Below are 138,529 nucleotides of genomic sequence, written 5' to 3'. Positions count from 1 at the left end.
CCAAAAAAAAGTGGGGGTCACAGTCCGGCCGATCGGTGCCGTCGACGTGTCTGTCTGCTTCGCTAATGTCTCCTGATCGCTAATTAGGAAGCGCCGGCGTCTCGCCAGCGCTGGAAGGAACGGGTCGGGCCCAGTGGAGCCACGAGGCCGAGGACTAATGACCGGACGACCCGGGCTGTCTGAGTGCTGCGGACGCTTTATGGGTCCGCAGGTTCATCATCCTGCCGCCACTGCTAACGAGCACGCCGGAGTGGGAAGTTTGGAAGTTCTGCAGGAGAGCCTTCTGGGTCAGAACCTTCCAGGATCCAGAGATGAGTTCCAACGGGACTGGCTCTGGAACCAGTTTTTCCTTCTGAACACAAGGGATTCTGGACCTGCAGATGTCTCTTAACTCCTGATTAAGTCCCGGGAGCACCTGGACAGGTGAGGTCCAGAGCTAACAAGTGCCACAAAAGTTCTGCAGGAGATCCTTCTGGGTCAGAACCTTCCAGGATCCAGAGACGAGTTCCAAAGGGACTGGCTCTGGAACCAGTTTTTCCTTCTGAACACAAGGGATTCTGGACCTGCAGACGTCTCTTAACTCCTGATTAAGTCCCGGGAGCACCTGGACAGGTGAGGTCCAGAGCTAACAAGTGCCACAAAAGTTCTGCAGGAGATCCTTCTGGGTCAGAACCTTCCGGATCCAGAGACAAGTCCAACAGGACTGGCTCTGGAACCAGTTTTTCCATCTGAACACGAACGTCTCCTGATTATGCGGAACTCCCGGGAGCACCTGGACAGGTGAGGTCCAGAGCTAAGGCCACAAAAGTTCTGTTGAGATCCTTTTGGGTCAGAACCTTCCCGATCCAGAGACGAGTTCCAACGGGACTGGCTCTGGAACCAGTTTTTCCTTCTGAACACGAACGTCTCCTGATTAGGTGGAACTCTTGGGAGCACCTGGACAGGTGAGGTCCAGAGCTAACAAGTGCCACAAAAGTTCTGTTGAGATCCTCAGAACTTCCGGTCCAAAAACAACAAGAAAACCTCCTGATTCCCGACAACAACATTTGGGACGTGTTGTGCGCACGAGCGACTCAATCATCTTCCCGACAGGAATCGATGGGCTCATCGCGCTGACTCGGCCTAATTAATAAAAATTGATCACGTCGAACTCGTCGCTGACACCTGCTGACCCGGATGATGAAGTGATTAATTAAACCATAATCAAGGTCGTCGTGTGATGACGGCGGGAATCATTAGCCGCCGAAGGCCGCCGCGGCGCCCCCGGAACGCATCGACTCAAAGGAATCCATTCTCCCCGAAAAAACAACGACGTGCGAGTCCTGCTGCCGAGGTGCCCTCGAGCAAGGCAAGGGGTCTGGGGAGGGGTTTTCTTTTTTTAGGGTTTCTAACTCTGGCTCATCTTAATGAGTCTCTGACTCGTGGATGGAGGTAAATATTGAACCGTTTCAAATTTATGAGATTCTTATATTGAATTAAAAAGACTACAAGTCGAAAAATATTGAATTTGTAACATTTATTTTGAAATGATTATGATTATTATGCAAAAATTTATGTGAAATTCAATTAGTTAAAAATAAAGAATTCATCGTTTGAATTCTGAGAAGAACATGTGTCAGTATTTGGTGCTGGACTCGTCCCTGGACTTCCTCCTCCTCCTCCACCAATCAGTCGCCGCCTTGTTGCCTGGCAACGGGTCAGATTGTAATAGTCCGGAATCTCCACATCTGTCTCTCACCTCAGAGCACAATAACACCTTTATCTCAACATCAATGCGGACACACACTCGTGTACACACACACTACACACTACACACACACACACACACACACACACTACACACTTGTGTGCTGCTCACCAGCAGAAAAGTCATTTACTTTTATCAGAACCATCGGATCAGATCCAGGTTCTCTCTGATTCATGAGCGTAGAACCTTCAGTCTGTATCTGCGCCACCATCTCCTCCTGGCATCTCCACGGTGACCCGGTTCTGGACCGGTTCTGTTCTCAGCTCCAGTGATCGACACACACACAGCTCCACACTCTGGTCTTGTACGGAGCTCCACCTATTGGTCAGCGGCTGCTATAGCAAGCTGCTGATGCAAATGTTAATTGTTTTTTGACCCCGGCTGGTACCAGAACAGGACCGGATCAGAACCGAATCTCCTCGTTCATTTTATCTTGGGAACACACACCTTTAAATGATTTAAACACTTATTTTGTTTTATAATTTTGGATCTTTAAATTTTCATGGAAAGGTTCAGAGAGACAGAAAGTAAATCAATGCGATCAGAATATTGAATTATTTAATAATACATTAAAAACAAATAAATTAAATAAAATAATAATAATGTTTAAACTTATAAAAGTGCCACCAGACATTACTAATCAAGTACCGAGCTACCTAAACTTTCAGCCAATCACCCGACACACAGATGATCACGTGAGTGTTCGATCGAGTAGCTCTGTGCTCTTCTAGTCATGTCTGGCTGCACTTTTACAACAACATACAGTATTTATATCGAATTTAAAAGGCTACAAATAAAATCTTATTTAATTTAGAAAATTAGTTTTTGAATGACTAGGATTACAATATCAAACTCTATGTGTAAAAATGTTTTTATTAATTTTTAAAAATGATAAAAAATCAAAAACTTTCAATTTAAAAATGATTAAATCCATCATTAAAAATAAAGTTTCAACATTTAAAAACCGTTCCGACGCCACTGATCTACGTCCACGGAAGGTTCCCCCGCCAGAGCGTGCCGGTCCGGCCGACTGTCGTCAAGACCGTCTCAAACCGCGATAAGAACTTCTTGACACTCTTGAGATAACGCTAAAGTGCTTCGTCAGCAGAAAGTGCAGCAGTTCAAGTTCAAAAGAACACGCACCTCCCAGCACGCCGTGACGCCGAGTCACATGACCCTGGGAGACCGCGAGGGCCGTCCATCACCCACTTCAGTCGGGCTGTCGGCTTCAAAGTCGGCTCGCTCCGCGGAAACGACAGCGACGACCTCATCCGTCTTCTTTGTTTGAGCAGGGAGCGACGGAGAGGAAGAGGCGAGCTGGTTAGCCGGGGCATGGGCGGGAAACACAATCATGAAGCGGCAGGTGAGACGTGAAGGGAGTCACATGACCGATGATCTCAGGGAGGGTTCGGGTGCGAAGACGCCCCCGAGGCTTCCGTGCGCACACCTGTGCTACCCTGGCACGCTGGGAACTTCTCTGTGACCCTTGTTTGACCTGTCAATCAAACCAGCTCAGGATCCGCAGGAACTTTCTTCTGGTCTCAACACGTTTGCGGTGCCGTAACATTATGACCACCTGTCGAGTCCTGATGGTTTTTGAAATGTTGATTTTCAACTGATGTCGAGGAATATTTGGCAAATTTGACGGATTGTTTTTAAGTTTCTTCTCAAGACTTTAGTTTAGGGTCTTCTATGTAAATTGTAGCGACATCTACTGGCCGAGTGGTAGAACTTTATCAGTGCAATTACAATATTGAATGTTTTTTAATGAAATCTTGTGGTTGTTATTAGAGCATACTTTTAATGTAATTAAATCATTTGTATAATAAAATGTTGTATTTGTTTTTTATAACTATATAAAGAGATGATTGGTTTCAAATAATTTGAAATTTAATTAATAGTTTTTACACGTATAGTTTGATATTGTAATTCCAATAATTCAAAAGTAAATTTTCTGAATTCTATATTTTTTTAATCGTAGTCTTTTAAATTGTTGGTATAAAAGTGCCACCAGACATGACCAAAAGTAAGTAAGTAAGTAAGTCATTTGTATTTATATAGCAATTTTCTAGACCAGGGTCACAAAGCGCTTAAACAATCAAAACAATATTCAATAAAATATATACTTTAAAGATCAAGATAATACTGAGAACAACACAGGAGTTCCAGAAAACAAGGAAAAGCCTGAACAAATAAAAATGTTCTATAAAAATGTAAAAAAAAAAAAAAAATAGCACGAGCTACTTGTTGAAAGAGTCACGTGATCGTCTGCCCGTCGCATGATTGGCTGAAAGTTTGATCAAGTAGCTCGGTGCTCCTTTAGTAATGTCTGATGACACTTACACGACATATACTGAATTCAAAAGACTATGAATTACAAAATATTAAATGTAACACATTTATTTTGGAATTAGAGAATCAATGTTCGACTTTATTAACCCTTGTGTTACCTCAGGGGTCAAGGTGACTCGAAGGCCTTGAAACAAATGTGTTTGTGGTATCCCTTGTGTAGTCTCTGGGTCAAGGTGAACGACCTCAAACACTGCATCTGTATTTATGGAAGTTGTTGTTTTCGGGGGCCTCCGGGTCATCTTGACCCCCTGAATTCACACAGGGGTTGAAATACATTGTTTAAGAAAAAACATATCAAACCTTTTTATACAGAAATAATTCAATTACATTTTTAAATATTGAACTTTCAACCTGTGAAACGTTGACTTACTTGATGTACATCCGTGTCGAAGTCAGTGCACTTGGCACTCGCTGATCTCCACCAGACGACTTCAGAAGCTCCATCACAGACCGCGACCTCTGCGTGACCTCCGGCGCGTCAATCAACCGGCACATCGCGGCGTTCATATTTCAGGAGGAGGAGGAGGAGGAGGAGGAGGAGGAGGAGGAGGAGGACGCCGCGATTCGCTTCCTCCAGTGTGAAGAAGACATCTTTAAAGTTTACGCGGCTCGTGATCAAATGTTTTATATTTCCCCGAGCTCTTGTCGTCTCCAAATTGCTCCAATAAATAACATGTACGTCTAATTATGCAGCAATTAATTGCAGCCAACGTTGGTCGGCCATCAATCACGGGCGCGCGGGAAGAACGTCTTTTCTCGCAGCACAAATAAGGGATTTGATTAGATTCTGGGAGCGCACGTGTGTGAGTGTGTGTGTGTGTGTGTGTGTGTGTGTGTGTGTGTGTGTGTGAGTGTGTGTGTGTGAGTGTGTGTGTGTGTGCGTTACATCCAGATCACTCTCTGCAGTCTCGTCCAGTTGCTATGGCAGCAGCAGTGAAGTCTCCACGGCCAACAGGAGGAAGCTGGCATCCCTGTTAACAACCCCCCCCACACACCACCACCACCAACGTCAGGCTTCTGACCCTCTGGTGAACCCGCCTAGAGGTCAGAGGTCAATGACTCGGAGCTGTCGCGTGACAGTGAAGGATGGGGAGGAAAAGAGAAGATAAGAGCAGTAAAGAAGGAGGAAAGAGACGGAGGGGAAAGTGGAGGAGAAGAAGAAGCAGCAGAGGACGAGAGAGAAGAGTAGAAGGAGGGAAGAGAGGAGTAGAGGGTGAGAAGAGAGGAGTAGAAGGTGGGAAGAGAGGAGTAGAAGGAGGGAAGAGAGGAGTAGAAGGAGGGAAGAGAGGAGTAGAAGGTGGGAAGAGAGGAGTAGAAGGAGGGAAGAGAGGAGTAAAAGGTGGGAAGAGAGGAGTAGAAGGTGGGAAGAGAGGAGTAGAAGGAGGGAAGAGAGGAGTAGAAGGTGAGAAGAGAGGAGTAGAAGGAGGGAAGAGAGGAGTAGAAGGAGGGAAGAGAGGAGGAGAGTTTCTTCTCACAAGAGGAAGATAAGAAAATGAGAGAAATTGATTACAATGAAGGATTAAAGAGTTTTCATCATATTTAATTCTCGCTGCTGATTTGTGTGTAGAAATGATCCCTCGTTAGTGTTTGTGTGTTTACACATGTGTGTTTGGTGGTGTGTATGTCTGAGTGTGTGTTTGTTTGTTTGTGTGTTTACACGTGTGTGTTTGGTGGTGTGTATGAGTGTCTGAGTGTTGGTTTGTGTGTGTGGCTGAGTGTGTGTATGTGTTTGTTCATATGTATCTGTTTCTTTGTGTGTATGCCTGAGTGCATGTATGTGTGCCAGAGTGTGTGTATGTGTTTGTTTATGTCTGTGTGGGTTTGTTTGTTTGTGTGTATGTGTTTGTTTGCTTGTGTTTATGCCTTAGTGTGTGTTTGTGTGTATTCCTGACTGTGTGTATGTGTTTGTTTACATGTTTGTGTTTTTTTTTTGTCTATGCCTGAGTGTGTTTGTGTTTATGCCTGAGTGTGTGTTTGTGTGTATTCTTGAGTGTGTGCATGTGTTTGTTTACATGTTTGTGTGTTTTTTGTCTATGCCTGAGTGTGTTTGTGTGGATACCTGAGTGACTGTTTGTTTGTGTGTATGCCTGAGTGTGTGTTTGTGTGTATGACTGAGTGTGTGTTTGTGTGTATGACTGAGTGTGTGTTTGTTTGTGTGTATGCCTGAGTATGTGTTTGTGTGTGTTTGTTTGTGTGTATGCCTGAGTGTGTGTTTGTTTTTGTTTGTTTGTGCGTATGCCTGAGTGTGAGTGTGTTTACATGTGTGTGTTTCTGTGTATGCCTGAGTGTGAGTGTGTTTACATGTGTGTGTCTGTGTGTATGCCTGAGTGTGAGTGTGTTTACATGTGTGTGTCTGTGTGTATGCCTGAGTGTGAGTGTGTTTACATGTGTGTGTCTGTGTATGGTCAGATCAGGTCTGGACTCTGGTCTTGAAGGGTCAAGAGACGTGACCTACGACCCCTTTGCGAGGTCAGACGGTCATGTGACTTCCTAAAAATGTGTTTCCACGGCAACATCCCAGGAGTGGATCTGAAGTCTTTAGTGTATCAACGTGGGAGGGAGGGGGAGAGGGGGAGAGAGGGGGAGAAAGAGGGGGGGTCACCTGTCATGACTTGTTCAGTAAGTCAATAATAAAACAATCCAACATAACTTCAGGGCCAATCATTTGACATCTAACAACCTGAGACACACACACACACACACACACCCCACACACACACACACACACACACACACTGGGACGACAGTGAGGGTCGCAGCGCCCTCTGCTGGCGGGCCAAGCGCAGCTCTGAGAGTGATGAAAACAACTGGTAAATTCATCTTCATCTTCCTCGTCCAGGAGGAAGAGCAGCAGCTTTGTCACCTCCTCAGGAGAGCAGCACCGTGAAGCTCGTGAGCTCTGATCACTCCTGCTGTCGGCAGACGCACACACACACACACACACACACACACACACACACACACACACACACACACACACACACACACACACACACACACACACTCAAGCACCAGAGGGCTCAATGCAGACACTTCATGCAGTTTCTCTCAACTCTCTCTCTCTCTCTCTCTCTCTCTCTCTCTCTCCACCACTTTCTCCTGTTGTGTCCTCTTCGTCACCCCGTCTCCTCACCCCCCCCCCCACTCACCCGCTCCTCCCTCCTCCCACCCAGAGATTGTCACAGTCTCTAACCGCATCAGGAGCACTGCTAGATTGGATATACATGATCCGTCCATCCATCACCGGGCGAGATCGAAGGAGGGAGAGAAATGGAGGGAGCGCCTGAGAGGAGAGAGATGTGTGAGGAGGTTGGGGGGGTGAGGAGGGAGGAGGGGGGTGAGGTTGTGGGGGTGTAAACAACAGATGGAAAAGAAGCAGAAAGAGAAACATTACGACGACATAACCAACACGGCCGACGAGCTCGCCGCCGACTTTCTACAAACAAACAAATCTGTGGCGGTCATGTGACCGCTGATGATGCAGCAGCCGGCGGGCCCCTGTGGCCCTCCACCCCCCCACCCCCCACATATCGCCCCCTGCTGTCCCGAGTCTAACATGTGTGTTATGATCTGAATTGGAAGACCTGAGGGAGCAGGACTGCAGATGCTCTCCTTCACACAAAAGAACCAACCATCCAACCGCCGACGCCGTTCGTGGCGCTCGGACCTGCAGCAACAGGGTGGACAACATCTGGCGGAAAGAAACCAGAAGTTTTTTTGTCAGGAATCTCGTGTGCGACGATGTGAGATATGTCGTTGAACGTGCAGGTCGACTCCGGGGTTCACGGCGAGGTCGGCCACACTCCATTATCTGATTCATCTCTGTCTATCGTTTCCATACATCCTCAGGTGACGCCGTATGAAGAACACATCCTCGTGTCTCCTCCTTGTTCTCCTTTCATTCCTCTCCTCCTCCCCCCCTCCTTCTCTCCACCACCTCCTCTCCTCTCCTCTCTCTCTCCGGGGCCGTGATGAATGGCCTTCCCCTCCCGGTGAACTCGACCGATAATCCAGGGGAAGCAGTAAAAGAGCATCGATCAGCGCCGCAGACAGGCCCACAAGCCACAGCGCCGCAACAACACGCCGCCGCTCTCACACTCGTGTGCGCACTTGTGTACCGTCGTGCGGATCCGTCGCGTGTTTTTTACGGGATGTTTAATGCATGGGATGTGCTGGTGACGCCGTGATTTTTTATTCATGTATTCACTCATGACAGACGAGGGCTTCGTACGCCGCCGCTAACAAAGGCGCCGTTTGGATTCCCGCGCATAAATATTGATAATAGCATCATATACACGGAAACAATTTAACACATATCGCTGAGGTTTATGTACTTCTGGGTCGCCGTTCCGAGGCCCCTGGGCGGGACCCGCTCGCCCGACGCTCACTCGTTCATTTGATAGCGCTAATATTGGAGAGCACCGTGAGTTAGTACTGCGTGTATTCACCAGTTCGACCAGGAAACCAGTATTGATTTTTATTATGATATACATTTTTCTTACTGCGTACAACTTCAGTGACGTAAACTGCAGGTACTCTTTTTTCAGCAGGGACCCATTTCACTGTGTGTACTGGCTAGTGATACCAAACGTACACGATACAGGGGCAACGATACGAGGATATATTTGTAGTATTGTCGAGTACTTGACTCTGGTGTTGCAGTATTTACAGACCACATGACTCTTGACGAAGTCGTAACTGCTTTCATTTGTTTTCAAACCAAAATATGTCCAAACATCAACTTTAAAAGCTGCTGGAGTCACTGTATCCTCTTGTTCCCAGTCATTGCCAACATCTCTAAGGATTTAGTTGTTGCTGTGGCTGAAGAGATTGTAACGACTGCTGCATTTAGATTCTAAATAAATAGTTAATACACAGTAAAGTTTTAGAGGATGACGTCAGGCAAAAGCTCCCAAACACAAGGAAGTTATATCAAAAAGAGGAGGTTCCTCGGCTTCAAGCGTCAGATAGTTCTTTGCTAACGCTAACAGGCAGCAGCTAGAGGTTGCATCACAAGAAATCTCCTTCACCACCTGAGCTAAAAACCAGGAATAAGGAACGTTTTCTTTTTATTCGGACACCTTTGTGATGCTACAAAATAACTGAGTTCGTTCAGGTCAACTTGACGATGTCATCCAAGTGATGCTTCAGGTGCGTCAACAGTAACTTGGAGCTCCAGGACTGAACCTTCTCTGCAGCCAAACTCACATTGTTACCCTTGAAAGGCAACTTGATGGATGTCATCTCAATACTGTACGACCCTGCTTGTGCTGCGCTGAGCTGACTGAGCAAATGCCCTTTAAGGACCTTTAAGTGTCCTCCAGGTGTTCGGTTGAAGCTAATTTCATTCTAGCACCTGATTCATTCTGATTCCAAGCGAGCCAAGCTAGCAATGTGTCCACAACTGATTGGTCGGTAACATCATTAAAGAGTCACAGTTTTTTAACTCCCAAGACAAACCCGAAGAAAGGTTTTCCCTAAGACGAGGTCCAGACCTTCCGGTGGCTGATGAAGGCAACCCATAAATACAGTAACGCCTCCATTGTTGTCCTTTTTTGTCGCGTCCAAAATTGGGCTATTTTTGCGGACATTGTGTTCTCACCGCAAGTAGGTTATAAAGCCTGTGGAAACACAACACAACTGAGAAGACTTGAGGCAAGTCTAGTCCAGTAGGGTTGGAACTGTGTGGTGGAAAAAGCGGATTATCTTCAACGGAACTAACCAGTGCTGCGCTGAGCTGAATTTATGCGGCAAAGATAGAGAGCAGAGATCTGCAGCGAGAGACAAACCGGCAAAATATCGACAAATCCATTAAAAGGTCGCTGGTGTAGAACAACGCACACGAAACCGAGCTCCAGGCCGTGTTGAATTTATGCTTGCGAGGCACTTGATAACAACAAGAAGAGCAAGGAACGAAAGAAATCGACATTTTCAGCTGAGCTCGGCATTTTCTCGACTATTGTTCCCTTCGCCAAATGGAGTTGATGGAATGGGTTCCGAGGGAAGCGGTGACCTCCTCCTGCAGGAGAACAAAGATGGCGTCCGATGACGAGAGCGAGGCCGTTCCCCCGTGATTGACATATCGCTCTTCAGGTGTCGGAACCAACACGGGTTTTGCATGTTCCATGTAACACGCTCGAGAAGTTCCTTCGCTCCCTCGTGCCTCGGCCCCCCGCTGTGAGTGTGTGTGTTTGTCTGTTGTCAGCATGTGTGTGTAGCATTTGTATATGTATGCAGCTCACACTAGGCCATAAATCACCGCCGGGCGTTTTCCCGGCTCTTCCTGAAGGAGAAGGAGAGCAGTGCGTGATCTCGGGCGAAAGCTTTTCTCCACCGAGGGATTGACCCGCTGATTGATTGAAACAATTAATTTTTTTTCTTCTTTTTGCGGCGAGGAGCCGACGGATCATTAGACCCCGACAAGGATTGTGGGGAATGTACCGGAGTGTTGACATGATCCTGAGACGACGTGAAAACAGAAGACTTCTTCTTCTTCTTCTTCACGTGCGACCACACGTGACCTTCACAGGAACCAGGGTCTGGTTGTCTCAGCACCTCCTGAAGCGATGCAGGGTTTGAGAACGTTACCTGGTGGTCGGTGGTTGACACCAAACGTTGAGTCGACCAGACGTCTAGATCTTCATCTGAGAGGCTCAACAAGTGTCTGTGGTTCTCCACGGTGGTCGACTGCGCAGACACTTGAGCCTGTGATCGTATTTAAGAACCATTTAGACCTAAATCACCTGAAAATCATCGTCTTTTGTATCATCTCAAATGTTTTGAAGCTACAGCTAACTAGGGATGTCAGAAAATATGGATAAAATCATGTTTTTTTATATATATATAGCACGTTTGTGCTAGTGTCTCAATGTGCTATACATAAATCCATCATCAGGAAAGTAAAAACCCATTTATGAATCCAGTTAAGAGTTGAAAGGCGACATGAAAGCCAGTTTATAAAAGTGTATTTTTAAAAAACAGATTTAAAAGAAGGCATAGACTCAAACAGTAAAATCTATTCTAAAGAGCACAGGAAGACAGTGCAATGATGCTAAAACTGGGGTGATGTGATGTCGTGTTTGTTGAGTTTTTGACCAGTTGGAGGCGACAGAGAGGAGTCTACTTAAATATCGCAATATTTTAACATGTTACGATATTAAACAGCAATGTATCCATTTAATTTCAAATCATATTTGCGTTTTATATTTGATATTTTATGATATTTCAATCAAAAATATATATAATATCCCCATGAACATGCAAATTAAGGGTGTTTGTTCATTTTTGTGTTGCAATTAAACGTATGGCCACTAGATGGCAGCAGTCTTTAGGTCCTCCGCAGCCAAAGGAACAATGAAATCTCTGGAGATCCCGGTGATGACTGAGGACGAGAGGATACAGTGACTCCAGCGGCTTTTAAAGATGATGTTTGAACATATTTTGGTTTGAAAACAAATGAAAGCAATTACGACTTCGTCAAGAGTCATGTAAAATTCCGTCATCAATTTTTTTTGTTCTCTTCCTGTTTCATTTTGGTGATTTCCTGCCTGTGTGTGTCTCACTGTGTCTGCCTTGTCTTCCTTGATTGTCTAAGTGTTTCCACCTGGTGTTAGTAAAAAGTCTTATTCTGAACAAACCTCTTGTCTTGTGGCAACACTTTGTTCCTTGGATATGTAGGTGAGTAAATGTTTATCAAAGTGTTTTTAAAACTTTTGTAGGTTTTTTTTCCTCGTCCTGTGATCATATCATCTTTCTATTTTTGCTCTCTTTTACTGCTTTAGTTATTAAAATGTTTGTTATGGACGCCACCTTTTTCTTTATAAGAAGCACACCTCTTTCAAATCATATTTTTATTTGTTGTTTTTTATGGTTTAATTTTCAAAAAGTGTGTAAAAAATAATTGCGTCATTACGAGTCATTACGTCTACAATGAAAGTCTGTGAGATTCCGCCAATGACTGAGGACGAGAGGATACAGAGGACTCAAGTGGCTTTTAAAGCTCATGTTTGGACATATTTTGGTTTAAAAACAAATTAAGGTAGTTACGACTTCGTCAAGAATCATGTGGTCTTTAAATTGTGCAACACCAGAGTCAAGTACTCGACAATACTACAAACATATCCTTGTTACTACAGTATCACAATATCGTTGACCCTGTTTCGTGATACCTATCACCAGATTCTCGCCAATACACAACCCTGCAGCTAACATGCTAACACAAGTTTTTCATGAGCTCAAGACTCCAGCCTCCTCCTCTGAGACCGCCTGAGAAAGTCCCGCCTGCGGGTCCGACACCTAATTGAGTCGGGACTTGATTCCAGCAGCTGGCACTGGACTTGTTTGACAGGACGAATCTACGGTTCCGTTTGAAGACATCCGTATTAATTATCCGTCGAGTACACAAACCCGCGTTGGTCCTGGCGACGGACGCATCACTCCTCCTCTTAAACGTAACAAATGGACGACTCCTTCCATGTGGCGCCCATTCTTCCACGCCACATTACAACACACCATCCTGGAGGAGCTTGACCATAAAAAGCAAGTTTCTCCCAGAAAATAAATCTTCACTCCTGCACTTTTCATCCAGAAGATTCTTTTATTCATCTTTTCCACAGCTGTGCACGTGTGTGTGTGTGTGTGTGTGTGTGTGTGTGTGTGCGTGCACGTGTGTGCTCCTCTCGTGTCCCTAATGTTCTGGCAAGACTGACATCATTAACTTGCCGGTGCCACAAACACATTTATGTCCTATTTTCATTTTTCCCATTTCATTTAGTGCCCGGATGCTCCGCAGCTGCGCCACTAGAGCGGGAAATAGAAGAATCAGGCCCGCAGCCATGTGGCGGACTGTAGGCCTCCTGCTGGCGAGGGCCGGGACTGCAGCTCGGATAACATTTGTCAAAGGTAAACAATCAGGTTAAACTCGGTTTAAAAAAAAAATCTTATTAACATTGAATCTGAAGATGTTTTTTTTGTTTAATAATAATTTATTATTGATTTAAAGTTTAATATTTGGATGCAATAACAAACTATGATACATAATGGAATTAATGGAATGTAAGATGGCTTTAAATATGTTAGTTTATTACTTTGAAGTCTGATGAAGAACAAGACTACTAAACTACACTATGAACCCTCCTCAACCTCAAGAGAACTCAGGTAGAGAAAACATACACCAAACAAAAGAGCAATACAAAAGAAAAAACAAGATGACGACCTAAAAGTAGCTAAAAAGTCTGTACTGGACAAAATAAAACTACAGGTCTATAAGAAAATGGAGTTGAAAGTCAACTGAGGTCAGCTGATGAGGTTTAAATAAACACAAAATTCACTTGAGACAAAAAGAAAACCAGCAGCAAATACTCTTAGAAAAGTAGCTTTTAAGAAAAAGAGCAAAGACGCAAAAGAGATGACAGATTAAATGGCTATTATCGTAAAAACATTGGAACAAATCAAATATTAAACAAGATCAAACTGCTCTAAGGTGAGCAGGTATCCCAGGTATGCAGAGAGCACGAGGAGGCGTTCAGGGCCTCCATTCCTCTCATACCGGCCGGATGACTGAGCGAGAAGGTGTGTCGGAGGTGTGCCAGCTCTCCCCAGAGTGAAGCGACAGTGACGGATCGAGGCACAAACTTCAATTGCAGGTTTCCACGTCCTGCTGTCAGTGAGTCCATCCGTCACACTCTGGTGGGGAGGCACCAGGTATAGCCTCGCCGCCTCTCCCGGCCACGCCCCCAGACAGGTGAGCCTCGCACTCACCTGCAGCTTCGCCAGTTTCCTCTGTGCTGAAGCCTTTTATGACCCAAACAGTCTCAGACACCCGTGAGGGGAGCAGGTTTAAGCATGTGGACCTGGTATGGAGTCACTTATTTAATGCGTGGAGAAAAAACATTTGGATGCCTTCAGTTATGTTTAGGTTAAATCCGATTTTAAGTATATGATGAGTGTGAAGAAACGACAACTAAACCTAATTAAATAAGAATTATTTCAATAATGTCAAGAATAAATGTATAAAACAAGTATATTAGGATTGAATTGTTTTTTTAAACTAATTTAATTCACTAAGAAAGGAACAATTATGATTCAAACGCATAATAAACGAAACAACACTGTTTCATATCGCCATGACTTGAATGTTTGCGATTCCGTTTAGAGACGTTGAGGAATTGAACTTCCGTCCTCGCTCAAGCTGACTTTGTAAAGTCTCACGACATCTAGCGGTGACTTTGTAGATCGCATGTTGGGTCAATTCAAAAAAAGTAGATGAATGCCATTGAACTGATGTTGAGTAAATATTATTTGTTCCTAAGGTAAAGTCCACACGGAGAAAAGTATTTTAGTTTATATCCTCGATCAGAAAGACATGTATCACTCACTTGTGAAGATTTAAAAGTGCATTTGCCTGGAGAGTATTCATTAAATAAACTATTAAAATTCATAAATGTTCTTATTATTGTATATTAAATTAATTTGCGGTTTAAAGTGAACAATAAAACATGAATTGACGATTTTTGTTCATCGCTGTCTCTTTACACATATCTTCTCTCGTCTCTACTCTCAGTCGTGTGTGTAAATACAAATAAAACGACATTAAAACATCATTTCTTGGCTTTCTTTTGTATTTTATTCACAGGCCTGTAGAGAAATATGTTTTCTATTTTTAGTTAAATGCAATTCATTATTTCATACAAGACAAGGGCTGTTCTTGTTGAAATGTTTATTTTTTTAAATGGGAAAAGAAACTGTTGAAACTGGGGATGATAAATCTAGAAAAAAATTAACGATAAGTAAACTTACTTTTATAATTACAGGGATAATAATGATGTAAGTATGTAATTGTTATTTATATAGAGCTTTTCCAGACCAGGGTCACAAAGCGCTTAAACAATCAAAACAATCAATAAGGTATATACTTTAAAGGGCAAGATAAAACTGAAGTATGTGTATATGTTATCTATTGCTATGAATTCTCATATACTATGTATTTTATCTGTTAAATATTTGGCAACTTTTTATTAAATAATTAAAAATGGGAATTTTTTTTTTATTCTTCCTTCTCCTTATTCGAACTAGATTTTAGATAACTGGTGGTTGTTGTTACATGTACTTTTTTCTATTTTATCTCTAATAATTACATATTTTCTACATGTCGACATACAATGAATTAATCCAATTATCAATGTTTCAAACGGTGTGAGAATAGCTTCACTAAATTCTCTTCCTGCACTTCATCTTCTACTCTGGCGCCCTCTACAGTCAGTCGCGTATATTGATGTTGTTGTCACGTGAGACAAACCGGAAGTGCAGTCGTATCCATCAGTCGGTGACGGCGTTTCCCTCCAGATTATCTTCGATGTGACATGAGAAGAATGTGTTTTTTCACTTCCTGCTTTCAGTCACCGTGGTTTATCGACGCCGGGATGCAAATGTTCCCAAAACGGGCTCCGTGGCGCCGAAACGAAGGAGCCTCTCGGCGGATCCATCATGGCGGCCGAGCGGCAGAAGATTCCTCCGTGTTGTGTGAAGCGTTTTACGACCACGACTCCAGCATGTGAGGAATGAGGAGCGACAATCAAAGGGTCATAAATTAAAAGACACAACAGGCTCGTCTGGACGCACAAAAGGTGTGGGGGAAGGTCACACACACAAACGCACACAGCGCTTTCCCAGCATGCACCCGGCTAGACCAGGAAGAGGAAGTTTGTTTTGGTGGTGTGTGTGTGTGTGTGTGTGTGTGTGTGAGTTTGTTGAGTCTGCCGAGCTCCCAGGAAATCTCCAGAGACGGAGGAGACAGATTTACAACCTTCACCCTGAGAGGAGTCGCAGCAGAGGCCAAGAGCAGGAGGAGAGGAGGAGGGGGAGGAGCGAGGGAGGAGGAAAACATGGGAAGAAAGGAGGAGATGTTGCAGAGGGGAAGAGAAGAAAGGATGGATCCTGATATTAATGGAATGTAAGATGGCGGTTATTTGCTAAAGCCTCTCTCTTGATCCTCCCGTCTCGCTCGCCGCCATAAATCTGCGGCCGGGACAGGCCGGTGCTGTGTTTGGAGAGAATGCAGATGTACCTGCCCACAGCTCATCATCATCATCATCATCACCACCCCCCCCTTTTCTCTAGTGTGTGTCCTCGTGTTTCCAGTGTTCCCGTGTGAGGGAATGTGTTTGTGTGTCCCATGTGTGAAGTCATGTGACCTCCAGTCTGTGACACAGACATGGTGACGGGACTTGAACCCACAACTACGTGTCGTGGTTTTGAATCTGACCCGTTGGAGAAGCTCCTGTAAACGACTTAGCAGTACATGTGTAGTATTGTCGAGTACTTGACTCTGGTGTTGCAGAATTTACAGACCACATGACTCTTGACGAAGTCGTAACTGCTTTAATTTGTTCAAACCAAAATATTTCCAAACATCAGCTTTTAAAACTGCTGGAGTCACTGTATCCTCTCGTCCTCAGTCATCGCCAGGATCTTGGAGGGTTTTTATTGTTCCTTTAGTGGCACAAGAGATAATGACTGCTGCCATCTAGTGGCCGAAAGTTTAATTGCAACACAAAAATGACCAATGCTGTGAATATTTTAATTGTAAATAAAAAACTAAATTAAAAGAGTGTTTATCTGCAAAAATTGGGATATACAATACGTATCATGATACAGGGTCAACGATACAATGTATAGTGATAGTGTAGTAACAAGTATATATGTGTAGTATTGTCGAGTACTTGACTCTGGTGTTATAGTATTTACAGACCACATGACTCTTGACGAAGTCGTAACTGCTTTCATTTGTTTTCAAACCAAAATATGTCCAAACATCAGCTTTAAAAGCAGCTGGAGTCGCTGTATCCTCTCGTCGTCAGTCATCGCTGGGAGGATTTCATCCTTCCTTTTTACTGGTTAGGACATGGTGACACCTTGAGGCCTGACGTCTAATTACAACATAAAAATGAACAAACAGAGCAAGAATATTTAGCATTTTAATTATTATTTATTTATACGCAAATAATTGAAATATAAATAAAAATATGTAAAGTGTATCAATATTTTCTTACTCCGCTGTTATACTTATTGTGAGGGGAAAGTGATGGAAGTGTGCGTTCGTGGTAACTAATCCATGTGTGTGCGTCCGTGTCATCCGTCACCGGCGACACATGTAACTACCTGCTGAGTGTCACCTGACGTCCCGTCACACGATCCGTCTGGGAGCGAGACGGCGAGGACGCGGGCGATGACATCACAAAGAGTCGTGGTCGCCGCCGTGTTGTTCACGGTGTCGAGGTGAAGAGCCTCCATTGTCGCTCTGACGACCACACCTGAAGTCTCACCTGCGCCGCTCGCCTGCAGACACACATTAGAATTAGTTCAAGATGATCCTTGGTTCGTCCAAAAAGGTGTATATGTGTGTGTGTGCGTGTGTGTGTGTGTGTGTGTCTTTGGCTCCTTTTTGTTTGTCTGTTTGCACATGTTCATTTGCGTCCTGTATCCTCTTGTCCTCAGTTGACGCCTGGTGTCCAGCAGGATTTATTTGTTTCTTTAGCTGCAGAGGGCGTAATGAATGCTGCCATCTAGTGGCACACAAAAATGACTTTGATTGCATTAAAAAATGTATATCGTAAAATAATTTGTTTTTTAATTTGGATTTTTTAATTGAAGTGTCTGTTAAATAAAATAAATAGATATTAAATATATATTCAGTTATTTGTTGGTTTATATTACAATAATGTTTTTAGGTTTATAAAATAAAATGTAAATATCCACAGATTTTTTGTTTATGTGTCGCAATTCGAATTCTAGCCTGTAGCGTGACACGTATCGTATCATCAGATTCTTGTCAATACACACCCTAATCTCACTGAAGGTTTTGTTTGTTCAGATTAATGATGTTGTGTTTGTTTTACTCGTGTTTGCCTCAATCGTTTTGACAATATTTGATTGTTAATTCACTGTTATGTCAACCGTGTGCGACGCCGTGTGAGGACCGTCAGACGCGAGGCCACGTGGAAGCCCTGGACACGCCCGTGTAAACAGCCGGTCTGGGAGGCCGCCCCGGACTCCCTGATTTAAGGCGAGGTAAACGACGTGCACCACTCGTCTCGCGCCGACACCTAAACACCGTCATGCTAAGACTCCCGCGTGATTTACACGTCGACTCGCCGGCTAAGTGAACATGTAACAGTCTCGGGGTCCGAGCTTCTCGCCCGGCCAAGACGGATGTCCCCCCGAGTTAATGCAGGAAGAAGGTTCAGAGGAACTTCAAACGCTCTTGATAAGAGTCGGGGATTTGGGGAGACGGCGGAAGGATTGAGGCACTCCGGCTAATGTGTGCGAGCGTGACCTCGAGCCCAGGGCGTAGCCCCGGTTAGCTTAGCCACAGCCCGGCTCAGATCAAGGCCCGGGGCCGGCGGTTCTGGTCTGGCCGGGCCATAAATCGCCGGGCTTTTGTCTGCTGGCTCTTTCAGCGGCTGAAAGTGATCCGACTCCATTAAGAGTGATGGATCAGCTGCTCTCAGCGGATCACAGGTCCCCACTAACAAACCAATATCAAAGACTCACACACACCAGGAAACATGAGTCATGTGATCAGAGCGAGGAAGGGAAACTTGCGCTACATTATTTCACTGCCGCTGATTTATCCTCCTCAGAGTTGTTACACTCGTCCGTCTTCATGTCTCGGCTCTGAAGTTTCCTCCGACTCCACAAATGACACGGACCTGACACACCTACTGATGGTTTGAGTGGACGAGTGAATGATGGCTCGACTTTCTCCTCGTCATCGTGACACAAGTCTGGTCTGAACAACAATGTTGTCAAACGCTAGTCAACAGAATATCTGAGCGAAGTTTCAAAATCTTTGTGGGAAATACTTGACTTTATTCCTTTTGATCTGACTTTAAACAAGAGCAACGTAATGTGCAATATAGCTACGCAAAGAAAAATAACTTTGGGGTTGTTTCACTTTTACTATAATTTCCGTGCTATAATACAGTATAATATGTATAAATGTAGGTCAGGTTTGTAAAGCTGGCAAACGTATAAATCAAAATATTGTTATACAGTATATAAATATGGATTCGATGCAAGGGAAACACATAAGTTATCAAAATCTTAATATTTAATACACTTTTTTAGCAACAGCAGAATAACTTCAACAACAAAAATTAATAGTTTACCCATAATTCACTCATTGTTTACTAAGGGTTGGGATTTTCTGTTCTTTTTAGAATTATAGCTAAATACATGAGTCCATTTTAATGTAGTGACTGGAACTCAGTTGTTTTTGCCTTAATCTTCGTACAAAAAAAACATCCAAATACCTCCATCTTATATTGAAGCCACGACGTGAGAAATTGCTTTGAAAAGAAATCTTGGTCTTTCGAGTCTGAATCATAACCCGATTTTAGAATGAAACCCGTTGGACTTACAAGAACAGATTTAAAGTTTAAACCCTCAACATATTTCTTCAGATGTTTTAATGCGAAAAGATAAATAATATATATTCAGTCGTCTGCTGGAGCGTATTAAAGAGGAATTTCCAAAAGGTAATTTTTACTCAACAAAGACAACCTCGAATGAGGATTTAATAATAAAAAAAAAACATACAAGAGATTAAATCCATGTTTCAAGTCTTGTGTAACGCTGTCATCTTTCTGAACACACTCCGCGGCGCGTTACTGACCTCTAGCGGCAGCAGGTGTGAAGCCTTTTTTCTTTTTTCTTCTCCTGATGGTAATGACGAGCGGGCTTCAGCCGAGGGCGGAAACGTCGGGAGATTTTCCTCCTTTATCGCCGAGCAGAATCCCTTTTATGTGCAGCTTTTGTCATCATTATTAATATTATTGTTCCGTCTATGATTATGAGCGCCAGTCCGCGGCGTTATTTCAGACTCAGGTCGAGCCCCGGCGCTCTTAACAGGACATTCTCATCCGGACGTGACAGGAAAAATAGCTAAATAAAAATGTGAAACTGCCCTGAGGTCTGTCGTCGCCGGCCTGACGCCGCGACCGCACATGAGCCCCCAAATGTTCATAAAAGTGAGCCGAGAGGAAATAAATAAAAATGAAACGACTATTGTTTTGACCCAGTTCAGCTCCAACTGGGCTTCGGGCCTCATGAAAACTGATGACGGGGGAGAAGCAGAGTTTGTGTCAATCCTCAGCCAGTTAGACTAATCATTTAATCTGGATTTCAGTCTCGTTATTCATCTGTGGTCCACATAAAACCATTTCTAAAGAGTAACATCATTATTTATACCCCTTTTTTCACCAAAGAAAATATGAACTTCATATGTATTTGATCTTTTTTGTTGAAATACTGATGTTAATAACGATGTTTTTGTGGTCATTTGTGTATTTAATGTCATTTATTCCAATGTATTATAAATTAACTTTATTTTTAATAACATTTAGAACAGTGGCTCCAAACCGTGGGACATTTATTACTGGGTCGCACAGAAAGAAAAAAGAGAATTCCATCTATTATGACTGTCTAAAAGGTGTTTTATTTAGAAAAAGAAAACTGATTTTCTCTGAAAGAACATTTGTGTGTGAATGTTGACCAGTAAAAATGAGTAAAACACAAACTCTGGAACCAAAACATCTCGTTGAACGCAAACAAAATCTCTAAAAGCTAGCAGACACACACATACAGAACACCATCGTCAGCATACAATCAAATATACATCAATGCAAATACAGAAACATCTTGTTGTAACACAGCTCTTGCTGATTCACCGTTAGTGAGATGTTTTTTAATGCACTTAATTGTAGTTTATTTTGTCTTTTCTATTTGAACATCGGTTGCTGAATATAATCCTGACGTTCAAACAGTCCGTGTTACATAAAAGGTTAAGAAGATTTAGAAGAATTTGCTCAGACAAAACCACACAACAACAAGTAAAGTGTTGTTTTTTCTAATTTATGAAGTCACATGACCTCATTCTTTGCCTGCGTTGCATATTTTAACTATAAAACTTAACCCAGGAATTTGTTTAAAATCTCTCTTTGCTCATAAATACTAGTCATTTAAAAGGTTCTGCTGTCAGGAAGAGACAAGCAAAAGATTTTTTGGTTTATTTTTTGATTTGAAGATTTTAGCGTTTTTGTATAATAAACACTTTATATGTCCCAAATATAACTTATCATGTTTCCTAACAATCTAGCCTCTCCAATTTGGTCATCTCACATTTTTTCAGACGCTTTTTTCATTAGCACGACAATGCTATCTAGCTAATTGTTAGCTGTCCCTAAGTGACAATCCAAGTCAAGGGTCCAGATAAATTCTGTTGGAACATCTTCGTCAACTTGTTTCATACAAACTCCGGGTTGTGGCTTCAAGTCCCATCAAGTCGGGGTCAGACTGTACAGTGAGAAGCATTGCTAAAGAAACCGTGGAACTCTGGTTTTGTGTGTGTGTGTGTGTGAGTGACAGCAGGTGACGATGAAGTCCAGTAAGTCTTTCACTTCCCTCCTTCTGCTGCACACACGTCATGACTAAAACGTCTTCATTAGCAACTAAACAATAAGTTTTTTGGATTTATTGCGCCGCAACGCCGCACATCAATCACGCGTGTAACAATTATGAAGTAGAAACTCAATAATTTATGACTCTAATTGCCTCAGATAACAGACGGCTCTTAAAAGTCTGACATGCAGACTTTTTTAACTCGCAACAGATTGTTGCTGTTTTCCCCTACGAGTTTGGCAGGAGATGCTGCTCAGCCAGTGTGTGTGTGTGCGTGCGTGTGTGTGTGATTTGCCTCTGTAATAAAAAAGCGTGCACGTGCGGAAGATTAACAGCTTTTATATCATCGTGGGCCATTTAAAACGACATGATGGGGATTATATACGAGACAGTTTTGCTCAGGAAAACAAACAGAACTCGACCGCAACAAAGGACGACTGCGAGTGTCATTTTTGTGACACGGCAAAGTTATTCCCATCATCACGGCCGCCACGGGCAAACGTGGACATAAAACGGTCGTAATAGTAAACCACAAACACTTAAATAAATAAAGTGAAGATCAACGCTTAGAGCCGACAGATGAAAACATTGAGTTTAAATATTCAGGTTACACTGATGGCCGCTGTGGTCATAGAGCGGATTTAAGGAAACGATAAACACTTTTATTCATCACGTCCGTGACAGCTATAATTAGGATATTCAGACGGGCCTCACGACAATTCTTCATGATTGACAGTGTGTTGACTTATGACCTGCGCGGAGCTGCTGCGAAAAGACGCTGAATATCTGAGGAGCGACCTTGAAAATAAGCTCACAATGTTGTGGTCAACACATAATAAACGTCATAATAATACTTAACAAAATCCCACGACACGTAAATGAATACATTGTATTTCATGTTTGTAAATCTCGCTTGGTTCAGATTCCCTGAATGGGTTGTGTGTATTTGAAATAGAAAAGCAGTCATAGATCCACGAATATTCATTTCACATCTTTAAAATCGTTTCATAAACGATAGAATCACGTTTTATAATCAGACGTTTACGTCGGTGTCAGTTCATATGGCTTTTGTCTCCCTCTGGTGGCGAAGAAGTGATGCATCCGAGTTAAAAACTCTAGTCTAAAAGGTTAATTATTTATTCCGGTGAGTGTTTGTAATTTGCTAAATCAACGCTGTTTTATCAAGGTTTTATTTATTTGTATTCAATTCAAACCGAAACAACAAACTTTAAAACTGCTGTCTGTGTGAGTTTTTCGTCTTCTATAGACGATCTTTGCTCCTGTTTCCTGGTTAGTTCATGCAGACCTGCGACTTCACGTGGTTCCTGGAATTAATGTCTATGCTTCAGCCTCGGAGACTTTTCTTGTCTGTAAGTAAATCTTCTCAAATACGTTTTCATTTTGTTACTGTTGTAAACGGATCCATTTTAAAAATTTCAAAAAGTTATTTGTTTATTAAGACGTCAGTCCGGGAAAACAAACTATATGCAATAATTAAACGAATAATCTGGTTCATGAGATATTTTTGGGAACATTTCCAGACGTCCGTTATTGTGTTTTCATAAGGAGAGTTATTTAATGTAAATAAACCTGTTTGTTTAATGTCAATACTGACTGTGCGATCCATAGAAGGACCAGTTTGTGTTTTCATTCCTGGGCACGTTCGTTTTGAAGTGAGAAAAGGCCATGTTGTGACGCGGGCTTAGCAGGCGGGGGCGCTGTCTCCTCCCTTTAAAAATAATGAAAACAACGTTTTATCTGTATTCGATTGTTTTGCCAGCAGGTTCAAGTTCATGTGTGCTTTTATTTTGATGTGTTACTTTAAAATGTTGTTTGTCGAAAGTGTTGTTATTTATGTTGGTGTTGTTTACAGCAGTTTAATATTTTAAACTCTGTTTCTTAAACCTTTAACACATTTACTATTGTGAATATATCACTTCATGGTTAGCTTTAGCTGTGTGTCGCTGTGTGTGTTTCTTTTCTTTATATATGTTCTTTTGTATATATAAAACCTTAAAGTTTGACAAGAATAATTAAACTTGTTAATCAAACTTTGAGGTTTATTTCAATGTCTTTTGTTTATTAAGTTGTTACTTCCGTCTTCAAACATGTGCTTTAAATGTACTTTAATGGAAGAAGAACAGCAACACAACAACCACACATCAGTGATACACTCCGGGGCTGGATCACGTGACGCCCCCGTCACTAGGGAGGTACCCCCCACTTCCCCTCCTCTTGCTGGACTGGATCTTATTAATACCAGTCCGGCAGTAATAAAAAGACGCAGCAACTTTAGATTGAACGTCGTTCTTTTAATTAGAAAGCAGAATTAATAAAGACAAAGCGGTCCGGCCGGGCAGGGGGACCCTGCCCCCCCGCCCCCTTCATCATGCTCCAGTGAGCCAGTTTTCCATCACAAGTTCCCGCACAGAGCTTCAGACGAGGCTGGACCCCCACGGCTTCAGCAAAAAGGGAGCGTTATTCTGCAGCACCTGGATTTATGTGAGGGAGCAGAACCAGCAGGTGATGGAAACTGCTGGCCCAAACGGGTTTGGCCGGGGTGTGTGTGTGCGTGTGGAGGGTTGGTGGGGGGGGGCATCCAGGCGGCTCAGTAAGTGGGCCCAGTGGGTTGCATTGTCATTTCCTGTCTCTGCACTGGTGCCTTAACGCCAGTCTGCCAGAACCGCAAGGTCCGATAGGAACCAGATGAGATTCTGGTCGTCACATCTGCCCCGCATTTTCACTTGTTGGGACTTTTCGACATGGAACCAAGAGTCGCATAGCGTTCCAGCCATCTCGGAAGTCGGAACTCGAAGCGGAGAATGACCCCGATGTCGACTCCAGTACGTTCTAGTTTCCACTAACGAAGGCATCAACCAAGCTAGCGTTAGCCATTGTTAGCACGCTCTGAATTGTAGTTTACATATTCAGCATAAGCCTTTAAAATTACACCATAAAATCATTTTCAGATATACGCGTCAAACAATACTATGCATTCGACCAATATAGCGGTAAAAGAGCTCAACTCACTGTTTACACTTGCACAGCCATCTTGGATTTTTCAACTTGGGATGGTCCAAACATTACTTTGACGTCGACGGGTGTTCCAGTCGGGCCTATGTCCAGTTCTGCACCACAGGCTTATTTTGGAAAGTAAGAGTAGACCAACAAAACCAATAACTATAAACGCATAAGTCAACTGGTTGCTAACAGTTAGCATCACCAATAATGTCCAGGAACAAAAGGGGCCACATGAGTCCCTCCACTGTGACTCTACATTGGTGGACCGGAGTCCCTGGTCCACCTGCTCCCACGCCCTTCATATCATCGCGTCTTCAGTTTCACAGCGTGGCTGCAGAGCCGCGAGCGCTAATCCAACCCCTATCTGAGCAGACACGTACGGAGACTGGATCCGGTCCAGTCCTGAACCCTGACTTGTCTCTGACCCGCCAGCCCGGAGTAGAGTGTGGGCAGCTCCAGTTTCAGAGTGTGAGAATGTGCCGGCTCAGAGGGAGAGCGAGCTGGCGCAGGAATCACATCTGCAGTCTCATGTTTTCATCGGCGACACAGGCCCAACACGAAGTTCGGGGATTAGAGTTCAGAGGTTGCCAGAGATCCAGGATTTTCTGGGTCGTATTTATTTCAGCGGCAGCCGAGTCTGAGTCCACTGAGCCAGCGGGGGAACTCTCCACATCGCGGGCCTTTTTTTTAACAGCAACAAGATCTGCAGACACAATCAGAACCAGGCGGTTCTGTTGGACTCCCTAGCAGCTGTCAGTGTCTCATCATTCACTGAGTTATTTTCCAGTATGTCAGTTTGGTTCATCTTAAAACCGGTTTGGACTCTGGAACGTAAAGTTTATGGCTGTATATTGGCAAGAATCTAGTGATGGGTATCACAATAGGAACAATAGGATGTACAGGATTTGTCGAGTACTTGACCCTGGTATTGCAGAACTTAGACTCTTGATGAAGTCGTAAATGCTTTCATTTGTTTCGAAACCAAATTATGTCCAAACATCAGCTTTAAAAGCTGCTGGAGTCGACTGTATCCTCTGGTCCTCAGTCATTTCCTGGATCTTGCAGGATTTAATTGTTCCTTGAGCTGCGGAGGATGCAACGACTGCTGCCATCTCGTAGCCATGAGTTTAATTGCAACACAAAAAGGAAGAAGCGTGTGAGTATTGTCTAATAATTATTAAATATTTAAGTGTATCGATATATTTCAGCCCTGTTAAGCATGTCGTTGAGAAGACAAATGGTTTTCGGATCATATCCAAGGTTGGACCTTGTCATGGATTTTATTGTCTCTCGGTAGGAAACGCGATCTAGTGATCCCCAGGAGGCCTCGGCGCCAATTCTTTGCCAGTAAAGTCGAGTAAACGAAGCGCTGTGTTGTCGTAATCGGCCCCAAACTCCCACTGATTTAACAGTTTCCACCTCGATGGCGACACATTTGCCGCCATCGCTGCTTTCCAAATTGCTGTAATTGAGTAAGTTGAGCTCGTCTAATGTTCCGGCGCAGCGTCACGCCACCGCGTATCAGCGGGGGGGCGGCGGCTCGTCACATCAGTTCCCGATTTAAAAATCAATCGGCCGCTTTTCTGAAGCAGTAAATACTCTTATCCTGATGCTTGTTTGTTTTTTAATCTTCTGATGGATCAGAACTTCACGCTCATCCTAATTTCTGCCATTTTTCCTCATCGTTTCACTTCTGCGCCGCAACTAATTTGCTGTAATTACGTCGCCGGATGATTTCTTGCCTTTTTACTGAAGCTCACCATCATTAGCGGTGGCGGCGAGGATTTAAACCGAAGTGAGCGACGCGCGAGGAAACGGGAAAGTTATGGCTGAGGAATTTGTAATCTAATTACCGATTCTAGTGAATTAAGCGGCGGGCGGCGTCTCTTCCTGTCACGCTCGCGCGGCACTCCATCTTGTCTCGTCCGCCGCGTCTCTTTCTTCTGAGCAAATGAATTTACGGTCTAATTACCGGACGCGCCCGCAGATATGAAGCGGCACAAATCACTGCTGCTTACCAGATGGCAGAAAAACGGCGCGGGATAATTGAAAATCCAGAAGTGGATCAATATTTAGAAGCCTGAGGTTACGGCGAGCGCGGCGCGAAGCTACAACAAGCTAATTAGCTTCTGTTAGCTCGGGTCTGCAACGCCGCCGAGATGACTTTCGAACATCTCCAAGATGTGGGTTGTCCGGCGAAGCTGGCGTGGGTACGGAACCACGGCGTCTTGAAATTGTTCCCTGCGGCTGGAAAAATGAAATCAGCTGGTGGCGTTAGCATTTGCATTTTATTGGAGGCGCTGAGATTTAGAGCGAAAGATATATCAGCTCTGAGCAGACAGAATTAGTTAACAATGCATTACCTGCCTTTATGGAGGCCATAACTCTCCCACCCCGGTGGGAGGGTAGAAGGGGAGGGAGTCGGGGGAGGTTGGGGTGAGAGAGAAGCGCTCTCATGGTCTGCTGCTCATACCTGACAGTGATGACATCACTGGACACGGCAGAGACTCGCCATCATGACGAGTTAACTCCTCTTTCAGCAGCATCTTGGACGCGTAACTCTGACCCCTGGTGGCAGGTAGATATAATTTCAATTTTAAAAGAAATCAAAAGACAGAAATAAATAGTACAAATCCTGACTGAATTGTTGGAGTGATGTCAACTGAGAATTTGGAAAACGGCAAATATTAGAATTCAATGTATTCTTGGAAATGATTACAGGAGCGTGAAATTATATTTACCACTGGAACGCCTATTGGCTGCTGTTTGCAAGGTCTTATATATTTACATATAAATTGAAGGGGGAAAAAAGAGTCCCGTCCAGTGACAGTAGATCACAAATCTTAGCGATATTTACCCAGTGTACTTTCTGTCTATGTTGAATGTTGTCCTAGCAGCATCCGCTAAAAACAAGCTTAAAATACAGACTTGTTAAAAAAAATTCCGAACAATTCCTCATGTCTAAGGCTTCAATACAAGAGGGACGTTACGGACGAGCAGTATGGAGGCATTTGGATGTTTTTAAGTGTCTGTTGGAAGTAGATGAAGACAACTGAGCTCCAGTCACTACATTAAAATGAACAAACATTTTTGTCTATAACTCTGAATGGCAGACATCGTCTTAACTGTAAGCTTTAAGGTCTTGATGTCACTAAGAAAATAGAAAACACTTTACATTTAGTAGCATTCAAAACAGGGGTGAGAAGTTTCCTCAGGAGGCCACATTAGATACTGTGACTGTTGTTAGGGGCCGTCAAGCTAAGAGAAAGACGGATCAAATAAAATAAGTTTAGTTTGATGGGAAAAAACTAAAATGAGTACATTCTAATAGAAATTACATCATAGCAAATATTTTTTATTTGTATAGCGCTTTTCCAGACCGGTCACAAAGCACTTAAACAATCAAAACAATATTCAATAAAGTATATACTTTAAAGATCAAGATAAAACTGTTAACACAACAGGAGTTCCAGAAAATCAAGGAAAAGCCTGAACAAATAAGATGTTTCTTAAAGGAGTCAGTAGACATAGCAACAGTTTAATTTTTGTATGCAATATTTAATTGTAACTACAACATTTGGGATAGGATTATATGAAACACTAATTACAAGGGAATTAAAAAAAATTAAATAGTAATAACTGAATGGTATAGCTGCTATTTTGGCAAAATGCCAACAGTGCTAGATGACGTAACTAAAGTAAACTTTGTAGATTAAAAAAAAATTAGGCTCTTAAATTTACATTTCCATGCAAATAAACCTTTATTTTCTAGTGTATGTAAACAAGAGCTGCTTTTCAGACATTTGTCTTGAGGAAGATTAAACGTACAACTGTGACACCTGCCGGTTGAGAGCCGTTACTACACACTTAACTTTCACATCTAGAGGCGACAACAGAAGTGACTTTGACTGAACTCCTGGCTAACAGATGATCTCACTTATCCCCATCAAGAAAAACAAACTTGATCAAAAACGTTTTATTTTTTTCTATAATGATGGTTGTGGAAATAAAAAACACCAGAGTATTTATTTAACAAGTTAAAATGGAGATAAAACAAAGTCGCCTAGAAAGGGCAGGATCGTTCGCAGCCGTCCAAATGGTCAGAGCCGAGAGCCGGACACGTTAGAAAACAAACATGGATGGAAGAGTCAGTCTGTGATGGAGAGTCCTGGTTTTCCAGAGTGGAGGTTCGACTGGAGCCCCTCGTGATTGGGCCCCCCTCGTGTCGGCGAATACAAAACACTCTTGCAGACGTGATCACATCCCAGAAGCACTAAAACATATTAAGACATCTAAAAAAGGAAGAAATACAAATACATAACATCAGAAACCCCCCCGCCCCTCCCTCCCCAAAAAAACAGAACAAAAAAAAAAAAAAAAACCCCGAGTCCGCCGCAGTCAGATGGATCCTCCTCAGTCCAGCAGGGTTTGGATGAAGACCACACACACGCACACACACATGGTAGTGGATTCAGAGGGAGGTGACAAGTGTTGGTGTGGAAATGTCCGACTCAAGTTTTCCCTGCTGCGGACAAGGTCTCGTCTCGAGCTCGTCCACTCACGCGCTCACAGCGTCCTTCTCCTTCTTGTCCCCGTCTTCGTGCCAGGTGAGGCGCTCCTCGTAGAACGCGATGACAATCTGTGGGCACTTGTGGTTGGCGTCCTTGGCCAGCACGAGGTCGGCCTCGTCGGAGTCTTTCCTGCAAAGATACAGACGAGTGTCATGAGAACCAGAACTAGACTCTGAGGTACGATTTTCCTTGTTTACGACACAGCTTCAGTGACGTGCACGACCCATTCATTTAATCAAGTTGCAATGACTGATACTTGAACACTTTAATGTACAGGTTGTTGTGCATTTTTTTTACATTTAATTTTTCGGGTTTAAATACAAGTAAAGTTGCGTAGTGTGATAAATGTTGATTTTACTTCTGTCCATGTGGAAAAACATGACTGTAACTGCTTTTTTAAATGGTTTATTTAAAGAAAATCAGATACGTATTTATGTTCTTATTAACAGAAATTTAAAAGAACGCTCTTGCATGCGAAAAAAAAACATTCAAGTACAGAAAAAAAGCCCAAATATATGATGTTTGAAAAAAAAACAAAAAAAAAAAACACCCGTGCCCACTACAGGAGGTATAAAAAGAAGTTGTAGCTGACCAGTAGGGGGTGCTGTTGCAGCATTAAAATATTCAAAACAATAGTGTTCTTGAAATGCGGTGAATTTCAAAATGTTGTCAACTCACCATTTCATCAGGAACATCAAGTCCCCGCACGAGTCTGTCGCTCCGATGATCTTCTCTGGCTCTAGTCCTCTCTCGAAGCCACGTGCCACTAGAATGGCTTCCTAAAACAAAACGTAGACAAAAAGACGTTTAAACGTCTCCTCCTCCTCAGCATCTCACCGTCATGTCGAAGCACTCGCCTCCTTTTTCTTTTTAGATTTGCTGCCGCCCTCCTCCTCCTCGTCGTCCGAGCTCCTCTTCTTGGAGCTGCTGGACTCTTTGGCGCGACCCGGGGACGGCCCGCTGGTCTTGCTGACCCCCCCGCTGGCTGCGCCGGCGCTGCTGCTGCCAGGGGTTGAACTTCCGCTGCTGCTCTTCTTGTAAGTCTTCATGAACTCCGAGATGAGCTCCGGACAGTCTAGGTTCTTCTCCGGCTCCCACGTGTTGTGCTTTCTGAGACAGACGAACAGTGTTATAACACATATAACCAGAATGGCAGTTGCACTATATAACCACTAGAGGGTTCTGCCTCAATTCAAACTACCCCAACTTAATTCAATTAAAGCAAAGCCCTTCGAGTAGTTAGACAAAAACATTCATTCTTGTATTTCAAATAGGTACCAAATGTTTGCCGCTTTAACATTTACCGTAATTTTCAGACTATACAGCGCACTTTAAATTCATTAACGGAGTCTACTGACTCCTTCAAGAAACATTTTAAGACATATCTATTTGTTCAGCCTTTTCTCTGATTTTCTGGGACTCCTGTGTTGTTCTCGGTCTTATCTTGATCTTTTAAGTATATATTTTGAGTATTTTGATTTTTTAAGCGCTTTGTGACCCTGGTCTAGAAAAGCTCTCTATGAATATAAATTACTTACTTAAACATTGTCAAAAAAAGAACAGGGTGTCTTATGAATAAATTCTGGTTTCACGACCTCAAACCCATTTTATGCGATACCCTGCACTCAAAAGTATTTTCAAATGTTTGTCAACAAAGCCACACAGTGCGTCACCATAGAATTTCACTGTGATTTTTGTATTAACCTACGAGGCTCCAGACTATAGCAAGCACAATAAATGTAGGAATAATACAATTGTTGTTCTTTTCGAATATCATTCATAAGAATTTGTGAGCCATCGGAGTCAATTAAGTCTCAAAACTTTAATGAAACCAAAGTCGCCCATCTGTAGACCACGTGACTAGACCAAAACATTGTTGGTCAATGAACGCGTAAACGGAGGAAAGAAAAAACATTTCATTGGTTATTGATTTTTCTATTATGATTTGACATCTGTTTACTTGTGTAGACGTTGACCCCATTGCAAGAACCTAAAGTTTACTCGGCTCTGCTGAAATCTGTAGCAGTCAGAAAGTTGTCAATCATCCCATCTTGTTCACTTTTTTCTTTTTTAAACTTCTGATTCTTCGTGCAAGACACGCAAGTTGTCAATCATCTCATCTTGTTCACAATTTTTCTTTTTAAACTTCTGAGATTCTTCGTGCAAGACAAGCAAGTTGTCAATCATCTCATCTTTTTCACTTTTTTCTTTTAAACTTCTGTGATTCTTCGTGCAAGACAAGCAAGTTGTCAAGCATCTCATCTTGTTCACTTTTTTTCTTTTTAAACTTCTGTGATTCTTCGTGCAAAGAGGAGCCCCACTTTTAACACGAGATCTCATCACTTACTCTGTGTATCCTTTCCACTTGAGGAAGAACTCGACTCTCCCTTTGGTCACCCTTCGGTCCAGCACCTTCTCCACGACGTACTCCTCCTCATCCGAGGATGAAGAGTCGTCCTCGCGCGATTTCTTGCCCATGTCTCGTACCTTTTGGTCGCTCGCGGGGCCGCTCGTGCTCTGGAGGAGACAGAACCAGTCAATGTTATGACGAGCAGCGGCTTCTTCTTCACCGTCGTCGTTCAGACGGAAGCCGTTAGCTCGCGGCTAATGACGACAACAGAACCGTCACGTAAACGAACCGGGCCGTGCCGGGACAATTCAATAACGACCAGCCGATTATCACTGCATGTTCTCGGGGGTCCGGGCTGCGGAATCGCCCGTGTTTAGCATCCGTTCGTTCATGCTAACGCTGGCAGCCCAGATGCTAACACTAGCTCGTCGGTAACAAACCACAGACGCTCACAAACACACGCACGGATGTCGGGAGATTCTTTACCTGTTTTGCAAACGCAGGTCGCGACTATTCTCTGGAGGAACAAACCGCCGCGTTGAGTCCCTTTTTTTTAAGGAAGCGACAACTCGAGCGACACTAGGTTAGCATGTAGCCTTCACCGCATAAAGGTGCAGCGCCACTAGCAGTGGCTGTGCGTAGAAATGCGCGGGTTAAAGGCGCACAATGGACGCCCGCCCCTCCGCCGCCTGACCCAAATCTGAGCGGCGGAGCTCCTCGAACATCCGCCGAATCTATGCCTTATCTGCTCACTTCCAGGGGTTCCGATGGATTCTTAGAAAGTCTAATATTGCATTTTATTTTAACTTGAAAGCAAAGGCCTCTAATGACATTAAAATGTCTTATAAAACCTTAAAAATATATATTTGAACACATGATATAATCAATGTTTGCTAGTTTTAAATCTAAACATCTGGTTACTTTCTGTTATAAATAAACTAAAATAAACTATTGCACAGACAATGTGGTATTCGTTTTTTTTAATTGTCGTAGATTTTCGAGTTGGTATTAAATTTCACTTTCATTCAAGCTCCACCCATGAAACAAATACCTACATATTTTTTTTAGATTTATAATGCATTCGAGTAAGTTTTTTTTTTCTTCTTCCACAAATAAGAACTAATCCGACATAAGATATTCTCGCAACAATGTGAATGAATGAAGGGGAATTGATCCAAACAATAACAAAGGCAGGGAAATGTAAATCAATCACTGCTACTACTGTGTTCTTCACCTAAACCTTAACTATTCTGAATAAAACAACATTACCAACAATAATAAAACAACATTGAAATCGTTGCCTTAGAATAAAACATATTTTCAATAAATCAACAAATACTCCGCCCATATTTTGTTCATCTAATAAAAAAGTAGACGCATGTTCATCTCAAGATAACTCTAGAATAATCCAGACGTGGATGATATATTTTAGGGATTCAAACCATATTTTCCATCCTCATCCCTTCTTTTATTATCCCTCTCTTCCTCAAAGTCAACATGATTCAATCCCCTTGAATACAAAAAGACAACTCGCTGTTGATTGGTCGCCGAGTTTGATTGATCGCAAAACCATCCAATCATTTCACGGAACTCAGCACCAACCATCTGCAGCGGGAAGAACCAGCCAATAAACCGGCGTCTTAGACTGACCTCCCGTCAGTCTCACTGCCCAGTCTCTGCTCGACCGTAGACCCGCAGACCTTCTATCCCCGCTGGTCCCAGGCGTCTCCACACATCATGTCTAAGGAAGTAAGTGCATTTTAAAGCATCTCCATTTGTTTCAGTTTCGCATTTTTTTTAAATCGCGATTTTAACGCAACACGGGCAGAGATAACGGTCGCTGCTATTTGCAATAATAGCCGCACCGCCGCCATTTTGTCAACCGACCCCGCGTGTCTATTGTTCGCGTGGACCGAACACGACCAGGGTTTCTACAACGTTTACTCGGCGCCTCCACCGATATATTTAAATCCGTTTTATGAGTTCTTGTTTATCTGGCAGTCGCACGTTTTCTCAGTGTAGCGTCCATTGTTGTCCGTGCGCACTGACCATAATGGCGGAGTGGGGGGGAGGGGCTGTGACGCAGACCTTATTCTCCTGCTTTCTCCTTAAAATAAACTATTAAATTAATGTAATCTTACCCTCTCCAGATCCCCCGCGAGCCGGAGCAGCTCCGCAAGCTCTTCATCGGAGGCCTGAGCTTCGAAACCACCGACGAGAGTCTCAGGGCTCACTTCGAACAATGGGGGAGCCTCACGGACTGTGTGGTGAGTCTCTCGACAACTCCTTCAAAAAACCTCTGTTCTGGAGTGTTTAATGTTCATCCTCGTCCAGGTCATGAGGGACCCCAGCAGCAAGAGATCCAGAGGTTTCGGTTTCGTCACGTACACGTCCGTGAAGGAGGTCGACGAGGCCATGTCCGCTCGTCCGCACAAAGTGGACGGGAGGGTGGTCGAGCCGAAGAGAGCCGTGTCCAGAGAAGTACGTGGCTTTTATAAACGCATCCGCCTTTAATCCTCGGGTCCTTCTTTAATGCTGGCTCTCTTTGCTCCTTTGTTGCAGGATTCGAATCGCCCCGGTGCTCACGTGAACGTGAAGAAGATCTTCGTGGGGGGCATCAAAGAAGACACGGAGGAGTCGCATCTCCGCGACTACTTCGAGAAATTCGGCAAAATCGAAGTCGTCGACATCATGACCGACCGCGGCACCGGGAAGAAGAGGGGGTTCGCCTTCGTGACCTTTGATGACCACGATACAGTCGACAGGATCGTCAGTGAGTTGCAGTTTTTTGTTTGTTTTTTAGGTTCAGTATTTTGCAACTGATTTTTTTTTTGTTTTTGTTTTTTTCCCCCGATCGTCCCGCCACAGTCCAGAAGTACCACACAATCAACTCGCACAACTGTGAAGTGAGGAAGGCGCTGACGCGACAGGAAATGCAGAACGCAGGTATGGGTTCATTTGACCTGCTCGCTCTTAAGTACCGTCCGTTTTAAACTGTTCTCCATCTCTTTTTTTTTTAGGTACAAACATGAACTTCTCCGGCGGTGGAAGGAACAGCGGCGGCGGGCGACCGTACGACTCGTACGACCGAGGCTTCAATCAGGGTAAGAGCCGAGGAAAATGATGTTTTCGGCGTGACTTGGACTCGCACCAACACCTCTCGTCCCTGCTCAGGTGGTCGAGGCAGGTACAGTGATGGACCCTACAATGGCAACGGAGGCGACAGTGGCTATGGTGGTGGTGGCGGCGGTGGTCCAGGGGGCTACAACAACGGAGGCAACCGAGGCTACAACCAGGGAGGATACAATCAGGGAGGAGGAGGCGGCGGTGGATATGGTGGTGGAGGAGGAGGAGGAGGAGGAGGAAACGGATACAATGACAACGGCTATGGTGCGTGAACGACTTAACACTTCCAGTGTTGAGTGTAAAAGATTTGTTTATTGTGTAAAGGCTGAAAGATATTGCTTAGTTTAAAAATAGCCAAGAGTAGATGGATGTCTCTTTTTGAGAATCGAGTTCCAGTGACATCAGTGGGGTCTATAATATAAGAAACTAGTTTCTAAGTTTCCGTCGTTTCCCAGGGATTTTTATAAGGTGGCAAAATTGCAACAAAAAAAAAGATTGTAAATGGAAAGGTCATTTAATTAAATTTATATAATTTCTTGTCCCAAGAACACTTAAAATGTTGGACTTCTGACCTTTAAATCCTGTGGATTTTCTTAAATTAAATAAGATCTCTGAAGTTAAGTATTGTGACCTTTAGAATAAGACACAGAAACTGTCTGTCCACATTAACGCAGCATGATGGGGGAGTAGTTTTGGTCTTTGTGGACGATTTAGGACGAGAGAAACATCTTCTTAGTACAGAAATGAATCAGTTCATGACAGTTATTTTGAACCCGATAAGATGTCTATAGGACCCATGTAGCCCCCTTGAGAGAAACGACTTGGGTGCCTTTTTTTATAGATGTAAATGTATAAGAAAGTCCAGTGTGAACCCCCTTTTATAATATATTTTTTGTAACGATCCCAGTTTAATCGTGTCGATGCTAACAAGCTATTTCTTTTGTGAATGCAGGCAACTGTGGTGGAGGAGGAGGCGGTGGTAACAACAACTACAACAACATGGGTCACTACGATTCCCAACAATCCAACTTTGGTCCGATGAAGAACAGCTATGGCGGAGGTAGTAGTGGTGGCGGCGGCGGAGGCAGGAACTTCGGTGAGTTTCCAATATTCCTCCAGCCTCGGTGAAGCCCCCGTGCTGAGCGTTTTCTCTCCAGGCGGCGGATATGGCGGCAACAACGGTGGAGGAGGTGGTGGTGGCGGCGGAGGAGGAGGAGGATACGGACGCCGGTTCTAAAGTCGTACGCTGTAAGTAGACGTGGAGAACATGACTCTTTTTTTATGATCCAAGCAGAGTTCTTAGAGTCAGGGAATGATCTTGCAGAGTAGACACTGTAACCAACTCTGAATGTCAGGTGGTACTCGTGGGTGCCTCGTTAACAATGTTGTTCCGTATTGTTCAACAGGACTGAGTACTTAGAGGAGAGCAAGGAGAGGAAGTGACAGCCAAGAGACAGGGCAGCTGCAGGTTTACCCCTAAATCTGCTCAGCCAAACGGCCCAGGGACACTCAGTAGTTGAATCATGAAGGGTCTGATCAAAAAAAGTCTTGTGTTTTTTTTTTTTGTTTTTATTTATGTTTTTGTGGAAACGGCATTCCAATGAGGATTCATGTAGTTCTTTTAAACCTGGTTTTTAATTGTACCTGCATCCAGTTGAGCTGAAATAAAACTTTTTCAGTGGATTTTTTCACATGGTCCTAGCCTCTTCAGTTGTTCTGGGGGAAAAGGGAGGGTTTTCACGATTTATGAGCGCCACACGAACGCTCACTTCGTGGCTGAGCGGAGAGGAACGGCAGTCGATCAGGTCCGGCTCTGGTAGAGGAGAAGCTAGGCGTTTCCTCCACTTCCTCTGGAGGATGCTAGCTTACATGCGGAGTCTGTGAGGCTAGCCATGGAAGCCAGCTGAGGGAGAGAAGTAGCGCCGCCAGGATCATTGAAGCAGAGGGCAGTGAGGTTTAAGTGCTGTTTGTAGGTAAGACTTCCACACTATCGGTCTCACACTTGTCACGTAGCTGGTAGCCAGCCATGCTCTAGCCTTAACTGCTCTGTTAATGTTTTTAAAAGGGCTCACAAAAATCACGTTTTTAAAAAGTCTCCTCGTCACTGTGGTGTTGTTTGACTTGATGCTCGTTTTGCAGGACTAGAGGCTCAGACTTGAAGCAGCTCCGGTGCCTCTGAGAGGTAAATGTGACTCTTAAAACTGCTCCTTAAATGTGTAACATGGTCTTAAGTATTTCCTTATTTTGCAGGTTCACTTAAGCTGGAAGATTTTTGTTTTCATATATTTTTCTATCCAGAGTTGACTGCTGTGCGGTCTTGCATTCTATTTTTAAATAAACATTATTTATTTTCATACACTTTTGTGGTTTCCTCTACCAGAATGATGCTTACTTCTTACGATCTTAAAAGAGTACCTGATGGTGAAGTCGACAACAAAACGTAGGGTGTTGATGAGAACAAGTAAGATTTATGGTTTGGTTTTGAATCCCAAAATCTAATCTCCTTTACAGACAGTTTATATTAACGTTGCTGTTCTTGTAGCGAATTTCACTTCAATTTTTCAAAAATCTGCAAGACTAGCGTTAAGACATAAACGAGTGGTCTAAAATGTCATTTTATTTTAATATTTCGGTAAAATTTTAAGATGTTTTATATTTTAAATAGTCTTGTTGAGCTAGTCTTTTAATTAAATTAATGGGATAATTAATTTTAAATCTGTCCGGCAAAAAATGTTGTGGTTTTCTCAAATCCAAGTGTATATAAATGGTTCATGATTCTATAAAGATGAGTTTTTAAACTGCTTGGGGTCAAGGTGACCCGGAGGCCCGAAATCAAATGTGTTTGAGGTATCCCCTCTGTTGTCTCAGGGTCCATCACTGCATAAGAGGCCAGAAACATTTTTTTTGGGAGTTTTCGGGTCACCTTGACCCTGATGAAACACAAGGGTTAAGATGCGAAATAGAACATGTCTACAATAGACAATAATGGTTAAAAAAAAAATACAATATGCGTTTGTTCGGCCTGTGACTTCTAAAATATTCACTTTCTTTAATCCAAGCCAGATCAGATTTCATACCAACAACAATTTTCACAAAGAAAAACTCCAATGCTAAACACTGAAATGTGTTTATTTATAAAAGTTCCAGATGAAAGAAATGTTTGTTCCCTGAACACAGTCCAGAACCTGTTTAATCTGGTTCTTCTGTCCGACCCGCTCGTCTCAGCACGGGTCCCTCCTGGTGAACGGCACCAGGTACATTTTCCCGTCGGGAGTCTGTTGCAGAGAGAACTCGTCTATGGAGTACGGTCGTCCGTTCTCGTCCCGCAAGCGAGCGAAGACCTCGCCGTAGAGGTCCGAGAGGCGACACTTGAGGAACGCCAGGCTCCTCTTGAACTCCCTCCGCTCCTGGACCAGGTGCTCCCTCTGAGCCTGCAGCTGACCCAGTTCCGTCTCCAGGTGGATGATGCTCTCCAGCTTCCTCTTCCTGCAGTTCTGCGCCGCCACCTTGTTCTTCCCCCGGCGCCGAATGTCCCGGATCAGAGCCATCTGAGAGTCCGTCAGGGTGTACTGGGTCAGCAGCTCGTTGAAGTCGTCCACGGGCAGGTTGATCATTTTCTCCATGGGGAAGGGGATCTTCAGAGCGAGGGCCCGCCTCTCGTCGCGACTCGCGGGTGAGGAATTGAAGGATTTTGCTTGAGAGCTCCCCCTGCTGGGCGCGCCCGAGTTGTCGTACTGGTCGTAAAGGCCGTGATGTCTGATCATCCGCGGGGGCGGCGATGGCAAACCAGACTGAGGCGGTAAATAGTAGGAGGGCGTGTGCTGGAGGAAGTGGGGGTTGTAGCGCGTGTCCACGGCTCTCGGATCACGCTCGTCCTGATAGGCGCCGCACAAGTCCACGCCGTGGTAGCCCGCCACGCCCGCCGACACGTCCGGAGACGCCAGCGGGGGGCTGGAGCCCAGCGAGAGCCCGGAGTCCGACTCCAGGTCCTCCGGAGCAGGGCCGTGTGAGGGCCACACCTGCGGGGGCGGGCCGATGCCGACCCTGGATCCTGACGTGGTCATGTGTTCACGGTGCACCATGGGAGGGTTGGACACAACCATGTGACCCAGCGGGGCGTCCATGTGCCCGGCCATGGCGCCAGGGCAGTGGCGGTTCTCCTCGGAGTAGCAACCATAAGAGTTGGCGCCGCCGAGTTCGCAGGGGGGCGCCGGCTGAGACGCTCCGTAACCTCCCATGTTGACCATGTTGTCGTAGTTTGGGTACTGAGTCGTTTCGAAGGAGCCTTCGTTGGGAGCGTCCAACTCCTGAAACACACCACAGGAGTCAGCCATCTTGAAACATATTGTTTAACCCTCGTCTTATCTCAGGGTCAATATGACCCAAAACAAATGTGTGTGTGTTATCCTTTGTGTTGTTCCTGGGTCAATATGAACAACAACTCGTTTTCGGGTCATCTTGACCCTAATTTAAAACAACAGCTAAGCAATGAATACTTTTTGTAAATAATTTAATTGCATTATTTATGTATTGAAGCTTTAATTCGTTTTTTGTAAATAATTGAATACACGAATGTGGATATTTTTAAAGCTTTTATTTATAGTTTGATATTCCAATTACCTTCAATATATTATCATTTGTAGCGTACTGTAGTACTGAGTTACTTGAGTACATGACGACGTAGATTCACTTGCGTATCGATTTATTGTGTTGGATTATAAAACAACTGTGAAATTTAAGCCATTTGTAACTAATGGCTTACAAAGTAAGTGTGAATTTTAAAAGTTATAGCGTGTTCTGTGCTCGATTGGATGAGTCTGGTAACTTTTTTAAATTGAATTTTAAAGGCTACGAATTAAAAAATATTTCATCTAGAAAATTTATTTTTGATTCTTTTTAATGAGTATATCAAACTCTATGTGTAACATATTCACATTTATCCATCAAATAATATAAAAAACAAAACAAATGTGACCTTTCAATATATAAATTATTTAATTCAATTATTGAAAAAAAAAGTTGAATGCTTAAGAAATAACCTTTCAATAAAGTTGAACATTTTAATTCAATAGTTGTTTGATACCACTAGATGTCACTGGAGTTACCTGCAGCTCTGTGATGGCCATCAGCTCCTGCCAGGCCACGTCCATCTCGGTGTGCGGCCCTGCTCCCGGGAGCCGCGACTGAGGGAAGTTGGTCGTCATGGAAACGCCTCCACACAGTCTCCCGAGCGACGGAAACACCTGACGAGGACGACATGGATCACCAGGGCTCGGCAGGAGGCGTCCACGACGACTCACCTCGCCGCTTCTCCTCGCAGGGAAGTTGGCCGTGGAGCACATCAGACGCCGCTCTCGTCACATACAGTTGGTCTGTTTGTGCGACGACTGGAGGATCGCTGTGAGGTCACCGCCCCCCCACCCCGACCGTCCCAGCAGGAGGCTATGTGGACCCTTGATAAGACAATCTGTGGGACCGCAGCTCCAAGTCCAGGACGCTCAACGACGTCTTCGACTAGAATGAAACTTATTTTCAGGGCAGACCTCCGTGTTGTTGATTCTTTATATCAGTTTGTCACGACTGCTGGGTTCCCTTTTCAGTCGACTATCCGTGTCCTCAGAGGGTTCTCTCTCTCTCGTCAGCTACACTCGTTTATTTTTTAATAAAACAAACTATTGAAATCAAAAAGTATTAAATGATCCGTGAAGTTCGAGGTCAAATGTAGATCAATTTAAATTAAATCAATTTCATTTAAGTTTAGCCTCATAAACGTTGAATTTATTAACAATAATGTTGATTAGTTTAACCTCAAAACGTTTCTATTATTGTTATAAACACTTTACTTCACTCAAAGTCGTTTTATCTTCTCCTCGATCTTCAATCTATCCCAGCAGAGTCGTGACTCTGACTCAACCTTCTCGGGTCAAAGCTGAAAGAGAAGAGCGGTCTCACCTGAGCAGCATGTCCGGCAGGTGATGTCAGAGGGAATGAGTCTCCTTGGGCTCGTTCGTCTGCTCTGTTCTCTCGCCTGCAGCCGCCTCACAAATGGGACGTCTCTCAGAACATCTTCCTGTAAAAACACCCACCACCACCACCACCTCTCTCCTCTGACACGCTGCCACCCTTCAACCTCCGAATTTCCCCTCTGACCACATGACCGACCGCGGGAACCGGCAGAAGAAGGAGTCGAGGAGCCTGCACCTGAGTGTGGGCCCTGAACCCCCTGGCCGGGTGGGCTGCTGCCGATCCAGTCTCGGCGGAGATGGAATGTACGCCCAGCGACAGGTAAGAAAGAACGCATTGTTCTTCTACCTGGCAGCGGCGGGGAGAACGCAGGAGCGTGTCTTACATAGCAAGTGACCATTAAACCTCCTGAAATATCCTGCTTCCACTCAACCCTGAGGCCCGGCAGAACCCAGAGTGTGAATGACTGATCCGGGACAAACACGGTGGTCACGTTTCTAATCAAGCACCAGATGGGACACCCTGGACAGGAGGACAGGTGGAGGACACGCCCCTCCCAGCAGGTAACAAAGGTCAAAGAGGTCATCTCAGGGCTTGTTTGTATTTGTGAAGGAACGACGTCTTTGTGATTGATGGATCTCGCCCCTTATTCATCTCTGGAACAGGAGAGGGAACCGGGAATCTCAGCCGGGACTTCCCGACCCAGGTTCCTCCTCCGACCCCCCGACTCAGCCGCAACCAGCCGAACCCTGTTATTACCGCCACCACAGACGCGGTTGCTGGTTCAACTCCCACTTTCTCTCTTTTGTTTTGCCTCGGTCAGACTTGGACATCCAGGACTTCCCGCTTTCACTCCACCTCTCTCGTTTGCTGGGATCCTCCTCCTCTGTCCTCCTCCTTTTCTTCCTTCATCTTCTCCTCTGTGCTCCTCCTCCATGTTCTCCTCATTATTCATCTCATTCTTCTCTTCCACCTCTGTTTTCTTCTTGTCCTCCTCCACCTCCTTTTCCTTGGCCTCCTCAGTGGTGGATCTCTTAGTTCATCTTTTCTCCTGTGGTCCTTCTCCTACACCTTTTCCTTCTCCTCCTTCTTTTCCTTCACCGCCTCCTCCTTCTTCTCCTCTGTCCTCATTCTCTTTGTTCATCTTTCTTCTGTGGTCCTTCTCCTCCTCCTTTTCCTTCACCTCCTCATTCTTTCACCTCTCATTTGTCCTTTACTGTTTGTTTTTATTCACCTCCTCCTTTTGTTTTCCTCCTCCTCCTTCTCCTCCAAATCCTCATTTTCCTTTTTCTCCTCCCCCCTCTGTGATCCATCTGCTCATCCTCAGACATCCATTTTTTCCTGTATATCTTTTTCTTTTTGTTCCTCCTCCACCTCCTACTGTTCCCCCTTCTCCTCCTCTTTCCTCTTCCCCCACCTTCTTCTCTTCCTCCTCCTCCTTCTCCATCACCTACTTCTCCTTCTCCTCCTCTTTCCTCTTCGCCTCCTTTTCCTTTCTATTCCTCGTCCACATCCTCCCAATCCTTCTCCTCTTCCTCCTTCTCTTCCCCCACCTTCTTCTCTTCCTCCTCCTCCTCTTCAATCACCTACTTCTCCTTCTCCTCCTCCTATTCCTCGACCTCCATCTCCTTCTCCTCCTCACAGTATCCGTTTGACTTCCTTCACTTCACTAAATGCCTGATAGTTCGGTGACAAGAACGTTTCTGCAGGTACTGTTGTGACTGTACGTGGACATCAAGACCTTCTGATCTGAAGGTCCTGAACTTGCATTTGAACACCGGTCTGAGAGCGTAGAAGGTTTTCCACTCGTTGCTCAGCCACTGACCACAACAGTTCGCAGTTCCCCCTTCAGAGCCAGCACTCTTTTTTATCAGAAGCAGCAGAACTTCCGGGTGACCAACATCCTCTTTTCCAGTCGTCCCTCGCTGCAGCTTCGACCACGAGTCTTCACGGCGTCTGCGCCGACTCCTCTCACACCATCACCTACAACGCTAACTGACATCAGAGAATGGTTTCTTTGAGATGTTATCTCCCTGCATCATCTGGAGATAAAAGTAGCCTCAATGATGCTGCATCTTCATGTTCCTCATTTTGACTCACACGTTTGTAGATTCCTGTCGTACGGCTGCAGCTTCACCACAATTAAACACAAAAATTACCACTAACTCTGATCTCCACCAACTAACAGTCTTTCAACCATTGCCAGGACAGTGCATGTATGATAAATGATGAAAAATAAACACAATCACTGTGACAACATCTGACATACTCAACCACTTTTAATTTTGTCTCATTTTCCATCTTAATTTTCCGTCAGCATGTCTGATTTCTGTGACAAGTTCGTAGAACTGCCTTGAAGAACATTCACACTCCTTCAAAAACCTGAACTGTCTTCGACTCGTGATGTCATTTACGGGCGAGATACAGGGAAATCCCCATCACTCGGTTTTCCAGAGACTTCCCAGAAAGAGGGGCCGACATAATGGGAGTCGGTTATATGTAGGAGGATCCTAAAAATAATTTAGATGGATATAAATCGGCCAAAACTGCTTGTAAATGAGTTTGTGACACAAACCTTGATGACACGTACACAAAAGATTCACTGAGACGTTCTCCACTGTGTTTGTGAGCAACACTTGCATTACTTGTAAAAGTTTTAAGGAACAATTATTGTGTTCATTTTATTTTATCTTTATAACTTCAGACTGTTTCTTCCCCCCTCTCTGTCCACCTGAGCGTCACAGGTATTCACAGCTGGAACTGATCTGTCAATCATCCTCAAGTCACTCACTACCAAAGCTGCAGAGTTAGTGGTCACCCTGGTATAGTGGCTCTTTTGTGACTTTTTGGACCTTGTTTCTCTTTTTTCCTAGTCATGAGTTTGTTGGTGAAATTATCTGTGATTGTGTGTTGACCACTATGTGTTTTCGATTTCAAGTTATGCTACTTGTTTCTTGGAAACAGTGACATTTTCTGGTGAATTTTGCGAAATTATCTTGATAATTCGATCAATAAACTTGGAACACAACATTGGAACTTATGAGGATCAGTGTTTGGAGTTGTGGAATAAAGAAAATATAAAACCAGAAGGTTGTCTAAATTTTTTTTAGTAATCTCATAAATTATAGCATCTGGAATTGTTTTTTAATTTGGCTGCTCGGACACTTTATCGTTAACTGGCTGTAGATACAAAATAGACTTATGACTTGTGTAATAATACTCGCCTGCAATTCTATTTATTAATAATACTCTGTCATGAAACGATATGAATTAAATATGATAGAAACAAAAATGTGTGTAAGCGAATTATATACATGAACACTTAGTCAATTAAAAGTTGTATTAATGTTTACCTTGAATTCGGGCGCTCTCAAAGTAAACAACTTTTAACCCGGAAGTGATTTCCCCACCAACAGGAAGCTACCTCATTCACTATCGCCGCTGTCGCGTAGCTTCTCCTAACTAGCTGTTTCGTTTCCAAACATCTATGAAGATGGATTCTCCCATACTGGTAATGTGTTTTAATACTAAACCGGACTGTTTGTTTGTTAACGTGAAACGTTATTGCGTGGAAACGAGCGTTGAGCTGATTTCCTTCCGGAAACGTGAAGCTTCGGCAACATTTTGATGCTAACTCGTTAGCCGAGTGTTTTGATGATGTGGAAGTTCTTGACTGAGCTGTTAAACATGGACGTGTTTAAACTTTTATTGCTGTTGTGAATCAAGCCGTGTGTGTCGCGAAAGTTTGATCTAAGTCTCCCGTGTCTGTCACCCGGACAGGAACCCTCCCTGTACACCGTCAAGGCTGTTCTCATCCTGGACAACGACGGAGACAGACTCTACGCAAAGGTAGTGTCAGATTTATAGAGACTTGGTCAGAAGTTAAAAGTTAAACTGAGCTGTGTGACTTTCACTTGCCTCTAGCAATGTATTGTAATTTAAAATGATTTAAACTACCATGCCTTTCTATCAACAAACACAATAAAGACATCAAATTTTATGACCTTAAGAATGTGTGTCAAAATGTAGCTGCCACAAGTATTTTAAGCATATACATGTGTGTTTCTTTGATGCTGATCTTTTGTACTATTGTGTCGGCAGTATTACGACGATACATACCCGACAGTGAAGGAGCAGAAAGCTTTTGAGAAGAACATCTTTAACAAAACCCATCGGACAGACAGTGAGTATTTTGAAATATTTAAAAGGCAGACTTTTCAATCACTGCTCTCTCTCTCTCTTGTCCACAGGTGAGATTGCACTCCTGGAAGGTCTCACTGTCGTTTACAAGAGCAACATCGACCTCTTCTTCTACGTGATTGGAAGCTCTCATGAAAATGAGGTCCGTTTTTTTTTTTTTTTAAATACGTTTTTCCTGGAATATTAAAAGGGGCCTCACTTTCACATTCTATCCACAGCTTATGCTGATGGCAGTTCTCAACTGTCTCTTCGATTCCTTGAGTCAGATGTTGAGGTGCGTTTTTTCTTCCTATATGTCAAACGTGTCACTTCTCGGCAGGAAAAACATCAGTACCAACTGATGAAAAAAGATGACGCACAACATATTTCTTCTATAGAAGCTCCGTCTTAATTTTTACTTTCCTTCTGCAGGAAAAACGTGGAGCGCAGAGCGCTGCTGGAGAACATGGAGGGTCTGTTCCTGGCTGTCGACGAGATCGTGGATGGCGGGTAAGTAAACCGGGTTTGACCTATAGTCTTCTCATGTTTGATCATCCTTTTTTGTCTTCTATCCAGGGTGATTTTGGAGAGTGACCCTCAACAAGTGGTTCATCGGGTGGCCCTCAGAGTAAGTTTGTTTTTTTTCTTTAATTTTAGATTAGATAAGATTGACTTTATTAATTCTGATAAGAAGAACAGTCGACAGATTATTTATGAAAACTGCAGGAGGAAAGATTTAGTAATGAGTAAATTGAAGTAGAGTTGTGTAAATTTTTAAGAAATAAAGTAAAATATCTTCTCTGATATGATCCTGGCCTTTTTGATGAAAAGTTCAAATACACATTGGCCACCAGGGGGTAGTAGTGTGGTTATGTTTATCTTTTCTATCTGTGTTGCTTTTCTTGGTTGATGCCGTGCGTTCAGAACGGTGTTTGTGGCCGTGAGTGATGGTCTAAGATAAGACCCTGACCCAATTTGATTATGATGTAATCGCTGCTAATCTTTGCACAGTCGGGAAACTTACGCACGTTCCTTGACTTTTTGCACAATTATGAGAACAATTAGTAAAGATGGAAGAGACGGACATGAGAAGGATGTCACGTCCTTAAGAAAAATTAAGTTGTGATGAAGTCTCTGATGAAGACCTTTTGCTCTGCAGGGTGAGGACGTGCCTTTGACCGAGCAGACCGTCACTCAGGTGAGAAGCTCGGCCCCCCATGGTCCTCGGCTCTTCTTCTGTGTTAATACACGACGCTCTGGCTTGACACGTTTGTTTCTCTGACAGGTCCTCCAGTCGGCCAAAGAACAGATCAAGTGGTCTCTGCTGCGATAGTCTCCCCTGCCTTTCGTCTCACCCGCACTGATCCAGACCCCCAGAGTCCAAGCTGTGAGGAGAATCCTTGTTTTCTTTTTGCACATTCTCGCGTCACGTGACTTCACCAGGACAATAAAAGTACATTCCCGAGCAAACGCTGGTTCCACCAGACTCTGATGAGTCGTCCAGGAAACATTCCTTTGTGTCTTACTTTTCCTTTCACTCCGTGGACTGACGGTCTCCGTGTCCGCTCTGTCATCATGTCGGTGTAATAAATGTTGACTGTGTGACATCTGTGTAGCGCCGTTCATTGAGATGCTTGGTTTAGTGAGGGTTGTGTGGAGCAGACTTGTAGAGTTCATGATCCGTACAAGAATTCTTTGGTCAACTGTGCTGGAAATGTATGGCGCCATCTGCTGGTTATAGGGTCACTTAGAAGCAAGACGACCTATTATTATCTTCTCAAATACATTTACATAAGATTTTCTTCTCTTGTTGTTTTGTAGATGAAGTTTATTGTCATATATCTGTATTACTTGTTCAATACGTGGGTTTGTGGTTTTGGTTGCGTTGAGTTTATCTGAGGAGACAGTTTTATATTTTATCAGGTGGAAAAATGTTTGTTCTTCATTCATATTTGTAACTTCACTGGTCATGTGTCTCATCCTTGTGACTTTGGTGCATAGGTTTAAACGTTTGTATCCGTTTGGTCTCCATCATGTTAAGTTAAGCTTGTGTTTGGGAAATGTCCTGGTTAGACCTCGGAGTAGCTCCAGGCGGGTAATAGGTTTATAGAGAAGGATAACAGCTGGATCTCAGCAGTCTGTGTAGGTCCTGAGGGGACCTGGTCTCTCCCTCCCCCACAACCCTGGTGCTGCAGTAAAGCCTGGAACAGAAGACACACACACACACACACACTCTTGTCTCTGTCGCTCCACTGAAACGCAGTGTTTGCATTTTTGCAGTGAAAAGGTCAAAGAACGTAAAGAAAAGCATTTTCTCTCCCGGCTGCTCGCCCTCCTCCCCCCCCACACTGGATTCCCCTCCACATCACAACACCTTTAAGCGAGGGCGTGCTGACAGATTTACAGCCGCCATCTTTCCATTGGCCGCCGGCCTGACAGCGAAGATTTAGTGCCGCGCTCTGATTGGCTGCGAGGTGACGGGTGATTTACGACAGTTCAGTCTTTGAAGTGAGTTACCGAGCCGAGGACGGGCCGCACCGTGGTCTTCCAGCAGGGAGGGGGCGCCGCCTGTGCCAGCCTGATCAGCCAGAGAGTCGTGGTAATCGATCGGATCGGTCACATGACCACCGGGTCTGATCGGGTCTGAGATGACCTTGACACGAAGATGGTACCGGAGTGGGATCAGAGGCTCCTGGGCGTAAGGAGACCTCCTGATGAACTTGATCGCTCAGGGTCCCGTGGAGTTGACCTTTGACCTCCGCCATGCAGGAGGAATATAACAGCTTTTACATCCTCGCTCTGAAGTTCTGCAGTGATGGATGCTCCTGCTGCGTGAGTGTGTATTGAGTGGCCCCCCACCCACCCCCCCACAAGAGAAGATTCTGTCGCCCTTTAAACTGATCGTTGATCTAAACTGATCAGTCTCTCCACTCTAGAAGTCACAAGTTATTATCCATCACTTTAGGTTTTGGTCGTAACATTGAAGTTCAAACTGTAAGATCCAGTAAGCAAGTAACGGTTATTTCTAGGGAGAACTTTGCTGTCCGTCCTCGCCCTCCTGATGGAGGTGCCCACCCCACCCCACCCCTCCCACCTCAATCCCTGGTGTCATGAGTCCAGTCAGAGGGCAGGCCTCGCTGCTGGTTCCACTCTGGTCATGGACCCGGTTAAGTGCCAGGGACTGTAAATCAGAGAGGGGATGTCTCCCCTGGGGGGGAGGGACGAGCGCTCCAAGGCTGATCTCATCCTGCTGGTCCGACGCTTCAATTAAAGAAGTGCCCAAGAGCACCGAGGCAGGTGATTTAAAGCTCGGCTGCAGGTGAGGAGGACGCGTCAGAGTGTGTTCTGGTCCCGAAGCAGATGCATATATTAAGGAATACATCATTAAATATTTGAAAACATTTCTAATACAATAAATAACAATAGACTCAAATAACCTTCGTTCATTTCATTATTTTTATTTGGAAAAAATATATGATACGGAAGCTTTAGGGGGCGCTATCTTTCCTCCGTCTCAACGTCACTACTCCTTGTTTGTCTAAACAGGAAAACTTCTTCTTTCTGCTCCTTTTCAATCTGTCGAAATGTCTTGTTTGATCGATTAAAAATAGTTTGATAACACAAATAAATCACACAAATAACCAAGTATCTCCATTTAAAGTCTTGAAAAAGAGTTTGTAAAAAATAATCATTCTCATCATAGTACTGATAAGATTTCTTCTCTGAGGTCTGTGGATCAGAATCTACTGATGGTTCCTGAACACGGTTCGGGACCTGAGGAGAGAGATCTTTTCAGGCTGTTGCTCCTAAGCTTTGGAACTATCTCTGTGTTTGATGATATACTGACTCCTTCAAGAAACATCTGAAGACGTTTTTATTTGTTCAGGCTTTTCCTTGATTTTCTGGAACTCCTGTGTTGTTCTCAGTGTTATCTTGACCTTTAAAGTATATACTTTATTGAATATTGTTTTGATTGTTTAAGCGCTTTGTGACCCTGGTCTAGAAAAGCGCTCTATAAATATTACTGACTTACTATGAAACGCGATACTTAACGCCCCCTTCTGTCCGTGAAAGTACATCACATCAAACACATTCTCACGTCAATATTTTTATAAATTACTATGAATTTAAAAAAAACCCCAAAGAAACATCAACCACTCAAATTAATTAAATAAAGGAAAAGGACTCAATTTCCCGCCTCGGATGCAGAAAAATGAGTGACGACAGCTGTCAATCAGACAATAGGATGAATGGGCGGTTGCTAGGCAACATCAAGGGATGAGCATTAAGCACAGCAGCACATCGTCGTCAGAAATTCATAAGGTTTAATATTGAATATTTATGTTAAACAATTCTACAAGTTTACTGTAGATATTTTTTTCTGTTGAAGTTTACGCAAGTTTGGATTTAGTTATTAAAAAACAAATATGTTCAATTGAGTGTGAGCACTGTTGTTTCCACCCACACACAGAAGCCTTAAGTGGCTGCTAACCCTGGCTAGCTGGGACCAAGTGGTCATCATGAAAGAACAACATGTTTGAAAAAACATTTTATTGAGACTTGATCTACGAATGGAGCTTAAATGTGGTGAAACTAAAAAAAAAAAAAAGATAAAATACTAGAGCAGAAGTATTTGTCTATGCGTCTACGCTCTCTCTCGGAAGCCGACCACAGATGTTCCTCCAGAGAAGAAGGTTCAAGACCCTTTGAACCTGAAGTCAGCAGTGAGGAAACTTGTGCTCAAGACTCGAACTCAGCCACGAGTTTCCTCCGCATCAGATGAATCAAGGGTCACCAACTTTTTTGATACCCCGAGCTGCTGCTGGGGTAAAAGTCTGATTCTGAAGCTTTTTTTTCACAATGTTCCAATAATGTTTAACCCTAAACATATTGTTCTTTACATCAGGTAATAAAATGATATAAAGTTAAATTCAAACAGTTAAAATATGTTGGTGACCCCTGAGATAAACAAACACACAAAAACGGATCATGTTTATTGGATGATGCTCTGCCGTCAAATTCTCAGAGCGACGGAATGATGAGTCCACTGACGGACAGGCGGCAATAGTCAGATGAAGGTCACAGGGAAACGCGGCCGATACGTCGTCGAGGTCCGAGCCGTCGCCTGTGACTCCCACGTGTCAACAATAGAAAACGGTTCTGAAGAGACTGAAGTTCTGTTGGCGAGGGGGGGGGGGTGCGGGGTTTAGACAGTCAAGCGGCTGCCGGCCCCCTGCAGGGGGCTCCACGAGGCGGAGGAGTCCTGCGTGTAGCACGACTGGTTCTCTTCTTTGCTCGCCGCCGCGGAACACAAGCGTCGGTGTCGCAGAAGTCGGTCCGTCCGCGAGAAGCTCTGAGGAGAGAAACAGGTTTCAGGATCCAAGCGACAGCAGCAAGTAGGTCAGTTGTTTTTCTGCTTTTCACATATTTTTATCCTAGTTTGTAAAATTATTTTATTTTATTTACAATAAACATGCAAGTATTCACAGCTTTTGTTCATTTTTATGTTGTAATCAAACTTCTAGCTAGCACTTTCATTCATTCATTGTCCACCGCTTTATCCCCGGGGTCAGGGTCGCGAGGAGACTGAAGCCTATCCCAGTGTCATAGGGCGAGAGGCAGGGGACACCCTGGACAGGATGCCAGTCTGTCCCAGGGCACACAAAGCCAGACAACCATTCACACACGCTCTCATGCCTACGGACAATTTTCCCAAAGTTCTCGATCAACATCGTCTCAGACTGTGGGAGGAAACCAGGGTGCCCGGAGTAAACCCACGCAACACGGGGAGAACATACAAACTATACACAGAAAGGTTGTCTCTGCCTGGAATCGAACCAGCAACCTTCTTGCTGCGAGTGCGCCCTCTAGCTAGCACTTTCCAGAGTTAAAGGAACAATGTAATCCTGTGATATCCCTGCGATGACTGAGGATGAGAGGATACAGTGGACTGGAGCAGCTAAAGCTGATGTTGGACATATTTTGGTTTGAAAACAAATGAAAGCAGTTACGACTTCATCAAGAGTCATGTGGTCTGTAAATACTACAACACCAGAGTCAAGTACTGGACAATACTACACATATATCCTTGTTACTACAGTATCACCATATATCGTATATTTGTTCCTGTATCATGATGCATATTGCATCACCACATTCTTGTCAATACACACCCCTGGTGGCGACACCTTCACAGACACAAGCTAAGGTGTGACTGACCTGATGGCAGCGGTCACACTGGTACGGTTTCTCGCCGCTGTGCACCCTCTTGTGGCGGTCCAGGTGATAGCGCTGGATGAACCTCATGTCGCAGGAGTCGCAGGCGAACGGCTTCTCTCCTGTCGGACGGGTACGCGTCACCGTTATGACCCCCAGAAATCACCCCCCTCTACTCGCCCCGGGATATTCCTCACCTGTGTGGGTCAGGACGTGTCTCTTCAGGTGGTAGCTGCTCCTGAACGCACCGTAGCAGTGATCGCAGATGAAATTCTTCTGGACCTTCAGCGACCCGTCCAGGTCCAGATCCATCTGAGGCAGCATCGGCTGGAGAGACAACTCACGTTTAAAGTTCAATCGACACCAAGAGGTTTGACTCTCACCTCCAGCTCTTCCTTCACTTTGCTGGGCGACTTCTTGTGCTTCTTCTTGGGCTGCAGGTTCTGATTCACCTCCAGGTCCTTCCCCTCCATGATCCTGGACGCGTGGTAATCTCCGTCCTTCCTGATCAGCTGTGACAGACGAAGACGGTCATGGGATCTTCAGTAAAGACATCAGAACCAGGCTCGACTCACCAGCGTGGAGCATCCGTCCGTCTGCAGGTGACCCATCAGGCTGTGGTGTCCCAGGTGAGCCGGGTGTCCCGGGTGGTTCTGATGCGTGTCAGGACCGGCCCTGTGACCCAACATCATCTTCTTCTGGCCCGGTAGGTTGTTGGCCTGCATCAGGGCCATGCTGGACAGAACCGCCTCACAGCCCAGGAACCCCGCCTGCAGGCACAAACCGGTCATTGCATGGAGAATGGTTGGGGTGATTGTTGGGGAGGGAAGAAGGGGGATCACACAGGGTCACTGATGAAGATGATTCAACTGACCCACTTCATATGGGCTGAGCTGTTGGACTGCTGGGTCATCGTGGTGGTCTGAGTGCGTGAGGGTTTGAGGGGGGCAACTATTGATGAAACCTCACATAAACCATCAGGGTTTTTTTGGGGGGAAGGGGGTTGAAGCCTGGGAAAAAAGGGGTGACACCGTAAAGCGAAGATCCGCCACACGCCCGAACACAACTTTAAGACACTCTTGCTCAGACTCCTCGGGTCAGGATAACGGGTCCATGTGATGGGTTTACTCAACAACATCATCATCACCTCTGGCTTATCAGGGAGAACGTGCACGCGTCTCACGCATGCGTTCTCTGACGTCACTGTGAACGCAAGGATCCAGCAGGTAAGATGTAAAGAACTGATCCGGTAGAAATCGAGATTCTTTTAAGCCTCACGAGGTTCTTCCACTGGTCAGTAGACCTGGGTGACCTCTGACCCGTTCCCATCACATCGGACGCAGGAAATGATATTTAAGTCGTCGCTGGTGACGTTGAACCGGTGCAGGTCTGACTAGTTCGTGGGGAAAGGTTTGTATTTTCGAGAGAAAAACTCCGGCCGGGACCACCAGCTCCCCCCACAACAACAACAGCAGATGCGGCTCCGCACCATCAGCCGCTGAGCAGACGGCGGGAACTAATGTTTTCTTTCGGGGCGAAAGGGATGCAGCGAGAGAAGCTCGACTTCTCCCCCCGAGTTGGTTCTTACCTGAGTTATAAGTTCTCCCCCGAGTTAGTTCCGAATCAGCAGATTTATTTTTCTTCAGTTTACAAACACTGACAGGAAGTACCGCCGGAAGTGCTTCGGTCAGAGTGCGGTGATTGGTCAGACGCCGAGTCACGTGGCTCAGCCGAAGAGGTCTCTTTACGCCGCCATGTTGGTGAGGGAACTGAATTTATACTTATAATAACAATATAATGTTCGTTAGCTGATAAGACGTTGTTAAAAATAAGTTAATATAAACGTAAATCTCTTTCGTAGTCTGCCTTTGCGACACAATTTATATAAACTAAATGTCTTTGTCCACGTGTAGTTTTAGTGTAACATGTAAGCAGTTCATTGTTTATTTTCCTATTTTCATTATATAAAATGGGTAATGTCAGTATTGCAAAAATAATTAAATTTAAAGCATTTAATCGTATATTTTTCGATGTACAAATTGTGTCATTATTTAATTACTACCCCTATATTACTACTTCCAGTTTGTGGCAAATTGTTATATATTTCTACACAAAAAATACACAATATAAAGACACTCATATTAATATACTCGTCTCGAAGTATCTTTATTAACCAATATAACATGATATAGTGTAATACACATGCATATACAGCAGATATCCATATAAATATATACACATATATAATAATAATAATGTATTTATTCATCCCACATTAGGGGAATTCAAGATTATATTATTAACCACGTAAAGTATACCATAAAGTTATTTAACTATACAACCAATAACCCTTTTCTAGCTCGTAATATACACGTGCTCCATCATATACTATTCAAGTTCAGTCACAGACCAGCTCCCGGGTCGTCACCTCTGTGTGGTTCGGTTCAGATGCTCTGGATGTTTCTAACCTCACCTGGATGCTGCCAGAACACCCGGCGAGGTGGGAGGGGTGAGTGTGACGTCACGCACTCACCGGGCAGCCCAGACTTCAGCCTCCTCAGCATCAGTCGCACCAAGAAGAACTCAGACATCCACCATGACGCAGGGAAAGGTAGGATCCGAGTCGTGACCCGCTCAGGTGTGCGTGACCCGGTCATCTTCTGTGATCATCTCGTTGAAGCCCATTCATCACTCTGGTGTTGACCGTGACGTGTTTGTTTTTGAAATGAAGTGCGTCACTGTATGCTGCGTCACCATGACAACGTGTCATGCCACACACGCGGGTGCACTGTGACTGTGAATGTGTTGATCTGGATCACAATGTTAAAGAGATCGAATAAATAATTGATAAGAAAATAAAGTTAAGGTCGACATGACAAGTGAACGTTTAACACACAAGACCAGCAGAGGGCGCTGATCAACTGGACAATGATGAAATTGGCTTTATTAAAAACCCTGTAAACCCTGTAAAAACATAATATATTGTATAATCGTCTCTAATATATATTTCAAAACTAAATCCTCGAAATGTTGTAAAGCTCTGCGGAGGCTAACACGTGATCGAATAATGAACATATTTCAATTTATGCTCACGTTGAAAGTACAACTTCAGGATGAATCTTATTCAGAATATTTGAATTCATTGATCATATTTATTCTGACGAGTTGAGTTAGTATGAGTTGATAAGAGTTTGTCTTAAAACATGATTTTTATTTTTATTTTATTTTAAACGACTCAACTCTGACACCTTGCGGACCAAATTGAATCTACAAAAACATTAGGCAAATGTATTAATCAATTCATGCAGAAAATGAACGTCCTTATGATTCCTTATGATAGATCATAATTCAAATTCTGCTGTAAAATTTCGTGATGTTTAAAAAAAAGTGCTTAATCATATTCAGGTGGAAATACGGATAACACAAGTCTAATGTGATTATTTCCAGGTTATAATGTGATTTAAAGTGTGATTAAGTGTAATAATAAGTCAAATATTGAACTTTTATCTGAAACACATTAATCCACATTGTTGTGTTACTTTGCTGCAAAATCTATAAATCCAAGAACATCGTCCTCAGTCCAGATGGATGAATGATCGATTTTCTTGCTGCAAAAATAAATGTATTTTTTCCTAAAATTGGCAACCTTATTATTGTCTACAAATGAGAACATGCAGACAAGACTATATACAATTCAAAATTCTACCATCTGTGTTCTTAGCTTTCACTTGTGAACAAGAGCGGCAGTGACTCGTCAGACGAACAGACGTTGGTTCCTCCTGCTCCTCCCAGCTATGAAGAGGCCACAGCCGGTAACTTGTCACTTTTAAACACTTTCCAAGTCGTCTTGGTCACGTGACGTGTCCGGCAGGCTCCAGCTCTCCGTGCTACAATGACCCAGAAATGTTGGTGGAGTTCACATGGGACGACCAGAACATCAGGAGGATCTTCATCCGGAAGGTCTGTTCTGGTGAGATTTTATCCAACAGCAGAACATCTCAAGCTTCTCTGTGCAGGTCTACTCCATCCTGATGGTCCAGCTGCTGGTCACCCTGGCGATCGTGGCTCTGTTCACCTTCTGGTAATCTTATTTTTACATGTTGAGAAGTAAAAGTGTGTGAATAACTCTTGCTCCTCTCAGTGACCCGGTGAAGGTCTACATCCAAGTCAACCCGGGATGGTACTGGGCCTCCTAGTAAGTCCTGATCCGTCCGAGAAGCGAGAGGGTGTGACGTCTCTAACTTCTTCTCTTGTCCTCCAGCGTTGTGTTTTTCATCACCTACTTGACTCTGTCGTGCTGCTCGGCACCGAGGTCCGTTCTCTCACACGTGGGTCTAAAGACGACGCTCCACCGCAAATAACAACTCTTGTGGACTTTTGTGTTTCAGGAGGAAGTTTCCCTGGAACCTCATTCTGCTCTCCATCTTTGTGAGTCTGCAGTCTTCACACCAAAATGGATCAGTTAGAGCAGTTTCTTCACATTATCTACTGTGACTGCAGTCAGGGGCCATCAATCCATAAGAAAGAAGGGACGAACAAAAGAAGCCATAATATGATTAGAATACAATGAATTAAAAGGACATTATAAAATAAAGTTAGGTTTTTTTATTTTTTATTTTTTACTAATATTTTTTATTTTATTTAAAAGGACAAGAAGAACAGTTTTTTACATTTTATATATTTTTTAACAAAACAAAACAAAAAAAAATTAATTGTCATCCTAAAATGAAGCTAGATAAAATAAAGTAGTTATTTTGCTGTGCAACATTTCATTTTAAATATTTTATATTTATAATTTTGTTATTAAAACCTTGTTTTCTCCCATAAACGACAACTAAAATAAAGTGGGACCATCAGAAACTTTGATATATTATAGTATTTTCAGTTCTACTGTGACCTCATGAGGACATAAATACAATCAAAAACTGATGAACAGTTTTCACGTCTGTTGTTGTGTCGCAGACGCTGTCGCTCTCCTACATGACCGGCATGTTGTCCAGGTTGGTCCTTCAGCACCTTCGCAAACATATCTCTTTTAAGTTCTGAAGGTTCTTGTCTCGATTGCAGCTTCTACAACACCAAGTCCGTGGTCCTGTGTCTGGGCATCACGGCGGCTGTTTGTCTCCTCGTCACCGTCTTCAGCTTCCAGACCAAAGTGAGCGAAAGTTTGTCCTGAGACCGAGACCCAGATGGTGAAGAGACTCTGGTTCTGTCCTCACAGGTGGACGTGACCTCATACCAGGGAGTCCTGTTGATCTTCTGCACGGTCATGTTGGTGTCCGGCCTGCTGCTCGCCGTGCTGCTGCCCTTCCAATACGTGAGTGACCCTGGAGAACTCGAAGGTTCTTCTGGCAACAGATGTTCCCTCAAACCCTCAGTGACTTCTCTTCTGTGCAGGTTCCATGGCTGGACGCCACCTACGCAGTTTTAGGAGCCATTTTGTTCACCATGGTAGGAAAAGGATTTTTTAAAAAGATTGTTTTTATTCAACTTTATTAGGTAATTATATGTATATCTCATGTTATGATCACACTATGATAACACCGTTAAAAATGCATGAAATATCGATAATGTTACTCTTTTCTATTACATTTCACCTGGTTTAGTCCCTCATGAAAAATAGGTAATTCATGATCAATTTCCTCCAGACTCTCTGACAGAAAATTATTCTTCAGATAATTCAGGGAGTGACTCCACATTCTTTAGAATTTTTTTCAGATTAATCCCTCAGCGTGAAAGTGATTTTTTTTTAACCATTGGTAAAAGTCAGTCCGAGCAGCCTTTGAGTAATGCTTGGTCCAGGTACACACTGTCACGGCTATTGATTTATTTTCTTTTAAAAAACACAATTTCAGAAAATGAACCTCCTTGTTCTTGTATTTTTATTTTACTGGATAAATACACAAAGTTTAGGTTGACATTGTGCTTGATAAATTACATTTTCTCAATTTCCACCACCATTTTTTTTTTGTTCTGTTGTTATTATTGTTTTTTATTATTATATTCTTATTAGTCACCTGTATGGCATATCTTTTATAAGAGTATTTTCTGATTATTTATTTTATTTTACCACCAAAATGTCTTGATACTTCTTCCTGCAAATTCTATAGTCACATTTCTTGACCTCAAAATGACCTTCAACTTCCTGTCCCTGCAGTTTTTGGCGTTCGACACGCAGCTGCTGATGGGGAACAAGCGTTACAGTCTGAGCCCGGAAGAATACATCTTTGCCACCCTCAACATCTACCTGGACATCGTCTACATCTTCACCTTCTTCCTGCAGATTTTTGGAACCAGACACGATTAGAAAGTCCGGCCTTTGCTCCCATGTTAACAAAATCTTTTAGTTATACATTAAAAAAAACACCGCGGCCACACACAAAAAAAACTGCTTCACAGAGGGAAAGCAAAAAAACAAAACTCCAACAAACGTTTATTTGTAAGTGTATTAAAGGAACTTTAATAGGATTATTATGATGCAAGAAAACTAAAGAAAAAAGACAAATAGCAACTTGTAACATGGGCTTTAGTGTATTAACATGACCGTAGAAAGAATTAATGCGTTAAACAGAATATAAGCAGAACAAAAAGATACATTCAAGGAACAATGGTGTAGAATAAAAAAATGAAAGTATTAGAAGGTAGAAAATCAGTCTATAAGCTTCTTTAATGTTGCAATAACAATCAACTCTGTGATCGACTATGCATGACTATTGCAAAGTGAAGATGCTGACTCATCAATGTTTCATTGTGTCATCGTCAAGTGTTGTGCGGCTGTGTTCAGTCAGTGTTGTCGACAGCTAGATGTCCATGAACATGTTGGTTCCCTCTCAGCTCGGTGGTAGACCGGCTGCATAAATGTGAATATTGTGACTCGACGTTCATCTTCGAACTTCACGTGCCATAAACGCATGCAAGGGTTTTATTTTTTGAGAAAGATTCTTTTGTATTGCAGATTCTATATTTTAGAAGCCGACGGTTGTGTTCCTGAGCCAGAGTGCAGACATGTCTTCCACACCGAAACGTCTGGTAGTGGCCTTGATGCATGACGAAGATGATGAAGAGTTTAGACTCGTGTTTCTGTCGGGGTTGAAGCTGAAATAAACAACTTCTTCTGTTCACACGTGTTCTTTTCTGTAGAAGGCACATCTCATGCTCTGTCACTGAGATGCTTTAGTAGACATGGAGTTTGTTATTTTGTCATTATTTACATATTATTGCTTGTTATCCATGTTTAAACAGTGTGAGTCGTATCATTCTTGATCTATTTCTTCAAAACGACACAATAACAACAGCAATAGAATAGAAAAGGATATTAAAAAAGCAAAATAGTTTTCTACTGTTAGTTTAGTTTTAGATTTGTTTTGTTTAAACGTTACAATGTATAAAAAACAACAGCTAATCTTAATATTGTTCAATTGCTCGTTATTGATTACTTTTAAGATTGTTCAGGATTTGTTTTTTTCAAAACTCTTGTCAACAAACGCCTTTGAATGCAATAAAAACAAACTTGGTCTAAAGAGTAAGTTGAGTTTCTCTGTGACGAGTCACCGGTGATGATGCTTCACCTGCACGGAGACGCTGAAGCGGCTTTAAAAGCGCGTCTGTCGCAGCCAATAGGATTTCAGCTCATTTGTTCTCGCTCCAGCCGACTGTCCAATCAAACCTCGCGATAGGACGACGAGCGGATCAGCCATGTTGTGGTTTTGAATAAGGAAGAAGCGGGAGATGTTCTTCAATTGGCTTTATTCTGCAATTCACCTTTTGAACAAGATGTATTAACTGGTCGACCGGAGGCGCAACATGTTAAACTCGTCCCCGAGAGTTCCATTTGCCAGTTATCTATTGTTCCGAGGATTGTAAACTAACTTCTATTTACTAGCTGTGTGGCTAAGTGGCGTCAGCTAGCTGCTAGTTAGCATACGGCGTGAGCTAAGCTAGCAAGCTAACCGCTAGCTCGTTTGTTGGGAGAGCGAACATGGTGTTTGTCGGTGCTGGTTCCGACAACTGTCCTCGGTAACTTTATCTTCGAGTGACTACGGTCGGTTTCCGGTCACTCGTTTCCCATTGCGGGATTTATTCACTCGGGACTCGGCGGGGCAGTGACTTCAAGACATGTTAAATAAAATCTATGGATGGATCGAGACGGGCTTTGCCAACGTTCGCAACGGTGTTCCGGCTGAAGAGGACGCAGAGGTGCACCGGGCGGCGGAGGATGGACAGCTGACGGTGCGGAGGAAGAGGCGGATAGAGTGGTGAGAGTTCAAAACACACTCTTTAACTGAGGACCGAGTTTCACAATGACGCGGGTTAAAAGTTCGAGCCAAACAAAAATGAACAACTTCCATCTGAATGATCTATGATGAGGGTTTTAAGGGATGAGGACCATTCGTTCAGAACAACTTGTTTGTAGGCTAACGCCGAGAATGAGGGGATGATTTATTAGTCCATCACTTTGCACCAACCGATAGATGGTTAAAAGACACCTTCACTCATGGTTAACGTTATAGTCAACTTTGTAACATTATAGAAATTGTCTATGTATTTTTGCGTCTATGTGACTTACATTAAATGAAAACCATTGATGTACCTTGATTCAGCTGGATGTGTATTCGTCAATGGAAAGAAAAGGTCAGAAGTCAATGGAGCCAGTATCTTTCTATTAAAATGACGAAGGACCAAAATCTCAGCACAGAGAAAACATACCCCAAATAACTTTTTTTTTTAGTTCTACTAGGTTTTGGTATATAATGTATTGTATTTACTCATGGTTGAATAACAATCTCAAAATAACGAGGACGATCACAAGGTCAGCATGCAGATGTCTTACTACTCCTCTGCATGGAATCGATAGAATGCTCGATGCACAAACCTGTGAGATCTCATGGGTCCTCGCGACTCATGACAGAGCTGATCTGCACAGTACAACAGACGCAGCCGGTGTTAGTGTAGGCAGTACCATAGCTAGTAAACGGCAGAACAGAGATGCAATGACTACGCATCCAGTGAAATACAGGGGTCCCTGTTGCAGCAAAAAGTAACCTTTTGTTTACTCCCGCAGTCTGGACGATGGAGAAGTTGATCATCACGACGGGTTCACGTTAAAGAAATCTCGAATGGGTAATTCCTCAATATAATGTAACCTCTGTATGCACTACTATCTTCATGTTTCTGCTGTCCAAACAGGAGATATCATCGAGTCGGTCAAAATCGCAGCAGAAGGGGTCAAGGCCCACAGTTCTGGTGTAGCCACGTGGATGAGAGACAGCGTTAGCCCGACCCTGAGAAACTTTCTGCCTGCTTCTCCTGTTCCTGCTCAGATGGAGCCGCAGCCTTCTACCTCGGGAACTATCAGGGAACGTGTAAGTAAAAGGTCTCTTGGGTTAACTATGCTGTGCTTGAAGTTGAAACGTGTGGTTTTCTGTCTTAAAGGTGACTCAGAGAAAGTTGCTGGAGCAGCCTTTCATTGCTCCATCGACAACATTAGAATGGAAAACCTCTAAATCTGGTAGGAGTTCTGCTAAATGCTGTATTTGGAAGAGTTCACATGATTTGTTCGTAACTGGTCTTACAGATCTGTAGCTGTGTTGCTTCATAAAACATTTTTATTCCATCCTAGACTGGATTCGAAGCGAAAAGTCCTCGTTTGGGTCCAAAGTCTGCAAGCGGCAGCTCTACATGAGCTCAGCAACGCGTGAGGTTCCAAAAACAAACGGTCATCCCGTCAGCTGGCATCACCTCGGCACCCCTAAAGCTCAAACCGCTCGACGTCTGGGTCAACCCCTGAGTCTCCGTTCACTCAGCACAAGGTTGTTCACCACGAGATCACGTCTTGTCGGGTCCTGATGACTCTGTCCTCAACAGTAGTTCGAGTGCGGCAGCGTCGACGAGCAGCTCAGTCACCAGCATGTACCAGAAGACCTTCCCCAACCGAGTGGTGCAAAGCCCAACGCACAGCGCTGTGTCTGGACACTCGCACAGATCCAAGCCACGCTGTGTAGCACAGGAGGTCCGACTCGCATCCACGACAATGTCTACTCTTCATCTACATCTCCGCTCACTTTTTTTTCCCCTCAGTCGGTCCGGGAAGAGGAGAAGGAGGTGTACAGGCAGCTGCTCACCATGGTGTCTGGTGGTCAGTCGTCTCTTCTTCACAACGGCAGCTCACATTCCATCGTGAGGTCGCACAGAGATTTGTAAGTTTTCATTAATTTAACTCGGACAGTTTACCTGGGGCAGCAGGAAATGTTATCTTAACAGAAAACATGTCATCATGTGATCAGTTTCCTTCAGTGAAAAGAGACTTGTCAATGACTACAATTTGAGAAATAGAGCTTAGATGCAGGAGTCGTCTGACATTTAAATATTGTAAGCTAGAATCTTTAAATGTCAAGGTCGACTGAACAGAGGGAGCATTAAAGAGGTTGCGTTAAATCACTACTCGGGTCTCAGACATGTTCACATTGCTTTGTTGTTGAAGAGGACATGGTGTTGTGAAGAGGTTTCATCTCATGTTCAACCAGCTGGTGCCTCACTTGTCTCCGACTCCACCTGACCTGAAACTAACTTCTGCCTCATGTCCGGTGTGAACGCAGCACCAGCTTCTTGACCACCAGCCGCAGACTCCTTCAGTTCTCTCCCGACGACTCCGCAGCAGGAGGGACGTCAGAGGGGCCCAGCAGCCCCCTCAGCACCAGAGGAATATCAAGCCAGAGCTCCAGCAACCTCCCCAGCCCCACACGGGTCGCCAGCAAATCAGGGAGCCAGTTGTGGCCTCAAAACTCGGACCTGAACCAGGGCCGATCAGTGACACTATCACCCCCCCTCCTGCAGGACGCATCTTCTCAGGACACGCAGTCGTCAAGTAACCCCGACCTTCGACCTCATGTTGTTGTTCTGCGCTTCAACTCAAACTTTGATTCCTGTTGCAGCTCAAGATTCGGTGATCGTCGTGCACGAGCAGAAGGCTCCGAAGACAGACGGCCTGAGGTGACACTTGTTTCAATTGCATTATTTCCCATCACTGTCAATCAACCTTATTCTGAAAGTTCCCTCTTCTTCTCTGCAGAGTGCCATGTTTCCAAGCAGAGTTATGGATAAAAGAATTGTAAGTAAACCACTATGTATGTGAGATGTTTAGTTTTTATGACTCGCACGTGGTTCATCTCCGAACCATTGACGTGAATTGACGCTCCAGCTCGATGGATCATTAGTTCAGACTTCAAACGTTTGGTTTATATGCGGTCACATGGTTTCGCCGCAGGACGAGTATGTACGACTCTCGGGCACGAGAGCGGCGGAGACAGATTGAGGAGCAGGAGGCTTTGGCTGCTCAGCTGCTGAAGCAGGTAAGATAGAAAGTGGCCCCCCCTTCTCACCGCCACGGCCTCACACTCGTGTCTCTTGTAGCGTCTGACCGAAGACGAGCGATGCAGTACAGAGGTGGAGGTCCGCGTTCGAGTCCCATTAGAAAAGGAAGTCCCTCTTGCGCTTGTCGTGAAGGAAGTGAAGCCTTCAGAAGAGAAGCCAGAGTTCCCCGAGCTCACAGACGTAAGTTATGAACAACAAGGCGGCTCAACAAGAGGCTCATGTGGTCTCTCTTCAGGACATGGAGGTGGAGGTGAACCAAGCCTTGCGAGGAGGAAGTCCTCATGAAGTGCTGAGCGAAGGTTTCGGCCTCAGTCTCACTCGCAAAGACCTGCAGACTCTGAGCAATCTGAACTGGCTGAACGACGAGGTGAGAGTCACGAGACGGAGAGACGTGTTGACGGCAAAATCACGGCCACTGCTCTCCTCCATGTGTCAGGTGATCAACTTCTACATGAACCTGCTGGTGGAGCGCAGCAAACGCCCGGACCTGCCGTCAGTCAACACCTTCAACACCTTTTTCTACCCGAAGCTGCGCACCAGCGGCTACTCTGCTGTCCGCCGCTGGACCAAGAGGATGGACATCTTCTCCAAAGACATCCTTCTGGTCCCCGTCCACCTGGGGGTGCACTGGTGCCTCTCGGTCAGTGATGACCCACCTGAGCACAGAAGTCTTCTGGCTCCAGTCTAACACGTTTCACTCTTTTCAGGTGGTGGACTTCAGGAAGAAAGTCGTGGTGTACTTTGACTCCATGGGTGGAAACAACGACGCCGCTTGTGGACTCTTGTTGTAAGTTTCTGTGCTGTCGGATCCAGTCTGTGACCCCTGACCCCGTCTCCTGTGTGTGTGCAGTGAATACCTCAAACAGGAGAGTAAAGACAAGAAGGGAAAACCTCTCGACGCCTCAGGCTGGACGCTGCACAGCAAGAAGAGAAACGTGAGCTCAATTTTATTCATCACCATGAGATACTCTGAAGGATGGTTTAGACAACATTGCTGTGTTCTGATGAACTCCTGGATCTACTCTGGCGCACATGGTCATCCCTTCTTTGTCTTCAGGAGATCCCTCAGCAGATGAACGGGAGCGACTGTGGAATGTTCACATGCAAGTACGCTGATTACATCACCAAAGACCGACAAATCACCTTCACACAGGTAAGTTTGTTCGGACATCAGAACATTTGTGTCTCAAGATACCGATAAAGTTTCAATCAAATCATTTTTAAATTGGGTTGTTTCGTCTGTGTGAGCTAACGCTGTCGTGATCTCAGTCACATGACTCGCCTGCTCTCGTCCTCAGAAACACATGCCGTACTTCAGGAGGCGGATGGTCTGGGAGATCGTCAACCACAAGCTGTTGTGATGACGCATCGAGCATCACGACCCCGTTTCAAGATGGACCTTCAACAGCGCCCCCTGTCCAGTTTACGCGTTTCCACCAGCAGCTGCTTTGTCAGAGACGACGGTTCTCTACTGGGCTCAACAGAACCAAACTTATTTTTGTAATCTGAAGAAACTGCCAGGAACTGTTCGCTGCCAGTTTTTCTTCTGTTCAAGGATTGTCAATCAAGTTCAAAGTATATTTTGTGTACCTACTCTTGGAAGGTAGGGGGCGCCAGAGCTCCGACTTTTGTACATATTTAAAAAAAACAAAAAACTATTCAGCTTCTTGACTAGTGTAATATACCTTTTTTTTACGTATTTGGTATCTATTTTTGTGTAGCTGTTGAATAAATACTTGTTATGTGAAACATTTCCACAATCAAGTCACGTCTTTGACTTCATCGTTCGTCTCTGTTGGTGGTTCAGGTGAGACCATTTCTTCACGTTAGTTTTCCAAGTGCTGATGTTTGTCTTCTGACCCGGCAGGTTTTCTTCCTCCTTGTTCATGGACCTGAAGACCACAATTCATATCCACTCTGGCCAAGGAACGTTTGAAGATCGCTCAGATCTTTAAAGTAAGGTCAGTTTTGAAAGTTATCAGCACTGATATTTTATTGAGGTAGAACAAATAAAGTGTTGGACATATTTAAAAGTTTTATCATCAAAAGTAAGTAAGTAATTTGTATTTATATAGCGCTTTTCTAGACCAGGCTCACAAAGTGCTTAAACAGTCAAAACAATACTCAATAAAGTACCTGTATATACTTTGAAGGTCAAGATAACACTGAGAACAACACAGGAGTTCCAGAAAATCAAGGAAGCTCCTTGTGCCTCATTTTCAGTGTATGTCCACTAGAAGGCAGTAAAGAGCTGTCTGAAGCTCCTTGTTTAGACACATCATTTTTAAACTGTTAGTTGACTTGGAAAAAACATTTTTGCAGAATTATGACAGAAACTAGTTTTAACAGTCAAGTGGTCCATCAGTGGTGATGACGACCAGAACCCAGTTCATTATGTGCAAGGTCCGAGTAGACGTCACAGATCTGAGGTCATGTGATGTCTACACAGGCAGGGAGGCTCTCACTGAGCTAGTGTCTACAGCAAATGGCAAGACGGGGTCCCTGTTGATCCCCCAGTGACACTTGTTCACACAGGACTTGCACCCAGTCCAGCGGTCTCTGCCGACCTCCAGCAGGTCCCTTCGGAACTTCTGCGACATAAACACGTACAGAACCGGGTTCACCACCGCGACCGAGGACGCCAGCAGCCGGGCCAGAACCGCAGTCAAGTTGTACCCGGACGTGGCCACGGATTGGCCGATGAAGGAGAACATGAGCACGTACGACGGCAGCCACAGGACCGTGAAGACCAGGACCAGCAGCGCAGAAGTCTGAGTCACCTGGGTCTGGTAGCGCTGCAGCCGCGGCGCGTCCCTCAGCTGCCCGGCGTGGTGCAGGAAGCAGTAGATCTTCACGTACATCAGGACGATGACGGCGAGTGGCAGCGTGAAGCCGAACAGGAAGAGCGCGATGCTGTAGACCAGCTGGCCGAAGGAGGACAGGAAGGCGAAGCAGTGGACGGCACTGGACCCAGAAACTGTGCGGAAGGCGAACTGTGGCGCCGCCAGAGCCGCCGACATCACCCAGACCAGAGCCACCGTCAGCTTGACGCGCCGCTGCATCCTGGACCGGTACGCCCAGTTCGGATGAACCACGGTGAGGTAGCGGGTCACAGCCAGAGCCGCCAAAGTCAAGACGGACGCGGACGAGCAGGCCACGCCCAGGAAGCTGATGCACTTACACAGGAACTCGCCAAACGGCCAGAAGCCCAGAGTGATGGCAGCCGTGTGGAAGGGCAGGCAGAGCAGCAGCAGCAGGTCCGCTGCACTCAGAACCAGCAGCAGGGTGTCGGTGCCGTGAGTGGGCCGGACTGTCTTTCGCCTTCTGCCTGTCAGGATGGTGATGACGAGGATCTGACCCAGCAGCCCGCTCACCAGGATCAGCCCGTCCAGGAGAGGAACTAAAGTTCTGATCACGGGCTGCCCGTCTCTTGGTCCACTGGAGTTGAGCTGCTCCATCTGTGACGTCCAGTTTCTTCTGAAGGTTCCACATTGATCCATTCTGGACTGGTCATCTGATGAACACAATTGAGAGTCAGGACTGTAGTGAGTTGGACCCTTGTGTTGGTCAGAGGAGGCATCATCATCATCATCATCATCATCATCGGCCGTGTGCGAGCCGGGCCCCCGGACAATGATTGACTCGCAACACAAACTATCTTCAGCTTTTATTGCTCTAAGTGTGTTTGCTGATGTCACGGAGGCGCCGGCTGGATGAACACGTTTCACCTGAACGCTCCGCTGGACTCCACTGTAGAACCTTGACGTGTACACTCGCTCCAGTTTGCCTCCCACGGACTCGTCTTGTCGACCAACCGCATCAAAGAGAATCAAAGTAGCCTCTGACCTTCATGTGAACTTCAACACTTTTACCGCCTGGTTCTGACTTGAACAGCCAACGTCTTTAATGTTTCTACTCAAGCCGGCGTCAAAAACCCAGTGCAATAAAATGTGTTGTTTTTTATTGTGCAAAATAAAGTCAGATTTTGATTAACCTAAACGAGGAATATTTACTGTGGGAATGTCGTGCAAGAAGCTCCAAAATGTCTTAGACATGAAATGAACCTTGAAACGGGACACAGTCTTATTCAAGCACAACAATTGTGTAAGTGGAATTAAAAAAAGAAAGACATGCATATCAGAACACGAGAATATACAGAAAAAAATAATTGGAAAAAATTTTACGTTACAGAATAATGAAAAGTCAAAAGGGGCATAAAAGGAAAAATGAATACATGAAATATAATAATGCCTTCCATTCACTGGCATCAGAATCCCATTTATGTCCTATAAATAATGAATGGTAAAAAGTTAAGTGCGACAGTTTGATTTATATTTATCGCTCATGTCTTTACATTCTGGTCGCTTCTTCGTAATGAATGTCGAATTTAAGCTGATCTTATTTCGAATTTAAAGAAGGTTCATTTAACTGTACCCTCGTGTTAAGGCAAGATGTGGCCACTAGAGGGCAGCAGACACCTTTCCCTCTATAAATTCTATCGCAGTCTTTCTATCTGCCTTAAATATTTTTTTAGTAGTAATAGTTTATGTCATAACATATTAATGTGATTTAATTATGGCAACACATAATAAAACCGACATACTTTTCTTGTAGTTATGTGTTCAATTCTCTGTAAACGACCGTGACATTAATGTAACAATAAATGGCGACATCTGGTGGTCATGAAGACGTGACAGCGCAACACTGTTAAACAATTAAAATCAACTTTGAGCTGGAAGATTCAAGAGCGTCTTGTTTTTCTACTGGAAGGATTTTCGTTCAGCATCTCTCTGTGCACTGACTGAGTGAGTGCAGGACGGTTGAGTGCTTGTGGTCATTCGTCACCGCCTGTAAAAGCTCAAGAGAAATGTCTTCTTTACTGGCTGCGGCTGCCAGATGCTCCTGATAATGTGCTGCCGGCCACATGGAGTCTGTGGGTGAGACTCGCTGTGACTCTTCAGACTCTTCCAGTCCAGGACAGAGGTGCCACATCAGGAGGCCTCTGGATCCGTCTGCTCGTTCTCGCACACTCTGGCTGCGGAACATGTCGTGTAATTGACACCGAAAGTTTAAATCTTAAAGCAGATTCTACTGATGCCGAGAGGCTGACTTTCTGAGACTCGCACCATGTTATGGTCGGTCGTTGCACGTCACTCAACGGCTGCAGTCGACTGGGTGTTGTGATCCCAGAACAATAACATGAGGCGGTTCTGGTCGTCTCGGCGGCCCCGCCACAGTCCACGCTCATGTTTCATCTAAACATTTTTTGGTACATTTCGGTCCAGAAGCCGCTGCTCTTCACTGAATATCTGTGGTGTTGTTCCATCGTCCTGAAGCTCTTGATGATCTCATCAGTCCAGTGTTGCTCTACGAACACTCAAGAAACAACTCAATTATTAAAATTAAATTATATAAAAGTATGTCGGGACCATCGGAATATTGAATCTTTGAAGTCGACATTTCAAATGAGATCTTCCGTCAAATGTTAGATTATTGAATTTGAATGGAATCGGATTGTTTCATATTTTAATTATAATAATTAAAATACTTTCATAATTCATTGCCTTTTAAATTCAATATAAATGTGCCAATATTTTACCAATAGTTGTATATTGAATTGAACAGTACACAAATACAAACTAAATACACATTTATTTTCGATTTCTTGGAATAAAAAAAAAAAGGTCTATTTTCTAAACTCTAAATTTCATTACATTAACACTGTGTGAGCAGCCTGCAGGTTTCTCTCGACCGTTTGTGAGTTTACGCTTTTGTTGTTTATGCTCGTGTTGTGAAATCACTCCGGTCTCTGCAGAACTTCCATGTTCTGGTCTACACCGCATCTGGTTCTGCTGGCGTCGTCCTCGTCTGTCTCGTCGACGATGATTGACACATCTCGGTCAACAGGAGCTTTCTGGGGGCCTCAACCTGAGTTTGGGTCTCGACCCACTTATCTTCATCGACACGTGGTGTTTTTTTTTTCTTCTCTTGGCTGAGCTCGGACCGTCCTGTGTGCGTTCGCGTCTCCACGGCTGCTGCGCGCCGCCTGGCAGCCCGGGCGTGTCAAAGGTTGCTGCAGCAGAACAGACTGTGGGAACAGCCGGTGAGCCTCCGCTGGTCCCCTGCTCCCCGACCGGAGGGGCCGCCATCAATCCAGCGCTCCCCCTCACACACACACACACAGGAGCTCCAGAAAAAGACACACAAAACGCTCACACCCGCTCCCCAATAATCCTCGGAAGCAATTTCATCTCGACTCGGGTGGCGGCCTATTGTCGCCAGCCCCTTCAATCTTTCCTTATTAACTCTCGCTTTGTCCCGCATCCCAGCTTCTGGACTCATCTCTCCTGCATTCCGATCAGGGCTGCTCCCAGCACTCCCGGGCAACCTCCACTCACTAATCCCACCCCCCCCTCTCTACTCCCCCCCGACTGTCTCTTTCTGTCTTTTTTTTTTTTTTCCTTCCACAACCTGCCGATCACCTACTTAGCCAGCTAGCTAGGGGCATAAGCTCGGCTGGGTCTCCTGGAGGCGGGCGGGCCGGAGGAGGAGGTGGCCACAAAGTGACTCCGGCCCAGACAATTAGAACAATGAGCCGGGCCTGTAGGGTGCTAACTCGCTGCGTCACGCCTGGACGGCGGGTGTTTTGTCACTTTAATGAATCGTCCGTCAGGCCGGGTCCGGATCGCTGGCCGCGCAGGGACGGACCAGCAGGGACCCAGACACTAAGTCGGTATTTATTACACTGCCTTTGTCACTAATTGAGCTAATTATCAGTGAGTCCTCACTACCCCCCCCCCTCCCTGCAGAAACTCTCACGCCTCGGTTCTTAAGAATCTGTCGGCCTCGGCCCTGATGCCCTCCTCACTGAAGGGTCTCCTCACTGAAGGGTCTCCTCACTGACGGGTCTCCTCACTGAAGGGTCTCCTCACTGATGCTCGGAGCCACCAGGAGCAGGGCTTTCCTTGAGTTTTGCTATCGTTATAAGAAGTTGTCGAGTGAAACTTCTACCTGTCGACTTGTCGGACATCTTTACCAGATCGTACCGGACCTTGAACTGGAGTTGATTGTTCTGTCTTCTTGTACATCTGCAGGTGTGTCCTTCACAGTTCACACACTCATTGTCTGACCTGTGAAGGACACACAATCACACAATAATCGTGCCCCGTCCAACGCGACCAACCGGTTCCATAAAAAACGTGCCACTTTACCATCTGGATCCCGGGAATATTTTGAAGTATTGGTCACTGTCTGAGTAGAGTGAGCTGTAGCGCCTCTAACTTTCGGCATTGTGTGTGTTGTGCGAGTCAGTTTAGGAACTCCACTGCCACCTGGTGGAACAAATAAGTCTTGTAGATAAATGTTGGTTAGCGATCTGAACTTAAATGAGCTGCTCGGGGGAGGTCTGCGCGCTCTGATGAAACACTAACTAATATCCGGGATCAACTGTCAAACCTCTTGATTAGTAAAAGTATTGTTTGGACCTTTATTCATTTTTTTTTTTAATTTGTTGAGGCTTTTCCTTGATTTTCTGGAACTACTGTGTTGTTCTCAGTATTATCTTGACTTTTAAAGTATATATTTGAGAGAGTATTGTTTTGATTGTTTAAGCGCTTTGTGACCCTGGTCTGGAAAAGCTCTATATAAATACAAATGACTTACTGACCTTCATGTAACCGGCGCCTCAAAGACCTTTTTCTCGTGACATGGTTGGAATGATGGCGTGAAGACGTGGAGACACCAGTGAAGCCAGCAGGTTTATTGAAAATATAAACTTTATTGCTCTATAATACGTCACAAAAAAAACAAAAATCACCTAAATATTCTCTAGAAGTTCTCTACACCTGCATGAACCCTCGGTAAATAAATATATTTCATATTTACATAGAAACGCTGAATATTCAGTGCATGACCACGTTAGCAGTTGAATCATAAATAGGTTCCGATATTTTGGTCGTCGTAGCTGATGCGAGCGGGAACGTTCGGTCCTCGGAATTCAACCTGAAAACTGCTCTGCGACAATACATTCACTGACGGACGTGTTGTTGTTGCCCTCGGGTCGTGAGTTCAAGTAGAGTCGAGGACCTGAAGGATCCTGAGATCAGAGTGCATGTCTTTCTTCTTCCTCCAAAACATACATTCAAGTTGTGAATTGGGACAGATCCTGCCGTCGACCCTGGCGGACTGGGACATATAGTTTTGAGGATCCACTTGTGGTGTTGCAGCTCCAGGGTCCACCATACATGCCCCCCCAAACCCGCCCCCCCCAAAACATACCCTGTTCTCACGTTTGTGCTTCTATAAACCTGCACTTTTAAACACTGATTGATTTTGGAAGTCCCTGGGTCTGCCTTGCTCATAGGCACTGGTGCGACGTCCGTGTGCTGGTGCAGTTCAGGCAGCTGACGTGGCAGCACCAGTGGAAGGTGCAGTTGCAGCGTTCCGTCACGGTCTCGGTGCGGGTCTTGTACCCGCGTCCACAGCAGAGCAGCTCGCAGCCGTCCAGCCCGGGGGACGAGCTGTTGCAGGTCCTCCCCGAGGTCCCCAGAGTCCCGCTCTTCCCGCTGAAGGAGCAGAAGTTCGGGGACTTCTCGAAGTACACCAAGTCCATGGAGGAAGGCGGCTTGTGGTTGGGGTTCTCGGGCTGCAGGTGCCGTGGGTCGGCCCGGTGGGACGCCCTGTTGCTGCCCTTGTTGGCGTAGACCACCCGGGACGCGCCGTCGAAGCGCTCCTTCAGGAAGTCGCCCACGGTGCGGAAGCTCGGGAGGCGCATCCAGCAGGTGCGGACGGTGCAGGACCCCGACATGCCGTGACACTTGCACTCCTGACGCATCTCCGAAGACACCATCTAGAGGGGGGGGCAAAGGTCAAGGGTCAATATGTAGAAGATCTAGTCTTGAGGAGCTGCCAATGAACCTGACCCCGAAACCAACCCTTCAAATCTCAGTCTGGAGTCAGACCTTCACCAGAAACCATCGTCAAAGTTCTACTCGTTGTTCATTGATCCCTTAGGAATTATTTTGTGGAATGAGGGTCTTGTGCCGGGGTCATAATCACCATTCGTCCTGCCTCGTTGTTGTGTATGTTGGTCAGGTACCGCAGGTCTCGCCCCTTCTCGCTGGAGTCCACGAACTCTCGGCTGAACACTCGGCCGAAGTCCACGTTATCGCTGCACCCGCCCCAGTGCCAGTCCGGCCCGCCGGGTCCTCTGCGGCGGTAGTCGCAGGTGCAGGACTCGATGGACCCTTCCGAGCAGGACCGGGCCACAGCGTGGGTCACGCCGGCGCTGGTGATGGCGAATACAAACGCCGTCTCTCGGCAACCTGTAGGAAGACAAAAGGGTCAGAACTCGGAGCCAGAATCTCGGACCCTGATGTGGTCGCCAGGAGGGAAGAGACAAGAGGGCCTCACCGCGGTTGACGATTTTGCCAAAAACCGCGGGGCTGTGTGTGGTCGGGCAGTTCCAGCGGCGGTTGCGGAACTGCCACTTGCACTCCTTAATGGCGGTGTGGAGACCCGCGGAGATGGCGTGCAGGATGCCAGGATTCTGCCGGATCAGCCGGCGCTGGCGTCGGCTCAGCAGCGCCAGACTGGGATCCAGGACCAACTGCACATTCTTGGAGTTGGTGAGGAGGTTGGAGGAGGAGGCCACGTTGACGATCCCCCTGTTGGGACACGAGTGACGCTGTGAGACAAGGCGACACGCCGCTTTCCACGCCGGGCCAACATGGCGGCCAAGATTAATGGATGCGTCGTTTATGAGTCGGATCGATCCGTTGATGTCCATCCAGAGAAGATAAAAAAGCAATTTACTTAACAATGTGAATCTTTTATCAACTTCTATTTAATGTTTTTTAATTATAATCAGAGAATCAAGAAAATAATTTACAGATTTATAGAAAAATGGGGATTAATTCAAAGTTTTCATTTATAAAACTGAATATTATTTAAGTCGATCAATTAAATTCGATAATTTTAAATGAAAAATCGCTTTTAAAAGTTAAATTTAAATATGATAAACCGGTTCAGTTTCGCGGTAAAAACTCTTAATCCCGGCCGGTACCGGTGGCAGATGAAAAAAAAAGGAATCTGGACTCACCACCACCGGCCGCTGTTGTTGACCGCTCCGGTGCCGGACAGCGAGGACACCAGCAGGATGCAGGCGGCTTTCACCCCCAGCAGCAGCGCCAGACTTCGCATCTTCTGCTCCGGCGACACAAAAACCATCAAACATCCGAGAGAAAAAGAAAGAGAAAAAACACAAACGGAGCCTCGAACTCACCGCGGGTCGAGAGGAGGTGCCGAGATGATGCTGCTTCACTCTGCGTCTGCTGATGCTGTGATGCTGTGGGACAGTCCTGAAGACCTGATCCCCCCGGTGACTGATAGGAGACACATTCTTCTCTTATTGAGCGCTACGAGGGGAATAAAAAAGGGATTTGCTGCTCTCATCTCCCTCTGCTTTTTCCTCCTCAATAGGATTGGAGGGAGGGATAGTTAATGCTCTTCACAGGGCGCACAATGAATGAGGAAACACAACTGTGCAGGGAAAAGAGGATCTGGGGACAGAGGGAGGAGGGAGAGAAGAAGAAAAAAAAGAGAGCAGTCCACATATTTACTGGAGAGGAATATTTTCCCAGTCGCGGACACGGAATAAGTCCACAGTGAAGTCTGTGGTGGGATCAGACGCCGCCTCTGACCCTGGACACTCTTGACATCTCTTGATCTGCTGCATGTGACATCTGAGCTGAAACATCTGTAACTTCACTGCGTGTGTGTGTGTGTGTGTGTGTGTGTGCGTGTGTGTGTCCGCGTCATGAGCAGCACGTGCTGAAGGAGTCGTTTTTATTTTCGAAATGGTTGAATTGGAAAAACAAACATTGTTTTACTGTCAGATTGACACTTATTTGATGACTCAGCGTCACCGTTTTAATCGAGATTATATATTTTTTAAATCAACTTCATCATCATCATCATCTTTTTTTTAAATCAACTTCATCATCATCATTATCATATATTTTTTTTCAACTTCATCATCATCATCACATATTTTTTATGAACTTTATCACAAATCGGACATAAAAGTGAAATTTTAAATGGAAAAACGTCAGTTTGGAAATTGATTGTTTTAAAATCATCTTTTCTTTTTCTTTACACTTATTTTCCCCGATAATTTAAATTCCCTTTTTAGTCTTTTGATCCACAATCGCCTTCAGATAAATTGCAAAAAGTTTAAATGTTATTAAATAATAAAGAAAACAATGTTTTTCGTTTAATTTAAACCCGGGTTAGTAAACACTGGGGTTGGATGGATGGTCGAGTGTAAAAAATAATCATTTAAATTAAATTGTATTAGACTCTCTAAATAGAATTTTTTATAATGTAATTAAAGACAGTTTTATTTTATTTATCTTTGTGGATCCACGTCAGGTCTTTTCCACAAAACTGTATTATTATAGAAATTGTAATAGACTCTACCAACTAAATAGAATTATTTATAATACATTATAATATAGTTAAACACAGTTTTATTTGATTTATCTTTGTGGATCCACGTCAGGTCTTTTCCACAAACTGTCTCCCAGCCGCGTCTTCATCACGTCACGTTCGCTGAACGCGTGAAAAAAAACTTTCATTACTCGACGGTGAATCTAAGGTGACGTCAGAGGAAGTGGTGCTTTTGTCGAGGGCTTTAACTGCGTTTATACTTGTGAGCAGCTCCTCTGGTCAGTCATGCGACACCGAGCAGATTAGCCGTGATCCGGATCAAGAAGCCTTTTATACACAAATCAACTTCAAATCACTTTTTAAGCCACTTAGACGAACACGCAGAGGCGGAACGTTGATGCTCGTTCTCAGCAGCTTCTTGTCACGATGACAACCGTGTTCCAGAGACGCCAGAACAAAAGTTGATTTAATGAATAAAAATGTTGCACCGGTTCTCTCATCCAGATGGTAATGCCCACGCTCACCTCAGGGGGGCGCCCTCACCTGTCATCGATCCAATCTGTGCGTGTTTAGTCTGCTCTACTCGGAGTCCCCGGTGGATGACGGAGGTCCTGACCCACTTCAAAAACCACATGGATTGAGATGCTTTTATTGTTGAAGTCGGACCATGTGGGAGAACATTTGTCTATTTTCTTTGTAAACATTTTGTTTTTTTCTTCACTTTTAATTATGTTTTTGTGTCTTGATCAGGGTTACATTATATGAGCCAAAAGAAGGAAGAGATAAATCAAGAATATAGGACTTTGACAACTAAATAAATAAAAAAATTAATTAATTAAAAAACTGAAATCCTAATTTGATTGTAAAATGTTTTATTTTGTATTAATTATAATTAAAAACGTAACAATTCTATAGTCTGCAAAAACGATGACGTGTGTAGAAGCATGTATGTGGTGCTTCGAGTTTAACTAATAATAAAATTGTTAGATCATAAGAAACATTTTTAAAATGGTAATTTATTGTGAGGGGAAAATAGTTTTATATATTTCAAAATAAAAGCCCGTCAGTATCCCTGCGGAGAAGATGATTCCTTGAGTCAAATCTGACGCTCTCTCTCTCAATTTATGCAAATATTTTGTGCACAAAAAGACTTCGGGGTGACAAAGTTGTTTCGGGCGCAACAATGAGGAGCGGCTCCTGACGGGGGGGGTCACGATTAGAAACAGGCTGCTGGGGAGGGGGGGTCAGTGTGGAGCCGCCTGCCTGCTGCTGCCTCCCTGTTGTACAGTGGACTCCCCCATCCCTCCCCCCTTGACTCCCCCCTCCCGCAGCCGTTACCCCTTCATAAAGTCGTTTGTTCACGTTTGTCTCTCATGAAATATGTCATTTTCTTTCACGTCACGTGCTCGCGCTCAAAGTCGCGCCTGCGTGTAAATCGCTTTTTCATTTTTTTTTCTCCCTCCCTTCGCGTGAAGCAACAAGTGTTTTATTCTCTAATAAATCGATCAGCGAGTCTCCTGATGACCCCCAACAGTCCCCCCCCCTCTTCCTCCTCACCCCTCCCTCACCCCCTCCTCACCCCTCCCTCACCCCCTCCTCACCCCCTCCCTCACCCTCTCCTCCGTCCTCGCTGCTCGATGATAAAACTTGACGCTTCTTCCAAAACACTTGTGGACTTCTGGACTCGTGGATCCGGAGATTTAATGTCACGTCGCGAGCGAGTCCCGGCGAGATGGATCTGCGACACCGAGTCCGTCTGGACCGACTCCTGGTTCTGGCTGCGGCGCTTCTGTTGTCACCTGCGTTCATGTGAGTGATGTTGTGTGTGTGTGTGTGTGTGTGTGTGTCCATAACCTCGTGTTTGTGTGTTTCACGTCCGTGTTGTTGTTGTGTACACACCTGAACACACACACCATCATTTGTCTATACTTTGTGTGTCTCAGCAGATTTAAGTTGTGTTGATTTACAGTGAAACATTATGGAACCATAGAACCATGATTGATGGATGAATGAATGAATGAAACATGGATGGATGCGAAGGAAAAGGGATGATGTGATAAAAGATGAAAGGATGAATGGGAAGAACAGAGGATGAGAGCTTTAATTAAAGTTGATTAACACGTGAGTGGATGACATAGATGGACACATCTGTTGATGGATAAATATGTGATGGATGAACAGATGGATGAATGGATGGATAGATGAATAGGTAAATGGATAAACAGGTAAATGGATGAACAGGTGGATGGATGAGCAGGAGGATGTATTAAAAGGTAGATGGATTGACACATAGTTGGATGAACAAAGGTTTATAAAGACATAGGTAGATGAACAGATGGATGGAATAACAGGTAGATGGATGAACAGGTGGATGAATGAACAGGTCGACGAGTGGACAGACAAATGGATGAACAGGTGGATGGATGAAAACAGAGATGGATAAACAGGTGGATGGATGAACAGGTGGTTGGATGAAAACAGAGATGGATAAACAGGTGGATGGATGAACTGATGGGTGGATGAACAGGTGGTTGGATGAAATGGTAGATGGATGGACAGATAAATGGATGAAGAGATGGTTGGATGAACAGGTAGATGATTAACAGGTGGATAATGGATGGACATGCAAATGGATGAACAGATCGATGAATGAAAAGATGGATGAAAAGGTTGATAGATGATGAGGTGGATGGATGGATGAATAGGTTTTGATGGATGAAGAGGTGGATGGATGGATGAACAGGTGGTTGGATGAAAAGTGAAATGGATGGACAGACAAATGAAAGAATGGATGGCTGGATAAAGAAGTGGATGGATGAAAAGATGGATGGATGGACAGACAAATGGATGAAGGGATAGTTGGATGAGGAGGTGGATGAATGGATGTACATGTTGATGGATGAAGATATGGATGGATGGATGAACAGGTGGTTGGATTAACAGGTAAATGGATGGACCGACAAATGAATGGATGGTTGGCTAAAGAGGTGGTTGGATGAAAAGGTGGATGGATGGACAGACAAATGGATGAAGGAATAGTTGGATGAAGAGATGGATGGGTGGATGAACAGGTTAATGGATGAAGAGATGGATGGATGGATAAATAGATTGATGGAGGGATGGACAGACAAATGGATGAAGGGATGGTTGGCTAAAGAGGTGGTTGGATGGACAGACAAATGGATGAAGGAATAGTTGGATGAAGAGATGGATGGGTAGATGAACAGGTTAATGGATGAAGAGATGGCTGGATGGATTAATAGATGTATGGATGGATGGACAAGTAAATGGATGGACAGACAAATGGATGAAGGGATGGTTGGATGAACAGGTGAATGGATGAACATTTGGATAGATGAACAGGTTGATGGATGTAGAGATGGATGGATGGATGAACAGGTAAATGGATGGATGAAAAGATGGATGAGTAACTTGCTCCTCCCCCTCCCAGGGTGCAGTGCAACGACATCCTGAGCCTGAAAGCCTCCAGAGATCCGGTCTTGACTCCCAACTCCGTGTGCTTGAGGCTCCCGGGCCTGAGCAAGCGTCAGCTGAGGATGTGTGTGAGGAGTCCGGACGCCACGGCCTCGGCCCTGCAGGGGATCCAGGTGGCCCTGCACGAGTGCCAGAACCAGCTGCGGGACCAGCGCTGGAACTGCTCCTCGCTGGAGAACCTGAGCAAGCTGCCCCCCCACAGCAGCAGCATCCTCAACAGAGGTGAGGTCTTGATGGTCCGTCAGCGAGCCTTGGTCAGTCTGTGGTCTTCAGCTCTTCTTCTGGGCCCCAGGTTTTCGTGAGAGCGCCTTCTCCGTGGCCCTGCTGGCGGCGGGCGTGGCCCACTCTGTGGCCTCGGCCTGCAGCCTGGGAAAGCTGCGAGGGTGCGGCTGCGAGGCCAAGCGTCGCCACGACGACGACGACAAGATCCGGGCGAAGCTGGCGCTGCTGCAGCTGCAGACCCTGCGCAAGGGCGGGGTCGGCGTGACCCGCTCGCTGCCGCCGGAGGTGCGCGGTTACCGCGGCGACAAGGCCTCACCTGGCGAGCGGGCGCAGGAGACGTGGCAGTGGTCCGGCTGCAGCCACGACGTGCGCTTCGGGGAACGATTCTCCAGAGACTGGCTGGACTCACGACGCTCGTCCAGAGACATCCACGCGCGCATGAGGTTCCACAACAACCGCGTCGGTCGACAGGTGAGTCGGTACCTTTGAGAACGTCATTCCCTGAAGTCTTAGAAGGACGAAACTGAAGAAAGAAATCCACAAAATGTTGCAACAAATGTTACAAAAAATATTACAAAAAATATTACAAAAAATGTTACAAAAAATATTACAAAAAATGTTTCAGAAATGTTACAAAAAATTATACAAAAAATGTTACAAAAGTGTTAGAGATGTTACAGAAAAATGTTTCAGAAAAATGTTACAAAAAATGTTACAAAAAATGTTACAAAAATGTTACAAAAAATGTTACAGAAAAAAGTCACACAAATGTTACAAAAATGTTACAAAAAAATGTAACAGAAATGTTACAAAAAATGTCACAAAAATGTTACAAAAAATGTCACAAAAATGTTACAAAAAAGTTACAAAAAATGTTACAAAATATGTTACAAAATATGTTACAAAAATGTTACAAAAATGTTACAAAAAATGTTACAAAAATGTTACAAAAATGTTACAGAAAAATGTTACAGAAAAATGTTTCAGAAAAATGTTACAAAAAATGTTACAAAAATGTTACAAAAAATGTTACAAAAAATTATACAAAAATGTTACAAAAATGTTACAAAAAATGTTACAAAAATGTTACAAAAATGTTACAAAAAATGTTACAAAAATGTTAGAGAAAAACGTTTCAGAAAAATGTTACAAAAAAATGTTACAAATAAATTTTACAGAAAAATGTTACAAAAAAGTTACAAAAAAGTTACAAAAACGTTACAGAAAATGTTACAAAAAATGTTACAAAAAAGTTTTAAAAATGTTACAGAGATGTTATAGAAAATGTTACAAAAATGTTACAAAAAATGTCACAAAATGTTACAAAAAATGTTATTAAAACGTTACAGAAAATGTTACAAAAAATGTTACAAAAAATGTTACAAAAAATGTTACAAAAAATGTTACAAAAATGTCACAAAAATGTTACAAAAAAGTTACAAAAATGTTACAGAGATGTTATAGAAAATGTTACAAAAATGTTACAAAAAATGTCACAAAAATGTTGCAAAAATGTTACAAAAAATGTTATAAAAACGTTACAGAAAATGTTACAAAAAAATGTTACAAAAAATGTTACAAAAATGTCACAAAAATGTTACAAAATATGTTATAGAAAAATGTCATAAAAACTTTTACAGAAAAATGTTACAAAAATTTTACAAAGATGTTACAAAGAATGTTACTGAAAAATATCGAATATGAGAGTCTCAAGTAAAAAGCCTTTTTTTCCAGTCAAAATAGTAGTAAAAAAAATCCCCATAAGGAAGAAAAGGGCAAGAAACCGGTACAGGTAAATGGATGGACAGACAAAAGACAGAAATGTTCGTCTTTAAAAATATAAATAAATGATGTAAAATTCAAAGTCCCGGCGGAACATGTGATCACAAAGAAATGTTTCTGAAATTCCAGAAATGTGATTTTCTAAATACAAAATCCAGAAAAACACTATTTTTTTTACTTCAATTAAATATTATGAGGAAAAAGCAGCAAAACCAAATTGTTGCAAATACTTGTAAATGTAACCATCATTCAGAAAATTTAGCTCTCAAAAAAGTTTAAAAAATGCTACAAATGCAAAGTCCACGTCCATGTGTCGTTGACATGACGACGCTTCTCTCCACAGGTGGTCCTGGACAACACCAGGAGGAAGTGTAAATGCCACGGAGCGTCGGGAAGCTGCCAGTTCAAAACCTGCTGGCACGTGTCTCCGGAGTTCCGGCTGGTGGGCTCGCTGCTGAAGCAGAAGTTCCGGTCGGCCATCTTCGTGGACTCTCAGAACAAGAACAGCGGCGCCTTCGACCGCCTGGGCGGCTTCAGCAGGGGGCGCCGGCGAGGCAGCATGGCGCGGGAGCTGGTGTTCTTCGAGAAGAGCCCGGACTACTGCGAGGAGTCGGCCGAGGCCCCGGGGACGCGAGGACGCATCTGCAACAAGAGCAGCAGCAGCACGGACGGCTGCGGGTCGCTGTGCTGCGGCCGCGGACACAACATCCTCAAGCACACGCGCAGCGAGCGCTGCGGCTGCAGGTTCCACTGGTGCTGCTACGTGCTGTGCGACGAGTGCCGGGTCACCGAGTGGGTCAACGTGTGCAAGTAGACCCCGGACTTCCCGTCGACACTCCTCATCTGGGATGGATTTTCTCCGCCGTCTCAGACGAGGAGATGCTGGAGTGACTCATGGAGTGTTTAGACGCGGCGCCGTCAGCCGTGAACACAACACAACCAACACCAACAAACATGCTGACTCATCATGTTTCCTCCTTTTGTACATGTGTGAATATGAACTCATTAATATTGGACTGAAGTGACTGCTGGTCGACCCACAACACACACTCACACACACACTCTCCACACAATGTAGGGGCCGGACCTCTCACAGACTAAACAACACACTTACACAACCACACCTACACACACACACACACACAAGTATGCATGCACACACAAACACACCCTTATACACAAATTAACAAACACTCACAAACCTTCACACATTTACCAACAAAAGTGAAACTAACACAGACTTACAGACACACAAATACACACATTCACACAACCACACATACACATTCACACACATGCACACAACCACACATTCACATTCACACACATGCACACAACCACACATGCACATTCACACACATGCACACAACCACACATACATTTTTAAACACATGCACACAACCACACATACACATTCACACACATGCACACAACCACACATACATTTTTAAACACATGCACACAACCACACATACACGTTCACACACATGCACACAATCACACATACACATTCACACACATGCACACAACCACACATTCACACACATGCACACAACCACACATAACGGACAAACATGCAAAACAGTCCTACACACTCTCAAACACTTGCAGATACACAAACATGCTTACTCATACTTGCACACACTTCTACACACCCACATGCATGCATGCTCTCACAAGCACACACTCTTATACACAAATTAACAAATACACTCAAGGAAACTTGCAAATTCACAAACATACATGCACACACTTACACACAAACTAAGGTACACTAATACATGCTCACATTCCAACACACACATGCAAAAACACAAGTTCACACAAACACACAATCACATACATAATCACAAACATGCAGAAACAGTCGCACACACCGTCTTACACTCACTCACACAATTGCACACACCTGCACATACACAAACATGCTCACTTGCAGTTTGTGTACACCCAGACATGCTTCCATGCACACACAAACACACACACAAACACACTGAAATGCACATTTATAAACAGCAATACAACTAAAACCCCACACTTCTAAACACACACTAACACACACTCATACACACACACACTCGTGCACTCTCTCTCACACATCATCACGATCAAGAGCGAATACTGAAAACCTCCAGGTTGACCTCTACGTGACCTCTCCCGTCGACCGCCGACACCTGGACATTCCCAGATACTTGGGATGATCCGACTGTCTCCGCGACCCGTCTGCAGGCAGAACTTCGCTCCGTGATCGGATCTAACGCCAATTAAGTGTTGTTTGTCTGGTCTTAGGCGAGGATCTGGGCCCTCGCTGGAATGGTGGCGCCGGCGGCCCGACTGTCTGTTTGACATTTAGATCCGACTGTGGAATGATAAGGTTCTGGAGCTTCTGGTTTGCATTTCTGCACGGGTCCGGCCCAGAGGAGGGAATTTCCTGCCGCCGTCTCCTCCATGTGTGAGTCTCTGGTGCCGCCGGTTCTGGTCGGTTCAGGGCAGTGGGTCGTCAGGACTTGAAATAAATTACTTTACATTTTTTTATTTTCTCTTATTTTGTCAGAATCTGTCGACATACGTATCACGATAAATATCACGATATGTATCACGATACATGTCAGGATACAGCGACAGTCGTACAATGTATCGTGATACTGTAGAAACAAGAATGTATTTGTAGTGTTGGCGAGTACTTCTTGTACTTAATTTGTTCTGAAATCAAAATATGTCCAAACATCAGCTTTAAAAGCTTCTGGAGTCGACTGTATCCTCTCGTCCTCAGTCATCACCTGGATCTTACGGGATTTTATTTTTTCATTTAGGACGTAATGAATGCTGCCATCTAGTGGCGGGAAGTTATTTTACAAAACAAAAATGAAAGAACTCGGTTTATTTGTAAGTTTAAAAAAAACAACTCTGTTTATATTATTTACTATTGTGTTTTATATACACTTTATTGAAATATAAACTACCAAAAATTATACAAAATAAGGCCAAACATAAATAATTTAAAGTGTATTTTTCAAACAATTAGTGAGTAACGAAAATAGTATCATGTGAGTAAATGGCTGTATTTAAGTGTATCAATATACTTCCTTCCGCCCGTTTTAAAAACTGATACATCGGCCATTTTGACTCTCCACTGACATTAGACTGACAATTTTTTTTTTTATACAAAAGGCGATAGTACGTTTGAATAATGTTCAACTGTATTTATATATTTTCCCCAGCCTCTTGTGTAGAGGTTCTTTTATATACATCTGCCATTTTGACACACCACTGACATTAGACCCCGTCCAGCATATTGACCTGTTTTTGAGAGACGACAGGTAGTCATGTGGGTCGAATATTTGCATGTTAATAGTAAATTAAAATTTAAAATATATATATTTTATACACAATTTATTGACAAAAAAACTACTATTATATTTGAAGGCCTTGTTGACTATCGACAGAATATCGTAAATAAAATAAAGTATGTCAGTCGTGAAGAAGGTCCGGCTCAGGTGGAGCTCCAGTGCTTCAGGGACACGAGTCCGTCCACGGCTGAGTCTTGCACTGACCCGAGACCGGTGGACTAATAAGAAGCAGAGCTGAAATGACAGAGCAGGGAGGAAGTCCGGAGATAAAAGTCAGCCTCTCGCAGCGACACCATGATTATATGTACGGAGTTTAGCTGGATCCAGAGCTCAGCGCTGAGATCCAGGTCCAGATGCGGAGCGGGGGACGGACCGGGTCGTGAATAAAGTCTGAGTAAAGAGAAGCCTCCAGACATCTGGAGTCTCCTCCATGTTTGATGTGGCTGGTGAGGAGCAGCAGAGAAAACATCTCCACTTCAAACAGCCTCATTAGTTTCTGCACCGGACCGGTGCCGCTGGCACACACTTCAGACGCCGCTGCCTCCGAGCCCACCTCCGGTGCCGCCCGCCCGTGCCCGCTGGAACCCCCCCGCGGCCCGAGGACCCCCCCGAACATCCGCTCCACCCCGTAATCTGCTGCCGCTGACATCTGCTCACACACTGATCAACACCTCCAGAACTCAGTGGGTCACACTCGGGCGGGACTTGATCACCACGATTGTTCACTTGGTGGGTTGTTGGTTTGAATCCCAGTGGCCCTGGTGTGGCTCAACTACTGAGGAACACATGAGTTTAATGCTGTGAACCATCCATCAATCCATCCATCCATCCATCCATCCATCCATCCATCCATCCATCCATCCATCCATCCATCCATCCATCCATCCATCCATCCATCCATCCATCCATCCATCCATCCATCCATCCATCCATCATCCATCCATCCATCCATCCATCCATCCATCCATCCATCCATCCATCCATCCATCCATCCATCCATCCATCCATCCATCCATCCATCATCCATCCCTCCATCCATCCATCCATCCATCCATCCATCCATCCATCCATCCCTCCCTCCCCCCATTCATCCATCCATCCATCCATCATCTGTCTATCATCCATCCATTTATCCATCCATCCTTCCCTCCCTCCCTCCCTCCCTCCATCCCTCCCACCCTCCCTCCCTCCCTCATCTGTCCATCATCCATCCATCATATGTCCATCATCCATCCATCCATCATCCATCCATCCACCCATCCATCCATCCATCCATCCATCCATCATCAATTGTCCATCATTCCATCCATCCATCCATTCATCCTTCTTCTTCCATCATCCATCCATTGACCCTTCCTTCATCTTCCATGCATCATTCATCCTTCATCTTTAATCCATCATCTGTCATACATCCTTTATATTTCATCACCCATCCATTTTACATCTTTCTGCTTCCATCCATCCATCATCTGTCATCCATCCTTCATCCTCAATCATCCATCCATTCATCAACCATCAATAATCATACAACTGTCCGGCCATCCATCAATCCATCCTTCATCTTCCATCCATCATCCACCTGTCAGCAATTCTTCATCTTCCATCAATCATCCATCCATCATCTGACATCCAACTTTCATCCATCCTTCATTTTCAATCCAATTATCCATCATCAGTCATCCATCCTTCATCTTCAATCCACCATCTGTCCATCCATTGTTCATCTTACATATATCCTCCATCTTCCATCCAACATCTTCCAAAAAGTAATCTTTCATCCATCCATCCATTCATCCATCATCATCTATCCATCCTTTATCTGTCACCTATCCGTCCATCATCCATTCATCCATAATAATCAGTCCATTTTCCTTCCCATATCTTCCATCCATCAGTCATTAAACAGAAGGAAAAGTTCACTTCCTCACTTCCTCCTTCATTCCTACTAGTGTGTAAACAGTTGTCGTCACAGCATCATGTTACTGTCGTCACTGACTTATTCATCGAGACTGTTGTTCAGGAGTGAATAATTCAAGGCTGCAGACGCTACACATCCTCTACATTCACGCCACTGTCCACTGCTGAAAACTTTTAATTTGTATTTCGGGCTCAACGACTTTATTCCTCAAGCTGCGACGTAAACACATATTTAAAATGTCTGAAGTCATTTTTCTCAAGTCTTGATGAAGTCTGTGATGAAACAGGTTACTGAGGTTGAAACAGGTGAAAAGCTGCCAGACCTGCTGTAGCTGCTTCACTTCTCGCGAGAACTACTTGTTTTGTCCGTGCGTCCAAGAGTTCTCGCGAGACTCCGGCCCGGCGCTCCTGGATCCAGCTGGACGTCTGTCTGCCGCTGAGGGTGAGTGAGGAGACGAACAAACCAAACAAACGCTTGTCACGCTCGAATGTCGCGCCTTTCAACATAAACGTAACCGTGACTGTCGCTGGAAGACATTTGAAGCGTGTCGACGAGAAACACGCCGTTATTCGAGAGACTCAGGCCGAGCTGAGGCTCATCGTGACTGAAGATGAAGATGGAAATGTTCAGTTTTTATATCAGAAACTAACGAAATACGATGTTTTTATTTTAAATAAGAACATTATTACGTGTATAGTTCCGTGTCTATGACTCTCCTCATGACACCTGCATCTTCTCTGCTGCTGTCATGAGCTGGAGGATGCTAAGCTAAAGGCTAAAGTCAGAAATGAATGAATGAATTTTATAAAACATCTAGTTTTTCTCTTTTATATCTGAGGGATTCGTTTAAATTGAGTCAAGAGTCAAACATTAAATGTCGTGGTGGTGAAGACGAGACATTCCCAGGCCAGAGTGTGGCCTTGAGGACGATTAAAAAAAACAAAAAAAAAACATACTTGTCTGATTTGGACTCTTTATTTTTGGAGGGTGAAGCAAGAATGAGGAAGTAAATATCCATCCGTCAGCTCTGCCACGAATAGTTCGACTTGCACAATCATCAGGGAAGTCAGATGTCAGTATAGATCTGGAGATTAAACCACTTAAAACATTCACTTTTGAAGCACAAACGTTGGTATTTTGAAGAAACCGTGTCTCACATGTAAGTAAGTAAGTAAGTAATTTGTATTTATTTAGCGCTTTCCCAGACCAGGGTCACAAAGTGCTTAAAAAATCAAAACAATACTCAATGAAATAAATAGTTAAAAAATCAAGATAACAATGAGAACAACACAGGAGTTACAGAAAATCAAGGAAAAGCCTGAACAAATAAAAATGATGTAGAAAGAAAACACGTTGTCAAAGTAGAAAAACACCATTTGCTGCACTTGTCAATAAAAATGTCTCTATAATTGTGTGTTTAAAAAGTAAAACAATACAGTTTTCTGTAACTAATAGTGTTGTTTATTGTTAAGAATCTGGCGATAGGATACAAGGGCACAGATACAATTAATATTGCAATACTACAGATTTGCATTGAGTATTGCCTGAGTACTTGACTCTGGTACTTAATTTGTTTTGAAACAAAAATATCTCTGGATTTCGTTATATATATATATCATATAGCTGCAGGGGACATAAGGACTTCTGACATCTAGTGGCCAGAAGTTTAATTGCAACACAAAAATGAACAAATGATGTTAATTGTAAATATTTTATTTTATATACACTATATTGTTAAAGCATAAAAATATTATCTGAAAAAACAAATGTTGCAGTGATATTGCATATCATTGCAATATTGTGAAATAAATATTGCGATATAAAGTGTTTTCTCACACTCCTAGTACCTACAAAGCTTTGTTTAAAACTACATTAATAAGAGAAAATGCCACGTAAACTCAGTTTAAATCAGTAATTATGGCTGTTGACTGTTCTACTGACACCTGAGTGGATGTCGTAGATGCAGGAACATCGTGGACTTTAAAAAAGTTCTGTGTCATGATGTGATCATGCTGAAGCTATAAAAAGTCCTCCTCAGTGGTCCTTCAGTCACCAGGCGAGCCGCCGCTCTCTTCCTGTCCAGGCCACGTCAGCACACGCTCCCACCAAACCAGGAAGATTTAATCCCTACACCTGGTCCCGGGTCAGTTTCTGTGGTCGGCTTCTGAAACCCCATCGACCAGAGAGGATCAGATGTTCCACCCGACTCGGATGTTTCTTCTCAGTTCAAAGGGAAACTTTTGGGTTTTTCTTTGAGAAGCTTCTGGAATGTGATGTTGTCGAGTGAAACACCTGCAGCTTGGATGTTTGTTCCAAATGTGTTTTCAAAATGAAAGACCAGCCTTGACTGCCTCACTTCATCACGATGTGACAAGTATATTTTGATTTAACTTTTGTGACTGATGGTCGTCTTTGGCTTCCTGGCTCTTCTCCTCCGTCTGCAGCCGTACGAGTCATCATGGGCAACATCTTCAGCAACCTGCTCAAGAGCCTGATCGGCAAGAAGGAGATGCGGATCCTGATGGTGGGACTGGATGCTGCCGGGAAGACCACCATCCTCTACAAGCTGAAGCTGGGCGAGATCGTCACCACCATCCCCACCATCGGTGAGATGGCTGCTCAGTTGCAGAATGACTTCCTGTAGGTCGATCTGCTGGGGGGCAGGTCTAATGTCAGTGGAGAGTCAAGATGACAGATGTATTAGTTTGTAAAATAACCTCTACGCTATTACTACAGTGTATTTACCAGCATCTGGTGATACGATACATACTAAGATACTTCGGCGATACGGTACAATATATTTTTACAGTAGCAATAATTATATATTTGTAGTATTGTAGTATTGTAATTTTCAGAACACATGACTCTTTACGAAGTCGTAACTGCTTTTGTTTGTTTTGAAACCAAACAAATGTTCAAACATCAGCTTTAAAAGTAGCTGGAGTCGACTGTATCCTCTCGTCCTCAGCCATCACCGAGAATTTTGCTTAATGACCGCTGCTATCTAGCAGCAAAAAGTTCAATTGCGACACAAAAATGAACAAACGCAGTGAATATTTGCATGTACATTTTAAAATCGAATTTATTTATTTAACACACACTTTATTATATTATTATAGTATTCATAAAATAAATATGATACAAATAAAATATAATTTGGAACACAAAAATAATAATAATAAATATTGAAATATTGAAATATATATATATATATATGTATATATATATATATATATATTTTTTAACCGTAACAGTGCTTGGAATAATCAATGCTGTGTTTTGTTTTATTCTCACTCCCTCCTCTACACTGACTATAAAGTGGTGTTATGTGTCGTGAGAAAAGTACGTGAACATTGTCTTCTTCCTCTCAGGCTTCAACGTGGAAACGGTCGAGTACAAGAACATCAGCTTCACCGTGTGGGACGTGGGCGGCCAGGACAAGATCCGGCCACTGTGGCGGCACTACTTCCAGAACACCCAAGGTCAGGTTCCAGTGCTCACTGTGCATGGGCTCCTCTAAATCTGAGACCATGGTGCTCGGTGGGAGAAAGGTGGATAGTGTGTGTGACAACCCTCTCCTCCTGCAGGTCTCATCTTCGTGGTGGACAGCAACGACCGGGAGCGAGTGAACGAAGCCCGGGAGGAGCTGATGAGGATGCTGTCCGAGGACGAGCTGCGAGACGCCGTCCTGCTGGTCTTCGCCAACAAACAGGTTCGTCCAATTAACATGCAAATATTTTGTCATTTTTGTCTTGCAATTAATCTTCCAGTGGCCAGGTGTTAGCATTTATTACGTCCTCTGAAGCTAAAAGAACAATGACATTCCAAGAGATCCTGGCAATGACTGAGGACGAGAGGATACAGTGACTCCAGCAGCTTTTAAAGCTGATGTTTTAACATATGTTGGTTTGAAATGAAAACAAATGAAAGCAGTTACGACTTCGTCAAGAGTCATGTGGTCTGTAAATACTAAAACACCAGAGTCAAGTACTCGACAATACTACACATATATACTGTTACTACACTATCACAACACCAGAGTCAGATACTCGACAATACTACAAATATATACTGTTACTACACTATCACAACACCAGAGTCAGATACTTGACAATACTACAAATATATCCTTGTTACTACAGTATCAGAATATACTTTATTGTTGACCCTGTATCCAACACTATATCAAATATACGTATCGCCACATTCTTGCCAAGAGATCTAGAGAGCTATGACTGAGGGCGAGAACATACAGTGGACTGAGGACGAGAGGATACAGTAGAATCCAGTATCTTTTAAAGTTGATGTTTGGACATATTTTGGTTTCAAAACAAATGTAAGCAGTTACGACTTCGCCAAGAGTCATGTGGTCTGTAAATACTGCAACACCAGAGTCAAGTACTCGAAAATACTACAATATATATTTGTTACTGCAGTATCACAATATGTTGTAATTGGTTTGAAAACAAATGAAAGCAGTAACGACTTCGTCAAAAGTCATGTGGTCTGTAAATTCTGCAACACCAGAGTAAAGTACTCGACAATACTACAACTATATACTTGTGACAACGGTATCACAATATGTTGTCCCTGTATTGTGATCGTATTGTCAGATTCTTGCTAATACACACTCACAAGGACATGTATAGTAGTTTGATTTTTTACTGTGGTGAGTTCACTGTCCTCCCTTCCCTCCGTCCAGGACCTTCCCAACGCCATGAGCGCCGCCGAGATCACGGACAAGTTGGGTCTTCACTCGCTCCGTCAACGCAACTGGTACATCCAGGCCACGTGCGCCACCAGCGGCGACGGCCTGTACGAGGGTCTGGACTGGCTGGCCACCCAGCTGAAGAACAAGAAGTGAAAGACTGTCCGTGGTGAAGGGGAAACTTAGGGTTACTTGGAGGGGCCTCGGTTCTGCTTTCAGCAGATCCTCCTCCTCTTTTCTGTGGAGAGCCGGTGCCGAGAGGACGAGCGAGTGACTCTTTTGAACATGTTTAATGCGTTTTAATCATCCAGATCCAAACACGCAAGTCATGTGGAGAAATATTGATTTATTTGTTCAAGTGTTGCTTCAACCGCGTTTATCTCGTGTGATTTTATCTTGAACTCGTGTCAGTTTCGTTTTGATTTGTCAGTTTTCAACCCTTCATTCTTCAGGTTTGTGTTTTTTTTTTCAGATTCTAGAGAAGGTTGAAGAGGCTTTTATTTAGGTTCTTGTAAATACAATAGAGCCCCACAATATTCTATTCTAACACACTTGTATCATAGCAGTGGTGTGTGTGTGAAGACACATCAATGCAGTGTGTGTGTCTGTGCGTGCACGCTTTCTCATTGACCGCATGAGAAATGACGTATACTCTCGCTTATTAAAGATCTCCGACCCGACGAGGCCATGTTGTATTCTCGGGCGTATTCTGGGCGCTGATGGGTCAGTTCGTTGTGGTTCTGCTGACCAAGCGTTTCGGGTCCGGTGTGCTTGCTCAAGAGCTGTTGACGTCGTGGTACAAATCGTTTGTATTATTTATGAGATCATTGTTGCTGCTGGTTACGCTCAAAACGCCTGCTGATTATATGCAAAAATGCTTGTTTTCAAAAAGCAAAAGTAGCTTTTTGTGTCGTGTTTTTTGTGAACGTTGTTTTTTTTTGTGTCGCCTTACCTCGCAGTGTGATCGAGGCGCGTCAGATGGAGATGATGAAGCTACGTCTGACAGTGAACGCATCATCAGGCCGCGACTCCTATAAAGGCAGATATTGTCTTAAAAGCTGAAACTAACATCACTAAATATCTGTCGGTGTGCGATCGTTCTTACTTGACTCAGCTAAACCCGTCAGGATAATGATCATAAATGATTTAAAATCATATTTTAATGATTTAAACAACCTTTTATCTCTTCTGTGATGACATTTTTAAAATCTTCTCTGTTGTTTTCTTTTGACGTTTAACAATTGACGACATCACGATCTCGACTGTTGAGTTTTTCCTCATTATTTATTGAGTTGATTCTGACTTTTGTGAAAGTTTAACGTCACGACCCGGGGCCACCAACACATGCAGGATTCAATGTGACTCAATTATTCTTGATGGATCAATAAAAAAGTCTTAAAAAGTCACAGCTGCGTCACACAAAAATGTCTCATTAAATGCGTGGACGGTGGCGGGAAAAAGCCGGGGTCACGAAGGGTCACGGAGACATAAATCTCCGTCTTGTCATGGAGACCCTCGCTGGTGGTTCCCCCTGCAAAACCAGCTCCTGGTCCAGGCCTCGGCCAATCACAGGAGGCCCCTGCTCGCCACCGCTGTGTCTCCAGGGGTGCGGCAGCAGTATGTGGGTCATGCCCGTTTTGCGGGGCTCGGGCGGCGCTCCGGGCCCCCTGCTGGCCGGACACAATAGCGGCTCCCGGGTGGGTGCCATAGCTGAGATTCCCACCCGTATCCGGGACGCCTTCACCCGCGGCACAGACACGCTGGCAGCAGCGCCACAATCGATTCATCAATGGATGAAGGAACGAGGGCACGGAGGGCCACAGACGTCGCCCTCACAGCTGGACGCGCAGTGGACAGGACTGAGACGTGAGGTTATTTATCACGTGACAGATGTTGAACGAGATGTTCACTCGTTCATCGAGACTCCACCTGACGTCACATCCTAGGTCTTAATGACACCTGCACATCTCCACTCATCTACCTGAGTAGAAGACCCCCCCCCCCCCCCCCCCCCGTCATTTTTATTATTTTAAACAACAAAAAAAGATAAAATAAAAAACAAATTAAACAAAAAAAAATTGTCAATTTAATTGTATCATAACAAACTTATGCTAGGGTTTTGCTCAAAGTCCTGTATTTTCGTATGGTGACGTCACCTGTATCAGTATTCAGGTCAAAGTTAGTTAACATCAGGTTAAGGTGACGTCAGTCCTCTTTAAAAACAGACGTCTGTGATTTTTTTCCTTGATTTTCTGGAACTTCTATATTGTTCTCGGTGTTATCTTCACCTTCTAAGTATATATTTTATTGAGTATTGTTTTGATTGTTAAAGCGCTTTGTGACCCTGGCGCTCTTTAAATATAAATACTTATGTGTAGTTATAGTGTTGATTCATTTTCGTGCATGTCTTTGTAAAGTTGTCTTGTGTTTAAAGCGACTTTTATCAGAAGAGTGGCCATATTTAATTAGGTTAAACAAATGTATTATATAAATAATAATAAGTCACCAGACCGTAAATAATGTTGCGTTGGAATATACTTACTTTGTCGCCCTCTGCTGGAACACTTTGTATAACATTCAAATCAATCGCCGAGTTTATACTTTTATATATTTTTTCTACCACTTTTAAGGAAAATGTAAGAATTGCTGTGAACTTCTATAATACTTTTTATGTGATTAATTACCAATGTTAAATTATTTTTGATCGTTTAATTAATGTTAAAACGTGACGTTTCAATGGACACAATTTCCCAAAGGAGACCTCCTGAGGGATCAATAAAGTTTTACCTTACCTTACACGTGATCAATCATTGAAGTGTTGCTAATAATAATAATAAACATGTCGTGTTAAAATACCTGAAGAACTTTTTCCAAATGTTTCTGATTTAAACTTAAAGATGAACGAGAATGTGCTACAGTAAGTGTATCTGAAAGTAATATCTTCATCTTGTCGCTGAAGTTTCAGTCATGCTAGCGTGTTAGCGTCGTTAGCTGGATTAGCCAACACTATGCTAACATAAAAATAGACATTAATGAAGTAAGTCGTGTGTTTTAAGTTTATTAACTGATACCCATGACTTTGATTTACGATCATGGCTTTTGCGAAATGTCTTCTAACCGTTTTTGAAAGTGGAAAAAAAACAACTTGTTTCGACTAATTTGAGTCCAGTAAAGTCTTTCTGTCTATCCTTGTCCATTTGTCCTTTTATTTTTAATGTTGTTTTTTAATTTCTTCAGTTGAATATCTTCTGCCAAATAGTGCGGTTATACCTCCACACTGGTGCGGGAACATCTGCTGGTCCAGAGCTGAGAAAGATGGTCTGTCTGAGAAACATCTACTGGAAAGTAACACAAATATCCATCATTTATCTCCTTTTTATTCCTGTCCAAACATCTGTCCTCACAAAATCTGTCTCCAAAACTTTTCACATGTTCCTCTGGTTCGACTCTTTTCTTGTCCTGAACCTCTTCAATACGGATCTTCAGACTTTCTGTCCGAATCCCAGTGTTTAATTTAGATCTATGTCTGTTGCGCCCCCTACAGGTGGACACCACGAGAAGCAGTTGTTTTTGGTGAAAGTGGAAGGAATCTGGACGCTGCGGGCATCAGAGCCTCACAATGAGCTGCTTCTTTTTTTTTTTAGGATCAGAAGTGAGGCCGTGACAATGTGTCCACTGTGGCACGTCCACGTCGGTCCAGTGGTGAGCGCCGGACCCTCGGCGCTGACAAAACTCTCCCTCACTGGGCGACACGCAGCAGATCGCAGCGACAGACTGTAGATGTTCCTCGAAAAACCTGTTGATCCTCCTGCGTGATCTCAGAAGATCAGAGCGATGACCCGTCCAATCAGGCTCGTCGCTCGCTGGGAGGGAAGTCCAGCTTCCGAATAATCCGAGGCTTGTTTCCTGACACCATCAGAAGACCGACGTGGGACGTTCCCCCTCTCTGGAGACGTTCCTGTGGTGGAGAACCTTCCATGATGACAGGTCTTCAGGTGGGACTGTGGCCCGTCACTCTGCTGTGGACCCTCCAGCTGGTGTCTTCACTCACACATGAAGGTGAGATCTTTTCCTTTTTTTTTTATTAACCACTGCGTGACTTTGTGTTTAAAAAAAAAGATGCAAAATGTGTAAAGAGTAATAATTAAAAGTAATAATTATCTTTGTATAAACAACCAAACCTTTTAGTTTGCTGTTGTTTTTCTTTGGTCTGAAGCAACTTTAAAAACATTAAAAATCAACTTTATTCTTTAATAAACTGGACTAAATACAGTGTAAACTTGGTCATTTTGACGTAATATTTCTGTTAAAATCCAACATTCTCACAAATAAAAAGCAGGGGAGAAAAAATGCACTCAAGTGGTTCAACTGAAAAAACTTTATCGACAAAACAAACGTCCACATTCTCATGAACTTTAGTATTTCCTGACTCTGTTTGGTTCTCGATGCTTTGAATCACAAGTTCAAATGGAAACATGTCAACAGAGGAGATTTAAAGCCTCGCCTCGAGTTTTTAATTCACTTTATGAGAGTTTCTGTGTTTGACTTCGAACCACTTTAGTCGTGATGAACGTCTTGAGGATGATGACAGGAAGTGGATCAGCAGAAGTCGAGGCATTTTTCCATGTTAAACGACGTGAACTTTCATCATGTTTCCCTCCAGAACCCCCCAGTATCACACACACACTCAATCCATTGTGTGCTGGTATGATCTCAGCACACACACACACACACACACACACACTCACACACACACACACACATACACACACACACACACACACACACACAGAAGTGCCGTCACTGCATCACCCTTCACTCACTGAGACACTGTCACATTTATAGCTGGGTCACAATAAGGACTTTGTGCGGGGGACGGTCCACTCAACTGGGCCCGAGGCTCTGGTCAGCTCGGGGGTCTGGACCATTAATCGGCTCTGCTCTGAGTCTCACACGGATGTGTGTGTGTGTGTGTGTGTCAGTGGTGTGTCCGGGCACACAGAACGGGCTGAGCTCCACGGGGTCTCACGAGAACCAGTACAACCTGCTGAAGGAACGCTACGAGACGTGCGAGATCATCATGGGGAACCTGGAGGTCACGCAGATCGAGAACGACTGGGACTTCTCTTTCCTGAAGGTGAAGTCTTCATTTCTTCGTCACATCGACCGACATCAACCTCTTCCCTCCTCGCAGACCATCCGGGAGGTGACCGGCTACGTCCTGATCGCCATGAACCATTTCCAGGAGATCCCTCTGGACCACCTGCGAGTCATCCGAGGAAGCAGCTTGTACGAGAAACGCTTCGCCCTCTCGGTCTTCTTCAACTATCCCAAGGACGGGTCCCGAGGTCTGCAGCAGCTGCAGCTCTCCAACCTGACAGGTGCCGAAAAACCCTCACCTGACGTGGTCCTGACGTCCAACAACATCTCATGGCTTCCTCTCGCTGTTCCCCAGAGATCCTGCAGGGGGGGGTCCAGATCCTCAACAACAAGTACCTGAGGTACGGACCCTGGGTCTTCTGGCGGGACATCATCCAGGACGGCGGCGCCCCCATCGACATCCGTCTGAACGGAGAGAGAGGTTCGTGCTGATCTCGGGGGTGGAAGAAAATATTGATCCGCTTGAACTTTTTCAACATATATCGATATTCAACAGTTGTGTGTCTGTTGTTACTATTCAACTCATGTTCTGTTTTTAAATTATCTCTTTTTATGGTTTATATTTCGATAACGCGTCGATAAAATGAATTAATTCAAATATTTTACTTACAATCGACGTGCAAATATTTTCAGCGTTTGTTAATTTTTGTGTTGCAATTCAACTTTTGGACGCTACAACATCCTACGCAGCTCAAAGGAAGCATGAAATACAGTGAGATCACATGGAAGACTGAGGACAAGAGGATACAGTCGACTCCAGTAGCTTTTAAAGCAGATGTTTGGACATATTTTGGTTTCAAAACAGTTACGACTTGTCAAGAGTAATGTGGTCTGTAGATTCTGCAACACCAGAGTCAAGTACTGGACAATACTACACATATATCCTTGTTACTACAGTATGACAACACCAGAGTCAAGTACTGGACAATACTACACATATATCCTTGTTACTACAGTATGACAACACCAGAGTCAAGTACTGGACAATACTACACATATATCCTTGTTACTACAGTATGACAACACCAGAGTCAAGTACTGGACAATACTACACATATATCCTTGTTACTACAGTATCACAACACCAGAGTCAAGTACTGGACAATACTACACATATATACTTGTTACTACAGTATCACAACACCAGAATCAAGTACTAGACAATACTACACATATATCCTTGTTACTACACTATCACAACACCAGAGTCAAGTACTGGACAATACTACACATATATCCTTGTTACTACAGTATCACAACAGCAGAGTCAAGTAACGGACAATACTACACATATATCCTTGTTACTACAGTATCACAACACCAGAGTCAAGTACTGGACAATACTACACATATATCCTTGTTACTACAGTATCACAACACCAGAGTCAAGTACTGGACAATACTACACATATATACTTGTTACTACAGTATCACAACACCAGAGTCAAGTACTCGACAATACTACACATATATCCTTGTTACTACAGTATCACAACACCAGAGTCAAGTACTGGACAATACTACACATATATCCTTGTTACTACAGTATCACAACACCAGAGTCAAGTAACGGACAATACTACACATATATATTTGTTACTACAGTATCACAACACCAGAGTCAAGTACTGGACAATACTACACATATATCCTTGTTACTACACTATCACAACACCAGAGTCAAGTACTGGACAATACTACACATATATCCTTGTTACTACAGTATCACAACACCAGAGTCAAGTAACGGACAATATTACACATATATCCTTGTTACTACAGTATCACAACACCAGAGTCAAGTAACGGACAATACTACACATATATCCTTGTAACTACAGTATCACAACACCAGAGTCAAGTAACGGACAATACTACACATATATCCTTGTTACTACAGTATCACAACACCAGAGTCAAGTACTGGACAATACTACACATATATCCTTGTTACTACAGTATCACAACACCAGAGTCAAGTACTGGACAATACTACACATATATCCTTGTTACTACAGTATCACAACACCAGAGTCAAGTACTGGACAATACTACACATATATACTTGTTACTACAGTATCACAACACCAGAATCAAGTACTCGACAATACTACACATATATCCTTGTTACTACACTATCACAACACCAGAGTCAAGTACTGGACAATACTACACATATATCCTTGTTACTACACTATCACAACACCAGAGTCAAGTACTGGACAATACTACACATATATCCTTGTTACTACAGTATCACAACACCAGAGTCAAGTACTGGACAATACTACACATATATACTTGTTACTACAGTATCACAACACCAGAGTCAAGTACTCGACAATACTACACATATATCCTTGTTACTACAGTATCACAACACCAGAGTCAAGTAACGGACAATACTACACATATCCTTGTTACTACAGTATCACAACACCAGAGTCAAGTACTGGACAATACTACACATATATCCTTGTTACTACAGTATCACAACACCAGAGTCAAGTACTGGACAATACTACACATATATACTTGTTACTACACTATCACAACACCAGAGTCAAGTACTCGACAATACTACACATATATCCTTGTTACTACAGTATCACAACACCAGAGTCAAGTACTGGACAATACTACACATATATCCTTGTTACTACAGTATCACAACACCAGAGTCAAGTAACGGACAATACTACACATATATCCTTGTTACTACAGTATCACAACACCAGAGTCAAGTAACGGACAATACTACACATATATCCTTGTTACTACAGTATCACAACACCAGAGTCAAGTACTGGACAATACTACACATATATCCTTGTTACTACAGTATCACAACACCAGAGTCAAGTACTGGACAATACTACACATATATCCTTGTTACTACAGTATCACAACACCAGAGTCAAGTACTGGACAATACTACACATATATACTTGTTACTACAGTATCACAACACCAGAATCAAGTACTCGACAATACTACACATATATCCTTGTTACTACACTATCACAACACCAGAGTCAAGTACTGGACAATACTACACATATATCCTTGTTACTACACTATCACAACACCAGAGTCAAGTACTGGACAATACTACACATATATCCTTGTTACTACAGTATCACAACACCAGAGTCAAGTACTGGACAATACTACACATATATACTTGTTACTACAGTATCACAACACCAGAGTCAAGTACTCGACAATACTACACATATATCCTTGTTACTACAGTATCACAACACCAGAGTCAAGTAACGGACAATACTACACATATCCTTGTTACTACAGTATCACAACACCAGAGTCAAGTACTGGACAATACTACACATATATCCTTGTTACTACAGTATCACAACACCAGAGTCAAGTACTGGACAATACTACACATATATACTTGTTACTACACTATCACAACACCAGAGTCAAGTACTCGACAATACTACACATATATCCTTGTTACTACAGTATCACAACACCAGAGTCAAGTACTGGACAATACTACACATATATCCTTGTTACTACAGTATCACAACACCAGAGTCAAGTAACGGACAATACTACACATATATCCTTGTTACTACAGTATCACAACACCAGAGTCAAGTAACGGACAATACTACACATATATCCTTGTTACTACAGTATCACAACACCAGAGTCAAGTACTGGACAATACTACACATATATCCTTGTTACTACAGTATCACAACACCAGAGTCAAGTAACGGACAATACTACACATATATCCTTGTTACTACAGTATCACAACACCAGAGTCAAGTACTGGACAATACTACACATATATCCTTGTTACTACAGTATCACAACACCAGAGTCAAGTACTAGACAATACTACACATATATCCTTGTTACTACAGTATCACAACACCAGAGTCAAGTACTAGACAATACTACACATATATCCTTGTTGCTACAGTATCACGATATATCATATCGTTGACCCTGTATCGTGATACTGTATCGGCAGCTTCTTGACGATACACACTCTAGTGAACGTGTTGGTTCTGCTCAGGCGTCTGTCACAAGTCCTGCGGCGAACACTGCTGGGGTCCGGACCGGAACCAGTGCCAGACTCTGACCAAGACGGTCTGCGCGCCGCAGTGCAACGGACGCTGTTTCGGGACGAGCCCCCGAGACTGTTGCCACATCGAGTGTGCGGCCGGCTGCAGGGGACCCTTCGACGTGGACTGCTTTGTGAGTCGCCCCCCCCCCCCCCCCTGTGGCGTCAGCTGGTCATAATGTTTCGGTCCGTCCACAGGCATGTCGGCACTTCAACGACTCGGGCGCCTGCACCCCTCAGTGCCCGCAGACCCTCATCTACAACAAGCAGACCTTCCAGATGGAGAACAACCCCAACGCCAAGTACCAGTACGGATCCATCTGCGTGTCTCAGTGTCCCAGTAAGTGACCCTTGACCCCCCGACACTGACCCCCCCCCCCTCACTCACTCACTTCTTCCCGCAGCTCACTTCGTGGTGGACGGCAGCTCCTGCGTCAGCGTTTGTCCTCCAGACAGGATGGAAGTGGATCGAGGCGGTCAGAGACAGTGCGAGTCCTGCAGTGGACTCTGTCCCAAAGGTTTGAAGAACCCGACGAGACCTTCAGAAGATGTTCCCGGAATGAACGACACGTACGGTGGCCCGGAAGTGCAAAACTAACTTAGAAACTCGTGACACAAATTTACAAACTCTGAAACATTATAATTTCATAAAACCAAATTACAATTTCTTGACAGAAACTTTCCAGTTGTTTTTTTTTTTTTGCAAATTCCTTTAAAAAGATTTTACAATTTCCCAAAACAAATGACAAATTCCTGAAACAATAATTTCATAAAATAAAATAACAGTTTCTTTTCTTTTCCTGCTCTCATTTTTTTTCTACAAATTCCTAAAACAAACTCAGAAAAATACACATTTCTAGAATCAAAAATATAAAATTCTCTAATATACGATAACGGACAATATCTTCCGTACTTATTTGCATAATTCTGAAAAAAAACGAACATTTATTGACACACATTTACAATTTCCTGAAACAATAATTTCATAAAAATAAATTACACTTAATTTCTTGACCCAAATTTTCCAGCTCCAATTTTTTTTCTACAAATTCCTGGAAAAAAAATGAACAAACTCAGAAAAATACACATTTCTAGAATCAAAAATATAAAATTCTCTAATATACGATAACGGACAATATCTTCCGTACTTATTTGCATAATTCTGAAAAAAACCAAAACATTTATTGACACACATTTACAATTTCCTGAAACAATAATTTCATAAAACAAAATTACACTTAATTTCTTGACCCAAATTTTCCAGCTCCAATTTTTTTTTCTACAAATTCCTGGAAAAAAAATGAACAAACTCAGAAAAATATACATTTCTAGAATCAAAAATACAAAATTCTCAAATCGAATATACCGATAACGGATAACTTCAGTACTTATTTGCAAAATTCTGGAAAAAAAACAAACATTTATTGACACACATTTACAATTTCCTGAAACAAAATTTGAAATTGTAAAAAAAAGTACAATTTCCTTAAATTACAAACTTGTTTAATGAGTTCATCTATTTTTTTGTGTCATTTTTAAATTATTATTTTTTCAGATCAGTCTGTTTTTTAATTTTTTAATTTGATTAAAGTTTTGCACTCCCGAGCCACCGTAGAGACGCCCTCCCTCCTGCGGTTCTCTTGACCCCTGGGTTCTGGTTGCAGTGTGCGAGGGCACCGGGGCCGAGCACCGGCAGACCGTGGACTCCAGCAACATCGACAGCTTCATCAACTGCACCAAGATCCAGGGCAGCCTCCACTTCCTGGTCACGGGCATCCTGGGGTGAGACGCTCCCGCTTCCCCCGATGTCCCGGAACCAGCTGAACCTTTTAAACTTTCAGAGACGACTTCAGGAACATTCCTCCTCTGGACGCCGGGAAGCTGGAAGTGTTCCGAACGGTCCGAGAAATCACAGGTGGGTGTCATTGGTCAGAGTCAAAGATTAATGAAGGCGACTAAACATCTTTTACCAGGACATAGTTTGGAGGAAGTTTATAAAAATGTCTTGAGTTATGAGTTTGTGTAGCATGTACTTTATCTTTAACTTCTTAATGTATCTTCTTTATCTTCGTTCCCGCCAACAAAAACCAAAAAAAAGGTCAATCATATATCGGAACTTTATGATGCTTTGCCGCCCAGCCAACTCATTACAAATGTTTTCTTTTTATATTTGTGTGTTGGACTACAAGAGAGGAATTGTATTGTATTTTATAATCTGAGTAATTATACAGATCTATTACTCGTTTTAGTACTTTTTTAAAACTAATTAATGTATTTTTTATAAACAAAACTTTGTTCCCAGAGAAATCTGGTTAAGGGTCTTTTTGGGAACTAAAAAAATCATAAAGAGCTTTATTGCCAGTGATGTCAAAGGAAAACAACATTTTTTTGTAAAAGACAAAACCAGATTTTTGTCAAAAAAGCGAGAGAAAAAAAACACTCAAAAATCCCCAAACTCTGCAACAACCTTATGTTGTAGTGTCGTCTTTTGGGGGATTCAAGATGCCATCCCTACTTGAATTAAAGGCAAAAACGAACTTTGACCCTAAACTGAATATTTAAAAAAAATTCTGATGTTCTTTCATTTCCCGTCCCAGACATCCTGAGCGTCCAGTCTTGGCCCAGAGAGCTGACGGATCTGTCCGTGTTCTCCAGCCTCACCACCATCCAGGGGCGCTCGCCTGAAAAGTCAGTTCTGTGCCCGTGAACCGGGTTCTTCTGCTGGAAATAATGATCATATTTATACTAAATGTAGATGTTTATCGGGGGCATCAGTTCATTGACTGATTGATTCACCTTTTATTTATTGAAATCTATTCCATACTTTCAGCCAATCACGCTACGCTAAGACGGTCATGTGACTTCTGATTTGCAATGTTAAATGAAACCATCCAATATTCCGCTGACACTGAAATACCGTTGAAGACGCTTCTCCCTGATGGTGATGCACATCCCGACCCTGACGTCTCTGGGCCTTCGCTCGCTGAGGGAGATCAGCGACGGCAGCGTCTACATCAGTCAGAACCGCCGGCTCTGCTTCCTTCACACCGTGGACTGGAGGCGACTTTTACGCGGGATCCGGTTCAACAACATCGAAGGCAACAGGCGGCTGTCGGAGTGTGGTGAGTGGATGGATGGATGGAGGGAGGGAGGGATGGATGGATGGATGGATGGATGGATGGATGGATGGATGGATGGATGGATGGAGGGATGGAGGGATGGAGGGATGGATGGATGGATGGATGGATGGAAGGAGGGATGGATGGATGGATACTTTATTGAACTCACAGAAAAAAAAACAATTTCAAAGAGTAATATCCAGGAAAATACAGATAAATGTCCAATTTGATACAATTATTAATACAAATAAAATACTATCTCTGAAGTACAACAATGATAAAAGTTTTAAAATAGAATCTTGATAAAATACAAAAATACAATCTTTTTAAGATATAAAATAGAATCTTGAAAATATTTTTAAAAAAAATCTTTAAAAAATAGAAAATACAATCTATATCAATAGAAAATACAATCTTGATCAAATATAAAATACAATCTTGATCAAATATAAAAATACAATTTTGACAAAATAAACTAAAGATAAATAAAAAATAAAAAAAGATTGTAAAAAGTACAAATAATAAAGAATAGAAAGATACAATAATATTCACAGAAAATGTAATATATAAATATGAACATGAATAAAAACGCTACAATAAAGGATGTTACTGGTCTGGCAGGTTTGTTTGGTTCCGCTAGAACCTGGTTCAGAACCTGGTTCAGAACCTGGTTCAGAACCTGGTTCAGAACCTGGTTCAGAACCTGGAACTCACTGATATCGTCGTCACCTCTTCTTCCCTGCAGAGGCCGAGGGTCACGTCTGTGACCCGCTCTGTTCCGACTCGGGTTGCTGGGGGTCCGGTCCGGATCAGTGTCTGTCCTGCAGGAACTTCAGTCGAGCCGGAGCGTGTGTGGACACCTGTCACTTCTACTCCGGGTCAGTGTCAGAGGGTCTGTGAACATGTGGGTCCTCACTGACGTGTCGGTGTCGCAGGTCACCCCCGGAGTTCTCGGACGCCGCAGGAGAGTGTGTTCCGTGTCACCCCGAGTGTGAACCCCAGGACGGAACCGTCAGCTGCAGCGGCCCAGTGAGTTCCAGATGATCCTCTGTTACGGTCCGATCATACAGGACTGATCTTCTCACCTCAGGGGGCTCACGAGTGCGAGGCCTGTTCTCGTCTCAAGGACGGACCCAACTGCATGTCCTCGTGTCCGGCCGGGGTCACCGACGGTCAGAGCGGTCTGATCTTCAAGTACCCCAACAAGGAGGGTCAGTGCGAGCCGTGTCACCACAACTGCACACAGGGGTGAGTCTGCAGCGTCTCTGACACCAGATCTTCTTCTGACTGCTCACTTGTTCCAGGTGTTTTGGTCCAGATCTGGGAGACTGCTTGAAGCCTCTGAGGATGGCCATCAGCAGGTAACTACTCCCTCTGCTGGACACATAGCGATATGATATATTTTTAATTAAATTATGCAGAGATGACGAAGGTTACATCAAGAAGCTGGAATAAAAATAGAAATAAAACAATATATATATATTTGTTTTTTTATCATTCAATCCAAAAGAAAAAGGTTGTTTCAATAAAAAAAGAAAGACATCTATTTAAAGTAGCTTCAATAAAAAAGGTTGTTGGAAAAAAAAAGCTTAAAAATGGTACTTTTAAAAAACGGTCATTATCTTTGTTTTCTTTAATTTAGAAAACACTCTTTGTGTTGGACATTAGGACACTACAAGAAATGTGCTTCAACTAAATGTATATATATTTCTTTTAAAATAGTTGTTTCAGTAACAGAAGAGGATTCACTTTAAAAAAAAAAAGTTAAATGGAGCAACAAAAATAAAATAAATTTCAATAATTTATATTATCCTCAAAGGGCTTAAATAAAATAAATAAAAAAGTGGCTTCATTTAAAATCAATGTTATTAACTTAATTTATTCAAAATGTTAATCCGAAATAAAATTGTATTAAATCAAGATAGATATATTAAAACTCATTTTTTTTGCTCTATGGTTCCTCATATTTTGTCTGAAATCGTTTGATTTCAAGAAACATCTTAAGACATTTTTATTTGTTCAGGCTTTTCCTTGATTTTCTGGAACCCCTGTGTTCTCAGTTTTATCTTGACCTTTAAAGTATATATTTTAGTGAGTATTGTTTTGATTGTCTATATAAATAACTAGCTTACTTACTTATATTATTTTAACTTTTCTCACACCGCAACAACACTATTCTAACACTGGGGGGCGCCAGAAGCAAATATGTTCAGTGTCATGTGCTTCTTCTCTGCACGTCTCTCCATCCCATCAGCGGTCAAATCACCGGCATCGCTCTCGGCGTGCCAGCCGGCCTCATCTTTTGCCTGGCGATGTTCTTCCTGGGCATCTTGTACCACCGCGGCCTCGCCATCCGCCGCAAGAGAGCCATGAGGCGGTACCTGGAGAGCGGACAGGTGAGAGTCTCGCACCCGTCCAGGCTCCGTGGATCACTCATGTACCCTCTTCTATGCAGAGCTTCGAGGCTCTGGGTCCTGGAGAGAAAGGTACGAGGGTCCACGCCCGCATCCTGAGACCCTCGGAGCTGAAGAAGATCAAAGCCATCGGCGCCGGAGCGTTTGGAATCGTCCACAAGGTGATTATTTACAATAAGTATGAATTCAGAGATAACACCAGTTTACTTCAGGGGTTCTGGACTCCAGAGCGAGAGACCATGAAGATCCCAGTGGCCATCAAGACCATCCAGGACAGCTCCGGCCGACAGACCTTCACAGAGATCACGGACGTGAGGACCAGTTGAGTTGTTCTGTTGTTCTTCGACCTCACAGATGTGTCTCAAGCAGCACATGCGCTCCATGGGCAGCCTGGACCACCCCTACATCGTCCGCCTCCTGGGGGTCTGTCCGGGCCCCAGCCTGCAGCTGGTGACCCAGCTGAACTCTCTGGGGCCTCTGCTGGACCACATCAGACTCAACCGCAGCAGCCTGGACCCCCAACGCCTGCTCAACTGGTGCGTGCAGATCGCCAAGGTGAGTCCAGGAGCCACCAGGTGGACGTGACGACCAGACTCACCTGTTCGTGTGTCTTCAGGGGATGTTCTACCTCGAGGAACACCGCATGGTGCACCGGAACCTGGCGGCCCGCAACGTCCTGCTGAAGAACGACTTCCAGGTCCAGATCTCGGACTACGGCGTGGCCGACCTTCTCTATCCTGACGACAAGAAGCACGTGCACCCCGACACCAAGGTCACTTTCCACGCCATCAGTTCATGATCAAGTTCTTTTATTGTCAAATATGCAGGTATTAAGACTTACAGCATCAATTAAATTGTTTATTCATGCAAAACATGAAAACTTAACAACAGACATTAAACACTTAAAACAATTAAAGACTTAAACAGACATTAATTAAGACATTCAAGAAAATAAATACAAATAAATAACCAACAAAATGAATTAAATAATCAACAAACTTAAATAATTAACTAATAAACAATATAAATAAAATACAGAGTATAAGAAAAATGATCGACACGCATTCATCACGACTTTTATATAGAAAAACATGCTTTCAGAATATTGACTGGTTAAAATTAACTTTTAAAATGTTTTCAATATCATTTTTTACTTTTTAGGCATTTATTAAATAATTTAATTGAACAATTTATATATTGAAAAGTGGTTTTCTTCAAAACAACATGTTTTTTTACACATATATTTGATATTTTGATTATAATTTAAAGGTAAATAAATGTTCAAAATTAAATATTTTTAAAATGTATTTAGCCTTTTATATAAAATATAAAAATGTTATAAAGACCATACCAAACAAGTACGGAGCTCATTAGTACCGATAGTCCTAGTATAGTATAGTATTAGTACATCCAACTCAATATGCATTCAATTAATTCATAAATAAAATAAATATTCAACCTTTCAATAGATACATTTTTTAATTAAATTGTGTATGAAAAAAATCAACAATTAAAAATTAACTTTTAATAAAAAAAAGTTTAAGCAATAGAGATTCAAACCATCAATATTCTACGACTATCATATATTTTAAAGATCCTTCTGAACATTGATCATTTTTCCCAGACGCCGCTCAAGTGGATGGCGCTAGAGAGCATCATGTTCCGCAGATACAGCCACCAGAGCGACGTGTGGAGCTTCGGTGAGAAACGAAGTTCTCCTCCTGTGACTCCTCTGACAGATCCTTCAACTCTCAGGCGTCACCGTGTGGGAGATGATGTCGTTCGGGGCGGAGCCGTACGGCGCCGTGTCGCCTCAGGACGTCCCGAGTCTGCTGGAAAAAGGCGAGCGACTCTCGCAGCCGCACATCTGCACCATCGACGTCTACATGGTGATGGTGAAGTGTGAGTGACGGGGGCTTCGGGGGGGGGAGTCGCCGGACCCCGGGGTCAACTGCTGCTTCTTCTGCTCTCAGGCTGGATGATCGACGAGAACGTCAGACCCACCTTCAAAGAGCTCGCCGGCGACTTCACCCGCATGGCCAGAGACCCGCCCAGATACCTGGTCATCAGGGTGAGTGACACGCCCGCGGAGGTCAAAGGTGAAGCTCACAGGTCGCCCCTGGTACAGGTGGACGGAGAAGAAGCCTCGGCCGCCGAGGTCTCTCGCCGCAGGGAGTCGGAGCGAGGGCTCCTGGACGAGGAGCTGGAGGAGGACGAGGAGGAGCGACTGGAGGAGGGACTCAACACCCCCCCGCTCCAACACTCCCCCTCCTGGAGCCTCCCTCGCTCGCGCATCAACTCCTACAAGGTGAGTCGGGTTCAGTTTGTGGAGACGTTCGCCTGACCGTGACTTCCATGTTGTAGAGCGCCTCCTCTCAGAACGCCACTGTCGGGTACCTGCCCATGACACCCAGCCCTGCAGACAGCCTGCGCCAGGTACACACACACACACACACACACACACACACACACACACACACACACACACACACACACACACACACACACACACACACACACACACACACACACACACACGTAAACACACAGGCTTGCATACACATAAACATGAAGGCAGTAGAAGTGCAAGAAAATATTGATATGCTATATTCTTAATTTTTTTATACACAATTATTTGCAATTAAACTTCTGGCCGCTAGATGGCAGCAGTCATTACATCCTCTGCATCTTCAAGGAATTATGAACACATGCAAGATGCCAGTGGTGACTGAGTATGAGAGGATACAGTCGACTCTAGCAGCTTTCAAAGCTGATGTTTGGACATATTTTGGTTTGAAAAGAAATGAAAACAGTTACGACTTCGTCGAGTCATGTGGTCTGTAAATACTGCAACACCAGAGTCAAGTACTCGACAATACTACAAGTATATCCTTGTTACTACAGTATCACGATATATCACAATATATAGATGTTCAGATTCCTTGCCAATACACACCCCTAGGAAATACACCCAACATTAATGCAGACACATCTGACTAGTTTTTCACTTTTGTCTCAGCTTTGGGCCCAGCGATCTCGACTGTGCTCGGTCAGAACTCTCAGCGGTCGAGACCCGGAAAACTCTGAGGAAGGTCCTCTGAAGTCCGGGAGCCTTCACAGAGCCCGGTTTGGCTCCGAGCGCGCTCCACACAGAGCACCCAACGGTCGACACAGGAAGCTCTCGACGGCATCAAGTCCATGTTCTTACAAGGTGTGGACGACCGGGGACCAGGAGGAGGTGAACCAGGAGGGATACGTGCTGCCGGGGTCACCGGAGGTCGCCCAGAGAGGTGAGGTTTGATTCTGCTCCTGTCTGTTTGGTATGTTTGGTGACTAAGAGACGATGATTTTCCTCACAGCGCTGAGAGCTGCTCACAAGGGACGGAGAAAGTCCACAAAGAAGAATCTGTCTCTTGGTCTAAGTCCGTCCGGAGAATACGAGGTGATGAAGACAGACTTGACTGACGTCTCTTTGGGACGACGGAGCTACAAATCTTCTCCTCTACCTTCACCGACCATGACGACCTCCGTGTCTCAGGAGGAGCTGCTCCGACGCGCAGGTGAAGCTCCTGCAGACGACGGAGTGGAAGATCCCGCCGCCGTGAGTCCAGAGACTGAGGTCACGGAGGAGGACGGGACGGGACGGGTCCTTCAAGTGACCGGCAGGTACGAGTACATGGACATCAGACGCTCCGACTCATCGGGGAGCGAGGAGGCGGCGAGAGACCGACGTGTCTGTCAAACGTCGGCTGATAAATCAGAGCAAACGGTGGATGAGGGCGAGAGCGCTGGACCAGATGTTTTCACAGCTGCAGGAGAAGAGGAGGAGGAGGAGGAGGAGGAGGAGTATGAGGAGATGGCCAGAGCAGAGCAGGTGGAATACCAGAACCTGCCGAAGAAGCAGAGGGCGGGTTCTGAGGAGGCCTGCAGTTGTGGGGGGATCGGGGGCTACATAAAAGTGTGCGCTGGGGCTTGCGTTGGGGAAGTCGGGGCTTCGTTCGACAACCCAGACTACTGGCACAGCAGGTCGTTCCTCAAGGCAGATGCGGTGAGAACCTGAAGACCTTCACCCATCAACAGACGAAGACCCTACCTCCAGGCCATCATCATGTTATGATTTATAATGATCTTTTGTTCTTCGTGTACCATGAATGTTTTAAAATGTATCAAATAAAATCTTGTTTTTGTGTTTTCAAGTGGAGTCATCGAAATATTCTCTTTTCAACATGTATACAACATGTATATACTTAAATATTGTATATTACAATTTTTTTAATGTGATGCACACTTTTACATTTACACGGCTTGTACGAGTTAGATTAGTCAACAAAAAAAAAAGAATATTGTAAAACTACGAAATAAAATGCTAATTTTATCTTCCTGTGTTTTCATTCTCAAATTGATTTGCCACTTGAAATCAGTGGTAGGGTATTATTTTTATTTTGATGCCAATTATTATTATTTTGACTCAAATAATTATCTATAAAAATAAATATGTTTTAGGAAGGGAAAAAAAAAACCGCATTAGCAGGAAGTGACGCGCTTTACCGCGCCGCTGACGAAGCTTCGCGCTACAGGTCAGAGGACAACCAAAGACAACTCGCCGTCAAGATGATTACTCTAGCGAGTTTCCGTTTTCGTGATCAGGTTCTTTGGGTGAAAGGAAAAATAACAATTAAAGGCTATAACAACTTCTATTAATTTAAAATCCTTCATTGTTTTGTGATATTATCGTGTTGGTCTGTTATATTCATGATTTTTATTTCAAAAAGTACATTTTGATAGAACAGAAATGTTCATTGTGTGTATCTTTTTTTCGGTGTCAGTGATGCATCTTGCCTCCGACCTCACTCTTTGGCAGCGGGCGGGCACTAACCTGGTGGTCTCGAAGGAAGTCGGGCGGGCCGGTGCCGAGCAGCGTGGTCCATCTTCAGACTGATACACTCGGGAACGAGAAGCAAAGTTACTCAGACTTTTGTGGACGCAACGCCAACATGTCCGGAGACGACGACGCGCAGGAGCTGACCGTGGCCGACGACTTGGTGGTCACCAAGTACAAAATGGGGGCCGAGATAGCGAACCGTAAGTTAGCAAGTGTCACTCAGCCAGGCGGGCAGCTGCTGTGCCATGTGCCGCAGAACTACCACGAAAGGCGGTGGCGGGAGACTGGGCCGCTTCCGTCGAGCCCGGTTTTTTGAACGAACCGGGACCAGAATTCACTTTAATCCCCGAGTCTTGTTCGTCCAACTGCTCTGCGGCGGCACCAGCCGCGGCTAACGCCACATGCTAACGGCTAACAATGACAAGTTAAAAACTGACTTAAACTGAGTTTATGACACTGTCATGTGTAGCTACTGTCTGCACGTTGACTTGTGTATAGTCTTGTAGATGAACGTGTTTCCAGACACAATACATTTATAGGCTCCAAAATAACGCACATGGTCGCCACTTTTAATAGTTTGCAATGACGTCATTGACATCATGACCTGCTGGTCACAATGACGGACGTGCAGCCTTTAAATATATTGATAAATCATCTTTTAAAAAAAATCCAACAGCTGCACAAGTTCTGTATACTTGTCTATATATACATTGTTTTCGTCTGTGTAATAAAGAAGCTCAGTCATCCACAGACGACTCTGTAGAGCTTCTCATTTTTGCAAGTTGTTTCTCGAAGAAAATATTTGATATCTTGTGCAAATCATCATTTAGAATCCAACAATTTGGTTGTTTCCCTCAGAATCCTCAGGAAAGTCTTAAGTAATTAAATTAATTAATAGGAAAAATATATAAATCGAATTGTAAAACGTCTTAAAAATGTGAACACACAAGTAAGATTGTCTGTTACATGTCATTCATTTATTAATTTAAAAAAATAACATTTATATATAATATATTTCCGATTTAAAGAACGATCACGTTAGTGGAACTAATTAAACGGTGCAATCGTTGCAGCTGAGACTCTTGAGCGAAGACGGACGTTGCGGTTTTACCTTCAAAGCAGTTCAAGTGTTGCAACTTCTGAGCGAGACGTTAGCCTGCGGCGACATGAGGAAGTGTAAATACAGTTTTCAATTATTGTTAAAATAAACTTTTGGATGAAACCGTGTCTAAAACTATGTCGTTGATTTGTTTTTATTTTTCAGTTTTGGTATATTGTGGAGTTAGTTTTATGGTATTAAAAAAATCTTGAATTAAGCTGTAGCAATCTTGCTCTAACGAACCTGTTTTGCTGTCGTTCCTCAGAGGCTCTGAAGTTGGTGGTTGCCGCAGCAACACCTGGAGCTTCTGTGCTCAGCCTGTGTCAGAAGGGAGACGCCTTCATCGCAGAGGAAACTGGGAAAATCTTCAAGAGGGAGAAGGAAATGAAGAAAGGTGAGTGAAGACTGTTCTCTGCTGTGATGTCTTCTCTTCTTCGCCGTCGTAGATCCGTCATCGACGGTTGTCCTTGTATTCAAGAGATGCTGTGTCTCTCACAGGAATCGCCTTCCCCACCTGTGTGTCGGTGAACAACTGCGTCTGCCACCACTCGCCCCTCAAGAGTGACCCCGACGTGATCCTGAAGGACGAAGACGTGGTGAAGATGTGAGCAGCCTCTCCGGTCCTCGTCCTCCGTTCTGGTCTCACCATCATGTCTTCTTCTTCTCTGTGCAGCGACCTCGGCGTCCACGTCGACGGCTTCATTTCCAACGTGGCTCACAGTCTGGTCGTCGGTGTTACGAAGGTACGATGTCACTTCCTGTTTTCCACGCGCCCACCTGTCACAGCGGGGGGGATGTTTAAATTTTGGGATCGGCTCTCGACCTTGACTTTCTGTTTGACCTCTTCTCTTCAGGACAAGCCACTGACCGGCCGCAAAGCTGACGTGATGAGAGCAGCTCATCTGTGCGCGGAGGCCGCACTGCGTCTGGTCAAACCAGGAAACGAGGTACGACACTCGCCGCCGCTCCGGTTCTTATGTCCGTCACACCCTGGGGTTGTCGATGACATTTCCTCAGGGGCCCCGTGATATACTGGGACTGTTGTTAGGGGCCAAAATATGATGGGGAAATAAAAAAAACATAAAGTTAACTTAAATTTGCCAATTAAATATGAATAAACATATAACCTCGTATACATTAAACCGATAAATGTATATTTTCCTTAATATCTCTATTTTTGACCCAAATTATTTTGTTGGACAAGATATATTCATGTCTTAAACTAATGGTTTAAGAAAGTTGTACTTGAAGTTAATACAATAATAAAAGATACAAAATAAAAGTTGTTAGCAATAACATTTACTCCATGTTCTCCTTGAACCGCACCTTATGTTTGGTTGAACCCCTCCATCCTCTCTTTGCTCTGCAGAACAAACAGGTGACAGAAGCCTGGAACAAGATCGCCAAGTCATTCAAGTGCTCCCCCATCGAAGGTGAGGTCATGACCTTGGACTGAAGTCACTCCATTTGGCTCCGTCGCCGTCACTCAATCCGTGTTCCTCCGCAGGGATGCTGTCGCACCAGCTGAAGCAGCATGTGATCGACGGGGAGAAAACCATCATCCAGAACCCGACAGACCAACAAAGGTTGGTCCCGCCGCGGCTCCTCCGTGGACCCGTTTGACCTTGAGCTGTGCCCCGCAGGAAGGACCACGAGAAGGCTGAGTTCGAGGTGCATGAAGTTTACGCCGTGGACGTGCTGGTCAGCACCGGCGAGGGAAAGGTGAGCAGCAGGCGTCGCGTGACGTCGTGCAGGTGATTGAGGTTCCGTGTCTGCAGGCGAAGGACGGCGGTCAGAGGACCACGGTCTACAAGAGGGACCCCAACAAGATGTACGGCCTGAAGATGAAGACGTCCAGAACGTTCTTCAGCGAGGTGGAGCGCCGCTACGATACCATGCCGTTCACTCTGAGGTGTGTAAAGTGGACTCTCAGGTGGACTCGCCCGGGTCTGACGGAACCGTCTCCTCCTCAGAGCGTTCGACGACGAGTCCAAAGCCAGACTGGGGGTGGTTGAGTGCGCCAAACACGAGCTGCTGCAGCCGTTCAACGTGCTCAACGAGAAGGAAGGTGAGAGAAGCGACGCTCGCCGTCAACCTCTGGGTCTCCTCGAGGCTCACTCGCCCCATGTGTGCAGGAGAGTTCGTGGCTCAGTTCAAGTTCACCGTCCTGCTCATGCCCAACGGACCTCTGAGGATCACCAACAGCCTGTACGAGCCGGAGCTCTACAAGTCTGAGTTCGAGGTGGAGGACGCAGAGTTGAAGGTAGACTTTAGTTCTAGGGTCGGCGTGCTCGAGGTGGTCACGGTTCTGATGATGTGACCTTCTTCCTCAGGCTCTGCTGCAGAGCTCGGCCAGCCGCAAGACGCAGAAGAAGAAGAAAAAGAAGGTGAGTGAGACGTTACTGAATTTTTAAACTACAGTCACTTAATCCACAAGTTGCTGTAAGAGAGGGACCCGCACGTAACATCACAAACACATGGACTATAAACTTGAAGAACTGAAAATTTAAAGTAAGTTAGCAACATATTAAACATGGACAACATATGCTTGTAATTATTGCAGTTGCCATCTTGGAGGTCATCCAAACCTTTTCCTTCAAAATAAAGTGTAAATATTGAACTCTTAAAAACGGATAGAAATGGGGCTCGGTATCAAACTTCAGTTCATTTGTGTCACTGACTGATGTGCTTCGATGGCACTGAGTATCAAAACATGCTTCAACATGAATCTTGATGGGTTAAAGTTTTAAAACCCAGAGGAAAACGATGCATTATTCCCCTTTCATTTATTTATGCACTTCAGTGCGGACATGTTTGGAGTAAAATATCACTTATAACGCTCAGTCTTGCGAGACTTTCCCGCAAAACCGAGCGACATCAGAGAGGAGCCGCCGGCGCGTCGCGATATCACCAAATAAATAATAAATCCCACCTCCTTGTACATGCACACAACACTTTATACATGATGCTAACAACTTAGCTCATTAGCATACGGCTAAGTTAAGTAAAGGAGGTTGAAAGAATTGAGCTACTGGAGCACTCGTGTTTGAGTAGATGATAAGTTAGTCTCACTTCCGTGTTTATGCTGAGCCGTGCAGGTCATGGCCAGCAAGACGCGTCACACAGCTAATAGATAAAAAGTACAAATTGACAACTTTACAGAACGTGACACTGATTGGTCGAAGTACGCATTTAAGAAATGCTTGATTTGTATGATAAAAAAATTATAAATGATCGCACATGTTTTCGATATGCATAACACGTGCCAATGTCAGGATATGTTTCCGATATATCGTGCAGCCTTAATACTAACGCAGTAATTTGGCTCCAAACCTTAATGAAATGAAACATAAAGTCAATCACATACTTGGTGTGACGACATGTCACTGAAGTGTTTCTGTCTGGACGAACAGAACAGAGAATTTTTTCAATGTTCGTTTCCAAGTTTTATCAGAGTGAATAAAATGGTATTTAAGTGATTAACAACTTGATTATGTTTAGGTTTTGCTATAGACGGATAGATCAACGTACGACTCTTGTTCTTCAGGCTTCCAAGACGGTGGAGAGCGCGACCGGCCAGACGGCGGAGACTGAGGCTGCGGAATAAACGGAACTGAGGTGACGGACATCTGACGACGAGACGTCAGGAGGCTTCTGTCCGAGGCACTTGCAGCATCATCGCTGTCGAACCTACAAATCTAACTGATGTCAGTGTGGGATGATGTTGATGATGCTGCTCCCAAATTCTTCCACCCAAACACACACACACACAAACACACACACAGACACACACACACACACCCGTCCTGGTAGATTTCACTGCCCTTCAGACGGCCTTCACTTACTGATGATTGACTCGAGCAGAGGACTGTGCGAGGCCGTTTCTCCATCGTGTTCCGAGAGTTTAAGTCTGATGAAAGCGAGCAGCCGGAGAGAAACACGCCGGCGACCCGTGGACCTGCTGCCGACCTGAATGTGAGACATTCCTCCTGTCGACATCGTCGCCGGCGACAGCTCTGTCCTTCCCTCCCGGATCGTCCGACATGAACTGGAGCGTTTTGTCAATTTACTTCCATGTGTTCTCAGTTCCTCTCATCCGCCGACGTCGGGTCGCGCCACGAGTCCAGCGGCCTGTGTTTACATCAAACATGCTCAACACATGGATGCTTTTGTAAAACCATCCCAGTTTCAGAGACTATTTTTGGAAACATTAAAAAAAAAATCCTGACATCATTCAAGTCTCGTTTCGTCACTTCCTGTATAACTTCTCGTACGTTCCTGGATTATTTTAAATATTAAGTTGTAAATTCTAAGTGTTTTTTATTCTTCACAAGTCAGGGAAATTTAGGTTCTTACAACTAGTCATTAATACTGAGCTATACATGATTAAATGAATTTAAAAATGGTACAAAGATAGGAAGTTAAGCCAAGTACTGATGTATGTATTTAAAATATTAATTTCTTTAATTGAACGACCGAACAATCTCGTGGTTAAATGATAGTATCTGTTGGGGTTTTACCCGAAACTTACCCCTGCGGGTCCGGAGTGTCTTCGGGAGGAACAGAGGAAGCGACAGTTGAGAACTGGACGAGCAGCTGCCAGGAGCAGGAACTAGACTTAAAACGTGTCTTCAGAACTCGAAGCTCATCCCCGCTGAGTGAAGGCCGAAAACCTTGTTAGCCCAGAACTATGATGTAACTCAGATGGAGGCAGGAGTGAAGCAAACGGATGATTCGCTTTTATCCATCAATGATATTACATGTCAATCTTTGTAGCCTTTGTCTTTGTTATTTTTCTATCTATGTTCTTTAGATTTATCTAACATTTACATCATCTTCTCGGATGCTTTATAGTCTTCATCTGCACGTTTGAGCTCCTTGAGAGACATTAAAGAAAAATAAACCTTTATGAAACATATCACATATTGTATTGAAATACATGAAATGAACTTCAACCTTAATTTTCTTTTTTTTTTTAATCCAAAACACGCTCCATTAAAATAATGAAACAATAATTCTTGACGTTGTGTCGAGACATTTCGTCTCACCTGTTGACGCTTTTGTAAAAACTACAAACATGTTTCTCAATGAGAAACTATGGACGTCCGCGATAGAAAAAGATTATTTAATTGTAACTTTTTATTGACAATAACTGGAACGAAACCAACTAGAACCTTTAGTTTTGCGAACCTCGTGTCACATTAGACCAAACTAATATTCTTAATAGTGTAAAATATCTCAATATAATTTTAACATTTTTTTTGTCGAATCGCAAATACCCATGAGCCTCCATTCTATGACGCGTTTTCAGGTATAAATAGGCCGTCGCGCCCTTATGACGTTCTTGGTTGAGTCGATTGTTCAACGGGTAGGTAGCAGGGAGAGATCCCTCCTCACTCAATCCACGTGAATCCTCTTTAATTTGGATCCATCGAACTAATCTTTCACTTTTATTCTTCTATTTACAGACTTTCCTCCTCAACATGCGAGCAAAGGTTGGTATTTTTTTATTTTCTTCCCCTTTTTATCTCACTTGTTCCTGGTGTGCTAGCAATATGTTAGCTAGCTGGTGTAACTCGATTTTAAAATAAGGTTTTTAATATCCTGAAGCTTGCTGCTTATTGTTAACTAGTTAATAATCTTGATATAATGTGTTAATTGTAACTACATCGTCATGTTTGGCTAATCTATCGTCTTTTCTTTCTTGCAGTGGAGGAAGAAGCGCATGCGCAGGTGAGCGTCTTTGCAAGTCATGTTCAGTTCGTCTAACGCATTTTAAACATATTCTTAATGGAAGATCGAAAATGTTAAGTTTTAATAGTGTTAGCGTAGAATCATGGCTCACACCTGCCTCGAAGCACATGGTCGAGGGGGTTATCAAGCAAGGCCGCCCAGCGTTACTAGGCGTACAAAAACAAAATGGTGGTTTGAAGTAAACATTGAATTGATGCCAGAATATATCTACCAAAGTATCATCGAACCACGATCAGATTTTACTAGGTTACATTTTATGTTGAATTAAACTATTTTTTTATTAAATAAAAAAATCCATTAATAATCCTGGATGCATTATCTAGTTGTCAACCATCAACTTTTAACCACGAATATTGACAAAACGATTTAAGTCTTAAATGTGTAGATGATTGACAGAACTCTCATGAACCTCATGTTCTATAGACCTCGTGTGGTCATAATGTTATGGCCCGTCATTGACCGAACACTTCTCTGCAGGCTGAAGCGTAAGAGGAGGAAGATGAGGCAGAGGTCCAAGTAGAGCGGGTTCTGTTCACTCCGAGGGTTCCGGCACCATCTCTCCGTGACCGTCGAGTGATCTCCTCCTGACCTGGACCAGCGACCAAGACCTGAGACCCAGTTGTCCAGCGGCGCCGCCTGCAGCGACTCGTCTCAGACCCTGTTGTCTGCTTCTGTCATTTGTTGTTCTTACTGCGATTAAAGGATCTGGTTTGTTAAAGTTACTTTGGTCTTCTGGTCTTTACTCACATGTGGTTCTGAACATCTTTTCTGGTGAGTAATGCTTGGACTTTGTTGTCTTTGAGCAAAGATCATCCATAATCTGTCTTACAGTGTAGTTGTGAAAGATTACAGTAAATGTGAAACTTTCAAATGTAAATTCAAAGTATCAGTTAACCTTTTACTGTACGTTAAACTATTGTATTAAAACGAGCAGGAAAGTTTATCTTAAATTCTGAGATTGAGTAAAGATGTTAGTTGCAGGAAAATGTATTTAAAAAATAACAGGGCAGTAGTCACTTAAGGAAAATCGTTTATAAGGAAAAAATGTTGGTACAAATGGGTTCAGTCACTTAGACTTTTCATTTGTTTCACAGTCAACTTGGATCATAATGGGCGGCAAAATTATCGCACATTTTATTCCTTTTCATCTGTTAAAATACCGATAAATAGGCAGGTTTTAATCAATGCTATGGATCAACTAAGGCAAGTCAAAAAGTTGCATCAGTGAATAAGCTGCATCTAAAACTTAAGAGCGATAAACGGCTTTTATAACTGTCTTGATCTTTTAAAGTTGATATCTTAACTATTGTTTTTGCACTTTCTAGTTGTATGATTTCTAGCTTGTCTAAAAAAAGGCGCTTTTAAAATAACATGTGAGGAAATAGATTGTTTGGCTTTAAAGCACGACAGTCAATTGATCATTTATTGTCTCTATATTTCGACAAATTGTGGCTCTCTGCCTCCATCTAGTGGACAAAAGGCCACACTGTAGAATCGAAGTCTAAATTGCTACACTGACCTTCAGCTGTGATGCTGCGGCACCAGCGGATCACGTGACCGCCGCCAGGATACGACTGATTGGCTGGAGACGACTTGTCAAAATAGTTTTCATGGAGTTTATGTCTAACATTATGAGAAGTGACGCGAGCCTCCAGGTGGACCTGGTTCTTGACCCGCATCTATCCAACACCAGCGAGCCCCTGACCACTGCAGGCCAGAGCGACACGAAGGATCCACTCTAGTCATAATGTTTTGGCACAGGTGTCACTCAAAGCAGGCGTGTTGACACAAACGCTTCACTCCCTCAGAACAAACACTGGGTTCTTCAGGATCCAGGAGCTGGTTCCACCAGAACCCTCAGAGGCGCCAAGCCCGTCACATTTTTTGGGCTGTAAACTGGACCTGAGTGTTCGCCCTGTTCGCTTACTCCAGGTACTCCCGCTGCCAACCACTAGGTGTCGATGAGAGCGTTGGGTTTTCTTTTGGGCGAGTTCACCTGACGATGTCAATGGACCTGCTGCAGGGGCTGACAGCGCATGCGCGGGGCTGTCTTATATAAGCCGATAAGAAGCGGATCTTCTCATTCATCACCTCCTCCTCCTCCTCCTCCTCCTCCTCCTCCTCCTCTTCATCATCTTGCGTGAACCGAGGAGCAGCGGAGATGAGAACGTCTCGGGGACCCTCCTCCTCCTCCTCCTCCTCCTTCTTCATTCTCGAGTCAGGTCGTGACGCTGCTGGTCAGGAGTTCGGCTCCTCGGTACCGGAGTGAAGGAAGGTTCTTCTCAGGGCTGGTCACGCCCTCCTAGAACCGAGCCCGAGTGAGACGACACCGGGGGGTTCTGGTCCTGGTCTCTGCGGAACTCTCGGAAGATGATCTAGTCCTCCCGCTGCTTCTGTTCTTCTGAGTCTTGATTCGCCAGAAGACCAGAACCCGGTAGATTCGGACCAGCTGGTTGAGTGAGACGAGATCTTGCGATGGTGCCCGAGGATGCGGAACCTGGACCGGAGTCCTCGTTCTCGGACCCGGGGAGCGCACCGGCCGGGCAGCGGGCCACCAAGATGCTGTGGTCCTTCGGGAAGACCCTGGGCGCGCTGGTTCCGGTCTACCTGGCCGGGTACTATGGCCTGAACATCAGCCTGCTTCTGTTCGGACTGATGGTCTACATGAGCTGGAAGCACAGTCGCCAGGAGAAAGCGATGAGGATCCGCTCCTCCATGTTTCTGTTGGAGAACGAGCGGGAGTTCACCACCGAGAAGGTCTACAGGTCCAAACGGGACCTGCCTCCCTGGGTGAGGATCGGTTCGGTGTTGATCAGAAACAAACATGTTGTTGATCATCTAAATTCTTCCATTAATAAGAAACCTATTATATTGTTTTTTAAGTTAAGTTATTAAGTCATATTATACTTAATTTATCACCGATTAAAAATAATTAATAATAAAAACAATTATAATGATAATAGAAAATCTGAAAATGACACTTAAACCAAATCAAATATATACATAAGAACACATTTTTCTAACAAGAAAGATCATTTAATTTTTTTTATTAATAAACAATAAGAAAGAAAAAAAAGTTCGGGCCAAAACTGTAGATGTCAATAATAATAATACATTTTATTTGCCGTGACCTTTTCGTCAATCGATCTCAAACAGCTTCGCTGTAAAAACGAGAAATATCACAATAACACTATGAAACCAGGATATTTACTAAAACAACAAAACATCTATTTTTACACAAACACAAGCAGTTTTAAGACAAATATAAATATTGACAATGTCTTCTAAGATATTACACACTGTAACACACATGTAATTATTCTCCACAAACACAGTTTTGTTCCAACATAAACACAAACGCACACACACAACTCGACCATCACACCTGAACACAACACACAAGCATTCCTTCTGCTCGGTTGTGCGGTCCGAAACTCCTGACACACTCGGGAATGCCGCTCACGTGATCCACCAGGAAAAGGTTCTGGTCACTGATCGCCACTGATTTCAGTCGCACAAACTCATGACTCACACACTGAGACGCAGTCGTCGCTCCTTTTGTGGATGCAGAGCTGTGTGCGTGTTTGGTTCTGTGTGTCTCCTCTTTGTGTTTATAATTGAGTGTGCTTTTGGTTGTGGGTGTTTTTTCAGAAGTGTGTGACGTGTTTTAGTGTTCATTGATTGTGCGACAGTGTGAGATTTTCAGTGTGTACTGGTGATAATAACACAGGAGTGTGTGTGTTTTTTAGATTGTGAGTGAGCTAAATTTAGTTTGGTTGTGTATCCCAAGTACTTGACGTACCGAGCGTGTGAGTGTGGGTACGTGTGTTTGTGTGTGTGTGAGTGTGTGGGTGTGTGTGTGTGTGTTTGGGTGTGTGTGTGTGTCTGTGTGGTCTCTGTGGGAAGTGATCAGTTCAGTGGTTGCATCCTGTGGTGGTCGTCGTCAGGACAACCAAAACTCAACTGTTTTTCTTCTTCCAATCCGACGCTTGACTCTCACCTGCGACACGATCGCCTCCCCACATTTGGATGTGTCGGAGGTCAAAGGTCAGCCGACACGACGATGTCACATTTCATACCCCTCCGTCTCTCTGCAGGTCAACTTCCCCGACGTGGAAAAAGTGGAATGGATAAACAAGGTAGGTGTTTTTCAGAAGCCGGAGCTCCAGAGCCCCGGTGAGGAGGCGTCCAGGAGGTACTCGGACTAGACTCCTGACTCTCTTGGGTCCAGATCCTGCGCCAGGCCTGGCCCTTCCTGGGTCAGTACCTGGAGAAGCTGCTGGTGGAGACGATCGCTCCGACCATCCGGTCGTCCAGCATCCACCTGCAGACGCTCAGCTTCACCAAAGTCAACCTGGGAGAGCGGGTGTGTGTGTGTGTGTGTGTGTGTGTGTGTGTGTGTGTGTGTGTGTGTGTGTGTGTGTGTGTGTGTGTGTGTGTGTGTGTGTGTGTGTGTGTGTGTGTGTGTGTGTGTGTGTGTGTGTGTGGGGGTGTGTGTGTGTGTGTGTGTGTGTGTGTGTGTGTGTGTGTGTGTGTGTGTGTGTGTGTGTGTGTGTGTGTGTGTGTGTGTGTGTGTGTGTGTGTGTGTGTGTGTGTGTGTGTGTGTGTGTGTGTGTTCTGGTTTGACCCGGGTGTTGCTCTAACAAGTGTGTGTTGTGCACACACACAGGCGCTGAAGATCGTCGGAGTGAAGGCCTACACCGAAGAAGACAAGAAGCAAGTGATGCTGGACATGTATGTCAGGTGAGCGTCAACACCTGCCACTCTTTATTTACCCTCCAAGTATCGAGCAAGTCAAGTCACGTGACCAGGAGAGTCAAGAATCAATCAATAAATCAATAAATACAAACACACGTCCAAGTCCCGCCCACTCGTCACCTGTTCGCTGCATCAGCTGCCAATCAAAAACGCAAAAAAAAAAAATCGCTAATATACTTATTTTAAAGCGAATCTTTGACCAAATGGGTTTAAAAATACGTCGTTCTGTCGCCTGGGAAACCTCGCTAAATAAAGTAAGTTACATTTTAAACGGTTAAAGGAAAGTTGTTGCAGAAAGTGAGCCGGACTAGTTTGTTAACTATAGTTGTAGCTCCTGGAAATTAGTTAAATTAAAGTCAAATAAACATTTAGTTCGTGCTTGAGTTGCCATGTTTGGTTTGTTAAATGTCACCTTCTAGTACTACAGTTTTCCTACAGTGTACACACACGTGACAATTTTGAAATAAAATCGTTATTTAAAGTGATTTATAGTGAAAAAAAGCGACGAGTTCTCTTAAAATAAACATGTTGTTGGTTTAATATAAAAGATCAGAACTTTCCACAGACACACATACTTTGTTTTTATTTTCCTTTTTTCTAATCTTGAAACGTCCATCATTCAGGGAACATGAAAGTACGATCACGTGACGATCTAAAAATGCAACATTCTGTGATAAAATGTTTTGATAAGCAGCGTGAGATGGAAAGAAAAAAGTCACATGTCTCTTGACCAGAGATAAACTTGTGATGGTGTGTGTGTTCAAATTGTTCTTCTCTCAAGAGTGTGAAATGTTGCAATAAACTTGAACTTCCTGCAGTTACGCCGGCGATGTGGAGATAAACGTGGAGATCAAGAAGTACTTCTGTAAAGCCGGCGTCAAAGGAATCCAGGTGATGAAGTGACACCTGCCTCCAGCGCTGCGTGACTGAAGACAGGTGTGTGTGTGTGTGTGTGTGTCTGCAGCTGCACGGGAAGCTACGAGTGATCCTGGAGCCGCTGATGGGGGACCTCCCGCTGGTGGGGGCCATCACCATGTTCTTCATCCGCAGGCCGGTGAGTTAAGGACCAGGAGCCGCCGAGTCCTCTCGTGACACTGACTCTGACTCGTCCCGACAGAAACTGGACATCAACTGGACGGGCCTGACCAACCTCCTGGACATCCCGGGGCTGCAGTGAGTTCAAACTTTTTATTTGTGCAGGACCGGGAACCGTGAGTGACTCAGAGCGGATGTTCGCCAAAATATGTGTGCAGACACAAGATCAATACACAAATGCTGTGTCAGCACTTTGTGACCTTCCATCTGAGACGTATATTTAAACAATACGCTATAAAGCAATAATATTATGACCACGTCTGAACTTATGGAAGTATATCGGTGCCATTAGAACATTTAATGGTTGATTATAACATTTTAAATGTTGAAACTTTGAATTTATTTATTCAATATTGTTGTTTTTAATTATTTCTTTGAATCATGGAATTTTCCACTTTTTGTAAAGGATTGACTTACCAAATTAAAATAATTAAAATTTTCTTAATTTCTAATATAATTTTTTTCTTATTCCAATGATCCAGAAAGTTATTTTATAAATGTAATATTTTTTAAATCGTAGCCTTCTAAATTCAATAATTAAAAAAAAATGCCGTCACATGATCGTCTACGCGTCGCGTGATTGGCTGAAAGTTTTATCAAGTAGCTCGGTACCATTGATCAAATATTTAATAGATATTATTGAATTAAAGTATTCTGAAATGAACACAATAATTGAAACAACACTTCAAAATCAACGTATCCATATTTAAAATGTTATATTCAACCAATATATATTCTGATATGCTTCTATTAGTATTGTCTTCAGCCAAACAGTTAGTTTGTCTTCATCTTGGCAACCATGACACTCCCACGACTTGGTTGTGGTCATAATGTTTTGGCAGACGGCTGTCCTGTGTGTAACCATGTGGAATCGGCTACAAATTCACTCCATAAATATTCCACATGTCAGTTAAAGGAGCAGATATTTGAAATGAGATTTGATCTGTAAATTAATTTACAAAAATTCGCATTTGATTTTATGTGTAGTATTTCAGTCTGTGTTTGATTCCTTCCAAATACTAAACCAGTATATCCTCGAAAACAAACCATGATAAGAAAAACAGAGAGTGACAGTGTTGATGTGTCGCTGTCACCATCAGTGTGTCGCTGTCACCACCAGTGTGTCACCATCAGTGTGTCGTCACCATTTGTGTGTCAATATTAGTGAGACAATTGTCATACAATCCCACAAAATTAGCTTCAATCCAAAAATACATTTTGAATGTACATTTTTTGATTAAACGTTGAAGCAACAAAACTACCTTTATACTCTTTATACTAACCAATGTTTTTCAAAATGTTCAAAAACTCACATTTAAATCCCACCCTGTTACACTTGTATGTAAAACCCTTGCAGGAGCCAAGTTCTCAAGCATATTAATCCGATTGATTAGTGGTTAACTTAACTTAAGTAATACACGATTGAACGTGTTTGAATGAAGTTGGTTTTCATCTGTGATTAAAAGTAATGGACGTATTTAACTTAATGCTATACTTGCTAGTTTAGCTCGTGGCTAACAGTGCTAGCTAACACTTGTATGTAAAACCCTTGCAGAAGCCAAGTTCTCAAGCATATTAATCCGATTGATTAGTGGTTAACTTAACTTAAGTAATACACGATTGAACGTGTTTGAATGAAGTTTGTTTTCAACTGTGATTAAAAGTAATGGACGTATTTAACTTAATGCTATACTTGATAGTTTAGCTCGTGGCTAACAGTGCTAGCTTACACTTGTATTAAAACCCTTGCAGGAGCCAAGTGCTCAAGCATATTAATCCGATTGATTAGTGGTTAACTTAACTTAAGTAATACACGATTGAACGTGTTTGAATGAAGTTTGTTTTCAACTGTGATTAAAAGTAATGGACGTATTTAACTTAATGCTATCCTTGCTAGGTTAGCTCGTGGCTTTCGGTGCTAGCTAACACATGTATGTAAAACCCTTGCAGGAGCCAAGTTCTCAAGCATATTAATCCGATTGATTAGTGGTTAGCTTAACTTAAATAATACACGATTGAACGTGTTTGAATAAAGTTTGTTTTCAACTGTGATTAAAAGTAATGGACGTATTTAACTTAATGCTATCCTTGCTAGGTTAGCTCGTGGCTTTCGGTGCTAGCTAACACATGTATGTAAAACCCTTGCAGGAGCCAAGTTCTCAAGCATATTAATCCAATTGATTAGTGGTTAACTTAACTTAAGTAATACACGATTGAACGTGTTTGAATGAAGTTGGTTTTCATCTGTGATTAAAAGTAATGGACGTATTTAACTTAATGCTATACTTGCTAGTTTAGCTCGTGGCTAACAGTGCTAGCTAACACTTGTATGTAAAACCCTTGCAGAAGCCAAGTTCTCAAGCATATTAAGCCGATTGATTAGTGGTTAACTTAACTTAAGTAATACACGATTGAACGTGTTTGAATGAAGTTTGTTTTCAACTGTGATTAAAAGTAATGGACGTATTTAACTTAATGCTATCCTTGCTAGGTTAGCTCATGGCTTTCGGTGCTAGCTAACACATGTATGTAAAACCCTTGCAGGAGCCAAGTTCTCAAGCATATTAATCCGATTGATTAGTGGTTAACTTAACTTAAGTAATACACGATTGAACGTGTTTGAATAAAGTTTGTTTTCAACTGTGATTTAAAGTAATGGACGTATTTAACTTAATGCTATCCTTGCTAGGTTAGCTCGTGGCTAACAGTGCTCGCTAACACCAAACGTGTTGCAGATAAGAATGTCAGTTCTGTAAATCTATAATGAAATGACGAAATAGTATTTCAACAGGAGGCGTTTAGTAACAGGAAAACATTGAACGTTGGTAATAATAAGATGATTTACTTGCTGATATTACTCATACAATTAAACTGATGCATTTATGTCTACGGTAGAAAATGTATTTGCAGGATATAAGAGTCTTTTAATGACTGGATGGATAAATAATATTCTCGAAGGAATCGAGCACAGACGGGTTTCTTGTGCATTTGTGTGTCTTCAACATCATCCTTGCATTCGTTTGCAGTGAAATGTCGGACACTAGGATAATGGACGCTATAGCCTCTCACCTGGTCCTGCCCAACCGCCTCACCATCCCCCTGGTGGCCGACCTGCACCTCGCTCCGCTCCGCTCCCCCCTCCCCCGGGTAACTGTCCCCCCCGTCGACCACGCAGACCGACGGACTCATGAGCTCACCTGCCGTTTCAGGGCGTCGTCCGGATCCACCTGCTGGAGGCCGAGGACCTGTGCGCCAAAGACACCATGATCAAGGGTCTGATCGACGGCAAGTCCGACCCGTACGCGGTGCTGAGGGTGGGCACGCAGATCTTCACGTCTCACACCGTGGACAGCAACCTGAACCCTCAGTGGAGGGAGCTGTACGAGGTGAGGGGTCAGAGGGGGTCTCCCGGACTCTGGACGTCCTGCTGGCCCTGGCAGTTCGCTCCATATTGCACTGCAACATTTCAGCCCTGAGAAGAGGATCCATGTCTGTGTTTGTACCGCACAGGTACACACTTGTGTACTTGATGTTTCAACGGAAGTATATCAGTGTCGTCAGAATGTTGAATGTTGAATTTGGCATAAACTAGTTGAAAGTTTTTATTGAAATGTTGTTTTTTTTTAAACATTTAATAATATATTTTATAATATATACATACATACATATATATATAATATATTTTTTAAATAATTGAATTCAATAGTTTCTATATTAATTTTTGTAAAAAAAATACAATTTGAAAAAACTAAATTGATATTATATTCTAAAAAATAAAAGTACATTTTCGAAATTCAATAAAAAAGAAAAAAGTATAGCCTTTTAAATTCAATATAAAAAATGTAGTGCAATATTGACACCATACAACCATTTTAAATTAAATTTAAAGTCTATGAATGAAAGAAAATATTGAATTTAGAATATTATTTTTTGTATTATTGGAATCAGAATATAGAACTGTATTTTTAAAATGTTAATTTTGATAAAATATGAATAAAAAACAAATTCAACCTTTGAATACAGCCATTATGAAATCAAAAAAATAATAATTAAATGCTTAACGGTTGTCTCAGGGTCAAGTTGACCCCAAGACACCACAACACAAGGGATACCCCACGCACACATTCGGGTCACCTTGACCCTGAGATAAGACAACATCATTTCAATAAATAAATTCAAAGTATTCTGATGACACTGATATACTTCAATCCTTCCACGGATCAACGGCCCGAGCAGTGGTTTAGTCGAGGAATACGTGTCGTCATGGATTCCATTTGTCTTGACTTCTGGTTGAACTCCAGTCAAGACAAACCGTTTTTTTCCTGCCGCAGATCTTATTTGCATGTGGTTGTGTCAATATCTCATGTGTGGCTCATCGAGTGTGCGTGTCGTGGCGTTTATTTGTGTGTGTTCGTCAGGTGATTGTCCATGAAGTGCCTGGTCAGGAGTTGGAGGTGGAAGTGTTTGACAAAGACCCCGACCAGGATGACTTCCTGGGCAGGTAGTTGACTCGTTCTCATTTACTCCGGTGCTTCACGTCGTTCCATCTTTTGCTGACTCGGCTCAAGCCCGCCCCGGCCCCCCCCCCCTGACCCCCCGACCCCCGGTTCAGATTCATACGTCTCTGTCTCTCTCTCAGGGTCAAAATGGATTTCGTGAACGTGAAGAAGGCCCGAGTCGTGGATGACGTGAGTTGTTTTTCAGATGATTGTGAGATCAGCGGGGAAGTGCTGACTTCCATGTGACCGGCTGATTTCACAACACTTTGGTCCTGTGATGTGGACCAGAATAACTCGAGCCAGGACTCAAACCCGGTTGTTTGTTTCGTCAGTGGTTCGACCTGAAGGACGTCCCGTCCGGCAGCGTCCATCTGAGGCTGGAGTGGCTGTCGCTGCTGTCGTCCGCCGACAGACTCACGGAGGTGAGACGCTGAACTCTGGACCCTTGAGCAAAGGTTTACTCAAAAGAAAGTCTGGGAATGGTTGATAAAAACACTTAAAGATACATGTATAATATTAAAAAAATGGTGTCCCCTCGTCCTCAGTCATGGCCATATACCAAATTCATGAAAAATAACTTATAAATAATAATTAAATAAAATATACATAAATAATAACGTCAAATAAACACAATAATAAATACAATTATTATATGAGTGTACACTACAGAAGGGAAATTTTAAGCACTTAAAACATAACATCTTTTTATTAAAAATAGCCTGAAGGCAATGTTCAAAAAAGCAACAGAATATCTCCTTAGTTTTCAGATTAAATACCCATTGATGCGCATTATATTAACTTCCTGTTTCGGAGAGCCTGTGGCAGTCATGTGACCACCAAACCAACTAGTTCCTCAATGGGGGAGAGTCAAAAAACGATTATTCCCAGTATTATTCGAAAAAACCTTTTGTGGTGAGGATGCAAAAAAAAAAAATACAACCACATTTACATTATTTTAGCTCCTAAAAAAGCCTTTTTCTGAGTATTTTTCTGACACATTGCTTTAAAAGATGACTTTTATCATTCAATATATGTTGCCGAAGCAAAGTGTCATCAATATAAACATGCTTTGTTTTAAGAAGTTTGAATTAAGACTATTTTAATGCTGAATTATTGTCTATATCTGGGTCTTAGTAGAGACAGTTTGGCCACAAAAACCACTGAAATTGGACGAATTATAGTTAAATCAAACATTAGGACATCATGTTATAACTAGCATGTCGACCTGCAGGTGATCCAGAAGAACCAGAACTCGGCCAGTACGACCGCCGAACCTCCGTCTGCCGCCATCTTGGCCGTCTACCTGGACCAGGCTGAGTCTCTTCCCGTGAGTCCCGTCGGCATCTGACTCGGGAACCCGCTTCACTGACACTCTGATTCACAGCTGAGGAAAGGGAACAAAGACCCGAGTCCCATGGTCCAGATCTCCATCCAGGACACCACTAAAGAAAGCAAGGTACCGGTGTTAGAACCTCGATCCGCTTCAGAACCGAGCTTCACCACGATGATCCTCCGCAGACCTGCTACGGCAACCACAACCCCGTCTGGGAGGACGCCTTCACCTTCTTCATCCAGGACCCCAGCGACCAGGAGATCGACGTCCAGGTGAGACCGGCGTCGACCACACGTTCAGGGTGACGAGGTTGAACAAATGTGTGTTTTTTTAGTATGTGGATAAATCTCTTTCAAAAATAAGAACAATATCAAAACCTGAAGGGCAATAGCTCGCTTAGATATGTCACAGGCTCACACAAGGTTCTCAGACATTACGCCTTGAGCCACGATACAATGATTCATACGTGATATTTAAACAAATACATGTATTTATTTAGCCAGAGAGCCTTACATAAAGTAATCAAACACGTTTTAATCTCATAACTAAACTTTGCAGGTGAAAGATGATGACCGAGCATTGTCACTGGGGTCCGTAAGCATCCCACTGAGCCACATTTTGCGGGCCCCAGAGCTCACCTTGGACCAGTGGTTCCAGCTCGGCAACTCTGGTTCCGCCAGCCGGATCTACTTCAAGATCGTGCTGCGGGTGGGTGTCCAGCAAAACCAGCAGCCATCACATGACCGTGTTCATGAATCGGCTTCTCTCCGGTTCATCTCCAGGTTCTGTGGCTCAGTGACGATGCGAGTCCAAACACTCCGTCTCCTCGTCCTCTGGTCCCGGGCTCGCAGGCGTGTGAGGGTAGAATCACGTCCGAGCGGAACCCGATGGGTCCGTGTGCGCTGTCTAAAGTCCCGCCGGCGCGGCCGCAGCAAACGACCCCCGACCCCGAGTTCGGCTACGAGGTAAAAGTGACGCCCAAGTGCCTCCACGTCCAACTGCTGCTTTTTTTTCCCCCTGCAGGGAGTTCTGAGGATCCACCTGGTGGAGGCCCAGAACCTGATCGCCAAGGACAACTTCATGGGAGGCATGGTGAAGGGGAAGAGTGACCCCTACGTGAAGATCAAGGTCGCTGGGATCACTTTCCGGAGCCACACCATCAAGGAGAACCTCAATCCCGTCTGGAATGAGCTCTACGAGGTGAATGTTGCTCATGATACATTATATAGTGATACTGTAGTAACAATGATATATGTGTAGTATTGTCGAGTACTTGACTCTGGCGTTGTAGTATTTACAGACCACGTGACTGTTGGCGAAGTCGTAACTGTTTTGAAACCAAAATATGTCCAAACATCAGCTTTAAAAGCTGCTGAAGTTGACTGTATCCTCTCGTCCTCAGTCATCACCGGTGCTGTGTCTGAAATCACATACTTGCGTACTCAAAGTTAGTATTTTTAGTGCGTAAGTGCGTCTCAATTCTTAGTATGCAAAATTTAGTGCGGCATGCACACTACATTGGCGTACTAAAACGCCCATAAAACTGAGTATGGTTCGGTGGACACTATCTACCCTATACAGCTGCCATCTTAGTGACGTTGTAAACGGAAGTTACATCATATATATATATATGCATATATATGTATATACTTACAGGTGCATTTTCAGCAGCAGTAGGAGGATAAACACGTCTTCGGTGCTGATACCAGCTTAAATATCTCGCGAATATTTTCGATTCTCATATTTTTTCTTTATTTATTTTTCCAAACTTGCAAAACATGCTGCCAGCAGGTGTCGCTAGTGTTCCTACAGCTGGTTGAAACATCGTCAAATAGAAGTAGAAGAAGAAGCTGTCGCGTCATTTCCGGTTAGTGCGTAGCAGCAGAGTTTGATTTGAGACATACTAGCTGTTGAGAATTTGCATACTAGTTAGTATGTACACTATCCTGATGCATACTAACTTCTAGTATACTAAGAGAAGTATGCGATTTGAGACACAGCACGGGTTCTCACAGGAATCCAATGCAGCGTAATGACTTCGGCCATCTAGTGGCCGGAAGTTTGATTGCGACACAAAAATGTACAATAACTGTAAATAAAAAAAGAATTATTTTATTTTATACACACAATTTATTGAAATTTAAACTATAAATAACTATGATTAAAACATAAACTTATTTAAAAGCCAAAAAACTGATCCAATACTATATCATATATATGATATCAATACAGTATCATGAAAACCAATATCACAATATATCAAGCACACTTTGTTTATTCTCATTTGTTTTCAGGTGATCTTAACGCAGCTGCCCGGTCAGGAGATCCAGTTCGAGCTGTTTGACAAGGACCTGGACCAGGACGACTTCCTGGGCCGGTGAGTGGAAGCTTCTGACACGAGACTGTTCCTTCAAGGTCGTGACGAGTTCTGCCGTCGCAGGTTCAAGCTCAGCCTGCGTGACATCATCAGCGCACAGTTCATCGACACGGTGAGTCACCGCTGGGTTCTGTGGACGAGTCATGTGACTCTGCGGTGTCGTCTGTGCAGTGGTACACCCTCAACGACGTCAAGTCCGGCCGAGTCCACCTGGTTCTGGAGTGGCTTCCCAGAGTGTCGGACCTGCTCAGACTGGAGCAGGTGATCAGTCACACACCACGTAAAGTGTTTCCTCAGTCATGTGACCGTGTCTCTACCCCGACAGGTACTACAGTACCAGGCCCAGCAGTCCTTCCAGAACAAGACCCTGCCCTCGGCAGCGGTTCTGTTTGTCTACTTGGAGCGGGCCCACGGTCTCCCGGTAACACACCACGAACACATGATCACAACATGAACGCAACATGAACCCACGAGTTTAAATATTTGAGATCATTCAAATCATTCAAATAGTTTGTGTAAAGGATGTCAAAACACTAAAAGGTAGAAATAAAAACAATAATATAGTTAGGAAAATAATAATGAATATTTTGAACTGAAATGAAAATGTGAACTACTTTAACTTCATACCTTTTTGTACGTTTTTATAAAGTCACTTTTTTGCTAGTGACTCAGATGCCACAGGTTTTTTGAAAATCTTAAAAAACAACAAGGAAAGTATGAAAAGATAAGAAATAAAGATCTACATAAAATAAACATAAATATGTAAATAAAATATTTGTAAACCTTTTGTTAATGTTTTCAATATTAATATTTTATATCTAAGATTTTTTACATCTTATTTTATCTTTGCTATAATTTAATTAATTATTAAAATGGCAATATGTTGTCATTTGTCTGTTGTAGCAATACGCTGTGGCTATTAGCTGTTAGCTGTAGCTATTAGCTGTCATCTATGGCTGTTAGCTGTAGCTGTAAGCAAGTAGCTGTTAGCTAGTAGCTGTTAGCTTTTAGCTGTAGCTGTAAGCTAGTAGCTGTTGAATGTTAGCTGTTAGCTGTAGCTGTTAGTTGTAGCTGTTAGCTGTAGCTGTAAGCTAGTAGCTGTTAGCTTTTAGCTGTAGCTGTAAGCTAGTAGCTGTTGAATGTTAGCTGTTAGCTGTAGCTGTTAGCTAGTAGCTGTTAGCTAGTAGCTGTAGCTGTTAGCTATTTGCTATTAGCAGCAGTGGCTGTTCTCGTTGTCACTTGGCACAACGTTAAAGATGCTGTAATTTCACGTGACTGAACAGGTTTGTTGTGTTGTCATCACACGTGTGTCCAATCAAACTTTGTAAATGACTGTATGCAATTTAGTTTGTGGATGAGCCAAAAACAAATCCTTAAGATGGAGTGATGCGTCTGTGAGGCAGCAACACAAACGCTGGTCGTCAACACGTTCTCATCTTGACGTCTTCATGACAAACAACAGTTGTGTCTGTGTGGCACTAGAACATCACATGTCGATGACTCTGTCTGTGTTTCAGCTTAAGAAGAACGGGAAGGAGCCTAAAGTGGGCATAGAGATCACCATGAAGGGTGTGTCTCATAAAACAAAGGTGTGTAACGTGTATCTTTGGATTCCATTAAGAAGAAGATGGTGTTTGTTAAAAATAATAGTTGATGACTGTGAATGACTGTCTTGTCTACTAAAGGTGTGCGAACGTTCCACCTTCCCACGATGGGACGAAGCTTTTCATTTCCTGGTCCGTGACCCGAGAGAGGAGACGCTCACGCTCAAGGTGAGAGTCATGTGACCCGAAGTCAGGACAGGTGGCACGACTTGACGGATTGGTTTTTTTTGTTGTGCTCCTCAGCTGAGCCACAACTGGGGTCAGTCCCTGGGCTCCCTGACTCTTCCTCTCAGAGAGGTGATGATGGAGCCAGGCTTGGTTCTGGACCGCTGGATCACACTGGACGGAGCGCTGCCCGAGAGCCAGATCCTGCTCAGAGCCATGCTGAAGGTACCACTGTATGGACGCACGTCAGTGCTGTCGCAGTACTGGATGTTGGATTGAACATTTCAATTTTTTTTATTAAATTCAAGAATTTCTATACTGAATTAGTTTTAATATTTCATTCATTTAATTTTACACATTGTTTAGTATCACGTACAGTAATTCAATTTATATTCTCTAGGATAGGATTTCAAATCGGGAATGACTTGACGGTTTATGGATCTAGAAAAGAGGAAAACATGGAACAGATTATTTGTTTAGTGTTGTTTCAAATGTTTGAGTCAAAACATCATAAAGAAATATTTGTTGAAATTCAAGTCCAACCACAGGATCTACAAACACCTTCATGTAGGGTTAATGGTAATTTTAAACATCCAATTATAGATCACGTGCTGTTGTAAATTAGATAAATAGATGGCTAGATAGATAGATAGATACGATTGGATACGATAAGACGGATACGATACATACATAGATAGATAGATTGGATAGATAGATAGATAGATAGATAGATAGATAGATAGATAGATAGTTACGATACAACTGGGTACGATAAGACGAATGCGATAGATAGGACACGATAGACGAGTACAATAGATAGACGAGTAGGATAGATAGATAGATGGGTATGATAGATAGACGAGTAGGATAGATAGACGAGTAGGATAAATAGACGAGTAGGATAGATAGACGAGGAGGATAGATGGATGGATACGATAGACGAGTAGGATAGATAGACGAGTACGATAGATGGATGGATACGATAGACGAGTACGATAGATAGACGAGTAGGATAGATAGACGAGTACGATAGATAGATGGGTAGGATAGATAGACGAGTAGGATAGATGGATGGATACGATAGACGAATACGATAGATAGACGAGTAGGATAGATAGATGGTTAGGATAGATAGATGAGTAGGATAGATGGATGGATACGATAGACGAGTACGATAGATAGACGAGTACGATAGATAGATGGGTAGGATAGATAGACGAGTAGGATAGATGGATGGATACGATAGACGAGTAGGTTAGATAGACGAGTAGGATAGATAGATGGGTAGGATAGATAGACGAGTAGGATAGATAGATGGTAGGATAGATAGACGAGTAGGATAGATAGACGAGTAGGATAGATAGACGAGTACGATAGATAGACGAGTAGGATAGATAGACGAGTACGATAGATAGATGGGTAGGATAGATAGACGAGTAGGATAGATGGATGGATACGATAGACGAATACGATAGATAGACGAGTAGGATAGATAGATGGTTAGGATAGATAGATGAGTAGGATAGATGGATGGATACGATAGACGAGTACGATAGATAGACGAGTGCGATAGATAGATGGGTAGGATAGATAGACGAGTAGGATAGATGGATGGATACGATAGACGAGTAGGTTAGATAGACGAGTAGGATAGATAGATGGGTAGGATAGATAGACGAGTAGGATAGATAGATGGTAGGATAGATAGACGAGTAGGATAGATAGACGAGTAGGATAGATAGACGAGTAGGATAGATAGACGAGTAGGATAGATAGATGGGTAGGATAGATAGATGGGTAGGATAGATAGACGAGTAGGATAGATAGACGAGTAGGATAGATAGACGAGTAGGATAGATAGACGAGTAGGATAGATGGATGGATACGATAGACGAGTACGATAGATAGACGAGTACGATAGATAGACAAGTACGATAGATAGACGGGTAGGATAGATAGACGAGTAGGATAGATAGACGAGTAGGATAGATAGACGGGTAGGATAAATAGACGAGTAGGATAGATAGACGAGTAGGATAGATAGACGAGTAGGATAGATAGATGAGTAGGATAGATAGACGGGTAGGATAGATAGACGGGTAGGATAGATAGACGAGTAGGATAGATAGACGAGTAGGATAGATAGACGAGTAGGATAGATAGACGGGTAGGATAGATAGACGAGTAGGATAGATAGACGAGTAGGATAGATAGACGAGTAGGATAGATGGATGGATACGATAGACGAGTACGATAGATAGACGAGTATGATAGATAGACAAGTACGATAGATAGACGGGTAGGATAGATAGACGAGTAGGATAGATAGACGAGTAGGATAGATAGACGGGTAGGATAGATAGACGAGTAGGATAGATAGACGAGTAGGATAGATAGACGAGTAGGATAGATAGACGAGTAGGATAGATAGATGAGTAGGATAGATAGACGGGTAGGATAGATAGACGGGTAGGATAGATAGACGAGTAGGATAGATGGACGAGTAGGATAGATAGACGAGTAGGATAGATAGACGAGTAGGATAGATGGACGGGTAGAATAGATGGACGGGTAGGATAGATGGACGAGTAGGATAGATAGACGAGTAGGATAGATAGACGAGTACGATAGATAGACGAGTAGGATAGATAGACGAGTACGATAGATAGACGAGTAGGATAGATAGACGAGTAGGATAGATAGATGAGTAGGATAGATAGACAAGTAGGATAGATAGACAAGTAGGATAGATAGACGAGTAGGATAGATAGACGAGTAGGATAGATAGATGAGTAGGATAGATAGATGGATACGATAGACGAGTAGTATAGATAGACGAGTAGGATAGATAGACGAGTAGGATAGATAGATGAGTAGGATAGATAGATGGATACGATAGACGAGTAGGATAGATAGACGAGTAGGATAGATAGATGAGTAGGATAGATAGACGAGTAGGATAGATAGATGAGTAGGATAGATAGATGGATACGATAGACGAGTAGGATAGATAGACGAGTAGGATAGATAGACGAGTAGGATAGATAGATGAGTAGGATAGATAGATGGATACGATAGACGAGTAGGATAGATAGACGAGTAGGATAGATAGATGAGTAGGATAGATAGATGGATACGATAGACGAGTAGGATAGATAGACGAGTAGGATAGATAGATGAGTAGGATAGATAGATGGATACGATAGACGAGTAGGATAGATAGACGAGTAGGATAGATAGACGAGTAGGATAGATAGACGAGTAGGATAGATAGATGAGTAGGATAGATAGATGGATACGATAGACGAGTAGGATAGATAGATGAGTAGGATAGATAGATGGATACGATAGACGAGTAGGATAGATAGACGAGTAGGATAGATAGACGGGTAGGATAGATAGACGAGTAGGATAGATAGACGGGTAGGATAGATGGATACGATTATGATAAGTTGGATGGGTGGATACCATTAGATGGATATGATAAGATAGAATAAATACGAGTCGCTTTCCATTTTTATTCTTGAATAATATGATGTTAGTCAGAACACCAGGTCCCTGGACACTGACTTGTCAACAAGTGACGAATTCAAGTTTGTTGTTCTGACAAATTGTTTGATCTTATGTTTGTTTTTTAACTGTTGACACAAAAAAATGGAATCACTGTGGTTTAAAAAAAAAAAACACTGACTCAGCACATTTGACACGATCCGACACCTTCAGGTCCTGGACACGCAGCAGGCCGTGTGTCGCAAAGACGACGGCAGCGGCGACGGGACCTTCATTCCTCGGTGGGACCCGTCTCACCTGGACCTGAGGCGCAGGAGTGCGTTCCCCATGTGAGTTGGGACCTCATCGGTGTCTCGCCTCTGAGGTCTCACCTGTGAGCGGGTCTGACTCTCTGCAGGGCCACGGAGAACCCCAGCGCGGTGGGTCAGGTGAAGCTGACCTTCAGCTACTCGGCGGAGGAGACCCGGCTGTTCATCACCGTCCACTCCTGCAGGTCTTTTGAGCTTCGACCCTTGACCCCGACCCGTCTCATCCGCCGTGTTTCTCCGTCCCACAGGTCTCTGGCCTCCTGCTCCAAAGACGGCGCCGACCCGTACGTGATCCTCATCCTCCTGCCCGACAAGAAGGCCTCCACCAAGAGGAAAACCTCCACCAAGAAGAGAGACCTGAACCCCGAGTTCAACGAGCGGTAACACCCCCTTCTTCTCGCCCCCCTGGTTGATGAAAGTGCTCCAGACCACGTCACGGTGTCGGTTCTTCTCCTGCAGGTTCGACTTCGACCTGTCCCTGGAGGAGTCCGTTCAGAGGAAGCTGGACCTGTCGGTGAAGAACAGCGTCTCCTTCATGAGCCGAGAGAGGGAGATGATCGGGAAAGTAGGTTCTTGATCCACCTTCTGTACGAGTCCAGAGTAAGACTGAGATACGGTTCCTTCACTTCTTCAGCTGCAGCTGGATCTGGACCAACTGGACCTGAAGTCCGGAGTCACACAATGGTGAGATGTTGGAGAGCGATGGTTCAGAAGGTCTGGTCTGTGTGTATTGTTAACTGAATTTTACAGACCACATGACTCGCGACGAAGTCGTAAGTGCTTTCGTTTGTTTTGAAACCAAAATAAGTCGGGACATCAGATTTAAAAGTCACTGTATCCTCTCGTCCTCAGTCTTCGCTGGGATTTCAAAGGATTTAATTTTTCCTTTAGCTGTATTGACTGCAGCCATCTAGTGAAATGAGGTTTAATTGCAACACAGAAATGAACAAACGTTGCAAATATTTGCATGTTAATTATAAATAAAAACAAATAAAACAACTTTTTTTTTATAATAAAAAAATAGATGCGGTGCTTTTGAATATCGATACAGTAATGTGGAAAAAAGAATATTGCAATAGTAAATGTATCAATATTTTCTCACAGCCTAAGGGTCACATGTTGCCCTTTGACTGGATTTATGTGGCCTTCATGAGGTCAAAGTTCATGAAGAAACTATTAATTGTGTTTTGTGTTTATTTAGTAGTCTTTAAATGTAACAACAGGGTTTTTGTTTTTTGTCATTTATTTGACTATTTGTTGACCCTCCAAAAAATGTATACATAATAAATAAAATAAAAATATATATAAATATTGGAAAAATGTGCTTTAGATATATAAAAAAAGAAAGCTATTTAAAAAAGCAATACAACTAGTAACTTTTACTTATTTAGCTTGACTTAATTACTTAAGCCGCTGGAGTCGACTGTATCCTCTCGTCCTCAGTCGCCGGGATCCCGTGGGATTTCACTGTTCCTTTAGCTGCGTAGGGGAGGACGTAATGACTGCCATCTAGTGGCTGGAGGTTCAATTACAACATAAAAATGAAATGCTGTGACTACTTTTCGCAAAATAAAATCTAAATATTTTATTTTAGACACATTATTTTTTATATATAAAACATAAATGAACTATGATATGAATAAAATATGATGTTAAAGACAAAAGAGTGTTTAGTTATTAATCGATACAGTATCATGAAGGAAAAAATTGTGGTTCTTAAGTGTATGGATGTTTTCTCACAGCCCTAGTGAAGGTTATGAGTCTCTAGATCACCTGAAGATCTGAACCTGTATCTGCCGCAGGTTCGACCTGCTGCCCGAGACCAACTAGAGGCTCTCGCCGTCACCGCTGATCGTCGTCGCTTCTGTGATTCGTGCTTTTGTGGATCTCATCCCATCTGCCCGACATCGCTCGTCCCTCGGCGCCGCCGACAGGACGCCGCTCATCGCTGCTGCTGTAGACCGTCGTAGAGTCCGACTGAATGTTCGACGCCCACCATGAATGTCTGCATGTTCGACGACCACACTTGTGGTCCACGTTTCTACGGTCGAAGTTTCTACGACCGCCTCAAGTATTACTCCCTCGCGGTCAGTGTTTTGTGTTTCACTGACGTTTGTAAAGTCGAGCCGCTCTTACAGATCCAAGCGTCGCCGGGAAAAACCTCTGAAAAAAAAGTCCACATCACTGTGTTTGTGAAAAGAGATTATGATTCTAACTTCCAGCTCCAGGTGTCCATCGACGCGTCACGTTTGTTTTACCAGAATATATGAAATACTGTGAATGTGACCATGTTTTAGGATTTTTTAAGATTTGTTTTTTTACCCTGGTGATTCTCATGAAGACATTTTTATCAAGTTGCTGCATGAAGCTTCTAAAACTGCTGTATTGACATCGGCTTCAACGAGTAAAACTCACCATCGCACCTGTCCTTCTTGTTTGTCGCGGAACTGATGATGTCACAGGTTTTTCACCTGATCTGAGCTACACATGGAAACGTATTTAGCTATTTTTATTGTATTATATAATATAAAAAAAACAGTATTTTCTGCAAAATCCTTGAACACATGAACGCACCACGATATGATGAGGATAAGACATTTTGACACTTTTGATCATTTCTATTTTGAAAAGTTACATTTTCTTATTCAATAATTTACATATTAACATTTTAATTGGTTTTATTAAATAATTGAATGCATTCATTTTATTATTGATAATGTTTAATTTCATTTGTTAATAATTATATTGAATAATTTCTATATTAACATTTGAATTGATTTTAATGAATAATTAAATGCAATTATTTATATATTAAAGGTTGATTCTTTTTTAAATCACTTATTTAAACGGTTACAACTATTTAAAAGTGAATGTTTATAAAATAAATACAGTTTATTTTAATGACAGTTTAATTCCAATTATTCATGCTCTAAAGTAAATACTTCAATCAATTCGTTTTTCTTTTAAATGTAATAATAAAAACGTATGTTTAATAGTGTCACTAGAAAATATTGAATTTAAAGGTTAATTAAAAAAAATAATACTGGAATTACAATATCGAACTTTTTGTC

At 43.5% G+C, this 138,529-nt stretch overlaps 14 protein-coding genes and 1 long non-coding RNA gene across 18 annotated transcripts; 10 read left to right on the top strand and 5 right to left on the bottom strand.

Annotated features, from left to right (window-relative positions):
* Positions 1-28,538: 28,538 nt before the first annotated feature.
* cbx5 (chromobox homolog 5 (HP1 alpha homolog, Drosophila)) lies at positions 28,539-33,745 on the bottom strand. 2 transcript variants are annotated; one of them, XM_087781014.1, is made up of 5 exons: positions 33,640-33,745; positions 31,496-31,665; positions 30,002-30,258; positions 29,827-29,923; positions 28,539-29,277 (listed from the first exon to the last, which is right to left on the bottom strand). In XM_087781014.1, the coding sequence occupies exons 2-5, from the start codon at positions 31,624-31,626 to the stop codon at positions 29,136-29,138; spliced, it is 627 nt and encodes a 208-aa protein (XP_087637140.1). In that variant the 5' UTR covers positions 31,627-31,665; positions 33,640-33,745; the 3' UTR covers positions 28,539-29,135. The 2 variants fall into 2 exon arrangements, with proteins under 2 accessions (XP_087637140.1, XP_087637139.1); XM_087781013.1 differs by lacking the exon at positions 33,640-33,745 and adding an exon at positions 31,985-32,144.
* On the top strand, positions 33,127-36,312 carry hnrnpa1b (heterogeneous nuclear ribonucleoprotein A1b). Its single transcript, XM_087781007.1, has 10 exons — positions 33,127-33,247; positions 33,649-33,765; positions 33,833-33,979; positions 34,061-34,271; positions 34,367-34,444; positions 34,519-34,602; positions 34,673-34,888; positions 35,577-35,720; positions 35,782-35,872; positions 36,031-36,312. The coding sequence occupies exons 1-9, from the start codon at positions 33,236-33,238 to the stop codon at positions 35,859-35,861; spliced, it is 1,089 nt and encodes a 362-aa protein (XP_087637133.1). The 5' UTR covers positions 33,127-33,235; the 3' UTR covers positions 35,862-35,872; positions 36,031-36,312.
* A 1,423-nt stretch (positions 36,313-37,735) lies between these two features.
* nfe2 (nuclear factor, erythroid 2) lies at positions 37,736-41,228 on the bottom strand. 2 transcript variants are annotated; one of them, XM_087781002.1, is made up of 4 exons: positions 40,577-41,228; positions 39,925-40,138; positions 39,730-39,867; positions 37,736-38,931 (listed from the first exon to the last, which is right to left on the bottom strand). In XM_087781002.1, exons 2-4 carry the CDS (start codon positions 39,964-39,966, stop codon positions 37,846-37,848), a joined length of 1,266 nt encoding a protein of 421 aa, XP_087637128.1. In that variant the 5' UTR covers positions 39,967-40,138; positions 40,577-41,228; the 3' UTR covers positions 37,736-37,845. The 2 variants fall into 2 exon arrangements, with proteins under 2 accessions (XP_087637128.1, XP_087637127.1); XM_087781001.1 differs by having other exon boundaries at positions 39,730-40,138.
* Positions 41,229-43,981: 2,753 nt separating this feature from the next.
* copz1 (COPI coat complex subunit zeta 1) lies at positions 43,982-46,374 on the top strand. Its single transcript, XM_087781016.1, has 9 exons — positions 43,982-44,099; positions 44,369-44,437; positions 44,690-44,771; positions 44,839-44,930; positions 45,007-45,062; positions 45,200-45,277; positions 45,344-45,395; positions 45,927-45,965; positions 46,053-46,374. Exons 1-9 carry the CDS (start codon positions 44,076-44,078, stop codon positions 46,098-46,100), a joined length of 540 nt encoding a protein of 179 aa, XP_087637142.1. The 5' UTR covers positions 43,982-44,075; the 3' UTR covers positions 46,101-46,374.
* A 2,835-nt stretch (positions 46,375-49,209) lies between these two features.
* znf740b (zinc finger protein 740b) lies at positions 49,210-52,674 on the bottom strand. 2 transcript variants are annotated; one of them, XM_087781011.1, is made up of 7 exons: positions 52,572-52,654; positions 51,858-51,993; positions 51,559-51,753; positions 51,367-51,495; positions 51,181-51,310; positions 50,987-51,105; positions 49,210-50,120 (listed from the first exon to the last, which is right to left on the bottom strand). In XM_087781011.1, the coding sequence occupies exons 2-7, from the start codon at positions 51,894-51,896 to the stop codon at positions 49,974-49,976; spliced, it is 759 nt and encodes a 252-aa protein (XP_087637137.1). In that variant the 5' UTR covers positions 51,897-51,993; positions 52,572-52,654; the 3' UTR covers positions 49,210-49,973. The 2 variants fall into 2 exon arrangements, with proteins under 2 accessions (XP_087637137.1, XP_087637138.1); XM_087781012.1 differs by lacking the exon at positions 51,858-51,993 and having other exon boundaries at positions 49,211-50,120; positions 52,572-52,674.
* An 808-nt stretch (positions 52,675-53,482) lies between these two features.
* LOC148059223 (protein lifeguard 2-like) lies at positions 53,483-58,104 on the top strand. Its single transcript, XM_087781009.1, has 12 exons — positions 53,483-53,594; positions 54,705-54,795; positions 54,855-54,943; positions 55,000-55,064; positions 55,125-55,178; positions 55,245-55,295; positions 55,372-55,411; positions 55,946-55,983; positions 56,051-56,138; positions 56,205-56,300; positions 56,381-56,434; positions 57,141-58,104. Exons 1-12 carry the CDS (start codon positions 53,580-53,582, stop codon positions 57,288-57,290), a joined length of 831 nt encoding a protein of 276 aa, XP_087637135.1. The 5' UTR covers positions 53,483-53,579; the 3' UTR covers positions 57,291-58,104.
* A 568-nt stretch (positions 58,105-58,672) lies between these two features.
* senp1 (SUMO specific peptidase 1) lies at positions 58,673-64,115 on the top strand. The gene is made up of 18 exons (XM_087780992.1): positions 58,673-59,238; positions 60,045-60,103; positions 60,170-60,345; positions 60,416-60,491; positions 60,603-60,792; positions 60,848-60,992; positions 61,061-61,179; positions 61,579-61,847; positions 61,915-61,972; positions 62,052-62,090; positions 62,247-62,331; positions 62,393-62,533; positions 62,589-62,720; positions 62,790-62,993; positions 63,061-63,140; positions 63,204-63,288; positions 63,411-63,506; positions 63,652-64,115. The coding sequence occupies exons 1-18, from the start codon at positions 59,099-59,101 to the stop codon at positions 63,712-63,714; spliced, it is 2,157 nt and encodes a 718-aa protein (XP_087637118.1). The 5' UTR covers positions 58,673-59,098; the 3' UTR covers positions 63,715-64,115.
* A 679-nt stretch (positions 64,116-64,794) lies between these two features.
* Positions 64,795-66,286, bottom strand: LOC148059221 (galanin receptor type 1-like). The gene has a single exon (XM_087781502.1). The coding sequence runs from the start codon at positions 65,851-65,853 to the stop codon at positions 64,795-64,797; it is 1,059 nt and encodes a 352-aa protein (XP_087637628.1). The 5' UTR covers positions 65,854-66,286.
* Positions 66,287-70,709: 4,423 nt separating this feature from the next.
* Positions 70,710-72,565, bottom strand: wnt1 (wingless-type MMTV integration site family, member 1). The gene is made up of 4 exons (XM_087781006.1): positions 72,453-72,565; positions 71,765-72,018; positions 71,411-71,676; positions 70,710-71,201 (listed from the first exon to the last, which is right to left on the bottom strand). Exons 1-4 carry the CDS (start codon positions 72,551-72,553, stop codon positions 70,710-70,712), a joined length of 1,113 nt encoding a protein of 370 aa, XP_087637132.1. The 5' UTR covers positions 72,554-72,565.
* Positions 72,566-75,482: 2,917 nt separating this feature from the next.
* On the top strand, positions 75,483-80,114 carry wnt10b (wingless-type MMTV integration site family, member 10b). Its single transcript, XM_087781005.1, has 4 exons — positions 75,483-75,610; positions 77,253-77,518; positions 77,589-77,989; positions 79,644-80,114. Exons 1-4 carry the CDS (start codon positions 75,534-75,536, stop codon positions 80,112-80,114), a joined length of 1,215 nt encoding a protein of 404 aa, XP_087637131.1. The 5' UTR covers positions 75,483-75,533.
* Positions 80,115-84,971: 4,857 nt separating this feature from the next.
* On the top strand, positions 84,972-90,682 carry arf3a (ARF GTPase 3a). Its single transcript, XM_087781015.1, has 5 exons — positions 84,972-85,009; positions 87,013-87,174; positions 87,940-88,050; positions 88,156-88,280; positions 89,271-90,682. The coding sequence occupies exons 2-5, from the start codon at positions 87,027-87,029 to the stop codon at positions 89,430-89,432; spliced, it is 546 nt and encodes a 181-aa protein (XP_087637141.1). The 5' UTR covers positions 84,972-85,009; positions 87,013-87,026; the 3' UTR covers positions 89,433-90,682.
* Positions 90,683-92,992: 2,310 nt separating this feature from the next.
* erbb3b (erb-b2 receptor tyrosine kinase 3b) lies at positions 92,993-108,453 on the top strand. The gene is made up of 27 exons (XM_087780986.1): positions 92,993-93,335; positions 94,259-94,413; positions 94,471-94,657; positions 94,732-94,857; positions 98,494-98,675; positions 98,740-98,881; positions 98,946-99,059; positions 100,206-100,323; positions 100,383-100,456; positions 101,139-101,229; positions 101,467-101,663; positions 102,406-102,538; positions 102,596-102,689; positions 102,751-102,908; positions 102,965-103,021; positions 103,915-104,056; positions 104,116-104,235; positions 104,287-104,385; positions 104,444-104,629; positions 104,691-104,846; positions 105,699-105,774; positions 105,830-105,976; positions 106,048-106,145; positions 106,203-106,382; positions 106,439-106,510; positions 107,094-107,364; positions 107,434-108,453. The coding sequence occupies exons 1-27, from the start codon at positions 93,254-93,256 to the stop codon at positions 108,132-108,134; spliced, it is 4,158 nt and encodes a 1,385-aa protein (XP_087637112.1). The 5' UTR covers positions 92,993-93,253; the 3' UTR covers positions 108,135-108,453.
* Positions 108,454-108,948: 495 nt separating this feature from the next.
* pa2g4b (proliferation-associated 2G4, b) lies at positions 108,949-114,288 on the top strand. The gene is made up of 13 exons (XM_087781004.1): positions 108,949-109,156; positions 110,321-110,449; positions 110,554-110,659; positions 110,729-110,798; positions 110,910-111,002; positions 111,425-111,488; positions 111,563-111,641; positions 111,699-111,777; positions 111,834-111,967; positions 112,029-112,123; positions 112,191-112,318; positions 112,389-112,442; positions 113,603-114,288. The coding sequence occupies exons 1-13, from the start codon at positions 109,069-109,071 to the stop codon at positions 113,660-113,662; spliced, it is 1,179 nt and encodes a 392-aa protein (XP_087637130.1). The 5' UTR covers positions 108,949-109,068; the 3' UTR covers positions 113,663-114,288.
* Positions 114,289-115,370: 1,082 nt separating this feature from the next.
* Positions 115,371-116,531, top strand: LOC148059215 (uncharacterized). The gene is made up of 4 exons (XR_015709371.1): positions 115,371-115,423; positions 115,524-115,550; positions 115,766-115,788; positions 116,287-116,531. It is a non-coding gene; the product is annotated as an uncharacterized LOC148059215 (long non-coding RNA).
* A 1,401-nt stretch (positions 116,532-117,932) lies between these two features.
* On the top strand, positions 117,933-137,418 carry esyt1a (extended synaptotagmin-like protein 1a). The gene is made up of 31 exons (XM_087780987.1): positions 117,933-118,599; positions 119,907-119,948; positions 120,041-120,175; positions 120,479-120,552; positions 121,386-121,458; positions 121,532-121,621; positions 121,685-121,740; positions 124,689-124,809; positions 124,872-125,048; positions 126,081-126,163; positions 126,302-126,350; positions 126,494-126,583; positions 127,393-127,488; positions 127,546-127,617; positions 127,680-127,766; positions 128,053-128,202; positions 128,277-128,459; positions 128,518-128,694; positions 129,789-129,871; positions 129,935-129,983; positions 130,043-130,132; positions 130,197-130,292; positions 131,389-131,460; positions 131,557-131,643; positions 131,719-131,865; positions 135,364-135,479; positions 135,548-135,643; positions 135,707-135,838; positions 135,918-136,023; positions 136,093-136,142; positions 137,261-137,418. Exons 1-31 carry the CDS (start codon positions 118,285-118,287, stop codon positions 137,286-137,288), a joined length of 3,222 nt encoding a protein of 1,073 aa, XP_087637113.1. The 5' UTR covers positions 117,933-118,284; the 3' UTR covers positions 137,289-137,418.
* The last annotated feature ends 1,111 nt before the right edge of the window (positions 137,419-138,529 follow it).

The sequence above is a fragment of the Callionymus lyra genome, chromosome 19 (assembly GCF_982586985.1).
Source record: "Callionymus lyra chromosome 19, fCalLyr1.hap1.1, whole genome shotgun sequence".
NCBI classification, from domain to species: Eukaryota; Metazoa; Chordata; class Actinopteri; order Syngnathiformes; family Callionymidae; genus Callionymus; species Callionymus lyra.
This window is presented reverse-complemented; position numbering and strand designations above follow the sequence as displayed.

What these genes read in the sequence shown, in the direction of transcription:
- arf3a (XM_087781015.1), top strand. Translation starts at nt 87,027, where the DNA reads ATGGGCAACATCTTCAGCAACCTGCTCAAGAGCCTGATCGGCAAGAAG. An exon ending in CACCACCATCCCCACCATCG is followed by an intron (nt 87,175 to 87,939) that starts GTGAGATGGCTG and finishes TCTTCCTCTCAG; the next exon opens with GCTTCAACGTGGAAACGGTC. An exon ending in CTACTTCCAGAACACCCAAG is followed by an intron (nt 88,051 to 88,155) that starts GTCAGGTTCCAG and finishes CTCCTCCTGCAG; the next exon opens with GTCTCATCTTCGTGGTGGAC.
- esyt1a (XM_087780987.1), top strand. Translation starts at nt 118,285, where the DNA reads ATGGTGCCCGAGGATGCGGAACCTGGACCGGAGTCCTCGTTCTCGGAC. An exon ending in ACCAGGAGATCGACGTCCAG is followed by an intron (nt 127,767 to 128,052) that starts GTGAGACCGGCG and finishes TAAACTTTGCAG; the next exon opens with GTGAAAGATGATGACCGAGC. An exon ending in ACTTCAAGATCGTGCTGCGG is followed by an intron (nt 128,203 to 128,276) that starts GTGGGTGTCCAG and finishes GTTCATCTCCAG; the next exon opens with GTTCTGTGGCTCAGTGACGA.
- LOC148059223 (XM_087781009.1), top strand. An exon ending in GGATGGTACTGGGCCTCCTA is followed by an intron (nt 55,179 to 55,244) that starts GTAAGTCCTGAT and finishes CTTGTCCTCCAG; the next exon opens with CGTTGTGTTTTTCATCACCT. An exon ending in TGCTGCTGCCCTTCCAATAC is followed by an intron (nt 56,301 to 56,380) that starts GTGAGTGACCCT and finishes TCTTCTGTGCAG; the next exon opens with GTTCCATGGCTGGACGCCAC.
- senp1 (XM_087780992.1), top strand. Translation starts at nt 59,099, where the DNA reads ATGTTAAATAAAATCTATGGATGGATCGAGACGGGCTTTGCCAACGTT. An exon ending in CCGAAGACAGACGGCCTGAG is followed by an intron (nt 61,973 to 62,051) that starts GTGACACTTGTT and finishes TCTTCTCTGCAG; the next exon opens with AGTGCCATGTTTCCAAGCAG. An exon ending in AGTTCCCCGAGCTCACAGAC is followed by an intron (nt 62,534 to 62,588) that starts GTAAGTTATGAA and finishes GTCTCTCTTCAG; the next exon opens with GACATGGAGGTGGAGGTGAA.
- erbb3b (XM_087780986.1), top strand. Translation starts at nt 93,254, where the DNA reads ATGATGACAGGTCTTCAGGTGGGACTGTGGCCCGTCACTCTGCTGTGG. An exon ending in CTGGTCACGGGCATCCTGGG is followed by an intron (nt 100,324 to 100,382) that starts GTGAGACGCTCC and finishes TTAAACTTTCAG; the next exon opens with AGACGACTTCAGGAACATTC. An exon ending in CGTTTGGAATCGTCCACAAG is followed by an intron (nt 104,236 to 104,286) that starts GTGATTATTTAC and finishes AGTTTACTTCAG; the next exon opens with GGGTTCTGGACTCCAGAGCG.
- hnrnpa1b (XM_087781007.1), top strand. An exon ending in GGAGCCTCACGGACTGTGTG is followed by an intron (nt 33,766 to 33,832) that starts GTGAGTCTCTCG and finishes ATCCTCGTCCAG; the next exon opens with GTCATGAGGGACCCCAGCAG. An exon ending in ACAGGAAATGCAGAACGCAG is followed by an intron (nt 34,445 to 34,518) that starts GTATGGGTTCAT and finishes TTTTTTTTTTAG; the next exon opens with GTACAAACATGAACTTCTCC.
- copz1 (XM_087781016.1), top strand. Translation starts at nt 44,076, where the DNA reads ATGAAGATGGATTCTCCCATACTG. An exon ending in GAGACAGACTCTACGCAAAG is followed by an intron (nt 44,438 to 44,689) that starts GTAGTGTCAGAT and finishes TTGTGTCGGCAG; the next exon opens with TATTACGACGATACATACCC. An exon ending in GACGAGATCGTGGATGGCGG is followed by an intron (nt 45,278 to 45,343) that starts GTAAGTAAACCG and finishes TCTTCTATCCAG; the next exon opens with GGTGATTTTGGAGAGTGACC.
- wnt10b (XM_087781005.1), top strand. Translation starts at nt 75,534, where the DNA reads ATGGATCTGCGACACCGAGTCCGTCTGGACCGACTCCTGGTTCTGGCT. An exon ending in CAGCAGCATCCTCAACAGAG is followed by an intron (nt 77,519 to 77,588) that starts GTGAGGTCTTGA and finishes TCTGGGCCCCAG; the next exon opens with GTTTTCGTGAGAGCGCCTTC. An exon ending in ACAACCGCGTCGGTCGACAG is followed by an intron (nt 77,990 to 79,643) that starts GTGAGTCGGTAC and finishes TTCTCTCCACAG; the next exon opens with GTGGTCCTGGACAACACCAG.
- znf740b (XM_087781011.1), bottom strand. Translation starts at nt 51,896, where the DNA reads ATGACCCAGCAGTCCAACAGCTCAGCCCATATGAAGTGG. An exon ending in GCTCAGCCCATATGAAGTGG is followed by an intron (nt 51,754 to 51,857) that starts GTCAGTTGAATC and finishes TTGTGCCTGCAG; the next exon opens with GCGGGGTTCCTGGGCTGTGA. An exon ending in CGGACGGATGCTCCACGCTG is followed by an intron (nt 51,496 to 51,558) that starts GTGAGTCGAGCC and finishes CGTCTGTCACAG; the next exon opens with CTGATCAGGAAGGACGGAGA.
- LOC148059221 (XM_087781502.1), bottom strand. Translation starts at nt 65,853, where the DNA reads ATGGATCAATGTGGAACCTTCAGAAGAAACTGGACGTCACAGATGGAG.
- pa2g4b (XM_087781004.1), top strand. Translation starts at nt 109,069, where the DNA reads ATGTCCGGAGACGACGACGCGCAGGAGCTGACCGTGGCCGACGACTTG. An exon ending in GGAGAAGGAAATGAAGAAAG is followed by an intron (nt 110,450 to 110,553) that starts GTGAGTGAAGAC and finishes TGTCTCTCACAG; the next exon opens with GAATCGCCTTCCCCACCTGT. An exon ending in CAAGTGCTCCCCCATCGAAG is followed by an intron (nt 111,489 to 111,562) that starts GTGAGGTCATGA and finishes GTTCCTCCGCAG; the next exon opens with GGATGCTGTCGCACCAGCTG.
- nfe2 (XM_087781001.1), bottom strand. Translation starts at nt 39,966, where the DNA reads ATGTGCTCCACGGCCAACTTCCCTGCGAGGAGAAGCGGCGAGGTGAGT. An exon ending in TGGCCATCACAGAGCTGCAG is followed by an intron (nt 38,932 to 39,729) that starts GTAACTCCAGTG and finishes GGTGTGTTTCAG; the next exon opens with GAGTTGGACGCTCCCAACGA.
- wnt1 (XM_087781006.1), bottom strand. Translation starts at nt 72,553, where the DNA reads ATGCGAAGTCTGGCGCTGCTGCTGGGGGTGAAAGCCGCCTGCATCCTG. An exon ending in AACAACAGCGGCCGGTGGTG is followed by an intron (nt 72,019 to 72,452) that starts GTGAGTCCAGAT and finishes GTGTCCCAACAG; the next exon opens with GGGGATCGTCAACGTGGCCT. An exon ending in TGGCAAAATCGTCAACCGCG is followed by an intron (nt 71,677 to 71,764) that starts GTGAGGCCCTCT and finishes GTCTTCCTACAG; the next exon opens with GTTGCCGAGAGACGGCGTTT.
- cbx5 (XM_087781014.1), bottom strand. Translation starts at nt 31,626, where the DNA reads ATGGGCAAGAAATCGCGCGAGGACGACTCTTCATCCTCGGATGAGGAG. An exon ending in AAGTGGAAAGGATACACAGA is followed by an intron (nt 30,259 to 31,495) that starts GTAAGTGATGAG and finishes CGTCTGTCTCAG; the next exon opens with AAAGCACAACACGTGGGAGC. An exon ending in TTGATGTTCCTGATGAAATG is followed by an intron (nt 29,278 to 29,826) that starts GTGAGTTGACAA and finishes GTATCTTTGCAG; the next exon opens with GAAAGACTCCGACGAGGCCG.